This window comes from Denticeps clupeoides, chromosome 14 (assembly GCF_900700375.1).
Source record: "Denticeps clupeoides chromosome 14, fDenClu1.1, whole genome shotgun sequence".
NCBI classification, from domain to species: domain Eukaryota; kingdom Metazoa; phylum Chordata; class Actinopteri; order Clupeiformes; family Denticipitidae; genus Denticeps; species Denticeps clupeoides.
The window spans coordinates 18,061,713-18,171,727 of NC_041720.1; the positions used below are offsets into that span (position 1 = coordinate 18,061,713).

The following is a 110,015-nucleotide window of genomic DNA, read 5'->3' on the forward strand; positions in this document are numbered from 1 at the left end:
CTAATCTAATTGAGAACTTGTGGTCCATCCTCAAGAGGCGGGTGGACAAACAAAACCCACAAATCCTGACAAGCAGTGATTATGAATGAAATGGGTGCGCACTGCTTATTAAGGGGGATGGTTAAATTCAGAGGACACTTTTTATTGTGTGCACAGTGTGAGTTGTTGTAGTGTATCACAATGACAATCACTTCACTTTATGCAGGGAGTGCAGAATTATTAGGCAAGTTGTATTTTTGAGGAATAATTTTATTATTGAACAACAACCATGTTCTCAATGAACCCAAAAAACTCATTAATATCAAAGCTGAATGTTTTTGGAAGTAGTTTTTTTTATTTTTTAGCTATTTTGGGGGGGATATCTGTGTGTGCAGGTGACTATTACTGTGCATAATTATTAGGCAACTTAACAAAAAACAAATATATACCCATTTCAATTATTTATTTTTACCAGTGAAACCAATATAACATCTCCACATTCACAAATATACATTTCTGACATTCAAAAACAAATCAGCGACCAATATAGCAATCACTTCGCTATCACTTTCTTTGCAAGGACACTCAAAAGCCTGCCATCCATGGATTCTGTCAGTGTTTTGATCTGTTCACCATCAACATTGCGTGCAGCAGCAACCACAGCCTCCCAGACACTGTTCAGAGAGGTGTACTGTTTTCCCTCCTTGTAAATCTCACATATGATGATGGACCACAGGTTCTCAATGGGGTTCAGATCAGGTGAACAAGGAGGCCATATCATTAGTTTTTCTTCTTTTATACTCTTTCTTGCCAGCCACGCTGTGGAGTACTTGGACGCGTGTGATGGAGCATTGTCCTGCATGAAAATCATGTTTTTCTTGAAGGATGCAGACTTCTTCCTGTACCACTGCTTGAAGAAGGTGTCTTCCAGAAACTGGCAGTGGACTGGGAGTTGAGCTTGACTCCATCCTCAACCCGAAAAGGCCCCACAAGCTCATCTTGATTATACCCAAACCAGTACTCCACCTCCCCCTTGCTGGCGTCCAAGCCGGACTGGAGCTCTCTGCCCTTTACCAATCCAGCCACGGGCCCATCCATCTGGCCCATCAAGACTCACTCTCATTTCATCAGTCCATAAAACCTTAGAAAAATCAGTCTTGAGATATTTCTTGGCCCAGTCTTGACGTTTCAGCTTGTTTGTCTTGTTCAGTGGTGGTCATCTTTCAGCCTTTCTTACCTTGGCCATGTCTCTGAGAATTGCACACCTTGTGCTTTTGGGCACTCCAGTGGTGTTGTAGCTCTGAAATATGGCCAAACTGGTGGCAAGTGGCATCTTGGCAGATGCACGCTTGACTTTTCTCAGTTCATGGGCAGTTATTTTGCACCTTGGTTTTTCCACACGCTTCTTGCGACCCTGTTGACTATTTTGAATGAAACGCTTGATTGTTCAATGATCACGCTTCAGAAGCTTTGCAATTTTAAGAGTGCTGCACCCCTCTGCAAGATATCTCACTATTTTTGACTTTTCTGAGCCTGTCAAGTCCTTCTTTTGACCCATTTTGCCAAAGGAAAGGAAGTTGCCTAATAATTATGCACACCTGATATAGGGTGTTGATGTCATTAGACCACACCCCTTCTCATTACAGAGATGCACATCACCTAATATGCTTAATTGGTAGTAGGCTTTCGAGCCTATACAGCTTGGAGTAAGACAACATGCATGAAGAGGATGATGTGGACAAAATACTCATTTGCCTAATAATTCTGCACTCCCTGTATTGCATATAAGACAAAAAGTATGGTGACGCAGCCACCACCATTCTTCACAGGTGATGAGCAGAGCTCTGCCGGTTTTCCTCCAGATATGATGTGTGAAGATATGATGTGTTAAATGTCATCAACACTTCTATGCCATTATGGACCATTTTGTGCAGAAAACTACTTTAGAATAAGGGTGTAATGCAACCAAATGTTGAAAAAGTGAAGAGGTGTGAATACGTTCTGGCAGCACTGTTTTTGAAATATTCAAAATATGTATGACACGTGCGGTGATTGGTGTTTTGATGTATTCATACAAACATACTTGAAGTGGAACAAAATGTTGTGGTTAAAACCTACCAACCTAGATGAGCCTTGGCTGGATGTAAAACGGGCACTATGCAATAATATGAACTACGTTCATTAGCTCAATTATAAAACAATATGTATGATTTCATCTATCACAGCATGGTGGGAGTTTCTAAAGATGACGTGCAACCATCTGGAACAACCCGGACATACTACAATAATCAATAATATGATGAACTTCTCAAATTGGAACACTTAAGTTATTCACTTCAATATATTAGTTAAACAATATGGTATTAACAAGAACAGATTCTTATAATATCAAGTTAAATCTATAGTAAAAAGGACATTCAAATCAAGTCAAATTACAAATACCACCAAGTGTGGTAGAATTCCTTAATCTAAAAACTCCCAAATTACTGTCCAGAATATCCAATACATTTTCCAAAATAGATGAGTCTGTTAGGATATTTGTCAGGTGCATGAATCAAAATCACCAGAATAGCCTTATCCATTTTAGCTCAGATAAGGTTATTGACTCTTGCAGCTCCGGGTGTTTTGAATTTTGGTTCGAGTGAAGTGGTGAACTTTTTGAAGGTAATCGAGTCACACAGTCGTGTAGACATTCCAGTCTTAATAAACATATTTACCAATGCTTCTTCTCATTTGTGGTGTTCCTGCGTATTTACTAGCCAGCAGCTACTTGGTCCATTATGGATGCTGTAGTATCACGTTTCTTTCCCATGTTACCTGGCCTGGCTACCGCTTCTCTTTCTGGGGAGGGCGGGCGAGAGGCTAGCTTGTTCAGGTACTCTTGGTTCGCCTTTTTGTGTGAGCTTTTCAAATGGACTTTCAGATTCGTGGGGTTTTTCCCCTTGAGAAGTATTCCACATATTGTATCACCTGCTTCTACAAAAAGGCACTTACTTTTATTTTTGCCGCTGTCATAATCAAAGAAATCCCAAATAGGACTTTCTTCCGACTTTCGCTGCAGCCATCACGCTAACCGGCGGCGTCACGGAGAGAATAAGGACACGTGACGTCACAGACCACGTGTTACCATAATGGTCAAAAACCTGCCTTAAAACTGGCAGCGTGAAGTAAATCGATTTAAATTTAACCCAAAAGGCTTATTACAAAGACGAAAACGAAGGACGTTTTTGCTATAAAATTAGTTCGTTTTGTATACACACAAAACAGTTTCAGTTAGTTTTCGTTTTTTTTAACTCTTTATTTCACTTAACGAAAATGCTTTTTCAATTCTAGTTTTAGTTTTATCGTTTGTTTTCGTTAACTATAATTGTGGCTCAGACCACAATATCTAGTCTCAGATTTGAACTTGAAATACCAATCTACAATCAATACCATATCAATTTCTGCATAGTCCACTTTACAGGCCAAAGGATGTTCAGGATGGGTTTTACGTCTGCTACCAACTGCTCACACTGTCCTGGAGACACACCTGACAGTTACATCTACGCTTTTTGGTTCAGTCCAAATGTTCAGATGTTTTGGTGCAGGATTTATGAGGATTTATTTATTTAGCAGCTTGTTGGGACTCCTAGACGGTGTCACCACCTAAATGAATACACTCTGCATGGCTTTCATTACCTTATGCATTGCTAAAAAAAACTTTCCTCATGAACTGGAAAAATAAAAATAATCTCAATTTCAACCAGTATAGAGATTTGCTGGAGATCATTAGTCTTGATGCATATTCTGCTGCCACATCAGGTCCAATCTCCCTGGGCTCCTTTAATCAACTAGATTACATAGTGGGTGTGGGGGTTGTGGTTTTGCCATGCTTTGGTCATTGTCTTTGACATGGGGGGCGTATGGACTTGGGGCATCTGGGGGTTCCCTGGTGTGGGCTTCCTGGGGGGTTTGCCATTGGGGCTGCGGTCCTGGCCGGGATGGGGCTCTGGTGGCTCTTGGAGGGGGGTTGTACCGGTGGTTGCACGCAGTGCTGCAGGGGGATCCTGTGTTGGTGGCTGGCGGCTATGCAACTCAGGGGTGGATCTGGGGTGGGCTTGGGGGCCTGAGGCTCTGGGGTGCAGGGGAGGTATTCATCTTCTGTCCCCTTGTGGCCACCTGCACTTCATCACAACTTAGACATTCTTATTACTCACCCTGGCATTATACATACATATAGGACCATGGGGGTGGGCACACTGATTGGCAGAGTGCAGTCTGAGCTGGGATTTAAAAGCGTTTTTTGAACAACATGCACCAACACCACATTTGAGCGGAAGGGAGGCATGGGATCTTCTCACACCCTCTGTTCGCTGTCTGTGGCCAGGGTCTGGCCTGTTGCTGCCGGAAACTGGGCGGTAAAGGGAGACATTCTCCTGTGTCTGGGGTAGACTGCCCCTCTGCCCGGCCGTGGTCCCTGGACATGGGAGGGTATGGGGAGTGTGAATGTGTATACAGCGTTTGTTTTTGTCTGTCTCCATGTTGGGTGAATATCTGCATATGAGCCAATTCCCCTCTCAACACACCCTGGCGGTGGATGATGCCCTGGACCGTCGATGGTTCTCAGCATTTGGGACTAGCTGCCCTGTAGTAGACTGGTTAATTCCTGGGAACTGCTTAGCAGGTCCTGGCCATCCTGGCTCTATTGGATCCCTGGCAGGGGTGGGGACCATGGATCTCTGGGCCCCTTACCTGGTCTGCCCGGGTGCGTCTGACAGCCGGTGGCCCCTTGGGGCTGCTATATTGCGGCTGCTGGGCGCCCCCTTCCCCCTTATGAGGTTTTCCTCTGCCCTTTTCTATGTGGCCCTCTTATTGACTTCCGTGCCCTGTGGGGGTCTCTGGCTGTCTATTGCCTGGTCCTCACCTACGTCCTGGGATGGAAATGAACACTATAACCACTTACATGGAGAAACCTTGTGGGCACGGGCGCATACACACAGGACAGGGTGGTAGTAGCCTAGTGGGTAACACACTCGCCTATGAACCAGAAGACCCAGGTTCAAATCCCACTTACTACCATTGTGTCCCTGAGCAAGACACCTAACCCTAAGTTGCTCCAGGGGGGGACTGTTCCTGTTACTAGTGATTGTAAGTCACTTTGGATAAGGGAGTCTGATAAATGCTGTAAATGTAAAATACACACGGGTGCACTCAGGGCTACACATAAAGGCTCACACAGGCGCACAAACACATACTGGAGCAGCTGAACATGTCTTGTATGATTAATACTGTGCGCTGTTAAAGGGGAACAAATGGTTATGGACAAACCATGATTTATTTGAATTATTCGGCAGTAGATTTTGCATGCTCTCCTCATGTTGGCCATGGTTTCCTCCTGCCCAAAAAAAAAAAAAAGTCATGTACACTAGGTGGACTGGCGACTCTGATTTGTCAATAGGTTTAAGTTTTTTTTTTGTTTTTTTTTTTTATGAACAATGTGGAGCAAACAAATAATCAGTTGAGAACAAAGCAGAACAGAAAGTCTTTTTATTGTTTGTTCAATTTATGAGACTAACAATTCAATAATTACAAGAATTTCATTGTGTGAGTTTTTTTTTTTTTACTTAAGTAAAAGCAGTAGTGTACTGTCCCATTTTTTTAAGAAGCAGATTGGTGCAGGACAGTTAAAACAAAGGAAAGATCACAAACACACAAAAAAAAAAAAATAATAATAATCAAGAAAATATTTTTCGACTAATCATGTGCAAGTTTCATACAATGTTTCTGATGGTAGCTTCGGAGGGAAAACATCACCATGAATATTTTAGTTTGTCGAAAAGGTCCTGCTTTTTTTAAACCCAAGATGGTACTGAAGGCAAGCTAGTACAGCGTGGCCCACCCTTCCTCTCTGATGCAGAGGTTGGACAGGTCCATGGGTGGAAATTTGAGTGATGAGCATAAGTAGCACACAGAAGCAGCAGCTTGATAAGACCTACTGAATTCCTGTGGGTAGGCAGGGCCTATTCACTTATAAACACGTAACTATCCAGCTTCTGCAGCAGTGCTTTGCTTCCCATCAACTCTATATATTTTGTGGCGAACATCTAGATTAAAACAATATTTCTTACAAAGGCTGGTTGAAAATGTGTAACTGGAGAAAAAGAAAAAAAAAAAAAAAAGGCGATAAAAGTGCCCAACGGTTTGGGTAAAAACCTCCAGAGTCCAGTGAATGGCTCAGACTCTCAGAGTCTAGTCAGCATTCTTCACTTCATGTTCTGAGGGAAGGTCCACTAGTCCGTTAACAGCTGACCATGGTGCAGTGAGGTTCAGTAGATCATTTCTGTCTTGTCTCATCCAATTATTTTTGTACATATATATTTTATATTTGTAAAGTCTCTCTTGCCCTGGTGATTTGAATAGATCCACTCAAGTCATTTTAAGAACAAAAGGAGTCTCTGTTCCCCCCACTTCCTTGCTCGGCCACTTTTTTGTATTTATTCTTTATTATTTCCAAGCAATAAATTTTGATCCTGCTTCTCATCCTGCCACAGCTTTACTTGACACAAAAATAATCATAAAAGAAAAAAAAGACATGGAATTAAAAAAACAAGTGTCAGATGCATTAACCTTATTAAAATAGTTCCAGCTCTCAAGTACACCTTATTTCTTCCCTCGAATGGCCTTCACGACAGAGTAAGGGGAATGACTAATGCCTTAATCTTAAACCAGGGCTGATCTCTCAGACGGGTGACAGATTCAGATCTTGGCACTTTTTTGATTTCTAATGAGTGTTTTAGTGATTGGTAATTTAGTGTGTGTAAGTGAGAGTGTGTTTGTGTGTGTGTGTAGGCTACAGATTTGTGCACATTTCTTTGCATGGGACAAATCTCCTCAGCCATCCAGGGTGTGGTCCAGTCCGTCCAGGGTCAGCTGACTGCGATGGGGAGAGTTGGGGCTTGGTGGGCTGCTGGGGTTTGAGGAGTTGGAGGGGGTGGAGTGTTTGGTGGAGTCTGAATCCGGCTGAAGGAAGAGGATCAAGAATAAAATAAATAAATAAAACCCACCACACACTCTATGGTGGAAAGCTGGAGCATTTCAAGTCATGTGGTAGTAGATGCTCAACTACCTGCTCACTCACCTCACCCAAGTCCTGGTCTGGATCATAAACGTTACGAGATGCCCCGGCGGCTCCAAAATCTGCATGAATCACACAACAATTTATACTAAGATGCCTGTGTGTATTTATATTTCAGTGGAGAAATTAAGCTGGTCCCGACTGCATCATCAAAGACAAAAAAATGCATCAGCTCAGAGATGCCAGAGATGAGATTGTTTTAGTCCAAAGAATGTGCCAGAAAATACACAAGATGGCTGAGAGTCTTTAACTGCCACGATAATGCACTTTGTCATAATTAAATGAGAAATGGATTCTTCGACACTTATTCTTAACAAGCAAGAAAACAGCAGAGCCTGTTTGTGATAATTCGAATCGTTCATTAAAACATGAAAAGTAAATTATGGGCACAATCAGTGGGATGTTTGCTACTCCCTAGTGTTTATGTGTATCTGAAAGTCCATACCAGAGGCTGTGCGAGAGATGTGGCTCTTGCTCTTCTGTTGCCGGGATATACTGGAGAGGGGGCGCGTCCTCTCCTTTGCCAAATCATCCTGAGAAGACGGCATCACGCTCTGCACCAACATTCAGAGGGGGATGTTAGACCAGCGCCACGAAACGCGTGTGGAGACAGACCCACTAACAGTGAACACGTAAGACACTCCACCCAGATCAGGCAGAGACATGTCTCTCGCCACCAAATAAATCAGTCGCAATGTACTGCTGTTTTCATTTCTGCCATTCTGTACAAACAAAACTGTTGGATTTTGTCTATTTAGAATTTAATGTTTGGTGCCCCATTAATTGTGTTTTTTACTTGAAACCTGCCTAACCTTCCTAACATGTGAAGTGCTAAAAAGTGCAAAAAGTACAACCCCCACCCCCGCACATCCATAACCCCACCCACTATGCCCAACACGAAGAGTTCCATCCAATCAGCTCCTGCTTTTCGCTTTCTGCCCCGTAACTAAACATAAGGAGACCTAGAGGGGTATATATCAGGTACAGTGATGGGTGAAAAAGTCCAGAGAGGAGGGAAAGAATGGAGAAAAACAAGGCTACAGGGATGGCTGAGGGGTGGAGAGGTTCAGGCAGGGGGTGGGGTGGGGTGGATACTAGCCTACCCTTCCCAGGGAGGAGGTAGAAGGAGAGGAGGAGGAGGTGGAGAGCTGAGGCAGACTCTGCTGGGAGGAAGGATCTTTCTGCAGGTAGAGCCCAGCCGAGACCGGGCTCATGTGATAGACGTGCTCAAAGTTGGTCGGAGGGGAGATCAGGGCGTGGTGGCGTGAGGATGAGGGGGAAGGAGCCTCAGTCTGCTGCAGTGCCAGAGAGGAGAGACAAAATAAAGAGAGCAGGAGGAGGAGAAGAGAGCATTCCAGGGAGAAAGGAAAACATGAAGAGAAGAGAGGAGTCAGGGAAGAAAGAAGAGGAGAAGAGAGTGGAGGAGAATGAGGAAAAGAGGGAGGACTGGCGTAAAAGAAAGAGAACAGATGAAGGCATAGTGGACGAGTTCTGTTAAACAAGAGAACAGTGGAACAGTCGCAGAGTTCACATGCACACAAGAAAGTAGTGTTATTTTATCAGGGTTCTTCTTCAAGAATTTTACTCTAATGACCATATTAAAAATTGAATTGCCAAATTGAAAAAAAGTGTTACGGGAACTACGTTCTTAATGTTATACATTCATATGTCAATCAGATTTCAATGACTTTTCCAGAACTTTATATGTTAGTTTGTTATTCAAAAACATTTCAAGACCTGGAAAATTCCCTTTTCAAATTCCAATTTCTTTTCAGGTTTTAAACTGGACCCTGTCCTACTGCCACGCAGAGCATTCAAGAAGCAGGAGGCTCCAAATTCAGAACTGGTTAACTGTGGGACATTTTCAGATTAGACCTGGATTAGGAATGTCTTTATTAGACAAAGAGGAGCTGCTCATGTCATGCCGGGTTTTACTACATTTTTAGGCAACAATTCAAGGTTTATTACAAGATTTTTGTAGTCATAATATTAGTTTACATGAACCCTTACCCCAATGTGGCTAATATTACATTCCAATGTAAACTGGCTTAGAAACAGTTACTAATGTGTAAAAGAACAAATTTAGACTGGTGTGGTGTAGAAAGCAATACATTTTAAGAAGATGAATGAGGATGAAAAAAGGAGAATTTTTATTTGTGGGTTTGAAATGCTTTTGGACAAAAAATGGTTGCAATACAACCCATCACAATATATTTGTACAGCAGTGTTGTGCCAAATAATTCCAGCTACTGCCCTGCCAATGATCAGAATTACATCACTTCAGTTAATGAAGGAACCAAATGATTCTTATCAGATCATGTCCGTCTCCATTACATGATTACTTTCATCTGGTTATTGATCTGACTTGGATTATTGTGTGCATGTAAACAGAGTGAGTGTAAAAGCTGTAGAAACAGGTCCATAACGAGACCAAAGACCAGACCTGGTTCAGATTCCAGTACTGAAGTCTGTACTGAAGTACTGAAGGGTTCTTACCAGAGGTAGGTCCATCAGAACCTGCATGCCATCCCCTGGACCCATATGGGCCACATGGTTAAAGTTGGTGGGGTTGGAGATCATCTTGGACCTCAGTTCTGGGTCCCTCAGCATCTCTCTGTGACACAAATAAAAAGAAATCGTGAGTGCTGCCTATAATAGAGCCAACATCTACTAAATTAGAAACATCTACCAATCACCAGCCATTTGATTGGTTTATATAACTATTGCAAATACAATTGTAATACTTACTTCAGCAGATTTAAATACAGACTTTCAATCTCTGTGTGAGAACGCTACATGAAACCTAACGGTCAGGCAATTCACGTGTACTATATACATAAACGCGTGGTGTAGGATGTGGACAAGGTCAATATTGGTAATGATTCTCCAGACCTCCTCTGCTGAAGCCTTTCTTCCTCAGGCACTTTGAAGAGGAACTTCCTCTTGCTGCGTGTCCGCACCATCAGCTTCTTGCTGTTTTCTGAAGTCTCAGGGATGGCCAGATCACAACCTTCTGCAGAAGCACGGGATTTAGAGTTGGAGAATTAGAGTTGGACGCAAGAAAAAAATATATATATAAATTGTAAATCAGGGGCAGCCCTCTCGGGTGTGTTTCAGAGCAGCAAAGGCAGTATTATGAATGGGATTAATTCAGTTAGTTAAATGTATGGTATACTTCTAATAATGACCATTCCATCATTAAATCTATAAATATAAGCATAGCACAATTAGAGATGACAGGAGGACACACAACCTTTGTCTCTCAAGTAGGAATTATATGTACTTCAAAGAAGTTAAAAGTACAATCACCTACATATACTTAAAGTATAAAAGTATAAAAGAAGCCCAGCAAATAATAAAACCCCAATTTTTCAGCCATTCAATTGGATGGGAAAAATAGATTCATTAATGCAATGCAATGCACTAATGCAATAGTCTTTTAATTTTGTAATTTTTTTTTTTGGGTGTGTCTAAGCCCCGGTCCATTAGGTTTAAACCAATAATGATATCTGGAAGGTGTATATTAAGCAAATAGATAAAAAAAATGCCTAATAATAGAAAGAAACTAGGAGTAGAGCGAGCCTGTAATTGTAAGAAGGTATAGAAAGTACAGAAAGCTGGCAGTAAAAAAAAAGTTATGTAATGACACCTGAAAACTCCAGCAGGAAGTGAACTGACACAGTAATGTGGCTGACACAAGAAAGTGTATACCTGTAGAGTTGCTGCTGAAGTAGATCAGGCGGGGCGGCTCGGAGGCAAGGAGGTTCAGACTGCCCTCTATATTCAGTGGTCTGATCTGGAGAGAGAAGAGATGATTACGCACGCGCACACACACACACACACACACACACACACACACACACACACACATTTGTGTTTGCTTGGTGTTGGTGTTCAGAAATTAGCACATGCTGACCTTCCTTAGAGAAATGGTCTGGACCCACTCCGTTGTGTGGACGTCAAAAACATCCAGCCCGTAGTCACTGTATACGGTCAGGTAGGTGGAATTTGAGCCTGTGAAAAGAACAATGAGTTACGGGGACATACACATCTCAAAACAAGTAGCTCCTTTATGGCATATTAGTGGGATGTCAACAGAAGTGTGGAAAACCGCTGAGTGACGCTGAAATGAATTCCGAAGTGTATTTTAGAGGGGTTGGATTTTTAGGCTTGTGGTTATGTGATGGAATACCTGCAGTTTCGTCATAGCAACAATCTAAATATAATGCTGACTGACCGAACCACCCCCTAAAATTCCAAGTAAAAAATTTGTCTCCCCGGGCGCCTGTCATGGCTGCCCACTGCTCACCAGTCCTCAGGGTGATGGTTAAATGCAGAGGACAAATTTCACTGTGTGCACAGTGAAATTTATCAATTGTTTTTTTTATCAATTGACAGCCCAAATAAGATAAAAAAAAATCTAATTACATTAAACACTAATAATAATTAGATCAGTAATCACTTGCACACACACACACACACAGACAGACAGATGTAGCTTACGTACTGCATGCCAACGGCGTAGCGGGCCACATCAGCTCCTGGGCGCGTGACCGACGTCCCTGGGCGTCCACGTACACCCCCAGCTGACTAAAGCAGAGGAGAAACTCGTTGGCGTCCACCTCCATGGCGTGCAGTGCATCCAAGGGCTCCTGGGCCAGGAACGCCAGTGAGGGGTCGCCTGGGCTGACCAGGCTGACTGGTGACGACTCTCCCTGCAGCGCCAGCAGCGCAAAGCCTGATGGGTATCCCACACAAAGGCGCTCGCGCACCATGCCCAGCCATTGGGCCACGCCGGGAGTTTGCACCTCCCACATTTTGCGGTGGTACGGCTTGGCCTTAGTGATCTCGTAGCACAGGACCTGCCGCTTCACGGCAGCCAGCATGCAGGCCGGCCCCCCGGGCCGCAAGGTGCCTGTGGTCAAGGCCTGGCAGCCTTTGGTTTCTGTCAACTTTATGTCAAAGGCGGCTTCTGCGCCTTCCAGCGCCCCCCAGGGGTGCAGGTGAACATGGCGGTTCCGTCCACAAAGCAGAGCCACGATTTTCTCCTTGGGGATGAGATCGATCTGCTGGACCTTTTTACAGTCAGAGGCCCTGACGATCACTGGGAGGAGATCACACGAAAAACCACAGGGTTCAGTTCAATATTTCCTGGACGTTCAGACGACGAGAGCGGCTTACGGCCTTATACCTACCGTCTCTGGTAACTTCCACAACAAACAACCCTTCCTCCGTGCCCAGAGCAATACGCTCTCGATCTGGAAAGAGACACCAAAAGCAGTGAGCACAGAGCATCAGAAATCCAGCCCTCCTACTGAAATTTCACTACCAGACCACAGCTTCACACTCACATGTTTAAACAGTTACAAGATAAAACACAGCATTTCTTTCATATTTCAAGCAGGAATACATTTTAGTTACAGGCACGAAACACCAAATTTACCAGAACAAAGTCTGCTGAATGTACCTGAAGATATCTTGCAGTAAACATTTGTCGTTATACATTGTTCTATAGCTAGTTGACCAACACTGTTCCTGCTAACTGACATTTATTAATATACTCTGCTAAGGAGTTTGACCTTAAAGTAGCATTCAGAAACTCAAGAAGAACCATTTGTGCTTCTTGGGTATCATTTAGTAGACATGAATCATGGCCACGGTTTGTCTTTATGGAAACTGTATTAAGCCTCTACTGTGTATTGACAGGAAACTGTCAAAACCCCAACGGCTGCCCCACCCCCAGTTTAAGGGAGACCATCATGGTTGGTTATGGGGAAAGGTTCGAGAATTGATACACCTTTGAAATCTGCTTACTTTGCCAACAATGATTGCAAGTAAGCCATGGCAACCTGAGGAATTCTATGTGGCACTGATGCCATGCTTAAATATATATATGCTCCTCTTCTGCTCATTTTCACGTTTATTATTTAGTTACAAAATATGATCAGAATTGTGTAAATAAGCATAACTAAATCAAACCTAAATCTGTTTTCAACATGTTTCACAATCAAAATATTCTATGTCTGTGACTGGGTTCCATGTACCAATGACCGCTGCTGACAGGGTGGTCTTGATAGCAGGCAAGCAGCTGTCGTAGGCCTCATGAAGAACATGGACTACGCGGTTCTTTAGGCGGTTCTTGGCCAGGATGTTCTGCAGACCCTCCAGGATGCCCACCCACTTTCTCTTTTCCGGCTCACTCTCCGCCAACAGCAGCAGTGACACAGTCTTTGCTGGAGAGCTCAGCAGAGATGAAGTCACCTGATAAAGAAAATGACAATTGGTGATTGTGTCTACTGTGGGACACAGGTAAGAGCTGTTCATAGGAAATGTGGAGGACTGTACCCGGAATATGCACGGGATGTCTTTGCGAGTGGCATGAATCACATCAGAAGCCAAGACAGAGCTGACTGAGAACTCTTCGTCTCTGAAACCCAAAAACATTAGAAAGCATCTACGTTAGTGCTCTATGTTCTTCGAGGTAACATCAAGATAGACAACAAACCACGTGGCACCTCAAATCGAGGACTTGACTGGCCACCACTCCAGGCTGGGTGGATTTCCCTTCTGGCACCTCATAGAGGAAAAGCTTACAGTCACACACCACAGCATACGCCCGCTGCCAGCCTTTCTTCACTCCAGTGGGCTTTGGAATCTGAGGGACAGAAATTACACTAGTACACAATGTGCAATATGTTGAGTTTTCAAAAGGACTATAAATATAAGACATACAGAAATTCATTAAAATTGACTTATTTTATAGTATGTAGTAACAAAGACTCAAAATAATATTTGAAGAGCAAGACATAAGAAGCAGGCGTTAAATGCATTCACTTTGCGTGCTTAGCTGGAAAGGATGCAGTGATTTTTTTTCCCATCCCTTACATTATGCAACAACAAACCACTAACAATTGTTTATAAGTTGCTCCTTGTGGTGAAAGTGTATTATTACTTTAAGCGCTTATTAATTTATTTAGTAATTCAAGGGTGGGCCGAAACATTTGGTTTGTAGGTGTATGTTTGTTGCACAGCAACATGCTGCTCCTTTTAACGCAGTCAGGTCCTGCTTGCGTCACACTCTCACCCTAACAAAGCCCTTGTAGGCTGTTCCAATGCCCCTCTGCACATCAATTCCCAACGGCCGCTTGGCCTGATCTGGTGGAATGGGGCACACCAGAGGGGCGTTGTCCTTACACGACACATGGCAGATAAATGAGCACACTGAAAGAGAGTGAGTGAGAGAGAGAGCTCATATGAATGCATCATTATAACAAACAATCTCCACTAAGTTCCAACATTGCAACGATGGTGGCACTGGGTATTGGGTATGCAGAGTGCACTTACCTTCACAGGCGTATCCCTGTCTGATCAGGCCCACCATCAGCGAGGTGCAGTGGGTGCACTGGGTGGGGCTGGAGAAGGTCTTGATACTAAGCTGATGGGCTTTGGGCTGAGGAGGAAGAGAAGATGATAAACTGAATGTAGAACAGGCAGAGTTTAGCAGACTGAGGTACAGCTGGGAACAGATTTTCTGTACCTTTGGTGTGGTCAGCAGTGAGGACTGGTAAACTGGGGGCGGGGCAGAAGGAGCAGCCATTGGGGTTTTGACAGTTTCCTGTAAAAATACATAGCAGACACTTAATACAGTTTCCATTTAGGCAAACGGTGGCCTTCTCCCATGATTCATGTCTACTGTTGTATATCAGAAATCACTAAAACACATATCCCTAAAATGATAGCCAAGAAGCACAAATGGTTCTACTAGAACTTTGTGAGCAAAACAACCAGTGCAGGGAAACTGAGAACTGTGGAAGTATGACGGAATAATGAATATATTAGAATACATTAAAAGATCATGTTAGAAATGCATGTGAAAAACAGCTGTGCGGTTTGTTTTACTTTTGCAATACTTCTGAATTTGTCTGTTACTTTTAGCACATCAGAATCAACACGAATAATATTAATAATATAATAAATAATATTGACATCATCGACATTCACATTTGAACATGGGAAGCAGAAGGGTGTCATTGTAAGCGGTAATATGACCTTCAATTCACACACATGGGTTTTATGACTAATTAAATATTATTCTAGGCTTGAACTAAAACATTTAGTCCAAAAATACAAGATGTTTTTAGTCATTCTGGTCTATTATCATCAATATGATTTTTTTTAATTGATTTGTCCAATTTGAGTGTGAAACAAATTATTCTAAAAGCATTAACTTCTTTAAAAAAAGAATGTAATGTTGCAATATTACATCCAAACCCTGAGTGGAACATAAACACAATATCCAATTTCCACCTTTTACTCAGTTCCCCAGTAATTGACATAATACACATTTTCCTTATTGTTTAAGCTCTAGTACTTTTACAGGAAATTTGACATACATTGTAAGCACACATTTTATTCTGCTGAGCACAGATCCAAAGAATGCCGACTCAAAACAAGGGCACAGGAAGAGTGGAGGACAAATGTGGCAGGAAGGTAACCACAGACTTATACTCACATCCTGCTCAGGGGCCACCAATGGGGAGGAGGGGAGAACATCCGACTTCTGAGGTGTGGCTTCGACCTCACTGACTGAACTGGTCTGTAAGGGAAGGAAGGGGATATGAATAGACACCAAAGAGCGATTCCACAGACCCCATTCACTAACCATCCCTGACAAACGTCTATTTCTTGTAGCTACACTTTAACTACTGAGTGAAGACAGATTTAGGTTGTGGATATCAGCATGTCCTATTAAGGTTGATAGTAGGGTGCGCTTGCAATACCGTAGCATTGAAGAGGAGCCCTACTTTCAGTAACAACTTGCTTCAGCAGGCATCACAAATCAGATGGTACATTTTACAACATGAACTCAGGTGCAAGAACATGACCAAAAGGTAACAAAAGCATGACACTTGACCGTACCAAAATTGACATTTCTGGCACCTCTCAATTGAACTCAAAAACAAGCAGAATTGTGAAATGGCACCAATTACATTGAACAGCACCAACTTTCAATATACTACTATGTCCACTCTGCTACGTCCATTCTTCAAAACAAGCTACAGAAAGTAGAAGCTGGATCTGTTTATCAGGCTCTATTAAAAAGGGATGGGTGCCACATTGTAAGCCTTCAGTGTACTAAGTATACTGGGATTGAACTTTTGTTCAAATCTCTTGGCATATATGTTTTTATGATACGTGACAAAGGCAGTACTAAAGAGAGGTGAAGCCTTTGGAGCAAACCAATCTTCTACTCAGTTCAGACATTTTATTTAAAGCACTGAAAAAACACACAGTTAAAACACCTAAAAACCACAGTATTTTTGCCCTCAAACATTTTAACATTTCAAATTAAGGAGATTTAATTTCTTTCGATTAAGACATCTGTTTGACCACATGCCTCTCCATGAAAAATTCATCCAGGAACTATTTTAATTTGTATAGTTCATACCTGCAAGAAAGGAACTATTGTGTCCAAATAGGAAACACAGAGAGAGAGAGTCAGTAATTTTGGTGTGCTTCAGTGTTTAATTTATTGTTAGATTTATCCTCTTAGACAAAACCATGAGTTATGCAGTGCAGCGATACACAGATTTTAACAGAAAACCTTCCAAACAACTACACCACCTTGACTTATTGTATAAGTGTCGCAAACTGAACTGGAAGTGACAAAACAACAAAAAAAGATAGAATAATCTAGATAGAATAATCGAGCTATCTACCTGAAATTATTCTACCAGACAGCACTTTTCAAACAAATGAATCAAATTTCCAGGTTCTCATAGTCAAAGCATAGTAAGCAGTAAACACCAGAAATTAATTTTACACATGGATTGAGAATCTTTGAGATGTGCTGGAGTAGACATTATGCAGAAAAAGGGCAGTGTATTTAGAGGAATAGATTAGGAAATGAAAGGTCACATAGACCTCATTACTGTTACTTCATATAGAAAGACAAATAATGCTAAGGTCACCTCATTAAAAATAAATTTGGGATGAAATGAGATTAGAATGGATCAAGATCATATTTCTAACCTCAGGGACATATCAAGAATATTTATCTGCTTAAATCAATGCCACAAGATCAGGCCCAGACTGCTTTTAACTCATAATTAACTCAGCACATTCTTACTGCTAATCGTGCTGTTGTTAATGTCAACCTCTCATAGAGCATAGGTGCCTGAGAAGGCATAGGTTATTTTTATGATTATCGTGAAGCAAATGCTAACCACTGATGTGGGAATACTAACGCTTATGGCCGAGATGTAGCTGAGAGAAGGGGTACGCTACAGTAAGAGAGGTGAGCAGACAAAAAGATGCACAGGCCAATGTGCATTTTAATAAACTCTCACATGCTGCCATGAGTACAAATAATCTTAAAATAGAAATGATTAATCCAAAATGTAAATGGTTTTATGATTAAATAGGTCTTGGCTTGGTATTTCTGCTGTCAGAACAGCAAATTAGAAAGGTATGTTGTGGAATGAAAAAGACCTTTTGTCTGCGGACACCAGGGACAAAGTGGGATTGGGGTTCTGAATAACTTACTTCCTCCCAAAATGCTAGCAGGGACGATGCAGATGAGGAGCTCTTTTTTTGAACAACAGTTGTGACAAAAAAAAAAAAAAAAAAAAAAAAAGATTCATCACATGGCCTGGTACAAAAGGTTACAAAGGACCTTGAATAGTGTCTCAACCCACTGTCACATGTATAAAACGAGGGTCACTTGGAGAGAAGGAACTAGCCACCAGCTTATTTTGTTTGGATAGCAAGATGATTATTTAATTATGCTTTTATGAATAAAGTTTAAAACGGGAGAAACCACTGTTGATAAAATATAGCCCTCACACACACTGTGTCTTCATTCCAGATAATTTAGTGTGCCTCATAATGATATGTCACTCATTTTGGACACTAGGTGAAGTGGGAATGCTCACTGTTCCAACACCCAATCAGATTCAGAACCAGTCAATTGACCACATACTGAGAAACAATAGATAGATTACAGTCGCAGTCTGAACTCCTACAAGGATTTGATGAGAAACGTGGTCTTCTTTAATGAACCAGAATTAGAAAGTTATATACGGTAGAGAGAACAGACTCACCCTGAAGGTCAGGTCATGGGGCAGGGGAGATGTGTTGAAGTACTCAAAGATGGAGTCCTGAAAGTCGGGCAGCTTTAGGCCTATCAGATGAGAACAGATGAAGATGTCTTTCATTTCCTTATCACCAGCATTACAGCAGACTGCTGCAATCATGCGTAATCCTGTCTGAGAACCCCCAACGTCACCTTTGTCTGTGCGAGAGCGACTGTCCTCCAGCTCTTTCTTCATGTTCTCCAGCTGTTCTTCTAAGCTCCTGTTTTTGGCGTCTGACTCCTTCAACTTGCTGCGAGTACAATAGAAAGAAAATAGTGAAACTGCGACCCCAATCACATGCGACTTTATAAAAAACAACTGCAATCCCGCACCTCTCGAAGGAAATGTTGGCCGCCTTCACTCTTCGCAGTTCGTCATGCACCAGCTGTTTGGCTCGGATCTCTGCATCCAGCGCCGACTGGAGCTCCAGTCGGGCAGACATGTCCACCTTCTGACTGCGTCGCACCTTCCACAGAGGATCCTGGCCCAACACAGACACGGAGAAGGTCAGAATTGACATATTTGCTCACTTTTGTTTTGGATGTTTGGTTGCGGACACATCTGAACACTCCAATTTGAATAAGCAGTGCAAAGAAATCCTTAAACTCAACAGGCCATGAGCACAAAAATATTAAAGACGCGTACACAATTCATTATTATTATTATTTCTTATCACGGAGATCAAGCACATCCACAGGGGCTGCACTGGACGTGCAGGCAATACTTCCCTGGAGATACAGCATGCCAGTCAGCAACAAGAGCACTAAGATCTCACACACATACACACGTCTAAAATGTAACTATGTTTAAGCAAATGATCAGCTTTGTGTTGCCTGTTTCAGTTATGGTTGCTTGCTATGGGTAGTGGTGGCCGAGCTGGGTGAGGAACTGCCAAGGTGCCACAGAGGCACCGTCCCCACACACTGCTTTCATGGCTGCCCACTCAGGGGATGGGTTACATGCAGAGGACACACTTCACTGTGTCGTGCTTGTCACGTGTGATCACTTTCACTTCACTTGCTGCTGGGGAGAAATTTCAACTCTGATATAATGTTTTATAATGATCACAATCTGCATTATTTCAGGAGACTGCAATTTCTTTTACAAAATACAAGCTTTTGTTCGGTCAGTAATAGATTTAAAGCATAAAGTTTGTAATGACTATGTAGAGGGTATAGATCACAGTTAATGGGAGGGGTTTTAATAACCTGATTTTTTACCAGATTTTAGCCATGGCAGAGGAGCAGCAGCAGATGATCTTTAGCTCTGTACTACTGTAAATGGACTCCTGGTGAAATGATCAAAGCCAAAGCCATGCAGATCAGACACCACAATAACAGCTTAAAATGAGCCAGATGACATGCAGTGGAGGTCTTGCAGTTAGGATGGACTCAACACTTTTGGGCTCAAAATATGAAATAGTGGGAAGTTGGCATGAATTCAATTCATGACAACCAGGCAGGAAGGCGTAAAGGAGTAGTTGTCAAGAAAAAAAAATACTGAAACTTGAATTTGGACGAGCTACTCCTTTAACTGATTGGGAGTGAATTAACCAATAGGGGGAAACAAAGTCCCACCCCACTGAACCGACTCACCCGCTTGGAGCCCCTAAGAGCAACCAAGGGCTTCTGAGACGGGGCACGGTCTTCTGAGCCATGCTGAGACAGTGATGGAGAGAACAGTACTTCAAAAATAGTATTCCAAGCCGCAACGCTTACCAGATGTAATCTTTTTGGCCAAAAACTATAGATCCCAGTGTACAACGCAGTTAATCCAGATCAGTGCATCCCAGACAGAGGACTGAATGTTGTGTAGCAGTGTGTACACAAATGTGAGGATCAGCACATCAAATCCCTAAAATTGTTATAGGTGGGCTGCTGAAACAGGCCTACTTCACCGGTCAACTCGTATAATGCCTAATTTTGAGCATTAACCTAGCTTTGTTGGTCAGTATATTTATTCATGGTTATGATCATATTGATAATGTTTATATGTCTTACACATTTTTAGAAAATAATTTCCATAACTTTTCAATTACTCCAAGGCAAATTTTCATGACCATATTTTCTCTGAAATTTCTGTGCAAAAAACCCGTAATCAGGATGTTGTCGGTTCCAATCCCGAACCGCCAAGGTGCCACTGAGCACCGTCCCCACACACCGCTCCCCGGGCGCCTGTCATGGCTGCCTACTGGTCAATAGGGGTGATTGTTTAAAAGCAAAATGGTTTCTCTTGCAGTCTTATGGGAACTATGTACTTCATGTTATATATCCATGTGTTAATCAGATTTCAATTACTATTAGTATTCCAAATCTTTTCAATGGCTGGAAAATTCTTTTCAAATTCTATGATTTTTCCAGGCTTTTAACAACCGTAGGAAACTTGATATGATTCGAAAAGGAACTAAAACAACGGCAAGTAATGCAGGTATGGCTAAAGAAAGTATTGTTAGTGGGGTGTGTTTATGTGTGACATTTTAAAGTTGATTCTGTGAACAACTAATTGTTCTACTGCTTGTTTTCAAAGGAAAATAAAGAATATTGAACAAAGGCATTCCTCACATTTGTGTACACACTGCTACACAACATTCAGTCCTCTGAAGTCCCAACCTTGTTTTGGAAAGGATGTAGACTCCAACCAACTCTGTCGTCACCTACAGCCAAAGCGTCTCTTTAATCACCTCTATTTTAGGCACCGAGCAACACATACCGAATGTTCACCTAGTTCTAACAGGGCCGTTACTGTACTAAGATTAGGAGAGGGCTGCTCCTATCCTTTTACCCGTGCTTTCCAGACACACAGTGTGTCATGGTGACAACAGGGATTATAATCAAGAGCTGAATGATGTTATTGCAAAAGAAATCTCACCAGGGTTCTGGAACCCAGACTGGTGCTGCGCAAGGACTCCAGCTCTTCAGTCATCTTAGATGCCAGAGCCTGCAGGTATCCACGGGCATCCTTCTCATCGCTCACCCTGCAGGACAACACATACACACAGAGTTAACTGATTCCTCTCTCAAAAACGAGTGTAGGAGCATTAATCATATGATGCATGCAGTCAATGGTATGGCGTATTTCTGTGTTGTCCAAGTGAATTCTTGCTGACAGCATTACAATGTGAGATAATGTTAACATTATTCTGATTGTATCTGCTGATCATCTCTGTTGCACAACAGTTGTTGATTTAAGTCCAGTTATACAGGTTGGTGTTAATATATGAAGGCGCCGTGAGAAGCTCACCACTGGATGATCTCAGCGATTTGGGCTTCCCAGTGTGCAACACTCTCTTTTTTTGAGGCCAGGTCCTGCAGCTCGTCCTCCAGCTGCCGGTTCTGTGCGGTCAGCTTGTCGACAAATGTACACAGCTACAGAGGAACAATTCTAATAGTCAGGAGCACGTTAACTACAGAAGCCCTTCCTACCTAGTCTAAATTACTTACTCTGTCAGTCTCGGCCAACAGCTTGCGGTTCTCCTCAGACATGAGACTGCGCTCACGCTCATACTTCTCTTTTTGAGTTCCCAGAGCATCATCCATCTCAGTTTGCCTGTAGGTACAGTAACAAGACGCTGGTCAGTATGTGTATTTTGGTGGCAAAATAAAAAAAAAAAAAAAAAAGAATGCTCTGATAAAGTATTGAGGATTGGCCATCGGAATCATGGCTACTTATTATGCGTGTACCTATCCCGCTTGGCCTTCTCCAGCTTGTCTTTGAGCATCAGCAGTTCCTTGTGCAGGGACAGTTGCTGACCCTCGGAGTCGTGAAGCTCCTTCTTCAGGTTCTTCAGTTCGGTGCTGTGGGACGCCTCGCGCCGCACCAGCTCCTCCTCATAGAACAGCACCTTCTTCTCCAGTTCAGACTTCACCTTCGACAGCTCTTGCTGCACATCTGTACTTAGGACGGAGCCACGCCCACTGCCCTGCTTCACCTGGGAAGAGGACAAAAGTCCAGTCATTCCTTCCTTAACAAGAAGGCTATTTTTACTAGTTAATAATGATGCCACAGTGTACATTAGAGGAAAGAACCTTTACATACGATTTGATTATTGATGCATCACAATAAATCCCATACATTTTTCTACATTACTTCACATTATGTTTTCAAACACGTTAAGGTCATAACCAGGTGTTTTTTGTTTTGGAGTTTGTGGTGTCAGGTGATCGTAGACTGAACGGCTACAGTTTCTACTCATTGGAGCAAATCAAAGCATTAAGTGGGCATTAAGCCTCAGCGTTAAGTCAACATCAAATAAAGTTACATACAAATTCTGTTGAAATCACAACTAACTTTTTAAAGTTCACTTTTTCAAGCGAACCCCAGTGAACCGGCAAACAATGCATACAGAAGACATACAGTTCATTTCAATCGTCTATGTGGACGAAGATGAACCTCTACCCTAGACCCCCACAGTCACTACTAGAATTTTTTTACCACTGCCAGAAAAACAACCAACCATATACTCCAGAATATTATGAAGAGTAATCAGATGAATTGCAAAGTCCCTCTTTGCCATGAAAATGAACTTAATTTCCCCCTAAAAAACATTTCAACTTCATTTCAGCCCTGCCACAAAAGGACCTGCTGAGATCATTTCAGTGAACCTCTCGTTAAGCCAAGTTAGAGTGTTGAAGAGCACAAGGCTGGAGATCATTCATGTTGACGGAGTTAGAATAGAAGAGGAGTTGAGTAAGCTGTTTGATCGGGGCGCTATCAGTGAAGAGCTTGCTCAGGAATGGCAGCAGGCAGGTGTGAGTGCATCAGCATGAACAGTGACGCAAAGATTTTTGGAATTTGTCAAAATGTTCAGCGACGAAGCCAGGCCACTGTCATGGATGCCCACTGCTCAACCAAGGGGGATGGTTAAAAGCAGAGGACACATTTCTTTGTGTCACCGTGTGCTGTGCTACAGTGTTTCTTCACTTTGAAAAACATCAAGTACAGGGATTGGCAGAAGTGTATTGACAGCATGCCAGGGTGAGTTGCAGAGGTCTTTAAAAAGGGCCAACTAGGCAAATATTGACTCTTTGCATAAACGTGATGTAATTGTCAATAAAAGCCTTTGAAACGTAGAAAATGCTTGGAATTATACTTAAATACAGCAGAGGCACAATTGACAAAAAGATCTAAAAAACACTGATGCAGCAAACTTTGTGAAAACTGGTATTTTTGTCATTCTCAAAACCTTTGGCCACGACTGTACAGTGGAGTACGGTTTGACCTCGCACGCAACATTCAGCAGGCATTCAGCAGGACCGGAGTAGTGAGACACGGTCCTGGAATAGTACGGCTCTGACCTTTAAGCTCTCCAGCTCACACTCCAGCTGCTTGGAGTATCCCTCACTGTGCTCTCTCAACTTCCGCTCCTTAGAGGCGTCCGCCTTGGCACCTTCCAGCTGAGCCTCCAGCTGAGGAGTGCACATCAACAAAAAGATTAATGCACAAAACACCACAGAACATCACAGGTCATAAACAATAATTTTTACCATTTTCTGTGCTACAGAACCCTGCTCAAATGACCTTGTTGACCAGTTAGGGAATCTAGCACACTTATGAACCCACATCCACTGCATCAACTATCTTGCTCAACATAGTGTCTTATTGCACTTGTAAAATACAGGCATCTTGGTTCTCTTGAATCACCTCCTTCCGGGCCTTCTCCATCTTACGGATGTCCTGGCGCATGGCATCGATCTTCTGCATGACCACATCCATCTCCTCCTCCTTGTCCCGGAGCTGGCGGGAAAGGCGCTGCTTTTGGGAGCGCAGCTCGGCCATACGTTCGTTCAGCTCGGAGAACTCCTGCATGGCCAGTTTGCGCTGCTGGTGAGCATCCTTCAGCTCCTTGGTTTGAGACTTCATCCGGTCCAGGGCGTCCGCTAATTGCTGAAAAGAAAGAAGCCGGGGAAAGAGTGTGTGATAGCAAGTCACCTTCACTCTCTACCTAAAAAAAAATTCACCTTTTAACCTCCTCTTCTGAATTTCATACCCAATCATCCTTACAACTAAACTGGTGGATCTCACATGATAGCAAAAAGCATAACAAAGTCACAGTTTCAAACCCCACTTACTACCATTACACACTTAACCCTGAGTGTCCCCAGGGGGGACTGCCCTGTAACAACTGATTGGAAGGCGCTCTGGATAAGGGAAATGCCAGAAATACCTCAAATTACACAACAAGCCATTACTGATTAAGAGTCAGATCTGGATTCCAATGCTGAGACTGAATGAATTAGACTGCAATGTGATCTGGTGGCTACCTAATGGAAAAATTACATCAATCCTAACAAAGCGGACTAGTGTGCATCAGCTCCGGTGCCATGCTGAAGTTCTGGGCCAGGATGTTAAGTTCATTGCAGAGGACTGGATTGATTTTAATCAGCCACATGAGTCATAGGAACCACATTCAACACAAACCTCATAAGAGGAGAAAATTACTCCAGAGATCTTCAAAAAATAATTCATATTTTGCACATGCGTAAGACTGAACAAACTTGCCAACGTCTAGACTGCAGATTTAAACATCTAGACTACTTTATTTTAAAGAACAACTGTAGTTCCCTTTTTAACAACTGTTCAAAAACATTCCTATACTTACCTTGTGGATGTCCTCTTTCTCCTGCTTGAGGGCCTTGACTTGCTTGTCCAGGGCCTTCAGCTTGGTGGACGAGCTCTCATAGTCCTGGCGCAGAGTCACTGCCTCCTCCAGCTGATGCTCGAGTCTATCAGAATCTGGGAAGACAGGCAATCGACAGTTGAACATTGATGCTGTTGGCAGGTTGAGGTGTTCAGTACATTGCAATCCAAGCAATGTTAAGTTCAAATACATGTAGTTCATACAGGTTAAATCACTTTTTTTTTTTCATAAATGTAATAAAAATGACATTCACACATATTTTATTCTGAAGATGAACCGCTCATGCCCTTACCAGCAAGTTTCTTTTTGAGGCGATCAATTTCTTCGTTCAGCTTCTTGATCTCTTTATCTCTGCCCAGGGTACTGCGGCCTACACCTGCCTGGGTGGATTCTGGGGCAGAAGAATGTAATGTAACGTTACAAACTCTCCACACCATAGACACACTATTCCCCCTGAAGACAATGGAGAAATAAATACACGTGAACCAGATTTCTACACAATTTCTTATGACCAGAAGAATCAGATGATTACAGAGGATGATATCATAAAACACATTAAAACCAATTAGTCAGGGGTTTCAAATCAATGGGCTGAAAAATCATATATATATAAGAGGGCTCTCTAGAGTATATAAATAAAGTCTGTTATATTTGTGGATTTTTATGTAATTGGGTTCTCTTTATCAGAGTATGTTGCACAGACATGTGGATTAAGAAATTTGCAAAAAAGGGTAGAAACCTTCAGGCCCCACAGTATTTATTTCAGTATAAACTTTTTGCAGTGGGATTCATTAAACATTAATCTGTAAAATGGGGAGAGTAGAAGCAGACTACTCTTACCCTGCAACTTGCGGCTCAGCTCCTGCTTCTCCTGCTCCAGGCAGCGGATTCTCCTCTCAAAAGCCTCAACCTGCTGAGCACCATCAACCTGGCTCCGCCCTTCACAGTCCAACTCCGAGCCAACAGCACGCCACACGCGCCCGCGATCTGAGAAGCAGCTGTCGGTGGTGTAGGTGAAACCCACGAAAGGAAGGTGCTGACCAGTGAAGCCCGTGTGGGACACTGGAGGAGCAATGTCCTTAAGTGACACATAAAAATAAATAAATAATCTGCAAGTATTTACTTTGCTTCTTAAATGCTATAATACAAAAACTGCTATTTATTTAAGTACTTTGTGAAATCAGATCAAAAGAATAACATTTTTAAAATAAACATCAAAATCTCACAGTGATTACTAGAAATGTGAGTACTCATTCTCAATGAAGATTAGGATTGTTAAGCAATCGTATTTGCAGTTTTATCAGTCAAAGTCCCATTCTTAACCACTCACAGCTGCCAGCTCTGCAACAGTGGCCCGGCTTAAACAATAATCAGTTATTGTTTTATGTAAAATTATTTCAAATGATTACTTTTGTAACATCCAGTCTGTAATTAATATTTTACTTTACTTGAAATGTAACTGAGCCTCATAATGCATGTGAAGGATTTGTGACATGGCAAAATGAGGGCATTGTTGCAAAACAGAATGCATCAAAATAATTTTTATGTAATCACTGGAAGCCAAAACTGTAATTGAATTTGAAATAGTCCAGATGTACGGCGGTCCCTTCTGTGTTGATTCAGGATCACAGCAGCAGCATCATGAACACACACACACACACTCACACCCACACACATATATATATATATATTAGGGCTGCACGATTTGGGGGAAAAAAAAAAAAAAGACATATTGCGATTATTGAGATCAATATTGCGATATGCGATTGCGATATGATAAAGGACACTTGCTTGTATATCAATGAAAAGTCGCATACTAATAGTGAAATGTTTAATTTCAAAGTGAAACATACAAACTACTAATAATCGTGCAGCACTAATATATATATATATATATATATATATATATATATATATATATATATATATATATATATATATATATATATATATATATATATATATATTTTTTTTTTTATACAAAATTTTTGACCTTACCGGGTTTTTCAGCACATCATCATCCACATCAAAGTTGGACGTGTCAGAAGGGGAGCTAACGTCAGGAATATATGGTGCCTCTGTGTTTCGGATGTTGTCCCAGTTGATGCCCGAGAAGAACAGGTGTCTTTTGAAGTCCTCAATGCCATTTTGTCCAAGGCGTCGCTCTCTGCTGCAAATGAGCCGTTGAATCAGGTCCTTGGCGTCTTCAGACACATCAGTAATGTGTGAGGGAAACTGAAAGCGCTCCTGAAACACAAAGCAGAGGCAAAAGTATAAAATGTTAAACTAATTCATACATTTTTTTTATAGATTTGTACTAGCATAACAGTTTTGTAGTGTATTTTGTTGGTTGAGAGTTGGAAACATTAAAAGATTATTGTGTTGAAATGCTTTTAATGTCACAGTGATTAGTTCAACAGTCCATTTTCTTGACTCAATTAACCAATCACAGGCTCTTGCCTCCGTGCTAATGTAAATCCAGGTGGTGACTTTTTCTTAACTCAACACTATTCTTGATACTACAGCACACATGGAGAAAAAACAAAGACAGGAACTTAATAAAAAAAAAAACTGTTTAGAATATATATATATATATATATATATATATATATACACACACACACACACACACACACACACACACACACACACACACACACACACACACACACACACACAAAGAAATTTGATAAATAAATCGAGTGATAAAGAATGAATAAACAAATAAATGAATGTTTTTAACCTAAAAAAAACAGCGTTTCTTGAATCTCATGCCACAGAAGTTAAAATATATGCGCATTGTGAAATTAGATAATTGTAAAAACCAGAGAGTGAAGTGAAGTTGTTGTATCGTTAACATCCACTGTGATAAATTAGAAGACTCGCTAAGAAAAGCATTCCTGTCTATACTAGACTCAGTTTAAACAAAATATAATAGAACCTACTCATGAAGGTGGTCACACACTTGATCTTGTACTGACCTTCGGTTTAAATATAGAAGACAGTCACTCTTCAACAATCTGAAATAATCTCAGATCATTTCCTTATAGTTTTTTAAAATATATCGTGGACACAATAAAATCAACTCCATAGGGATGGTAGTAGCCTAACACACTTGCCTATGAACCAGAAGACTACAGAGGTTCAAACCCCACTTAATACCATTGTGTCCCTGAGCAAGACACTTAACCCTAAATTGCTCCGGGGGGGACTGTCCGTGTAACTACTGAAGTCGCTCTGGATAAGATGTAAATGTAAAAATGTAAACTCCCCTGGTTATAGACAAACGGACAATTACATCAAATACAGCACAGAGGTTTATTAATACCCTACCAGATTAAGTTGATCAGATAATGCTGATCAACTTAAAAATGTAATACCTTGGTATAGTGATCACACGCATTCGCTTAAGAAGACCACCCGGAAATTAGAATGTAAATGGCCTCAAAGTAAATTGAACGTATTCCGAACAGAGAGCCTCCTCAACTATAGGAAAGCTCTTAGAACTGCTCGATCGACGTATCTCTATTTGTTAGACAAGAACAAAAATAATCCAATATTCATGTTTAACACTATAGGCAAACTAACCAGGAATAAGACAGAAACGGATACTACCACTCAATATAATCATAGTAGCGAATATTTTATGAACTTCATTAATACTAAAATTGTTAGGAATAGAGATAAGATTAAAAGCATAACAAAACAGCTCCATTGATATTACTAGGAAAATATTCATCAAATAGCAGACCACCGATTAGAACGCTTAAACCTTCTTAAAGAGCCTGAATTAAACTAATCTCATCGTCAAATCAATGTACTTGCAAGTTTCCTTAAACAAGTAGCACCCGATGTTATAAATCCTATCCTCAAAATTATTAACTCGTTGCTTAGCACCAGCCACGTACCAAGTTCGTTCAAGGTAGCAGTCATCAGACCACTGATTAAAAAACCTGATCGTGATCGCAGTTAGCTTTCGAATTATAGACCCGATATCAAACAGCATCTCGCTGCTTGTCCTGATTTACCTGAGTGCAGCGTTTGACACTATCGATCATGCTATTCTCCATGACAGGTAGAGAATGTTATTGGGATTAAGGGAATAGCCCTTGTATGGTTCAGATTAGGGCTGCACGATTTGGGGAAAAAGACATATTGCAATTATTGAGATCAATATTGCGATATGATAAAGGGCACTTGCTTGTATATCAATGAAAAGTCGCATACACATTACTAATAGTGAAATGTTTAATTTCAAAGTGAAACATACAAACTACTTATAACAACTTGAAATGCCCAGTGCTTTCAAAATACAATATTCTACAAAACTAAATAATCACAAAAAAGTCTTTACTTTAGAAAATATTACTGTCGAACGACAAACCCTGGTAAGGCTAAACAACTGTTTTGATTATATTTGGCCATTATAAAATCCCGTATTGTAGTTCTTACGTTTAACCAAAACGTTGTTTGGAGGCCGACTTGAACACAGGGATGAATAACTTTGCTATCTTAGCCTATCTTAGCTAGTTAAACAGGTGAATTTCTTTAGGAAACCTTCAAAGTTTGAAAAAAGTTAACTAAACAGCTAAGAACAGTCTAAATAGTTAATGCCTACGTTTAGCCAAAACGATTAGATTAATCGTGCAGAAATAGTTCAGATCATATTGGACAGATTGGTATCAGTTTGTGGACATCAATGGTGATTTGTCTTCACATAGTAAAGTACAGTTTGGTGTTCCACAAGGTTCTGTCCTAGGTCCGTTGCTTTATTCCTTATACATGTAGGTGACGTCATTCACAAACACTGTATTAGCTTTAATTGCTATTCTGACGACACACAGTTGTATTTATCAGCAATGCCAGACGAGAGGCAGCACCTTAACAGAATAGATAATTGTCTGAAGGATATTAGACAGGATGCTCACCAACTTTCTTCTGTTATACCCTGATAAGGCAGAAGCTCTTGTACTTGGGCCTCAAGCAGCCAGATGTAAGCTGTCTGACTACATCATAACTCTGGATAGTGCAGAAGTAAAGGCTCTAGGTGTCATCATCGATACAGGTCTCTCATTCGATTTGCATGTACATAATATCACTAGGATAGCATTCTTTCTTGCAAAGATAAGAAACATTATCTCAATGCACAATGCAGAAAAGTTGGTCCGTGCCTTTATTACATCAAGGTTAGATTACTGCATCTGTCCCAGACACAGTTTCAATGACTAAGTCCACTTAATTACACAATCACCTGGTCAAACACAGACAGTGTGACTATAACCACATATCTCAGTATCACTCGTACAATACCACCACCTGCCAATGTTTCTGTTTGTTCTCTCCGAGACACTAAATCAAGTGCACAGAGCACCAGCCATCACCACTATTCACCTTAGTTAGGTTTTCCTAGTTAGAGTACCGGGCCACTGTTGCACAAATATACCACTATAACCACATATCTCAGTATCACTCGTACAATACCACCACCTGCCAATGTTTCTGTTTGTTCTCTCCGAGACACTAAATCAAGTGCACAGAGCACCAGCCATCACCACTATAACAACTAAAGCTTCAGGGGTTTTCAAAGGGACCAGTAGCAGTATAATGTACATGTAATGTACACCATGACACTGGACTAAAACCTACTCTGTTCTGTCCAGTACTTTTCCTCTTCTCGAACAAATCATCACAAACACTGACACCAATTGCAGGCTCACTCTACCATGGAAGGGGGTCCCTCTCTGAATCAACTCAAGATGGCGGTGTACAGCTGGGTTCTTTGAATTACTGCTCGGCATTTCAGGCAGAGAAAAAAACGGAAAATATGACAGACACAGATCACAGCACAGTTTTTACATTTTCAGAGAGCTGTAGAATATCACAATATGTACAGTATATCGTGATATAATTGTATCGTGACCCATGTATCGTGATACATATTGTATTGTGAGATCATTGCCAACACACCTAGTTTGAACTCTGTGTATAATTTGGAGTGATGATGTAGCACCCTCTCAGGTGCACTGATATTATTTGTATTATTTTTGTTATTATCTGTACAGCAAGTGTATTTTTGTTTCATTATATGTTCATATAATATGTTTATATCTTGTTTAAACTGTGTAATGGTACGCAGAGTTTATTTTGTGCTGTCCTATTATAGAGGGGGATGGAGAGCATGTGACAGGAAGAGTTGGGAGAGAAGAGACAGGAGACAACGTGGTGGAAGCGTTTTTTCTTAATTTTAATTTAATTAGTGAAGTTACACGCTTTTGGTTAAAAGAGCAAATGCATGCACATGCATTTATGGTGTACTAGTTTGGGAGTTAAATATTTTTCATGCATGAGGGTGCATAGTGCATGGCGGAGGTTCGCTGACTTCTAAAAAAATAGCCATTGCTATAAAGGGTAGAAGTGCACAGACTTCGGTGGGAACTCTGCACGCGGCGGAGACCGGGAGACCAGCGCGACGCGGGATGGCCCGGTGCTGTGGAGGCGTTGGACCACGCGAGGAGCGTTAATTTTACATTAGGAGCTGCACCGAAGAAAGGTTTGTTTTTGCAGACGGCAGAAGCAGATCGTGGGGACAATACTGGAAGAAGTAGTGAGTAGACTCAACACACCAGTTTGAGCTCCACCAAGCGCGCCAACGATATTAAAAGGTACCTAGATGTGAACATTTAAAACCCGGGTATTTTATTTTATTTGTGTTATTGTTTTAATCTTTATGTGGTGTGGGTTTTCCCCTGTATAATTGTTGGGGATGGAAATAAATGTTCAGTTGTAATATATAGTTCTATTGTACCTGTGTTTTCATGTGTTGTGGTTTTATGGGAATTGAATTATAAATTAGTGCAAGGGAGGTGAATCGCATACAGCTATAGCCATTCCAACAGGCTAGCCTGAGCTCTTCGACACACTGCGAGATCATAACCCTAGACAGAAATTAAATGTACTTGGTAACTTCCACTTAAACTCCTCCCTTGCATCATATATAGGTGAATCTGGTGGTGGGTTCTTTAAAATTTTATCATTGTAAAAACAAGTTTAGTGGGAGTGTTACAATGATGTTACAAATACTTTATTAAATTTGTCCTGCTGCTCGCTTTGATAGAGACAACTTTGAAGCACTTCTTGCAAGTAGGTCCACATTTTTTGGTTTTCCCCATTAATCTGGTTGATTAACATTTTCTAACAAGCTTGATGCTACAGAATTATAATTAATAGTAAACATGTAAACATTGGGTCACCCGGTAGCCTGGGGGAGGGGCTGACCGCTGCAATGCCTGTTGAATATTGCTGTAGTCTGGCAGGAATTCCTGTGAACCATCAAATGCAATTATCGATACCAGTGCGTAATGATATCAAAACTATTACTAACATTTTGTAGCGGTTTTTAAATAAGTATCTGCGAATGTTTTATTTTTTGACAACATTACAGTGTGTTCCTTTTCAGATGGACCCAGGATGTTTAATGTACAGCAAGTACAGCAGCGCTAGGGCTGTGCGATTAATCCAATTTTAATCACAATCACCATTTCGGCTGCCACAATTAAATTAATAGTCAGCAATATTAACATTTGAATAGCAGGCTCTGCTGCATATCAAATCAAGCACTTTCTCAGCCAATAGTAACCAAACCACCAGGGGGTGAACAGAAGCATAGACTGTATGAGCGGCAACCTCATTGTGACAGAGTGAGATATATATACCCTAGTACCACTTTTCCACTGCTCTGGTTCTTGTGCCGGTTCCCAATACTACACAGGATAGACACAGCTAGTGTACAGACAACTGTATATATTGCACTTTATTGTCTGTAGTTCTTAACAAATCTATTAAAAATGGCCTTCCAAATAAACAGGTAAATAGATGTTAACCTTTTATATATAGTGACCTGCCTTCTGAAATCTCATAAGACAGAAAATGTTGACATGCTGGTTTTTATTGTAGACCTGGAGAATACACTGCTCCCCGGGCGCCTGTCATGGCTGCAAACTGCTCACTAAGGATGACTGTTAAAAGCTGTTGTGTTGTGATGGTTAGTGATGGTTAAAAGCAGTTGTGTTAAAAGATCATTGTGTGCACCGTGTGCAGTGCTCTGTATCACAATGACAATCACTTCACTTTCACTTTTGGATTCTGATAATTCTGACAGGCATCTCTTCACATGAGTTGGTTCGCTATCACCTGAAGCCCTGGTATTGCCATCAGCATTAAAAACTGGTGCAACCCTAGTCATTAACAGTTATGCATAACAGTCTGAAGAACACTCATGAAGAACTGAATCAACTTGAACAACTTAATGATTCCTCCATACTTTACTCACCTCGTGGTTCATGATTTTGCCATAGGTCTCCACCAGTGACTCTGCGTAAAAAGGTGTTTCACCATACAGCATCTCGTACATGCAAACCCCCAGAGACCACCAGTCACACTCTGGTCCATACTTCCCCATCCCGTCCTCCATTGCCTGCAGGATCTCTGGGGAGATGTAATCAGGTGTTCCCACAGCAACGGAAGACTGGACCTGAGCAGGGCAAATGGGAAATAAAATTAAAGGAATGTGAAAAAGTTGAAAAATTTAAATAAATGAAAAACACATCCAAATAATGAATATATTGACATTTTATGACATCTATAACATTTTTGAAGACCCAAGGTGTGTATGAAAGTCTTAGCAGTTTATATGCAGTCTAATACAGTAAGTTTACATGAGCAGATGATCATTGGCCTCTATGCTATAGTACAGACAGGAGCTGGTGGCCGCCCTCCCAATCACACTACTGTTGGTCATGTCTTAATGGTGGTTTTGTATCTAAAGAAAGAAAGTGAAGTGATTTGTCACATGTGATACACAGCAGCACAGCACACAGTGCATACAGTGAAATTTGTCCTCTGCATTTAACCCATCACCCTGAGTGAGCTGTGGGCAGCCATGACAGGCGCCCGGGGAGCAGTGTGTGGGGAGGGTGCTTTGCTCAGTGGCACCTCAGTGGCCCCTTGGCGGATCGGGATTCGAACCGGCAACCTTCTGATTACGGGGCCGCTTCCTTTACCGCTAGGCCACCACTGCCCCACCATCTAGGAGTATGTGTGTGTCTTTGTGCAAGAGAGAAAGACTTTTGTTAACCAGTCTCGGCTTTTTGTAATGGCCAGCATGGCTTGAAGACTTGTCACCGCTCCCAAAACGATGTCATAGCCATGCCGCTGACAAACACTCACATATACACATGCATGTGCACACTGGGGTTTCTATTTATAGAACTTATTCTCCTCTCATTCGAATAAAATCGTAGTCAGACTGATATAATCGTCCACTGACAGTATAGCCTCAGAGATGATTTAGTCAGTCAAACTCTGACATGTCAGTCAAAACAGATGAAAATGCACAAACAGTCTTCCCACTGTGGGAAGTAGGGTGAATAATCTACACTTGAGAAACTGTCTTGGCTCCACCAATCAAAATCTAGGACAGCATCTCTTCTTCCGACGCCAAAAGAGGTGCTGGGATGGTCCCCCTGTCTCCATACAGAGTGCTGAAGCAATGTAGATAAAAGAGTAGGCCACACAAAGATGCAATTTATGATTCGGCTTTAACGACCTTTAAAAAACTATTTTGCAAATGTACAACTTTCAAGTACTTGAGTAGAATTAAATTAAGTACACCATTTTTAAAATCTGATTCATCTTCTTTCATAGCTCATGTGGCCATTATTGGAGCTTTTGGTGTTGGGGTCACCCTGACTTTTCTGCAGCAATGCAGTTGCATACATAATGGACATTGCCTGGTTGAAGCCATTGTACCCTGAATTGTCCCATTTGGTCTGTTAAACGCCAAGTGTAAAATGTCCAGTTTTGTGCAGCAGATAACATACATTTAGCCCACATACAGGCTTTGACAGTTGCACTTTCTGCACACAAGGAAAAACTCCTATTTAAAATTGATTTTAAAAAAAGGGAGAAAACCTTGAGAAGGAACGAGTGGAAAAAAGTAATCCTCTTCCAGGGCCGAGTGAGCAAGCAATACGGGTCAGAGCAAGGTTTGTACTAAATAGTCCAAAATGGTAAACTGGAGAAAGGACCTGCTAATGTTTGAAGGCACTGGACAGTGAGGGTCTCTCCAAGGGGACTGTCCCTGTAACTGATTGTAAGTCGCTCTGTACTGCCATGAATTTAAATTTAAAATTGTACTTTAAAGACAACTTCATGATTCCTCAAAAATTGTATATTAAGACACGCACAGAAACAAGACAATGTTTTAATGATGTAAAATTTGTAGATTGAAGGAGAATCTTGCGTTGAGACTGATTGCTCACCGTGCCGTCCTGCATCATTTTTAGACAAGATCCAAAGTCTGCCAGACGGATATGGCCATTCATGTCCAGCAGCACATTGTCAGGCTTTATGTCCCTGCCAAAAAAGAAGTGGGTAGAAAAGGACATTTTCAAACAATAATTTTTAATGATTGAAATTACACACAAGAGCCCAGCAGTAAGCCTTTAAATAAATATTTCTACAAATATTCAATATTTCATCTCAAATACTTAATACAAACTAAAAAACCTATGAACATGATCGCTTCTCCTTGGCTAAAACCAGGGATGAAATATAGAGTGCCAAAGGCTTCAGTGCTTGAACCTTTATTATTCTCTTAGTACTTACTGCCTCTTTATTTGTTGATTAGTAATCATGGAATATTGGCCTGCTTTCGTATTTCTAATAACTTGTTTGCATAAGGACTAATAGTTAGTCATTCTGCAGACTGGATGTTGATGGATGCTCAGCTGTCCCTTGTACATCAGTTATTAATGCCAGTGTGGTTGATGCATAGAAAACAGTGCATGCATTCTGAATTACTAACTCACTGTTTGACCTTGTCCAGCAATCTCTAAAAACAGCTGTCTTTCAGTCACATTGTTATGAGGATGCACAATTTCAGGTTACCTTTCCTCGCAAGGTAATAATCGAAAAACAATTCTATTCTTAAGTATTATTATTGCAGGGCATTTTTGTACAAACCTGGTACACACGTGTCGTCTTATGAAAAACAAATTTCTAATTAACATCCATGTGTTAAAATGTATTAAAAAATGCTTTTATTTTTTATTAGCATTTTCTCAAGCCCAGAATACAACAAACTGATATTTAGCTCAATGAGTTTTATCAATTTTGATAGAAACTATTCAATTTATATATCCACGTAGCGTGAAAAAGGTAGTAAATATGATAATGGTGTGTATATGAGCCAAATGCTCCTGTTTGTTATTCTGTGTCTTTGACCTGGTGGTGTCCCTGCAGGTGACTTTGCATGTTAACTGTTGCGGAAGCTTTCGGTGGGAATTAGTCACACTGCATACAGACCTGCCATTTGTGGAATCAAGAACCAAAAAAATGCAAATGGTTTTATGCATTTTGCACTGATTTCTTGCCGTGACAGAGTCATTTTTACATTGCGAGGTGGAACTGCTTTTCTTGGTTAGAAGGATTAGAGTAGCGTGAACTACATAAAACCTGAGCATCTTTTCAGACGGAAGATCCTCACTACTTCACTTTCTGCCCGCCACCTGAAATTCACACCTTGACCTGACGCCATGTTAAATCAACCTATAAAGCCTCAAAAGGCTGTAAAAGTACATAAGTCAAATTACCTACAATGTGTTCATACAACATTTGGTACTGATTGTGAATTCACCTATAAAATGTTGCATGCCCTTGTTTCAGATTATTTTAAGCACTTTAATTGTTCCCTCATTATGTAAGGTCAGTGCTTGAACATTTGCATACAGTGGCCTTATGCAGAGCCTTAAACAAGGTTTGAGTATGTGTATGTATGTGTGGTTGTGTGTATATAATATACACACAAACACACCTTATCTTTTATAGTTTTCTTGTTTTCTCAGGGTATTGATCAGGGTTGAGCAAAGGATTATGGGTTGCTGTTCCTGGAGGGAAGCATTACTCAGGGAATTTTTCCTTGCCCCTGTCACCATGCTCACCAGAGGCTTTGAGCACTACATCACATTGCAAAGTGCTTTGTGCCAATGTACATTGCAAAAGAAGTGACAAAATATTAATCATCCAAAGAAAAAAGGGAACTGCACTCTTAAGGAAATGCCTGTGCCTCTCAAAGCTTGGCATTGTTCAGTCTCTTCCTTCTCCTCCTGCTGACTCCTGGCCGAGCCAGGAGGGAAGCCTGGAGCAGGGCCACACACAGAGTGCCCTCTGTTTCACAGGCCTGGCACCATACTGCGTACAGCGGGCAGCATGTAAACACAGAGTTCAACGTGCCTTCTCACAAAAACTGGTACTTAGCATTATACTGAAGGGGGAAGGCTTGTTTCCTCATTACCTTGGACTGGCCTTGCAAGGGATCTTTCATTATTGATTACTTCTATACAGAATGAAACAGAAACAGAATGAAATTGGGCTTGATTCCAGCCTTTACACTGGCGCCATGTGAAATTTCAGTATTTCGTATTTCTAGAAGCAGCTGCTATATCCAGACTTCCTGGAGGAGCAGAAGGAAGGAAGACTGTGTCTCATAAGCAAACTAGTCTATGAGAGCCCATGTCCCTGCTGGCCACAGTGGGCAGGAAGCTCACCACTCATCTCTTATCAGGAGCTAGACCTGAAAATACACATTTCTTTTCTGTTGTTACTATTTGTTTTGTTTAAGATGTCATTTAATCACATTAGCTAAAGTTGAAAATAATAAAGCTGTATGAAAGTGAATACATTTTCAGATACATTTAGGTGAAACTGCTTCTATGCTGCTTCAATAACTATGTTTTCATTTCAGAAAAAATCAGAAAATTGAACACTTAAATAACCGAAACAAAAATGACCAAAAGGAAACCGTATATTAATACAAATACTTCTACTTTCTGTTGAGATGAAGATTTCACAGTTTTCAGATATAATTGTTGTGTTTAAGTCCTTCATTTTAGGAAAATGTTATATTATATACATTTATTTTGTATAGATTTTTGTGCAGAGTCAATTCTTCCTTGAAAAGCAGCCCATTACATTAGACATTATGGTCATTTCCAGTTAGTCTGTGTGTCTGTTAGAGTGTGTTACACAGTCTTTTACCTGTGGACATATTGCTGTTGGTGGATTGAGTGAATGGCAAGAACCATTTCTGCCACGTAGAACTTGGCCATGTCCTCTGGAAGACGGTCCTCGAACTTACTGAGAAGAGTGAGCAGGTCGCCTCCCACATAGTAGTCCATCACCAGATACTGTATGTGTGAATTACATTATATTATCATTAAGGATGGGACAGAATTGCTCAAAACAATTACTTCAGTCCCAAAAAAAAATTGTATTCAATATGTCCAGAGTACAAATCTGTAGTTAATTAAAAGTCAGTGTCCCTTCCTTATTTGCGTTGTATCAAAGGGGTTTCATGCAAATTTCAGAAATAACGTTTCAAGCACGTTGAGTGACTTTGTGGCTAAATGGTGTGTTACAACAGACATCCAGTCAATTTGTTCTCCTGAATTTACCTGAAATTAGTACACAATGTACTGTGAACTTGTTTAAAACAGAAAAATTATAAACCAGGGGGCGAGCTTTCTTCTGGCCCGTTCTGTATGTGGTTAATTAATCATCACTGTATGTGTGAAGCAGCTTCTACACACCAAGAAGTTGTCATCTTGAAAGGCGTAGTGTAGGGTGGTGATCCACTGGCAGTCCCCGTGCACCAGAACATTCCGCTCCTCCCGGAAACAGGCTGTCTGTGGTGACCAAAAAATAAATAAATAAAAAAGCAAGATGAGTCCAAGTCCAAGATGAGTAGTGGATCATTTAGCATCCAGAATTCCATTTCCCTACATTTAGATAGTTCAGCCCCTCCCACTTGTGTTCGACAACATTAGTGTGACTGGTTTATGAGTTGCATCTTCGTCTTTACCTCAGCCCTCTTCAGCATCTCCCATTTGTTGAGGATCTTCATGGCGTAAACTCGCTCAGTGTTTTTCATCTTCACCACGGCAACCTGAACGAGTAGTACAGTGTGATTAATTGTCCCTTTCCCGAAAAGGTGGAAACTCATTGTTTCTGATTTTTGTTTTTTGCACCCGTAAATAACACCCAGATGTCTGAACATCTCTGCACTTTGTCCCTGCAACATTGGACCAGTGGTTCACCAGACATATGATGTGTGTGTTACACACACTTCTTACACAGCTTCTTTTCTGCCAGCCTTCAAAACCCACAAGTGAAGTCATTATGAAAACAAACCCTCTACACTCAGAATCTTCCCTCCCCATGAGTCTCTCGTCCTCTTTCTCATTCTCTCCTTATTTAGGCACAGATTTCAACAGAGGCAGTCAGCCTGACCTGATAGCACAAGGGTATGGAGGAGCCTGAGGTCGGATAATGCTGGTAGGCAAATTACTTCAGTTCATACACCAGCGGGACTAGTCAAACACTTTAGCTTGGCTCGGAGTAAGAACTTCTTTTCACAGTCTGCGGAGGTAGTGGATTCCTTCAAAAGATTCAAAACTGAAACGATTACTCCCTCCAAGCCAGTAAATAATAACTATGTTCTTATGTAACACCGGTACAGTGGCTACCATGGACTAATTTCAAGGACAATCACACATAGATTCTCTTTTTAGAATTTAATTCTCCATGGTTTAAGCTTTTAGTACAAACTATTAGAGCATTTTTGTTGGCATAGGTGTGGCAAACATGTTGTACCATAAATAGGCAACTGATTGAGTCTAGTCTGAAAGCTATTCAAAAATGGCACAGACAATCGCCTAAAATGATACATCATCACTCCACTATTACTGATATTTTGACTCTTTGTCTCGACACACAATAATTAGCTTGATATAAAGTGGAGCCAAGTGAGTGGAAAAGCACCAGTTCTTTGCACTCACAAAGTGAGGTGATGCAACTTCTGTGGTCCTACGGACATCATGCCTGTATAGAACTTTTACACCATTTAACAATTTAGAAATTATAATATTTAATTAGAATTGTTCTGTATATTGGAGATTTGAAATGGTAGATGAATGTTTTCAATGAATGTTTAGACTGATGAATGTTTTCAATTATTATTTAGGGTTTTTTTTTTATTAATTTTAATTTAATTGGACAATATTTTGTTTTAGTTTATTTCAGTATAATTATAATAAAACTGGATGCCTTACAGTTGGCACCAATAATACTTCTATTTACTCAGGTGCTGTTTTGTGCTTTATGGGGAGGGAAACATCGGGATTCCTGTGTGTTGTAATGGTCTTCCCTCCCAGTACAGGAACTCAGCATGACCATGGCCAATCAATCATAAACAGGAAATGCATGGGGAACACTTATCTGGAAATGCATCCTGTAACTTTAGAGGCACAGGAAAAGGCCAAAAGAGACGAAACTGCGAAGTCAGACAACAGCACCGTCCAAAACCCCTGACATCAGACTGATGTTTACATAAATATGTTTCAAGTTCACCCTGAAGGAGTCAACATCCTCATGGACAATGGTGCCCATAAAACTAGCAATCCACTTCCTGTGGACAGAAGGAACCAGAATGGTGGAATCTAAGTGTAGGAGCAACACCAGCTTAGTGAGCAACATGGCACTATTTTTATCATAATTACTCCTCAGAGACGTCCTTCACTTCCTGAAAGCTGTGCTGTCCTGCTGCCCAGACAATGAAGTCTGACGACTCCACTGTACAAAGAAAAAAAATCTAAAGACAAAGACACGTCATGAGCAGTTAATGTTTTAGGTCATCATTGATTTTTTTTTAATGTGAATGAAGCAGAGGACAAGATGGACAGTTAGAAAGATTTGAAGCCTGATAATGTTTCCTATCCTGCTTATTTAATCAGGATAATAATGAGACTATGAGAGGTTTTTTTCCAGGAGAGGCACAGAAAGGCCACCAGAGGCTTTCTGCAGGACTAAACAGGACTGGAGCGACACATTCCGCAGTTAAAACTAACCACCCTTCATCAGACAGATGGATCTGCCCCAGACCCAAAACCGCACACAGGCCGGGCTGAGATTCTGGGGGACCAGCAAGAAAAAAAAGGAAGAGGAACAAACAAAAAGGTTGTGCTAAAGATAAGGTCTCCTTGACCTCTCTGCAGCATTTGACACAGTTAACCACAAGACTCTTGACAATCCTGAAGAGGCTTGGAATTCAGGGCTCAGCATGGGGTGGTTTGCTTCCTACCTTGATGAGCGATCTTACCAAGTGACTTGGAAAGGATCATCCTCTGCCTCACGTAGACTCTCCACTGGTGTCCCTCAAGGCTCAGTGCTAGGTCCTCTCCTTTTCTCTACATGTGATCACTTGGTGAGGTCATTTCCTCACATGGATTATCCTACCACTGCTATGCCGACGACACACAACTCATCTTTTCTTTTCCTCCCTCAGATCTACATGCTGCTTCAAAAATCTCTGGATGGCAGCCCATCACCTCAAACTCAATCCCACCAAAACTGAACTAATATTCATTCCAGCAGATTCTTCACCACATCAGGATCTTGTTATTTACATGGACAACAGCACTCTCCTTCTACAACAGGCCGTAACCTGGGAGTAACAATAGACAACAAACTCTCTTTCTCGACTCACATCAGCAATCTTTCGTGCTCATCTAGATTCCTTCTCTACAATATCAGACGAATCCGTCCTTTTTTGTCAACACAGGTCAGCCAGATACTGGTTCAGTCCTTAGTAATCTCAACGCCCCTCTGCTACGTTCCCTCCACTGGCTCCCAGTAGCTGCACGCATCAGATTCAAAATACTGATGCTAAACTACAAAGCCAAACATGGAGTAGCACCATCCTACCTCACAGCCCTTATTACACCTCGCACTGCACCTCGTATACTCCAAGCCTCCAGAACTGCTCGCCTGGATCCCCCATCGCTAAAGGTAAAAGGAAGACATTCATCTAGACTCTTCTCCGTCTTGACCCCCTCAGTGGTGGAATAAACTTCCCGTTGAGGTCAGAACAGCTCACTCACTGAGCACTTTCAAATGGCAGCTCAAGACCTTCCTCTTTAGAGAATATTTAGATTAACCTTCATGTTGTCTGTCTTATGTATAGAAACTACAACAGAGTGAATAAAAAGATAGTATTCATAGTTGGGGGTCCTAATGAACCAGAATTGATCACTTCATCGAAAGCACGTTGTAAGTCGCTCTGGATAAGGGCGTCCGCCAAATGCCTTAAATGTAAACGGGGGTGGCGATGTAAATATCCATTTTATAAAAACACACAAAACAGTGTGACTTGTCGGGTTGACACAGGATTTTATTTTTACAGAAGAGAAGACCAATCAAAATGTAGTTAGCTGCTGTTATCCATGATTCAATAACTGGAAAAACTTATTTTAATGATAATTAAAAGTCCTTAGTGCCTTACCTCTCCAAATGCCCCACGACCAATCACCTTCAGCATCTCAAAGTCGTCCCTGTGCAGACGCATCTGCTTCACAGTGGTGGTGAACGGCTTCACTGCAAGGTGGGAGAGAGCAGTAAAGAGTGAGCTAACTGGTGATGTTTGTTAAGGGAAATCTTCTTCATAAGCAATATTTAAATAATCATGAGTTAAAAAATGAGCGATGACAGGAAGTGGTTATCCAACAATTTTTACAACCCAATGCTTGGTATTTGATGATTCTGCAGCGTAATTTCCGAGAGTCGTTTGGTTTTTACCAGAGCTCTGTTTATTTATTACCGGCTGAAGTGCAACAGAAGAGAGCATCTGCAAAAAAGTAAAAAAACCTGGGACCTGCATCCAATGACTGAAAGGCCACATGTGCTCTGCATCCCATCCCCTTTACCAGGCATCGTGGGGGAGGGGGCTGACACTGAACCAGCCGGGCTGTACTCCTCACCATATGAGGACATGCTGGAGCTTCACAGAAAGCACATTCACAAAGAGCTCATCTAACCAGGAGGACAGAGGGAGAGGTAAGGGAGAAATTTAAGTCCCACTTAAGTGGGAAAAGTTCCACTTTTCTTCATATTCATTCCTCACATTGATCATACATGTATATCAGGCTTATCCAATAAATAAATCAATTAAAACCAATGCCAATGCCCCAAGGATATATTCTCATATATTCTCTCTAACAAGGTTACAAAGTTGAATAGCACAAACTGAAGCATCTTTTTAAAACCAAAATCAAGTAGAAAACAGATATCATGAACTGAAACCTACCCGGCTTTAACGCTACTCATATAACTAGGGATGTTGAAATTAATCTTATAATTGATGCATCGCGATGCAGACATGGATCTCACATATCCACACAACATATCCACATAATGTTCTGCACAAGACAGTGCAGAACATTATATATAATATAATTATATAATAATGCCTTTGTTTGTTGATTTTCTGTTAACAGTTTCCGAGTGTCCAGAGATCTACAACATGACTATCATCTTACCGGGAGCTTAGAAAACCATGCATAATTTGGTCCCGTGGCAAGTGCGACGTGTTAGGCTCAACCAGGCATTTTTTGCCATTTGTGGTGTAAGGTGATTGCAGACTGAATGCAGACGATTTTTTTGGTCATTGTAGCAAATCAAAGTGTCCACAGAGGTGAATGAGACCTTTACGCTTTGATTTAAAAACATCATGTGACGTCATGTAGAAAATTTATGGGATGCACCGTGATGCACTGATAATCGTAAGAAACAGAGACCAGTGAAGGTCCACACCAAGGAAGTGGTCCCGTAATCAGAAGGTTGTCGGTTCGAATTCTGATCAGCAAAGGTGCCACTGAGCAAAGCAGCGTCCCCACACACTGCTCCCCGGGTGACTGTCATGGCTGCCCACTGCTCACCAAGAGTGATGTGTGCACCATGTGCTGTGCTGCAGTCTTTCGCAATGGCAATGACAATCACTTCACTCTTTCACTCTTCACTTTCACTTATTTGCAATTAGCTGACAGCCACATTAGGCTAGCGGCTACAGCTACTAACAAAACATGATTATACCATGAAAGCAAAGAATCAACTATTATCAGTCCTGCTCATAAATGTTAACATTTCACAGGATAAAACTATTTTTGTCTAAAACAATGTCAACTTACCTTATCTAAATGTTTTGTGATCGCACACAACATAATTGACACCAGGTTGTTTTTTAACTTTATTTCTCCGATACATCAGACACCTTAAAACATCGCTGTATTACAAGTTATTGTTCTATTCTACATAAAAATGCTCACGTGACAATGCTAATGTATATTCCACATATCTTGACATTTATAGCTACAGTGGACACTTCACTAAAAGAGTGAAATAAGTGAAAGATCTTCATCCACTGGGTTCCCTTAACAGGGCTATGTGACTTACTGTCCATGCTCAAGAGGGAAGAGTAAAGCGCTCCTTGTTTCCGCAGGCCAGGCACTGATCAGCTCTGTTTAGGTGACTGTGTGAATGAAGTCACATTCGTACAGTACTCAGTTGTAGTGGAGGAGATCAGTTAACACTACTCGCATTGTTCCATAGGGTCAGCGCACCAGGCAAAGTGCATGAATGAAATTTCAATTTTATTATCACATGAAATCAATATAGCCCCAAGCAAAATGACCTAAAAATATAATTTAAGCAATATATCAGTACACAATACATCTCAATATTTCCTCTTAATCACTGTACAAATTTTATATTTGCATAAAACAGCAATATAATGAATTTATGCAAAGTATCACAATCCTTAAAGTTTTGTGTTCTCTGTCTTGATCAACCGATTGTTTGCATCTGTGATTATTAGTTCAAGGTTGTTTTTTTTTCTTCGGAACAAAGTCATCTGCCTCCATCTCCAATTAATATCTCTGAAATTGCAGGTTCTTTCACAAATACGGCAGTGGGGATCAGTGGGGCAGTGAGCGGTCCGCTTTCGAAGTGGCATCAGGAGTTATACATTAGATATATTCCATTTATCACCCACCCTAATTCAACATAACCATATTTACAAAATGATAACAATGGTGTTAATTATTAAGCAAAGCAAAAAAAAAAAAAAAACTATGAATACTTGTCAAAACTGAGCTGGAAATCGAAGTTAACTCAACTGCATATCATTAAAAATGAACTCAACTTAGATGCCTGCAGATGAGACCAAGATTTCTAGAAATGGAAGCTGCACAGTGACATTGTCGTTCAAGTTGTCCCAAACGCAAGGCTGAAACACATTTCTTATTTATGAGTTTGCATGCCAGGTCTCATTATGTTGGTCAGCTCCAGTGTTGACATTTCTACACACTATCATTTCAAATCCTAGGGCATTATGTCAGCCGCAAAAAAAACACGATGGCATTATGTAACACAATGTAATAAAAAAAATAAAATAAAACACTATCACTAAATGCAGAGACTTTACAACTGCAAAAAGCTCATGTATATTGTATATAAATGTTATATGTATGAAATTTATAATAAAGTTATTGAAAGTACATGTGTGATTAATTTGGTTTGCGTAGTTAGCAGAATTAAATGTTGAAAGAGCTTCCGCATGACAACGTATGTTTATCATACATACAGTTTTATGAGGGCTGTTCCAAGAAATGCCCTTTGGCTTCTAGTTGGTGTAAAGTATAAAAAAAAAAATAAAAAAAAAAAGACTCTGACAAAAGACCTTTATGTTACAGAGTAGATAGGACGTGACCTGATGTTCAGGAAAACCTGTACATTGCTATAAACTCTATACGTTCCAGGCAAAAAATGTAATTCATAGTAAGGTTACTTCTGACTTTAATATGATTAAATCCACCCCGCAAACTTACACAACACAAGGAATACAAATGTTTGAAAAACAATCATATCATAGTTTTTTTATTTACAACATGACAATGATATCCTTGCATTTCCTTGCAAAAGCTGTCATTACAAACCCACATTGTTTGTATTTTTTAATTTATTATATTTAGTTCTTTTTACAGATGCTCGTCAAAGCTAAGGTCTCATCTCGCTGTATGCGATTTACAGGTTTGTAATCCAGCTCAGGTCCTCAGGGAGATATTAACAGTAATCTCCTGCTCTGTGTTAGCAAAGCCGTTTGGCCAAGGACAGAGCTGAACTTCAAAAGGTTCTCACTGCCAATGGTGCCCGAGTGTTGCTGGCTGTCCACTGGGCCATTCACCCTGGAAGTGAGTCAAATAACACAGTGGTCAAAGGCAGTTTAACCCATCTCGCTGATCACAGTGTGCTTACGCGACCAAGAAGAAAACGCATGGAATTCGGAAACGCGGGTGAGTTATGGTGACCCTGTGGCGTCTGGGAGAACGCCAGATTCACGGCGAATGGCTTGGCAGGGCAGTGCAGAAGGCCTGGCTGTCCGGCTCAAACCAGGAAAAGACCAGAATAAGAGGATCAAGCAGAATGCTCGCTGCTGCCACAGTCTGAGGGCTTCACTATGCTCTTCACATCCAGTGTAGCTGGGCTTGTGTTTCAGGGTCAAACTCTTGACTGGAGTTTGACTTTAGGCAGTAACTGCAGACGCAGCATGAGTCCACCTCAAAGCGTGCACGCATTCTCTTTGCTTTTTTTTTTTTATTTTATTCTAAATTTCATGGTAGGAAAAATGGTCTCAAAATGTGCATTTCTTTGTAGTAAAGACAATTTAGATCAATGGCAGAAATTGCTTTACAAGAGTACATGAAAAAGCAATTTTAGAAGACCGCAATGAAACTTATGTTTGTTGAGAATGTTTAGACTGACAAAAAACTATGTGAATTATTTTAAAAGCGGCATATTACACACAAAGCATGGGCTTGTTTGCTAGCGTGAGGAGTTTGATCTAAATAAATAAACAAACACAAAAAGAAATAATAATAATAATAATGTGTAAATATTTCGCCCCCAAAACGTAGTCTTTAATGATTTTTGATTCTACGAGACAGATGATTGACAGCTCCCATGTATGCTACTTCCTCATTGTAGATGACATCATTTGTTAAATGCTGAGGACACATCTTACAATGCATAGTCTGCAAGATAGAAAAATAAATCAAATGGAGAGATATGCTAATCTTTGCACATTATTAGTCAAGGCAGATCAGTTTAAAATAGTCAACCTATATTTAAAAGTCACCCGAAAAAACATATTTGTGTTCAATATCACACGCCGCTACTCAGTCTTAATCAATAATAACACTCACCAAATGGAACCTCACAGACCCAAAAATTGCTTATTAAACATTGATGCCGACTGTGATCAGCCCGCAGGAAGCACCAACTGGCGCGCACACCCGGTAACTGGGTGGGGAGGGGCGCCTGTGGTGGCAGGAGGAAAAAGCATCAGGGTTTTAATGCATTATCCTGCACCAGCTGCTGTGCAGCCCCTTCCCCCCACCAAAACGGGCATTTACCAGCAGCGTCCCATGGAGACCGCTTCAAAGATCTCAGGGGCTGTGGCTGGGATGAAACGACTCGAAAGGAAGGGGACACGGATAAGGAAGCATTCTTCTTGTGTACATGAAGACAGGAGTGGGGCATTAAGTTTGTGTGTTTATGACAATGAGGGGGATCGTCTCTCATGGGAAGTAGCAAAATCCCATTCTGACTCAAAACCAAGGCGGCAGCATGTTGTGGACGAAGTTGTGGACTATTCTTTTATACTCATCCATAAGAGGTGACAAAAGAAAGATTTAATGTCATGAGGAAAGGTGCGCATAAGCCAGGAGCGTTTTCAGGAAGGGCGGGGGAGTGGAACTCGAAAGCGAAGTTCATGCTGTCCGCTTAACAATAACGTTAGGATTTATACTCAATATTCACAATATAGTCATGTACTACATTGCATGAGGAACACGCTGTGAAAAATCAAATAAGTATTCCATACATCAGCCATAACTTGGGGTGTTGAATTTAATCTCATAATTGATGCATTGCAATTCACATGTGGATGATTAAGTATCGATTATATCATAATGATTTTCTGGTCGTAGTGAATGTGGCTGCCTGATCGGCCATTTGTAGCAGTGTTTGATTGGCATTTACTTGGTGTTTAATGCCAGCAAGAAATCATTGCATGCAGTGTTCATCTGATACAATCCGAAAAGCAATGAATCCATAATCAAGGTATTGATAATCGTAAGCAAATCATGAAACCAGCCCTACCCCTAAACCAGCTCTACCCCTTTTGACCACTGCAGACCAGGGAGTTCCCAGTTTTGGTGATGCTAGGACTAGCAATTACAATTTGGTCCTCCTCAAAGGAGGGTCACACTACAAAATGATCAATGTCACTCTCTCCACTGTTTCAGCAGACCGGTGAATATCTAACAAACGTATACGGCAGATAGAAACAGAATGGTTCTAACATGGCTGAAAAGGCCTAAAGCCAGGAGTAGCTAATCTGTGTCATGCCTGTGGCGGACTGCCTGGAAGCAGAAGGGGGGGGGGGGGGGGGGGGGGGGGGGGGGGGGGGGGGGTGGGCACACATGCCTGGTGTTGGGGGAGGACATTAGCTGGAATGAACAGAATTCCCTTTGGTCATGCCGTCCCGGCGGAGTCAGGTGACTTATTCCTGAGAAGCGAGGGGTCAGGGGTGGCGTTACGCAGCCACTCTGGGCCCTTGACTCTAAGGCGGAAAGAGTCTTGCCGTGGAGGTCCGTCTGTTTAGAAAGGCATTCCTGCTACAAGCCCGGTCCTGATGTCTGACTCCTCGCCCTCAACACGCCTAATACGCCAGTTAGTCAGGTATGCTACAATCCATTATAGATCCGTCCCGCTTGCGCCACCAAAAGCGGAGCGTTGCACAACCGACGCTGTGGAGCAGACGGGAGTTATCAGGGAGAACGCCACCCCTCCACAGTCAAGGACATACCAGAGATTTTCCAGTGTAATGGGAGTCGCCTTGTGCGCATTTCCTCCTCCTCCGCGAGTATAAGCCGCTACACAGGGAAAACATTAAGGACGGCCCTCACTGCCCGCTCGACAGAAACGAGCAGGGGTAAAACGCGTTTCTGCTTTACTGTAGCGAACTGACCCGGGCATATCCTCATGCGGCAGTCCTCAAGTGCCAGTGTTCATCAGGTCCAGCTAACAAAAGCACAAAAAGGCTTCTTGTGCTACCCGAACCTGCATGTGTAAACACTAATGCACTATTTTTTTTTTACTGATTCAATAAATGGACATAACGTAAAATGGAGTTATGCTAGAGAAAATAAATACATGCTAAAATACAATTAAAAAAATTTGTAGATACAGGTTAGATACAACAGCGCAGTCATCAGCAAGTAGTAGGGCTGTAATGATGTACATAAATTCGCCTGTGGATGACGTGGCCTTTATCCGCAGGTTAAACAACAGGAATAGGACAAACGTGGAGACGCGTTCGTATTGTTTTAATTAAAAAAAAAAAAACAAAAAAAAAAAGAAGAAAGATGCAGTAGTGTAAACACAGTTTTGCTATTAAACAAGCCTATAACTGCTCATTACACAGACGGCCTGCTGACACATCACAGCCTATTACACACCTTATTCACTAGCATTCGAGAAGAAAATGTGATGAGTTTCACATAAACACAGAGGAGCATTGTAGAAAGTCAGCAGTCTGGGGTTAGCCTACCCCGGGACGTCTACATTAACTAGAAGGCTAACAGTACAACTAGTGCAACACGCAACACACACACACACACCATAAACTATAAACCAAAGGCATATAAAAGACTTAGAATTTATGCAGAATATGAGTTAAGATCTACAGTGCAATCTTGAAGCGCTGTAAGTTAGAGGTTAAAACAGCACTTTCAGCAAAAGTGAAGAGGCAAAAAAAAGGACACAGTCGCACAACGCGCTTCAAGAGCACAGGTTCTACAAAACCAGCAAACAAAAGCAAACATTGCCTTGCCGTAGAGACACAAACACTGCTCAGGGTCATCCTTGTTCGGCTCTGCAAATATCCGCCCAACACACATTTGTGGCGTGTTCCTTGTTACACTGGTTTGGAATTGAATGAGATTTTACCTTTGTATGGATAAACTTTACACTTCGAACGTTGTGCCAGAACCTGCGATGTGACAAGTCACATTTACCGTTCAACAAAGTGCTTGGGCACTTTGCATTTCATGCAAAGAACTATTTCACAGTTTGCATCTTTTCTCTGTTTCTGACATGAGTTATAGACTCTGTGGTTGTCACACATGTTCTTACAAGAAGAGTTGTTCTTCCAATTCATAAAAAATATATATAGTTTGGGTATTGTTCCACTCAAAACTTAACACTGACTAGTCGAATTGCGTAATTTTCTGAGGACATCGGTGTTCCAGCAAGCCACACCTAAATGTTGCGTACGATCGGGACCGATCAGGCTAGTGATTCGGCACTGACATCCATCGGCATCGCTGACCGCGCATTTACAATGCACTGGTGTGTGCGAAAGGAAATTTCATTTTATTAGTTGGATTATGTGATTCCGTCTGCGTTTTCCGCATGGCAGAAATCACAGGGCCCTGTGTACTGTGGTAAGGAAGTACCAATCTAATTACTTCATCACATGATGGCTTGATTACATTCAAGTAAACCCAAAAGTCAAGGCTTGGTGCACCAGCAGTAAATGTATCGCATCTCCATCTCACCAGGACCCTCGATCAGCAATGATCAGTCGACACAATAACTATCATGATAATGGTGTTTACTGCAAGCAGCTATTGTGATTGGTTTTAAAATCACAATACTCAATATTCAAGGAACTGTACACATCTGCACATTTCTGCAATCAGAAACGTGGACTCTGCAGCCATCCTTGAATCAGAAGCATCAGATTACAATTCTTCGGTTTAGTAGTCCAGGAAGAAACATGAGACAAACGGAACAAACTGAAGTATAATCAGTACAAAGAATGATTACACCCATTCATCCCATTGTATTAATGGAGTATATATCAAAACAGTTGCTTTCATAACCCTGAGGGCCTTGCTTAGATTTTCTGAGAATTTTCATGCATGTCATATGTTAATAAGCTTCAAGACCAAGCAGACAGTTCCAGAACATGCCCTCTTGACTTTGTGCGAAGTTTCTGCAGTCGTTCTTTAAAAATAGCAAATCTGGCCGTGGAGTGAGGAACAAGTCCGTGGAATTAAAGAGCCCGGCCAGCTCTGCTCTTCCAGCCTTGTTCACAGGTACGTGGTACCAGCAGGCTAGAACGTGTATGTGTGTGGCTGGTGCCGACCTCTCGTGATGAAGGGAGGATGAGATTTAACACATGCCCCGACCTCGTGCCGTGTACTAATCTACTTGCGTCGCTTAAAAACGCGGGAATGCGTAGAGCGGGGCACATATGAAAAGATTAAAACAAATATGCAGACAGGACACCTTTCACGTCACACTGAGGTCACCTGCAGCGTTCCGCCGCTGGCAACAGCTGATTTTGCAGCAGACAGGACATGATGTGCCACATGTCGGTGCTCAGGCTTGCTCTGGAATCTGCGCTCCCAGAAGACGCCGCTCGGCTGCCTCGGGCTATGTTTAATACTTGGCCCAATTCAAATTTCCTCCAGCTCGGGGAGACGGTGGTCCAGAGGCAGCCAGGGTTCATGTCACCTGAGCCACATTCCAAAACAGATGGAAGCCACAGGTCGTGCACAGGTAATGTTGGAAAAGCAAGGGAGCTCTTGGACTTTGGGGACGATGGGGAGGACTGTGTGGAATGTAGCTCCGGTTATAGAGACAGACCTCATACAGAATAGACAACAATAACTGCCATAGAAGATATTAAGGGTTTTGAGAAAAAAATACTAAGATTTACTATTGATTTCAATACCAATTAGCACTGGTATCAATACGTAAATTCCAGTTGGGCAATCTGCCAGTTCAAGGAAATCGTTGGCACACTACAACATTTTTCAACAGGGATTGAAGCTGGCAGCTCCTCCCCCGGCAATCTACCTCAAAAACATACATTTCTTGCATTTATTTTTTTATTTATGGAGTATATGTGTGAGACTTTTTTTTTTTTTTTTTAAATATTCTTTAAATATTCTTAATTTATTATAAAAATTATTGAAAAGTTCCTGTTTTTTTTTTTCTCAGTATAAAGTACCATCACTAGTAAAGAGCAGCACGATATGCCATAAAATTCAATTAGCGATGGTATATTATGTGGTATATAATTTGTAAATTAAATTTAAAGGTAACATGAGTCCATAGCTCTGGCTCTGCAGCAGGAAGTTGTATAAAAAAAACTTTTTACAGATAAATTAACATAGCAAAACCATATACCAGATAAAAGAATATCTGGTCAAATCACTGAAAGTGAACCTTCTGTCACACCCAAAAGGCCGGTGAAATACCAGGTATTTGTATGATGCGAGTCATTATAAACATTTTTTGGATTTTCTGTATTCACACATATCCAAATAACACTAAGCTTGTTCATATTTTGTCATGCAGACCCTCCAGGATTCCAAGATTTTATTTAGTTATTTTAAAGATCAGAATTTTTTTTGCACCAAACTGCCCCTGGTCATTTCCATGTGCGCTGTCAGTACCCAATGGGTACCACTTGCCTGATCGGTTCGGTGCCTGTGGTGGTGCGGATTGGGCACAGACACACGAACTGCTTTTAATAAACCCGGAAGTGCGCAGCAACCGGCGGACAGATTGAAGGCTTGTTTTATTTTATTTATTGGGTCTGCAGTATTTTTAAGACCTTTAAACTCTATATTTAAGGATTACAAGTAATTTTTAATGATATTTAAGGCCTTAGTTTTTTGGAAACTTTGGACTTTTTAAATGTCCGCGGGAACCCTGTCGTGCACTTTGTGCTGCAAGTAGGTGTGGTTTCGTGCAGGTGACGCGACTGTCATTTTCATGTCATTTCGGCTATTTCTGGAATAATCAGAAGCTACTCAGACAGTACTGTATAGCTCGAGAGCGAACTAAGAGCGAACTAAGTAACGATTACGGTTGTTACCAATTACTCAGCCATTTTTTTCCCTCATTAACTTAACTAGCAAAAAAGGCACATTGTAGATGTGTGTATAAAAGCTAACATTTAATGCTTTCATAGATAAAACCAAATCGTTGTAGTGACATTTAGCATTCTTTCACAGGTAAGGTTGATGTAAATAAACTAATCAATTAGTACATTTGTTAGGAAGTATGTTAATAATGAACTGTAACTGATGGCAGTGCCCTATAATAATGTGAAGTCACTCTTTGGTGGGGGTGGTAGTAGCCTGGTGGGTGACACACCTGCCTATGGAGCAGAAGACCACGAAGTCCCAGGTTCAAACCCTCGTGTCCCTGAGCAAGACACTTAACCCTCTGAAGGGACTGTCCCTGTAACTACTGATTGTAGGGCGCTCTGGATAAGGGCACCCGATGAACACTGTAAATATTCAACATAAAATCACATCAAAAACAATTTGCTGTCCTACTACATACATCTAATAGGTGTAAACCATCACCTCGGGCTGCAAACAAACCGGTTTTAAAATGGAGTGCGGCTCCGACGGGGGACATGTCACAGAACAGCATAACCCGCAACTTGTAACCTGCTACATGAGGTGAGATTCCTGTTCTGACAGTGCTGGTGAGCGCAGACACACCCCGGGACTTAATCCCATTACTGACGTCAGCTAAAGCGCCCAGGGAAGAGAATTCTCCGCCTGCTGATGTTGTGCGTGTTCAATTTTAGATCTGGGAGCCGGGTGTGGCAAATCGGACGTTCCGACTCCACTCCCAGTTCCATTTATGAGCGCAGTTCAAACATGCCGTCCGCTAGGGGAAGCATGTTAATTATCCACTACCTGATCAAAGAGGGTTCTATAAATACACACCCAGCTTGGCCTTATTAAAAACGGGACACATCCCAGAACAAGTTCGCTCCCGGACCATCTGGCCATCGGAGAAACACAATGACCGCTGTACAAAAACAACAAGGTGTGTTACGGCGGCAGTGGGGTGGTGCCTGGAGCTTTCCAAATCCGCTCACCTCAGGGTCATCGTCCACAATTAAGAGATCAGAGATGTTTCAGCAACCGCTGTGCCAACCAGTGACAAATACAAAGGGTGGCGACAATGACGACAGCCTACATGACTTTTCAAGCTTTCTCAGACGCAGGGGACAAAAAAACCTGTCTTATGCCATCGCTTTGCATCATCACTCCACACACACGATGTGTAAAAGGAAAAACAGGGTGACGTGACGTGACAGACACCATGGCCACTCGTGTCCTGCAGTAAACGAGGACGGGACGTGTATGTGTGTGTGGGGGGGAGAGAGGACTCACCCCACTCCAGGAAGTCCGTGACATGCTTCTCCCGCTTCAGGGGCGAGTTGGTGCACTCGTTGTACAGACACACCAGGACGTCCAGCAGCGTCTCGACGCTGAGGGCGCAGCCCGCTCCCCTCCACTGCGCCCCGTCCAGCAGCAGCTGCTCCAGCTGCTTCAGCCGCACCTTCGCGGACATTTTCGACGCTCGCAAACGCCCAAAAAGGAGAAGGGGGAAAAAAGAAGCCCCGCGCTGGCCGTGGTTCTAACGCCGCGTCCCGTAAAGTCCCGATTAAAGCGGAGATTTGTGCCGATGGGAACAGCACCAGCGGGGATTAACGTCGGAACTCGGACTCCAACTCGCTAGCTAGCTTGGAGCTAGCTAGCTACATAAGCCCAGCATTAGGCAAAAATGAGCGGTTTACTTCGATTCCGACCCGCCGCTCGCACCGTCGCCACTCCGTCCGCGCCCCTCGAACTCAAGGCCCGGTCGTATCCATCCGTTTTATTCCGGACAAATCTGCTTTCTCTCCACTTCCCCCCAAAAACGGGACGGGAGCGTCGGCTTTCCTCCCCCGCCGAGTCTCAGACTGACCGGCCTTCCATTCCTCATCTGGGAGAGGGGCGATCCCCTCGCCCGCCGGGTAAAAAAGGCCACCGGCGGCTTAAAAACTAAACGGCCGAGCCCATAAAAAGCGGGAGCGGCGGCCCGTTCGCATGGGGATACGTCCGTGAGAGTCGGCGAGATTCGCCGCACAGCCGAATATGGCTGAGCTCGGGTCCTGCCTTGTCTCTCCTCAGCCCGCAAAGAATCCCAGACCTGAGACTGCGGAGCCCCGCCCACCTACCGGAAACGCTCCCGGGCCGTGACGTCATTGGTGATGGACAGAAGCGAGGGCCGCGGCACCGAGAAAAATACCGATATTTCGAGCAAAGAAAGTGTTTAAAATGACGGTTGTCTCTTCCTTCTACAAAGATTACAAACATATTAGAAGGAACAGATTTATTTGCCACTGTAAATCTGTAAAAAAAATCTCAGTGCTTTCGCTTCACTTTGTGGGAGTTTCATGTAGTATGCATTCAGCCAATCAACATTGGCTTATGTACTGCTGGAGAAGTTTCCCCAAAATCATAGTTCCTGTGGTGCTAATATGCCAAAAAAGCAGCAACTCCCACAAATAGTCCTAGGAGAATAGTTCCTCTGATGCAAAAGGGCCTTCTATTTCTAAGTGGATATTTGGTGGAGAGGCCCAGAATATACAGATAAGGAATAGTGTTTTGAAATAGAGCACAAATATCCCTGCTAGATAAAAAAAAGTGAAGTGATTGTCGTGGTGATACACTGCAGCACAACCCACAGTGATACAATGAAATGTGTCCTCTGCTTTTACCCATCACCCTTGGTGAGCAGAGGGCAGCTATGACAGGCACCCAGGGAGCAGTGTGTGGGGATGGTACCTACCTCACAGCAGGTGATTGAACTTCTAAAAGTCAGGATGAATTGCATGAAAGATTGGTTGAATAGGAACACCACACCTCTTTAAATATTCAGAGACTGACATTAATACACTGGTAGAACTGAGGCTCCAAATTACTCTGTTCCACCCATATACCTGATATTAATAAATATTGATTTGCTTTTATATCATACATCTTTGTTTTAAATAGGCTTTAAACCAGTCCAATAGCAGAATAATCAGACTTTAATCTGGATTTCATAGTGATATCAGTTATATTGAGATTACGACTTTGTGTAATTTTAAGGGTAAACAGGCAACTGATCAAAAAGTTCAGAAAAACTGTCTCTGTTACCCATAAGTTCTTCTGTGTACAGCTGCACCCCCTGGTAAGTTCTCGACCCCCAGATGGTCCTCAGACAGCTGCTGTGTTGAGGAAGTGTGTCAGGGGCAATTTAATTCTTTATGAGAGGGGAGTCTCAGGTCTCTGCGGAGGACTGCATATGCTAAAACTCGAAGCCCCGAAAGTAAAGAGTCTTTTTTTTATGCCCTATCTGCCATATTTGTCTCTCACCTAGATTAATGTTGGAGCTGACCTGCTTTCTGCCTGAAAATCAGGAAGAACAGACTGAGGATGACTGACACCCTGAGGACATCTGGTGCTGTGATTTTTGCTTCCTGTTTGTAGGTCTACATGGGGAGGATGAGGAATATGAGGTAAGCATGTAACACTTTCTCTTGATGTCTCTCTCACTTCAATAAATCATGCCTGTTCTCCACATTTCTCCAGAGAATTTCAAGTATCCATCCTCTGTAGCCAAGTTTACATTTAGAGGATTTAGTGTCACTGTATAAATAGATAAGGTGCTGGTAAATTGGTGGAGTATACTGATGAATGAGTTTGTATTGGTGCAGTGCAAGGGTTGTATATAGAGCTAGTAGTATACAGTAATATGCAATATGTACAGAAGATAATTAGCAGGTCAGTTGAATATGTTTTAGATCAGTGCTGTGAGTTCAGAAGTGTGCTGTGGGGTAAAAGTTGTGTCCCCATACGGGGTTCTGTAGCATCTACTGGATGGCAGGGTTGTAAACAGGGTATGTCCAGGGTTGGTTGGGTCTTGTGATAAATATTCCACATTTTTCAAGAAGACTTCCTCTGCCATCATAGTGAGAATTGCTGTACATGGTGGCCATGGCAACAAGTTTCACATCTGGAGTACTGTAGGGATTCAGCAATATGTTTGATAATTAATGGTGTCATTTGCTAGCAGCAAGGCAAGTAATAATCTGATTGTGGCAATACACAAAATTAAATTCATAAAAAGATTTATAAAGTAAATTCCATCAATTAATGAAGCAGTATTCATAACCACAGGATCAGTCATAATCTTCATTTAGGCCTACTATATGTTAATCTTAATGCTGATAATATTATTTACATTTGTAATTATCTTTTACTTTTTTTGATACTGCTGATCATATCAGATTTCTTATCAGCTTTTCTTATCCTCGTTTGATTTGCTGTCAATTTTCATTTGTTTTAGACAGACACATTTAATCAAGTAAATCCCAAACCGCCAAGGTGCCACTAAAGTGCCACTGACAAAGGTCAGCCACAATGCAAATCTCAGTTCTTTTCTTTTTTTAATCTATTTGTTTTAATTTGGTGATGAAGATGTATATGTTCTTCATCCATAGACTTTCATTAATGTGTAATCAATGACATGCATACTCATTCTTCTAATCTTCTGAAATCCTCAACATTCCAAAATAATAGGCCATTAACGGTTTAAAATACCCCATACACCTCCACCCATCCCTTCATCTCTAATGTTTTTTCTCTCATTAATGGCTTGATGAGTCAACACGAAATGACAAAACACTAGATGTATTTATACCACATGCATGTACCTTGCAAACCAACAGGGTGAGCTACAGCACCCTCTACAACCCTGCTTCCCATGGCCTTGATGCTCCGGTGAGCAGGGATGCTGAAAATCACCTTAAAATAAAAACCCTTAAAATGCATTGTCACTCCCTGAATATACTCTGTTACATGAAATAACCTGTTAATATTAGCAGTGCCATCATATGAATTTACATTTTAGAATGGAAATTAAGACTATTGCTCTTAATTACCATTTAGCAAATAGGCACCAGAGTTAACACACAAGTATAATTTAAAACCAAGCATTCTATTTCCCAAGGAGGGATACTATTCAGGGGTAAATAACTTTTTCTCCTTACTTTTGCATGATTTTTTTTGTGCTCTTTCTCAGTAACCCCCTAATCAGTAAAACCACCTGAGTGGAACCTCCACAACTCCACCTGCAGGCCAATAGACGGAAAAGCAGAAGAGAAGGGGCAGAACACAACAGGACAGGGAGGCAGAAACAATAAACCTCAACTATTACTTCTGGTCTGCAACTGAACAAAAACTATTTGGCGAACATGAGCGGGGATGTTCAGATGCTGGGTGAAGTCCTGACGCTCCCTCCATTACAGGAGAAACTCTGGAGGGTGTGGAGGTGTGGAGGGCTAAAGGCTGAAGAGGTATCAAACATAAGCGGGTTGTACCAGGAGAGGGTCATCCGAAGAGAAGGCAGAGGCAATGTCGTCAAGAGCGCAGGGGTTGAAGAACATCGGGGTCAGACGGGGGCATGTAAGGGTCATTCAAGAAACAAGGTCAGAGTCAAAAAAGGGTCGGCAATGAAATAATCTAGGAAAGGAATTGCTTACAGCTACGTGATAAGAATCGACAAAGAGGTTGCAGTGTTATTGGCATGTTAGTGGCCCTTTTATACTGGCTGGTGTGTTGAATCTTCTTCCAGGTAGGCGCTTCCGATTTGTGCGCCCCCTGGGGGTTCAGTGTGGCATAGCGGCTGTGACACAGGGGCATGAGCACCTGCTGTGTGAACCCAGCGCCCCTGGGCATCACATATATAGGGACTTTAATCTGTTCACCATAGCTCCTAGTTATCACGGTTGATGAATAAATTGCTATACCAGCCTCAATCTCATTTGTGAAGTAACAGAAGAAGACAAAACCGTATTTCCCTCACAAACTCATACCATTGCAGGTCCTACAGCACTGATGTATATGTAATTGCAGGTTATTCTAGCAACATGATATAAACTTCACAGGATAAAATTCCAGAAAATGTAAAAACCACAGACCTCTTAAAAAGAAAATAAAACTACTTTACTTTACTGGCAGACGCTTTTATCCAAAGTGACTTACAAGAGGAAGACACCAGCAATTCCCATTCGGTTTCTATAGATTTTGAGTTACAAAACTAAGACCTAACTTGTCAGGAATAGAACATGCTAGGGAATTGTTAAGTGCTAGAATAATTTTTTTTTTTTTATTTTGTGCAGTTTATTTTATTTTGTGCAGTGTGTGTGCATGTGTTAGTGTTTGACTCGTCTGTAATACTTTTTAAACAAGTGGGTTCTCAACTGCTTCTTAAAGGTGGTAGTAGTCTCACCTAGTCTAATGGAGCAGGGCAAGTTGTTCCACCAGCCAGGGACAACCAAGGAGAATAGAGTCGATTTGGATCGGAGATCCTGTGAAGAGGGAATTTTCAGTCTCATTTCGTTTGCAGATGTGAGGGGGCGTGCAGAAATGTAGCTAACTAGTAGTGTGTTGATAAGAGGGTGCACAGCCCTGTAGGCAGCATCAAGGATTTGAACTCAATGCGAGCAGCTACCAGGAGCCAGTGGAGAGAGGTGAGAAGAGACGTAACATGGGTGTATTTTGGCTGGTTGAAGATGAGACGGACTGACACCTTTTTGGCCATCTGGAGTGGTTTTATGATGACTGCAGAGGCTCCAGCCAGGAGAGAGTTACAATAGTCAAATTCAGAGATGACCATTGCCTGGACGAGGAGCTGTTGTGAAAGAAAAGGCCTAATCTTGCGAATGTTGTAGAGAGTGAACCTGCAGGATCTGGAGATCGCAGCAACATGATGGTTCAGACTCAGTTTGTCGTCAATCCAAACTCCAAGGCTTTTTGCAGACGCTGTAGGTGTTAACAGTAGCGAGCCTATTTGAATTGAGAGGAGAAGAGAGTTGTTGCCTGGAAAGATCAGAATCTCAGTTTGGTTCAATTGGAGGAGTCGCTCAGATATTCATGCCGATATGTCCGAGAGACAGGCAAAGGTTTTTGTCACAATAGTGGTATCTTCTGGTGGGAAAGATAAATAGAGCTGGGTGTCATCAGCGTAGGAGTGATAGGAAAAGCCATGTGATTGGATGATGTGACCAAGTGAGCGAGTGTATATTGAGAATAGAAGGACAGGAACTGTACTTGTCTATTAAGTACTAAGCAATTCATTCTAAGTATAAATTATAATTATATTATAATAATTACATACAACAATTCATTCTAACCTTGTAAAGGGGCTGCAGCCTGCCAAGATCCCATTGCACTGAACACCCTCCCCACCAACATCACCATATTATCAGGGGGGTCAAAGGCAGGGTGGTGGTGGGCTTCAGGGGAATGTCACTCTTACCTTTCTTAAAAAACGTGCGGTGTCTCATGAACAATTGTATCATTAGCGTTGTTGTTGAGAGAGTTGTGACTATATTGACACAGAAGATATTGAAACAGCAGATGACTTCCTCTGTGCTTGAAGTGATGCTTAGAGCTCCTATGAATCGGGTCAGGAAAGATTTCATTACAAGTAGCGCTTCCTCCTCACCAGCTATCAGAGATATCCAGCGCTGTCCCTTCCCTGCCCACCCTTCTGTCAGGAGGAGGTGGAGCCAACACCCACCCCCCCAAAAAAAAAAATCTACAGGAGAATGCCTCCCTAGGATGGACACAGAGGCCTATCGAGGTCAGACCACCACCTGGACTGCCGCCAATGAGTCAAGCACCTGGCTGTGGCATTGCCACCTGGTGAGAGAGAAGAGGGGAAGCAGGGGTGACACAGAGACAAGGACAAACCAAAAAAAAGGTCATCCAGCTTGTGGTCTGGGCTATCCGGGGCAGGAGAGTAGGAGTTGGGACCCACAAGAAACCACCCAGCGCTGTTTCCTTCCTCACCAAAGTCACAGGAGGGCAGCCGATGGCTGACTAGCAAACTTGTCTCTGCCTGCAGCGAGTTGGGTGTGGTGTTGGTGTTGGGTGTGGTGGTGGTGTTGGCGGCCACAGTTGGCTCCTTGTGCAAGCCTGCTGATGTCGGAGGGCGTCAGCGTCTGCTGATGTTGGAGTGCAATGTTGAAGGGCCGCACTTCAGTCCCACTGGTGCAATCCCAGCACCGTCCACCAACGCAGCCACACCACCACTGTATTTGTCCTCATCTGCCTCTTCTCCCCAACCACTCATCCACAGACTTGCCCATCTTCTGGGTTTCACAGATCACTGGGGGAGTTGAGCCATCTTCATCATCATGTCCCATCCCCTAATTCAGAAAGGTGGCACAATCCCTGTATTTCTAGTTTGCAGAGGTTGCTCTCCAACCATGACACACCACGGTTCAACCCTCTTCCACAGTTGGCCAGTGATCCTTTCTGGTGCATGCTGCTGTCATGAACCAGAATGCCTGTCTGTCCCCTAGCTCTACTGCGTCTTTGAGATGGTGGGATGGGCTGTTGCATTCTTCTTGGGGTGCTTCTCGTTGAGGCTCACCTTGGTTAGGCTGCTGCATTCTGTCACAACTAAGGGTGCAGGGGTGATGAAGGCACAGAAGCCGGACATTGAGGTGCAAACAAGGATTTATTAAACACAAAGAAAACTGGCTTAAGGGCAAAAAAAGGAAATAAAAGAACTAATAACTAACCGAAGGTTGTGTCAAATGGACAGGAACTGAAAGTACAAACACAGGGTATGTAATGATCAGTCCACATTAATGCAGCAGCCTTGTTCTGCTGCCATCTCTTTCCTTATAACAGGGCCTGTTCTGATTGCTGACTGGTGCGCAGTCATTGTTTGTCAATGTGGCAACGACTCAGCACCCCTCAATTCTCCTAATCTCTCCTCATCTCCAGCAAGCCAGATCCTTTCTCCTGCTTTCCTCAATCCTGCTTCCTTGTTTGTTGTGTTTGTTATGTGAGCAGTATACGCTGAACACAGTCATGGAGTAAACGTGGAGCACACTCAGCACTTTGTGTCCACGTCTCTTCCAACATTTGCTCTTTTATCGCGTCACACCACAGCCCCGTGACAGATTGGTGCTGGCTGGCTAGCCTGGCTGGCTGGCTATTTACGAATAGTGGAATGTTTTTTTCCTTCCTCTGTTTGTGCTGCCCCCCTGAATGGATGGTGTCCTTAGCATTTGCCTATGCTGCCTAATGGCATGTGTCGGCTCTGACCATGAGTGTCAGAGTGAAACCAGGAAGGAAAGTGGCCAGAGAGATCTTTGATAGGGGACATACCTGTGAAGATATGTGGTGAGTTGGTTGTGGGCCAGCTTCATATGGAGAAGGTGATGGGCCCATGAGGACAGTGCAGTGGAGCCGTGATTTACCTGTTCAGCCTGACAATTGGATTGCCTATGATTTTAGGTTTACCCCAATTGCGGCCAAAGCGGTGACAGAAGTGGGCAATGAACTATGAGCCATGGTAGGAGAAAAGATCATTGAGGGGACCATGCTGTTGAGCAACCTCTCCAAAGATTACTTCAGTGCTCTGGGGAGCCATGGGAAGGGATGTGAGAGCAATGAAGCCTAGCCACTAGGACTGAAACATCAGTGTATATATCTGAGTAAGACTCCACATCTACCTGGCCTGCTGTGAGCCCACTGGAGCATACAGGTAGGTGAAGATACTGACAGTCACGTGACCCCTGCAGCCTAGGAGGCGGGGCGGCAGTCGTGACAGAAACCAGTTTTCCTTTAATTTCCCTCCAATATGCACTACATGATGAGTTTCAATCATGGAATGTGGCGCTAACAAGCACTGGCAAGCACTGACTGCAAAGCACAAATTGTGAGTCGACCTGGTTTCAGGACAGGGAGACAAGGGGATTGTGGTGGGAAGCTGGAGTTACTGAGGAAGTCACGCTCAGTAGGATTTTCTTCTGGAGTTCATAGCTTGGATTCTCCAGTGTGCTTTTGTATAGGATGAGGAGACCACTTTAGATGTTTTCATCCAAGTCTCTGGGAGTTATGGGCATACAAATCTTGGTAACCTGCTGGTGATGTCAATTGGAGGAAGGTTGCCCAGTATAGCTTGTGCCAAGTTGACACTGAGGTGCCACTGTCCTCATACACTGCTCCCCAGGCGCCTGCCCTGGCTGCCCACTGCTCACCAAGGGTGAATGGTTAAATGCAGAGGACACATTTTGTTGTGTGCACTGTGTGCTGTGCTTCATGTGTTTCACAATGACAATCACTTCACTTTTACATTTCACTTCACTTTCAAATTCAAGGGGATGCAAATTACATGCAAGAGAAAGGGAAATACATTTCTCCAGTCTCTGTCCCCAGTCATAGTTCACCAGTCATGGTTTTCCTTCAGCACAATTTAGAAGAAGGTGATGAAGTTTAAGGATGGCCATTCACTCTGGGCAGTACTTCATTCAGTCACATAGAAAAACACAAACTTACCACAGTGTCAAGTCTTGTATTATTACAAACAACTACTGACTTGTTGGAGGGACTTGGGGAGTTAGCAAGGCTGGAAAGGCTGAATTGGGCTACTTGGGCTGGCATGAGTGAGGAGGTTGGAGTTGTGGGTTGTGAGGATGTGAGTTGTGAGCAGGATGTCTCAGCGGGGAACCCAGGAATGCTCTTCAGGACCATATCCCAATCGACAAAGTACTCAAATTCCTGTCCCCATCGTTGGACATTCAGGAGGTAGTGAACTCTGTGGGTGGGGGTGCCATCCACCTGTCAAGGAAGAGGGGTTGCCCAAGGGGTCTGGATCAGAGGGGAGGTACGTGTCTTTTGGAGGAGCGATGCTAACCCACATGATTTTGGCAAGGGAGACTTGGTACACCACCGGGTTGATACAACTGGCAACATTGAATAGGCTGATGTAATGAGGCCCAGCTTTTAGGAGTCCAATGGCATGGGCAGGCTCGAAGACAAGGTCTCCCAGATGGTAGAATAGCACTGGCCAGTGTCGATTGTCTGCAAGCTCATGCCTCCTAGAGAAGGGTTCATTGCATGGGAGGAAGGATCATGGGTTTCGAGGAGGATGGGATTGGGGGTTTTGGTCTCTTTGTCAGGAGCTTTGCAGTAGGAGAGTGCATACACAGCCTTTGTGTTTTGGGAAGCGTGATGGTATAATAGGGTGAAGAGAAATCAAGCAAACAGTGAGAATGTGAGAACTAACCGATGATGTGCCCCCTCAAGCCAATGCCTCCATTCCTCTAGGGCCATCTTAACTGCCAGTTTTCTGTTTCCCATGTTGTAATTTTGTTCCGCAGCCAAGAGTCACCAGGAGAAGACAGCGCAGGGGTGCAGGTTCTAGTCTTCCATGGTGAATGGGAGATGAGGAATGGAGTGCACAACTTTGGGGGCAGAGGTAAACTGGTTCTTGAGGTCATTGATCTGGAATGTGGCAGGTATATTGGAGAGGCCAAACAGAATCACTAGGTACTTGTAGAGTCCACCTGAAGTGATAAAGCCAGTCTTCCGATCCCTCCCTTACTCTGACCAGGTGGTAGGCGTTACAGAGGTCCAGCTTGGTGAATAGTTTGAAAGCTGTGTTCATCAGTGGCAGGGAGTAGCTGTTTTACCACATGACTGAATTCAGTTTTTGGTACTCAATGCATGGCCAAAGGCCTCTGTCCTTCTTTCTCACAAAGAAGAACAGGGCTGCTGTGGGGGACAGGGAGGCCTGGTTGATGCTGCTGGCTAGAGATGCCTGTATTTAGTCCTCCATGGCCTGGTGCTTGGGACATGACAAGGAGTAGAGACAACCTCTTGGGGGAAGGGCACTGGGGAGGTGGTCGATGGCCAGGTCATATGGGTGGGTGTCTTGCCAGGTCATACTAACATGGGAGCACTCCTGTCAGTTCATAGGTGCATAGGTCCCTGGGGTGCATAGGTCATAGAGATGGGCGGGACAGTGCTGGGGCTGTGTGACAGAGCAGGGCATGGGTCATGGGCCAGAGTCTAGGCAAAGACTGAAACTGAAAGTGAAGTGATTGTCACATGTGAGACACATCAGCACAGCACATGGTGTACACAGTGAAATTTGTCCTCTGCATTTATCCCATCATCCTGAGTGAGCAGTGGGCAGCCATGACAGGCGCCCGGGGAGCAGTGTGTGGGGACGGGGCTTTGCTCAGTGGCATCTTGGCGGATCAGGATTCGAACTGACAACCTTCTGATTACGGGGCCGCTTCCTTAACCACTAGGCCACCACTGTCCCACTGTGTCTGTGTCAAGCAGTAGCCGTGGCAGCGTTGTCATGCCTAGTTAAGGGGGGCTGCTGCAGCCAACATCTGCCTAGTTTGTTGGGGGTTTCTTAGGATGATGATATTGTGGGGGATGACCTGATCTGTTGTTTTTAAGATGACCCTGTTCTGAGTCAAATGGGTGCACTGCGGAATCGCACCTGTCCCGACCCCTGGGGGGGTGCTTGAGATGAAGGTGGGCGGCGAGGTCCTGAGTCAATGAGTGCAAGCCCTTGGTGTTCTTTGATGGGTTGGTCAGCCCAGATCAGGGTCAGCGTGCAGCAGGAGGTGAAGTTTGAAGGTGGGTTAGGGCTCACCAAGGGGCTCTGGCAAGCACTAGGGCTTTCTGACAGCTGAGGAGCGGGTGGGGTAGATGCGGCTGAAGAGGTTGCCCCTGCCGCAGTAGAAGCAGTGCACCTTGATCTCATGTCTCTGATGAGCTGGAGTTTCTGCAGCTGATTGGCAAGGGTGGTGACCGCAGTTCCAAGCTTCTTCAGCCAGCCCCTGCTATTTCAGATATTGAAATTGTGAAATGCACCAGCTGGCTTTTCTTTGCTGCGCCCACAGTTGGCCTATTCTTATTGGTATGGAAGGGATTGGAGGTTGCACCTGAAGACATGTTGGAGGAACATGAGGAGTTGAAGATAGGGGAGGCATAAGCAGAGAAGAGACCAGCTGGAGCAGGAGGGGAAGTGTGAAGGAGGGTGCAGGGAAAAGCGAAAAAAGTCAATCTTCACCGTGGCCATTGGGTGTTTGTGGGTGGGAGGATGGGGCATCAGGTCTTAGTGTCTTCGTGTCACTTGCCTGCTGCTTGTATCATCGCTGCTCACTGCTTCCAACATTGGCCACACACTCCATGCAAATCTCACTCCAAGGTTTTCAGAATAGTTGGCAGTCCTGAAATTCTTAATCAGCAAGGGAGTAAAATAAGTATGGAGTGTGGGGGTGTGTCACAAACAATATCCAGTGATTATTGATTTGTCCCCACTGGAGCTGGAGTCACAAATGCATGACATAATGAAAATTTAATGAATAAAATGGAATAAGGCACAATGGCCAAAACACAAAGGAAATTACCTCAGGTTAGATCTAGTGAACTAGTCTTGGATGTACATTCAGGAATGTGTACATGTTGTTGTCTTCTTTAAGGGTTAAGAGTTGCCACAGCAAACCAACTTCTCTGGTTAGCCATAACAAGGCTTGACCAAAGTTTTACGGTGGATGCCCTTCCTGATGCAACCCTCCCAATTTACCTGGTCTTGGAACCGGATGTCTCTGTAGAATGTACAGGAACGAACATTCCTTATAATGGAAATAAACTAAGATGATAACGACAAACATGTGAGGATGATTAGGGCAGACAAGACACAACAAAGATATGGCAATACCTGGAAAGCCTGAGGCACCAGAATGTTAGCCCACCAACAATTCTGAGATGACATGAACTTTAGCACAGGTGCAAAGGCAAATCTGTCTCAACTAACGTCAGAATCAAATCTACATGTGGCTAAAAGCTAACATAAAAGTCTTGAATAGTTCTTGAGGAGGTGAAGTGTCTGCAGTAAAACATTCTACATTTCCTGCAGTTCAATGAAAGCCCGCAAGTAGCACTGAGCAGTATAATCAGTGATTACTGACTGCGAGGTTCTTTCCAAAACCACCAATTAGCAGGAGTTACATAAGCAGCAACCATTGTTATCTAAAAGCATTAGAGAACTGGCAGAGAAAAAGTAGACATGAGTGGAAGTAAATGAACACCTTTTAAACTTTGTACTCAATTTATTTTTTCAGAGATATATTATGTTTTGTTAAACTAATGCATAATCACATAAGAATGTACATGTGTGGTTCAACTGGTGTACCTATTTAATGATTTACGCATGGTGCTCTAATGTTAAAATGGGTATCCTTTCCAATAGTGGTACTGACACACTGGAAACATGTACCTGCCAGGAACAAGAAGCTGGACTTTTCATGGAACGTGGAAAGCTGATCGATCACCTGAAACGTCTAAATGCGTAGATACACGCCCACTCTCCGGTTACTCACAGTGACATCACTGGCAGCATTCAGCCAATGGAAGCTGGCGGGAGAGAAGGTCACTGTGATGCGACTGACTTGGCATTTGACCTGCGGAGCTGGGTTCCTTGCTGTGCAATGTGAGCAGCCAGTGTCTGTGCCTGAGTCACCATAAAGCTGCTCTGCAACTACGTCCATTGTCGGTTAAAGTATCCAGAAGAAAGTACTAAAACAACTCAGATGAACACGTGTGTATGTTTGATTTTGTGTGTAAGAGAGTTTGTTCAAATCAGCACAAAATAAAGAATTCAAATGTGGCTGGTTTACAGAAATGAGTATGAGAAAATGATTCTTATTACAAAATTAATCCTAACTTTACTGTGAATGTAATGAAAGCTTGGTGCAGATATTCATTGTTTTTACTTAAGGTCGCCATGAATGCGTCACGGCAGGACCGCATACACTTAAAGGGTGGCGAACTTGAGTTGGTTACAAGAAGACAGTGAATCACCAGTCACCTCCACCACTGTAACCGGATCAGTAAGAGCTTTTTAAAAATTAACGTTTGTGTTAATCAATAATGCATGACCACGAATAAATCACCGACTTTACTTGCCCACCATCCACATGAAACATGCATGTAATACTGTTTTTTTGGCATAAACGTGAGAATGTAATTGTGATTAGTGAGATTTTAGTAATTGGAAAATGCCTTTATGTGTATCACTGAAAAAATATAAAGGCTAACCTGATTACTTATGCCCCTGGGATTGTAGATTCAACACTGCACATGAACACAGATGAAAAAAAATACATTTTATGTTCATAAAACACCTTAACCTGAGTCCAAACAAATAAGGATTTAGATTAAATGAATTACATTAATGTAGAAAAAATCATAGTCATAAAATTAATACATTTGGTCTATATTCATAGATCTTAAATTTTTAAAAATCTTTAGTCTCAATGTCAAATATATGGATTTTTTTTTTCAAATATGAGTTGCTTTTCTCTTTTGCTTATATACAGACTGACATAATTCTGTAGATTATGCAATAAACCTGTATATAGACGTGGGTTAAATGCACTAGAAATAGATCTTCTCCCATCATACTTTGATTTCTCTCTCTGTCTCACTCGCTCTTGCTCTCTTTCCCTTTCTCTCTCTCTCTCTCTCTCTCTCTCTCTCTCTCTCTGACATACACACACACACACACACAAACACACATACATACTCAGACACAGCAGCAGCCATTCTAACAGTCAGTCTGGATCCTGCTGGAGACAAGACGAGAGAACAGTGGAGAGGTCAAAAGAGGAGAGGAGAGGACAGTAGGAGCAACATATGCAGAACCCTTTTCTTCGGTTCTCCAGTCATACAGTAGATCAACTTAACTGGCAGCAGAACACGACTCTCCAAATTCAGGTAAGACAGTAGGCAACATGACTATAAAAAAATACATGTTGATGAAAGTCCATTTGAAAGGCAACAGATTAACAAATGACTTAAACAAATTTACTCCAGGGTATCTAATGCAGTAATCGAAAAGGCTTCATATTGACTGAATCATTGAATCCTACACGAATAAGGATCATTACGGTTTGAAATGCAACTTCATTAGAAGATCAGTTAAGGAGCTGTGTACACTTTAAATAAGGGTTTTATGCAACTCAAGTTGCATAGTTGAATACTTTATCGTTTTTAGTCTGTTTTTGATTTACGGTCAAGTTGAATCTCTTTGAAAAAAAACATAATTGTTCCTGCCGAGATTTATGAAGAACTGTTGGGTATTAACAAAATAACACTGAACAGGTCTCATGTTGAGAATGCTGGTTTACTGATTACTGCTTGCTCACTCACCCCTAATTCTTCGACAATATCACAACAGCGTCTTCGTTCAGTCTATTTCCCTGAATTTGAATATGATTTTTGTTTCATCTGTTTGGACTGACCACTGCCTTTGGCCTTGCCCCAACCTTATTATGCAGAGGTTATTTCAATATTGGAGTCTGTCAAAGAAAAAAAAGATACCTTGAGCAATTGCCATGTTAGTGAGTATCCAATCCGTGTTTTTAACCTGACATAAGTATAGCCCTTTGATCTCTCTCTTGAGTCTCTATTGTCTCAACGGCTCATGCTCACCACTGAAAGAGTTCGCATTCTAACCACAACCTGGATCCCACAATGGCCCACAACATGCTTGAATAATTATTCACATTTCTAATGAACTTTAAGCAAAAGAGCTTGATAAACGGTCATTGGGCCTTTTTATCTTTTTATTCAGATTGAACAGGTTCACTGGGATCCAGTTTGTTTATACATATGAAAGGGAGGATTTGCTCAAATCCAACAATTCATTCCATGCTACCAATGTTGCTGTCACACTACAAAACCAAACCCCCTCATTTCACCCTTAATTTAGTTTTTAGGTAGATAAAGGTACTGTTCTCAGCCAAATAGCATTTTAATTCTATACCATATCATTTATATTGTATCTAGCTTAGTGTGTGTGAAAAAATTATAAAGATGATCTTAATGTTCTTTGTTGATTTCATATCTACTACCAGGTTCTCTTCATTATATGTATCATGAAGAGCAATCAAAAGTATGTGAGAAAAAACGTCACTTGACTAAAAAATTCACTTGAGCGTAGACCTGTTGAAAGAAATCCATTTCTTGTGTAAACGAAAAAAGGAATAATGTATGATATTTTAATAACCATTAATAACCATTACGTGACATAAAATGTTTATTTACCCCCTTTTTATAAAAAAAAAATCAGATTCTTAACAAAGAAAACAAACCATTTCAAATTAATCTTCAATACACTCCCCTGCCAAAAACATTGCATAAATGTTCCCTTCACCATTCTTTCACTATTACAGCATGATGAGTTCTGTCACCCTGTCATCAGGGAAAAAAAATCTCTTGATGGAATAGCCTGATCATTCAGTATATTCAGTCTCTACATAATGTTGCTGAAGTCAGATGTGACCAACTGAAGAAACCCCAGATCATAATGCTACCCCCACAGACTTGTAGGGACAATACATGACTCTAGAACAGGGTCAGTCTGACCAAACTCATCAGACCAGATTGTTCCAGATTCCTCCACTCTGCTATCTGGTTTTAATCGTGTGTTGAAAACCTTCTCTGCTTCAGAATATATGAAATAATATATTAATCTTATCTTGTAATCACAGTAACATATCTTCTTTGCCAAAACAGCATGATACACTGGTGAATTTTTGGGTATGGCCAGTCATATAGCACTATACACAGCCATTTGGGTAGGAAGCAAACCAATCTTCCAAAAATTCACTTTATTGGAAGAAATAAACTTGTAAAGGAGTCATATTAGATATTATTCTTTTAAAACTTGCTGTGTATTGACAGTGGATAAGAGTAAAAAGCAATTAATTTTCATCAGGAATAAGATTTTCTCTAGTCTTACCCCCATAAGACTAGAGTTTGAGAACAACTGACCAAATGCATAAAATATGAAATGCATTTTAAATTTCAGTGCATTGGGAAATGCCATAGTGCAGTGACTACTTCTCCAGATTGCCATTGTGTGGTGCTGCTGAGCTCAGTTTAAAACGATTGGCCACATGACTTGTGAATGTGGCCCAAATGGACGACCCTTTCAGACACACGGCTCCCACAAGATCCCAGCACCCCACTTAGTGACTGCTAGCATGACAAGTCTCTGTAGAAACAGCTGGAAAGAGGGGGCAAGGTTGTGTTCTTGAGTCAGAGGCAGATGAGTCACGCAATGCTCAGGGCACAGTGTCACATATGCAGCAAAGACACCTGTCCAGGACAAACAGTGTCATGTAAGGATGGTGTAGTGGAACCTTGAGGATCTGCTGTGGGTCCAGTTCATCTAGTCAAAAGCTGTAGGTGATATACCATATTTCACAAAAGTGAGTACGCCCCTTACCTTGTTGTAAATATTTTATTTTATCTTTCCCCGGGACAACACTGAAGATATGGTTGAAGTTTGATACAGTGTAAAGTAGTCAGTATACAGCTTTTTAACAGTGTAAATTTACTGTTCTGTCAAAATAACTAAACACACAACCATTAATGTCTAAACCACTGGCAACAAAAGTGAGTACACTCTTTCAGTGAAAATGTCCAAACAGTGCCTAATTAGCCATTTTCCCTTCCTGGTGTCATGTGACTTGTTAGTGTTACAGAGTGTCAGGTGTGAATGGGGAGCAGGTGTGTTAAACTTGGTGTTCATACTGGTCCCTATAGTTCAACATGCCACATCACAGATCTCTCTGAGGATCTGAAAATAAGAATTGTTGTACATAAAGATGGCCAAGACTGTAAGAAGATGACAACATCCTGAAACATCCACGGTGGCCAAGACCATGCTGTGATTTAACAGGACAGGTTCCTCTCCGAACAGGCCTCACCATGGTCCAAAAAGAAGTATGAAGCCTCAGCATCATATCCACAGGTCGTCTTTTGAAAACAGATATATGAGTGCTGCCAGCATTGCTGCGGGGGTTGAAGGAGTCAGCCTTTCAGAGCTCAGACCATACGCTGCATCAAACTGTTCTGCATGGCTGTCTTCTATAGATGATGCACAAGAAAGCCTGCAAACACTCTGCTGAAGACAAGCAGACTAAGGACATGGATATTGGAACCATGGCCTGTGGTCTGATGAGCACAAGATAAACTTTTTTGGTTTGGCATGTGTGGTGGCAGCCAGGCGAGGTGAACAAAGACAAGCTGGTCTCGCCTACAGTCAAGTATGGTGGTGGGAGTGTCATGGTTGAGGCTGCGTGAACTCATGAATTCCAACATGTACTGTGACATACTGAAGCAGAGTACGATCATCTCTCTTTAGAAACTGGGGCTACAGTTTTCATCTTGGAGGTATGTTTATCCAATGTGATAAACATACCTCCAAGATGAAAGAAGGTGGAGGAGTGCAAGGTCTCTAACATCTACCGGCTTGGTGATGTCATCATTGGAGAAGTGGAAGAGGATTCCAGTGGCAACCTGTGAAGCTCTAGTGAAAAATAAGCACTGCTGGAAAATATCAACACTTTGGGCACAATTTGGACATTTTCACTTAGGGGCATACTCACTTATGTGAGATTCTGTACGTCAGTCAAATTCTAAATTCCACCATTTTACCATTTTTGTACCCATAAAGTGGGGGACTGTCTCAGCTTTGGTTGGGTGTGTTAAAGAAAGATCAATCTGCCATCTGACACCACATCTCCTTGTGCACTGCACCATGAGATCCATATACACTCATAGGGTTCAGATTTGTCTAATAAGTATTGCTGGCATGTAATTGACAAGTTCCCACCTTATTTTGCAAAAACTGTTGAAATGTTGAAAATGTCTTTTCGAGGCATTACCTGTGTGTTCATTGTTTGTTCTTGTTACTGCAAGTTTTTTTATTTTTGTAGTTGAACATCCATTATACCATAATTAACACAAAGTGGATCCACATCATACAAAATAACAAAAAGTATCTCATCACAGAGCATAGAGAGTTGCAGGAGTTGTGCTCCACAGCATTTCACAGGAAAATCAGCTCTTACATCCTGGGTCCGTGATGAACCATAAAACCATTGTGGCTGCAATGGGAAGATTTCAGTTCAGTCTCTCTTTGATCAGGTTGCGGGTGTGTGTTATGATGGATGTGATGAACACCTGCGAGTCGGCAGTTGGGGACACGGGAGACCAAAGCATCTCTTTTCAGGTGAGATTATGGACTGTAGGGTCCTGTAATGAGCCTTGCAAATAGATCACAAACACAGGTGCACACCAAAGAGGCTCAGATGGAGGCACACACATATGAAACATAGTGCACACACACATCTCTTCATGATGTCCTCTTTCATGTTGTTAGGTCTCAGGTGACTTCTCTCCCTTGCTGTCGGGTGTAAATGCCCTCCATCACTCTGTGTCAGACCCAGTCTATTTCTGAATGCACTTTTATCACTTTCAGCTTGATTGGTGTTCCATTTTCATCTTCTATCTTCAATCTTCAATAGAAACAGTTGAAGTCTCCTGAGCTTGATGGTCGGTTTCTGTCAAGATGATGTAGAGATGAGATCAGAATCAGAATCGTGTTTATTGGCCAAGTATGCGCAAGCACATACAAGGAATTTGATTCCGGTTGATGGTGTCTCTCAAGTACAGAGTAGAAGAAAACAACAACAACAAAAAAAACAATGTGTAAGGATGTGTGTAAGTGTTATTTGTACAAGTTGTAGAGATTCAGCCAAAACAACCACAATTGCTTAAAGCGCTCATTTAAAAAAAGTCATTGTCAAAGAAATGTGGTGCTATATTTTAATAAAGGACAAATCATGACAAGCTGCATGGATAAAGTCGAAATCATCATCTTCTTCACTGTAAATGTGAGGAAATTACCCCAATCCAGTCAAGCACACTTTCAGATGACTGACTAATGACTGTGTGGTTTATTCATACCAAGTCTGAGGGTCATTCGATGGGTCATTAGATGAGATAGATAGATCTTATCATTTATTGCTACAGTACAGAGCAGCTGGTCCAGAGAAAACACCCAAAATGCCTTTTTTTTTGTCATAGCGTTGAACAGGAACAATGTCACATCACTATGTCTTCTCTTTTCAGTATCAAAAATGTAAAAAATAAATGGTTTAGGAGACAGTATGTGCTTTACACAATGTATAACCAAATCATGGCCCTATTCACCTGTATATAATTGTTTTTCCATTAATACATTTGACAATAATCCAATAATCAGAAAGTCATCTAATATTCCACATTTTACATACCTGAGAGTGAACTGGAGTAAGTAGTTTTCAGGCACAAGCAGTCTTTTATATATTAAGCATTTCCATGACTCAGAAGTGGTGTCCTATGTAAACTAAATTAAAATGCAACGTTTTGTCTACCCAGATCATACCGGAGTCCCATGAGCGCTTCCCCAAACTGTCGAAGCGGCTGCCGTCCATTGTGGTGGAGCCCACGGAGAGTGGGGAGGTGGAGAGCGGCGAGCTCCGCTGGCCCCCAGATGACCTGATCTTGGCTAAGAACCCCCAAGAGCTCGCTGCCCAGACACCAGGTTTGCACCAGGTTCTCTGTCTGTCTGCCCGCGGTAGCCGTAATCACTGGTGTGATTTAGTGTCAGTTAAATTTACCTGGCTAGAAACTGCGGGGTGAAAAGAAGTCTCCTGTGAGTGAGCAAGTCCATTGGAAGCATCCTTACTAAGAGGTTGTGAATTCTTGCAAGATTATTTCCCCATGAAAAAACAATATGACTCTGTTTAGAGCATGAAATTTTACCAAAATTACCAAGATTTCGTCAGATTCACACACACTCACAGACACATAACAGATTTTTTCAATGAATACACCAAAATAACCAAAGACCTGTATAAACAAGAATAATATACACATAGAAAATATTTACAATTGTATTGTATGTAGTGCAAAATAAGTATATCAATATGTTTATTTTAAGTGATGAAATATCTGCATTTCATTTATACATGAACACACACCATTTCATGATGCCATCTCTTCAAGCACAAAAGGAACTGGCTTGTCAGGCTTCCAGTTACAATATGCCAGAATTATACAATATGTAATATAAGTTATAACCCCAATTCTATTCTGTAAAAATTTTCAGAAAAACAGAATACAATGACTTAAACCATGGAACCCACATTTTATTTATTTTAATCTTTTTGGAACTATGTTTGCAAGAACTTATGGAATTTTAGTTGTGTTTATTGAATTTGAGTATTTGACACTGGTGAATATTGGTAACACAAACATGAATGTGTGCATTGTAGATGAACAGCAGCCAGTCGACACAGACAAGGCTGACATTGCTGTGGGCGGAGTTTCTAACTGACTGACAACATGGAGCACCAATCAGCTTCACACTGTGAATGCCTCCTAGACCACAGTGCTGCAGAGGAGGGTCTGAGGGTTAGCCCCACCCACAACAAACCCTTCAACTGCCTACCTGTCGGTGGACATCAACCTTATAAGGGACTGGTTTTCCTGAAATAGCTCAGCTGTGCCAAACTATATCCAGCTACTGTGACTAAGATGTTGGGTTCTGATTTTCCCCTCTATCACAGGTTTTCAGTTCAGCAGAACCAACTCTGCTCTGCTGCTCCTGTTTTCACTTATAGGGACCATGTGAAACCAGGTGCTGTTGAGCAGGCACTTACCGTTGGCCTAAATGGACCACGCACCATAACTCTGTCATCTGTACTAAGAGTGTGTTTCAAAAATCCTTACTCTCCATAGGATTTCACATTTGTCCCTTTGACCAAAGTCGAATATTTCTTATGATAGTAATTATACATAGTGTTTAGTTTTGATCCTCATTAATACGATGTGATCGGCGAAGCTGATATTAATGTTTGTTTTTGCATCAGGTGGTTTTGTATTTGATGCCGTGATGTCTGCATATGTAGATTTATTATTGATAGTGAAATAATAAGATAACTGTTCTTGACATTGAAATGACTAGCTGAACTTTTCATAAATATCGTAACCATGAGCTGAAAAAAAAAAAACAGGAGTCAAGTAGCAACATGGCGCAGGACAAGAAAGCAGGAGATGCTAAGATGAGAAATTTCATGATTATATTGTCTTGTACATTATATGACATCCTCTATCCAATCCGTGAACATAAAGGTACTTAATTGCTGAACCGCCATTCACGTTAATTTTCTTGAAATAAATTATTGTATTTGCCGCAGCATGGTTTACTGGCTAGCCTGCTATGTTATTTCTAGTTTTTCATATTCATTAACCACAAAAAAGGAGGTATTCTTTTTATTTTTAAAGACTACTTCCTAATTTGAGTGATCTTCCCATTACTTGCACATTAATGCGCAATATTTCCGAACTGGGAAGAAAGCACTTGAGGGCATCCTAATGTCACATTCACTAGCGTGATATTAGAACTGTAAAAGTAAAGTGGCTGCATGCTTGTATTGGTAGAAGGTGTGGTCTCACGATTCCCATAGCATAGACTGGGTTTGTTCCTGGACCTGGAGGGACATGAGTTAAAGAGGGTAGGTCTCACGATGCCCATAGCAGAGACTGGGTTTGTTCTCGGACCTGGAGGGCCATGAGTTAAAGAGGGTAGGTCTCACGATGCCCATAGCATAGACTGGGTTTGTTCCTGGACCTGGAGGGCCATGAGTTAAAGAGGGTAGGTCTCACGATGCCCATAGCAGAGACTGGGTTTGTTCTCGGACCTGGAGGGCCATGAGTTAAAGAGGGTAGGTCTCACGATGCCCATAGCAGAGACTGGGTTTGTTCTCGGACCTGGAGGGCCATGAGTTAAAGAGGGTAGGTCTCACGATGCCCATAGCAGAGACTGGGTTTGTTCTCGGACCTGGAGGGCCATGAGTTAAAGAGGGTAGGTCTCACGATGCCCATAGAATAGACTGGGTTTGTTCCTGGACCTGGAGGGCCATGAGTTAAAGAGGGTAGGTCTCACGATGCCCATAGCAGAGACTGGGTTTGTTAAAGAGGTTGGTCAGTTCGTTCTCACTATGATAAATATAACTAGCAAGCAGCCACTGCTTGTTTGAATCTGATTATGTCTGCGAACATGAGGTGATATTAGTGAACCAACCACACACAGACTATTGGAGATTTGTGGTTCTGGACCATGATAAAACATTTTTTTTACACTCGACCATTCTTAATACTTATCTGATTGTTCCATTTAAGCATCTATCTAACAAGAAGTATTTGAGTATTTAGATGAACATGAGTTACAACAGCTATCCCAACGGTATGTTTGTAGCTACATGAAAATACATCAGTATTTTCATGATTTGTCACATTGATGCTACTGTAGCAGTAGATAATGAGTTGTCTGTCAAAAATGCAAAGAACACTGTCGTTTCTTTTGTTGTTCAGTAACACGTTTTAGTCTGGCCATGGGAAACTTGTGTTTTTGTTTTTTTCAACAATGGATTGAATGTAATGTTTGTGCAGTTGTTCAGTTGTTGACTCCACCAAATTTAAGTAAAAACTCAAAAGAAGGCTAGAAATTGAACAAGTAATGTAACTTATTACTCTGGGTAAAACAGTAATGTTTGCCCAAATTACTTTTATTATTATTTACATAATTACAAAATGATAAATATTAATTTGTTGTATTATTTATTTTGTTATTTATTTGTTTGTTACATTTTATTGTTTTCTTTGTTTACTGATATTTTCCTGGATTACTGATACTCTGTATCTTCCACATTCTGAACATGATTATGAATTCTGTAGAATTTGTCATCCTTTTAGGGGAAATAAAATGATAACAGTCAGATTTGACAACTTGCTTTTTTGCGCTAGCAGCATGAGCAGGTAACAGGCTTTGATTAAGTAATGTGTTTCAGAAGGAGCAAATTGAGTTACAAAATGTCTTGCACCTTATTAAAACATTATTGAAACAATGCCATGGTGAATGCATCCATTAATACATATGGTTCTTGCTTATCTGCAACAAAATGCAATCCCAAACCTTACTGATTAGCGTTTTTTCCCGTGAAGACAATGTGGATGTAATCACCAGAAATTGAGGCATTAAAAAGGACTATATGGGGAATTCTTGGGTAAATGTTTAATGTGAGAAGGAGAGGAGGGAAAAGTGGGAAAAGTGGATTTTAATCATTGAAAAGAAAACACGGTACGACAATGGCACATACGCCTACCATTAACAACGCAGGACAAGGGAGTGAAGGAAAAAAACAACATATAAAGGGTTCTAATTAGACACCAGATATTTAAAAAAGGCTGGTAGTAGCCTAGTGGGTAACACACTCAACTATGGACCAGAAGACACAGGTTCATATCCCACTTACTACCATTTTGTCCCTGAGCAAGACACTTGCAAGAGTGTCTCCAGGGGGGGACTGTCTCTCTAACTACTGATTGTAAGTCGCTGATAAATGCTGTAAATGTAAAAATATGAGCAAACTACGCAATGAAAAACAGTCTGTTTTATTTCACATGAATTTCATTTTTACCCCAGAGAGCAATTAACACACAAAAATGCTTTTTACTTTTCAATGTCAACTTCCTCTTGATATTGTCCATGGTCCAAACACAACAGCAACCATCACTGGTAAACTGCATGACGTAACATGATGTAGGTGTACTGATTAAATCCTCCTTGGCTTGAAAAAATCAGAAAAAGCAACTTATAGGATTATGAAGGCGCAAATACTCAAGCCCACATAGTTCTTGAGATCAGGGCTGTTAAATGAAAGCCTTCAGCCCCCATGGGTTCCTAATTTAGCCCAAGAGCTTAGGCTCCTCAGGTTGTTCCTTTCAGCCTAAAACAGCCTTGTTGACTCACTGCCATAAAGAATATTAAAATCCCACGCATGTCAGCAGCACAGCGGTTACTGAGAAAACTGCCATTTCAACCCAGAATATGTATCATGGACACATATCGCCACCCTGGCCCACCACCCATCTCTATGCATGAAGACCACCGTACCAATTCCCCACACCTAAACATTTCTAATGGTCTTTATCGTGAAACATTACCACTGATCTCATTCTGTCTGTCACGCTCTCCATCCCTCTCTTACCATCCCATTTGCGTTCTGCCGAGCCCTGCACAGTCATTTTGTCTAATAGCGTTACCATGGTTACCCCCTGCCAGGCAGGCTTTAGAACCCATGCTTTCTCTGTGCGTGAACCTTTGAATGATTAATACCTGAAATATCGTCAGGTAAGGAAAATAAAATCAGTTATTATTTGTAAATGAGAGTAAAAAATTATTTTTGGTTCAAGCTGCAGTAATGGTTTGCTGCGTGTTTACCTGAAAGTGAAGTGAGCAGTGAATGGTGAGGATGCTTTCACTGTGTAAGTGTGTCTCTTAGCCACGTTGCCATGTGTGTCAGGGGAGTGTTAATCCCACAGCTGCAGATTTGGAGATGCTACGACCCAACAGACCCAACAATGTTCTTGCCCATTTTTACATTTAAATTTACATAATTTGACAAATGCTGTTATCCAGAGTGATTTACATAAGTGCTTTAAAATATGAATGCCTTGTGCTGTGGAAGGAAACTGGAGAACCTGGAAGACACCCAAACTAACATGCAAACTCCACACATGCAAAGCCAGGACACAGATCTAACAGTTTGTTCAATAATACACCAATATGAGTGGGGCAGTGGTGGCCTAGCAGTTAAGGAATCTTAACCCGTAATCTGCAGGTTGCAGAAATCCCAAACCACCAAGGTGACACTGTGGTGTCACTGAGCAAAGCACAATGACAATCACTTCACGTTCACATTTCAATAACAGGTTATCTCCTAAATGCATAAAATATGGCCCCTAGTCTATCACAAACATTTAATGCTAAGACTGATATTAAAATAGAACATTGCAATAAAAGTTTCTGCATTTTATATGTAGTAGCACTGTTTAAAAGGAAAATGCCGTAGCTAAAAAGTGAAATGCTGCGATTGCATTCACAATATCAAGATTAACCAGGGGCCAGATTGAAGCATCATATCAATTGCATATCATGAACAGCAAACGTTTCAGGACCAAATGTGGAAAATGAGCTGTACTAATTTTACTGCTTTATCAGATATCAGTCTGGGAAAAAATGATTTGATCCCCTGCTGGTTTTGTAAGTTTTGCCACTAACAATAATCAGTCTATAATTTCATGACAAAATAATGCATTCAGTAAAAATTACAAATGTTTTTGCATTTTCATGGTATAAAATAGGCATTTGATCTCTTTGCAAAACGTGCTTTGGAATGTTGTCGCACTCCTCTTGCAGATCCTCTCCAAGTCATTAGTGTATTGTGGCTGATGTTTGGCAACTCGCACCTTCAGCTCCCTCCACAGATTTCCTGCTGGATATCAGTCAGGAGACTCCATGACCTAAATTCTTTATTGAGCCAGTCCTTTGTTGCCTTGACTGTGTGTTTTGGGTAATTTTCATGCTGGAATACCCATCCACGACCCATTTTCAAAGCCCTGGATGAAAGATTTTGTAGTGTGTTATCAACTCTTCTTGGTGACTATGGTCCCAGCTGCCTCGAGATCATTGACAAGTTCCTCCCGAGTAGTTCCTCCCGATCTGGGCTGGTCCTACAAATTGAGGTCTTGCATGGAGCTCCAGACGAGCAGTTTTTTTTATGGTTCTTCAGTTTGTGATTAATCGCACCGAACTTATCACCCAGCTGCTTGGCGATGGTCTTGTAGCTCATTCCAGCCTTTTATAGGTCCACAATCTTGTCATCCTTGGAAAGCTCTTTGGTCTTTTCCATGGTGCAGAGTTTGAAATCTGGGTAGATTGATTGCTTGTATGGACCAAGGTAATACAGGTAAAGGTTTTTTTCCTGACTGTGTGATATCTAAACTAAATGTGCATCTGAGAGAATGAGGGATGATATTGTGCTGCTGTGGCCACCCAGCAGCCCACTGGGATCATAGCCCTCACGCTGAGTCAAAGTTCACCTGGCTCCCCCGCCAGCTGCCCAGCTGCTGCACCAAAATAACTGCTGATATTTGCTGCGGAAATGTCAGACCCTGTTGTTCCTTTCAGCCCATGGAGCACCAGCTGAGATGGATGTGTGAACACACACACACACACACACACACACACAAAAACCCACTAAATTTGTTTATTATGTCTGGATCTTTATGTTGGCTCCATGCTACACTTAAATACTGGGGTAGTGTAGTCATATCAATCAGATCAGAAGGCTGCTGGCCCGAGCCGCCAAGGTGCCACTGAGTTGCCACTGAGGTGCCACCATCCCCACACACTGCTCCCCGGGTGCCTGTCATGGCTGCCCACTGCTCACCAAGGGTGATGGTTAAAAGCAGAGGACACATTTTGTTGTGTCATTGTGTGCTGTGCTGCAGTGTTTCACAATGACAATCACTTCACTTTCACTTTTTTTTCCTGATCTTCTTCCCAAAATTTGCAGCATTAATGAAACTTTATATAATCAAACATTCACCAGCACTATTATTAGCTTTTGGTACATTTTGTAATTTTTATGATTGCTTTATATCAACTATAGTAAAAAATGGGTTGGTCAAAAATATTAGCATCATGTGAATGTTTGCTTTCAAAACGCACCTAAGGTAATTAACCAATCATGTCAATTGGCTTCCTGACAACATTCAATCAGCATAAAAAGACTCCAAGAAACAGGGCACTGGAACACATGAGAAGGACAACTGTTTCTCACCATGCCATAGACAAAGGAAATAATTCTGGAGCTTAGAAAGAAGATCGTAGAAGCTCACGCTAAGGGGGAAGGCCAGACTGCCATCTCCAAGCCATTCACAGTGTCTAGAACTGCTGAATGTTGCATAAATGGCAAGTGGAAGGAGACAAATTCTGTAAGTGAAAGATTTTAAGAACTCTGGAGAGGAAAATAGTCAGAGATTTCAGCAAGGAGCCCTGTACATCTGCCAAGATGATAGCTGCTGTCCTGACCAGTCTAGTCAGTGTTTCAAGGAACACAGTTGTGAGAGAGCTTGTCACTGTCCCAGAAGAACCCCTTTACTCAAAGAGCAGCACATCAGAGCCCGACTGAGTTTTGTACACTTAAAAGTTAAAGATGAGTTTTGGAAGCTTGGATGTTTGGTGAAGAATGGGAAAGACCTTCAACTCCAGGAACACAGTTCCCACAGTTACACCTAGTGGTGTTTTGCAGCCTCCTTGTTCACTTTGTTGCACCTTGTTCGGGTGCATTTTTTTTTAGGGAGAATATGCAGAAATCTTCTTGTAGTCCAGGCTTAGGTCATCACAGGGTCTTACAACAAGGCAATGACCCAACTCATACATCGAAAGTGCAACTGTTCCTCAAGGATACCTAAACCAAGATCTTGGAGTGGCCCGCACAGAGCCCAAACCCTGCTAACTTACCCAGATTGTCATACCAGTGAAGGCCCATGACGCTTGGAGAAATTTCTATCATCATATGATAATAGTGTTGATGGTAGTCCACGACCAAGCCTCACCCCACCTCACTACCAAGGACCTTTGAAAATGAGATTCAAGATTCCCCAGGGGGCAAGAAAGAGGATGTGGTAGTATGATGAGAGTTTTTTTTCTTCCATCAGCCACAGCAATATCCCTAGGCCATTTAAGTGAGGCAATAATCCCTCCAGCAGAGGCCTGTACAAAGTGGGGGAATGAAGCTTCCCTGCCACTCACATTTTTATTATCACCCCATGTCTTCATAAAAAATTCCCATTCCTCACGGTGTTTTAAGGAATATATACCATACTGTATACAAATACAAAAAAGGCAAATGCAATGAGCAGGTTGCAGAAGTGTGCATATCCTGAAACGAATTCTTGTTTTGAAACTGTTCTCTATCATTGTCTTGATGTGTAAATAGCTGGATATAAAATCCCCAATCTCTCAACAAATGCTAAAACATTTACTACCATAAATCGTTACAGGAAATTGGCAGTAAGGAAATTTTGTAATTGTTATCAAATGTAAGCAACTGGTATTTGCTGATCCGTGCTTGAAAGAAACATTGCGTTATACTGTGCAATAAAAAATATAAAAAATAATATTTTACATTATAATACATAAATTGTATTTTAAAGTCAGCTTGAAACATTTTCTGATGGTACTGCAGCTTAATTTGCTATAAATTGTAAGTTTTGTGCAGTGTGTCACCACAAGATGGAGTAATCTCCATGTCCTCCTGGTCTGGCCCAGAAAGACCTGCGAAACTACCCACTCAGTTCAGTTGGTAAAATGACTAATTACAAAATGAATATGTGCACTGAATGACAGGCTGATACCATGAGGTATCGCTTTATACTTTCCGCAATTAACAGATGTTTCAGAAAAGACTATCCACATACTAGAAAGAACAGGTTTAATACAGATCTCCTCTTATGGGTACTTTGATTTGACAAGAATGTACATTTGTAGTGTCTTGGTTAAGACTGTTAGGCTGCGAGGCAAGCCAGCATTTCACCTGCTCATATCCAAAATATACTATAAAAAAAGCAACCAAATATGCCTCTATTCAGTTATATTTTCAGGTGTAGTCAGTAGTAACACAGTAGCCAACCCAATTTCTCACTTTAAAGCTCCCCTATTATGAAAATTTTCTTTGCTTTTATATATCGGCCTTAGTCGTCCCCTAATACCGTATCTGAAGTCTCTTTCCGGAATTTAGCCTTGGTGCAGAATTACAGCCACTTTGTTCCAGTCCCACAATGAGATTTCCCCAGGTTGTGCCGTTTCGATGTCTGTAGCTTTAAATGCTAATGAGGAGGAGAGAGGCAGGACGAGGTGGAGAGCGGCCTATAGAAGTTGAGGGGGCATTCAGGGAAATGACGTTATCAACAACATTCAACCATAACAATGTTTGTCACAGACAGGAAATCATGTCAGCATTTTTCCAGAAAAATCAAATTAAGCCACTGGTTCTTTAGAGTCTCGCGTGACGGAACTAAAGACTACAAGCCATGATGGTCAGTGGAGTTACTTTTTTAGGGGAGGGGTGGGAAATGGGCGGACAAAGCATGAGAAAGGAGAAGTAAACCTTCCCCTTACAATGACATAAGGGAATACATTCCATTCCGTCTGAGCTGCTGCTCTGTGAACGACGAAGCAAAATGACCAAAGCACTCTTTACACTTGCAGAACCATAGACAGGCTAGGAGAACTCATATTAATGTTCAATGTTTTCATAAAATGGGACCTTTAAACCAGAACAAGTATGGTATTAACAAATTGTTTTCTTCTTTTCATTTGAGCTTTTTTAAATTAATTTGTCTTTGCTCCACTCTGATGTGTGCATGACTGAACTTCAACCTTCCCAAATTCTCCCACACCGCTCCTCTGCTACATTCCCTCCACTGGCTCCCAGTAGCTGTATTCAAAATACTGATGCTGGCCTACAAAGCCAAACATGGAGTAGCCCCTTCCTATCTCACATCCCTTATTACACCTCGCACTGCACCTCGTATACTCCGAGCCTCCAGTACTGCTCGCCTGGTCCCCCCATCTCTGAAGGTAAAAGGAAGACATTCATCTAGACTCTTCTCCGTCTTGGCCCCTCAGTGGTGGAATGAACTTCCCCTCGAGGTCAGAACAGCTCTTTAAAGAGTATTTAGATTAACTTGAAACTTTCTTATTGTCCAACTTCTGTGCAGAATCTACAACAGAGTGAATAAAAAGATTGTATTCATAGTTGGGGGTCCTAGTGAACCGGAATTGATCTCTTCATCGATGGTAACTTGAAAGCACATCGTAAGTCGCTCTGGATAAGGGCATCTGCCAAATGCCTTAAATATAAATGTAAATGTGTGTTCTAGTGGCATTTGCCACTTTAAAGCCCAAACATTATTAACTCTACCATCTCCAGTATGTCTCCAGTGTGGGTTCCTGTCATCACTAAGGGTGATGGTTAAAAGCAGAGGATGCATTTCATTGTGTGCTGTGCTGCAGTGTTTCACAATGACAATCAATTATTTTATTTTTTCTATCTTCCCTCTTCTCAAGGCAGTGCCCATAATACATTTACATTCACTTTTCCCTTTTTTTAACATATCAATGTATTACTTCTTATTATTAATGTTGATAATATTGACAGGCTTGATGCTTTACAGCATCAACTATGTGTGGCGCAACTACATCATCCATAATCTGTAATTTGTTGCTTTTCCATAAAAAAATTTATAATTTCAGATGTCATGTGACTGGACTGTCATAATTTTTCCGAAAGGGACTGTCTTAAAAACAAATCTCTACTGTTCAGCGTTGACTGATAGTAAGAGTTGATTGTCTGTTTCAGAATATGATCTCACTGACATCGGTAACCTTTCTCATTAGTGAAGTAACCAACGAAAGTTAAGAAGACATCTGAAATCTTAATGCGCACCACCGCCACTTGCAAATGGGAATCTTTTTCAGTGATCTCAACATCAAAAAGAGACCGCTGGGTGAACTCCACCGAACTCCATGCCCCAGCAGGAGCTCTGTTTCTGTGTAATTAAAAATGGATTCATAATCCAAGCCCCCCATGGCTGCCAAATGTTTGAAGTGTTGCAGTACTGATGCGTCATAGACTACTGATATCTGCCAGTGACTGCAGATGTAGACGGAAGTTAGCACCATCATTAACTCTGAACCACACATACACACTGATCAGTTAAAACGTCTCCTTTTTCCACAACAACAGCTTTGGCATCAAGGCATTGACTCCGTAAGACCTCTGAAAGTCTCTAGTAGTACCAGACATTATCCTAAGGGTCAGTTCTGTTTCTCTATCAGACTGAGTTCTGGCAACTCTGGAGGTCTGGAGTCGTTTTGTGTTCCTTAATCTTGTATCTGATCTATAAACAAGGGTTGTTGCTACTGTATGATCCATCACTTGGAAACGAAATACTTCAGACTAGCCCAGGCAGAGAGGGTTGAGTGGAATATTCTTAGATAAGAGCAGACTGCTTGTACAGGCTGGGAAAGTGAAAGTTTGCTAGTATAATAATAAAAAAAGTGAAGTGATTGTCACATGTGATACACAGCAGCACAGCACACAGTGCACACAGTGAAATTTGTCCTCTGCATTTAACCCATCACCCTGAGTGAGCAGTGGGCAGCCATGACCGGCGCCCGGGGAGCAGTGTGTGGGGACGGTGCTTTGCTCAGTGGCACCTCAGTGGCACCTTGGCGGATCGGGATTCGAACCGGCAACCTTCTGATTACGGGGCCGCTTCCTTAACCGCTAGGCCACCACTGCCCCTAAAAATATGGAACGCTTCAAGGATTTGCATGTCACAATTTTGCAGGGGCCATGCTAATCTTCTCTGTATCGATCCAATTTTAGTATATGTGCAGCCGTAGCCGTATTCTGGTGATTTTTATATACAATTTTATACAAGATACACAAATCCCTGCCTATAGTCCAGCAAGCACTGCATCATACTGTCATCATAAGGTCAGAAGGTTGCTGGTTAGAATCCCAAACCACCAAGGTGCCACTGAGCACACACCGTTCCCCGTGCGGCTGTCATGGCTGCCCACTGCTCATCAAGGCTGATGGTTAAAAGCAGAGGACACATTTCAATGTGTATGTCTAATATGCATGGGACCCAAAGTCAAAATTTTGTTTTTGAAAAAAAGTGTTTTTGATCTAAAATCAATTAATTAATCAAATCACAAATACAGCACCCAGACTTGAACTAGGTAGCTCACCAGTCTTAACACGTTTACTTACTGGCACAAGTGCCCAGCATTGTATGAGTTACGTGTGAAAAAACACAAACTGAAACTGAAAACAGACACACTGGCCAAATCAGAACTAAAGTAATGTAGCCACCAGAGATGGAGATAATATGGAGCTTAAGTGGGACCCATATGGTAAATCTTAATTAGGGCTGAGACAGGGAGGCACTTATACCATAGATATATACGCTAGATGTCGTGTTGAACAGGGCCGCTATGGGAGCGAATGCATCAGGTGAGCCATCTTGGAGCTGCTTTTAAATAAACGTCTATCAGGGCTGGCCTGAGGATGCCTCTCTGCAGCTGCAGGACTGCTTTTACCTTACCAACTGGGACATTATTGAACATCCTGACCTGGAACTCTACACTGACAGTGTACTGTGCAATATCAAGGCGTGCATGGACACTGTCACATTGAAGAAACATGTCTGGGTCTACCCTAACCAGAAGCTAGATGATTCAGGTTGCACTGGCATGGCGATAAGGCCATATATAATTTGGCACGTAACAGATAGGTTTGGCAGGGAGTCCAGCACATCACCAACTACAGGACCAATCATGGAGCTGCTGAAGGTGATGCCTCAATGGCAGAGGAGCTGAACCACTTCTTTGCCTCCTTCATGTGCAATAATGTTTCTACCTCACACATTAATTTTAGATTTGTATTATATTTCTATTATATTTAGTATTATATTAGCATATGTCTTCATTTTAAGGTAGCTTTTACACACAGGATAATTTCGTTGTACTTGTTTCAATGGCAATAAAGATATTCTGATTCTGACTCTGATTCAGGCCCCCATACAGGCATACAGGACCAGAAACCAGCAAATTTGAGAAATTATTTTTGTGTATTGGTTTGTTTATAAAAACCACAATGCAGATACAAACACCCCAAAAAAGGCAGCGATGTTAGCTGAAAGACCCTGGCAATCTTCATGATAAGACATGTAACGTTACCACATTTATATTTACACTTTTATCCAAAGCAAAGGCATTTGTATGGATTTATACAGGGAGTGCAGAATTATTAGGCAAGTTGTATTTTTGAGGAATAATTTTATTATTGAACAACAACCATGTTCTCAATGAACCCAAAAAACTCATTAATATCAAAGCTGAATGTTTTTGGAAGTAGTTTTTAGTTTGTTTTTATTTTTAGCTATTTTAGGGGGATATCTGTGTGTGCAGGTGACTATTACTGTGCATAATTATTAGGCAACTTAACAAAAAACAAATATATACCCATTTCAATTATTTATTTTTACCAGTGAAACCAATATAACATCTCCACATTCACAAATATACATTTCTGACATTCAAAAACAAATCAGCGACCAATATAGCCACCTTTCTTTGCAAGGACACTCAAAAGCCTGCCATCCATGGACATGGATTCTATCAGTGTTTTGATCTGTTCACCATCAACATTGTGTGCAGCAGCAACCACAGCCTCCCAGACACTGTTCAGAGAGGTGTACTGTTTTCCCTCCTTGTAAATTTGATGATGGACCACAGGTTCTCAATGGGGTTCAGATCAGGTGAACAAGGAGGCCATATCATTAGTTTTTCTTCTTTTATACCCTTTCTTGCCAGCCACGCTGTGGAGTACTTGGACGTGTGTGATGGAGCATTGTCCTGCATGAAAATCATGTTTTTCTTGAAGGATGCAGACTTCTTCCTGTACCACTGCTTGAAGAAGGTGTCTTCCAGAAACTGGCAGTAGGACTGGGAGTTGAGCTTGACTCCATCCTCAACCCGAAAAGGCCCCACAAGCTCATCTTTGATGATACCAGCCCAAACCAGTACTCCACCTCCACCTTGCTGGCGTCTGAGTCGGACTGGAGCTCTCTGCCCTTTACCAGTCCAGCCACGGGCCCATCCATCTGGCCCATCAAGACTCACTCTCATTTCATCAGTCCATAAAACCTTAGAAAAATCAGTCTTGAGATATTTCTTGGCCCAGTCTTGACGTTTCAGCTTGTGTGTCTTGTTTAGTGGTGGTCGTCTTTCAGCCTTTCTTCCCTTGGCCATGTCTCTGAGTATTGCACACCTTGTGCTTTTGGGCACTCCAGTGATGTTGCAGCTCTGAAATATGGCCAATCTGGTGGCAAATGGCATCTTGGCAGCTGCACGCTTGACTTTTCTCAGTTCATGGGCAGTTATTTTGCGCCTTGTTTTTTCCACACGCTTCTTGCGACCCTGTTGACTATTTTGAATGAAACGCTTGATTGTTCGATGATCACACTTCAGAAGCTTTGCAATTTTAAGAGTGCTGCACCCCACTGCAAGATATCTCACTATTTTTGACTTTTCTGAGCCTGTCAAGTCCTTCTTTTGACCCATTTTGCCAAAGGAAAGGAAGTTGCCTAATAATTATGCACACCTGATATAGGGTGTTGATACATTTACAGCATTTATCAGACGCCCTTATCCAGAGCGACTTACAACCAGAAGTTACAGGGACAGTCTCCCTGGAGCAATTTAGGATTAAGTGTCTTGCTCAGGGACACAATGGTGGTAAGGGGGATTCGAACCCGGGCCTTCTGGTTCATAGGTGAGTGTGTTACCCACTAGGCTACTACCACCCAATGTTGATGTCATTAAACGACACCCCTTCCCATTACAGAGATGCACATCACCTAATAAGCTTAATTGGTAGTAGGCTTTCGAGCCTATACAGCTTGGAGTAAGACAACATGCATGAAGAGGATGATGTGGACAAAATACTCATTTGCCTAATAATTCTGCACTCCCTGCAGAGAGCTATAGACAACAAACTGAACACAATACATTTTTCAGACAAGGAATCTAAATGTGATATTGACGCCTTCTGAGAGGCTGAATGCAACATCCAGTGTATATTTCCATGGACTTATACTATTACACCAGCTACACTAGGCCTCCCTGAAGTATTTATTATACCTGTATTTATCCTCATCTGTCTGAAAATGTTGTTTTTCATGATCATACTGTATGAAAGTGAAGTGATTGTCACACGTGATACACAGCAGCACAGCACACAGTGCACACAGTGAAATTTGTCCTCTGCATTTAACCCATCACCTTGAGTGAGCAGTGGGCAGCCATGACAGGCGCCCGGGGAGCAGTGTGTGGGGACGGTGCTTTGGCACCTCAGTGGTACCTTGGCAGATCGGTATTCGAACCAGCAACCTTCTGATTACGGGGCCGCTTCCTTAACCACTAGGCCACCACTGCCCCACCTTTGTGGGCACCTTTGTGGTACAGGTGGACGACAATGTGTCCCTTACGTGTGACTTAAAGTTTAATGTCTACTTGACTACATTTACATTTACATTTACAGCATTTACCAGACGTCCTTATCCAGAGCGACTTACAATCAGTAGTTATAGGGACAGTCCCCCCGGAGCAATTTAGGGTTAAGTGTCTTGCTCAGGGACACAATGGTAGTAAATGGGATTTGAACCTGGGTCTCCTGGTTCATAGGCGAGGGTGTTAGCCCCTAGGCTACTACCACCTTTGACTACATTAATTTGGAGTGGCACCAAAACATGATCATCATGAATTCACTCTCGGAACCGTCTGTGATTATTACAACTGACAATAATCAGAGGGTTGACTTGCCGCAAATGTCTGATTTCCAGACCTGTCAAGAATTTCCATTATGATGGATTATTTCTATGATTAAACAGATCCAGAAAAATAGTGGACACTGCAAATAAATGTGCCTTTGATTATTGAAATATATACAGAAAACTTTTTTTTAAATGTGAAATGCGTATTTTCAAAGGATTCTATTTTTTTTTAAGAAAACTGGTAATTGATGCTAAAATAACTCATGAATTAGTTATTTTAGGATCAGTTGTTCATTCAGTATATTGTAACGCTACTCCCCGGATTCCAGCATCAGCGATTACCAGCCATACCCCTTCCTTATTCCCCTCATCTTCCATTAAAAGAGTGTCTGCACCAGTGTTCCGAGTTCCGGGTCTTATCGTTCTGTCAATGTTTTCTTGTCATGTCCACAGGGTGTAAGGAAGTGTGAGGGTGTATGTGCGTGTGAGTTTGGTGTCTGATCAATGGGCTGCCCTGTGATTTCCTGCCTGTGTGTCATTTTAAATGGTATTGGTCGAGGTCGGGGCTCTTCAGATTGTGTAATGGTTGTGGTCATGTGAGTGATCCATCTCTTTTCCCGTTTTCCCGTTTTCCCTTAAAGTTTCCTTTATGTTTGTTTTTACCATATTACAATAAAACTTTTTTTTGCGCCTGTCTCCTCCCCTTCCTTGGTGTCGTGACAGATATCTATGTAATTCTTATTAATCACTGTGTCTCTAGACAGGTCTGAGAAATGTAAATAATTCAGTGTAAATCAGAGTGAAGTATGCAGCTCCAGGTCCAGAATGAGCCTCCAAGCAACAGATAACATGAGGGCATTTTCAAATCTGTCTCTTGGATGGCCAAGCTCTCTTTACACCCACACTCTGTTAGGCTGTGAAGACGCTCTGCTTGTCCAGACCACTAACCTACCCAGATTTATGCCCACTACAAATAGATATAGGCATGTTTATTTTGAAACCAGAACACCGATTTCAGGGTTAAGTACCCTTATCAGGCCAACAACATGGTCATATCATAAGTTGCTGTATTTTGATGGTGAATTGTTGCTTCTAGCTATAAACAGACCCTAATAATTGCGAACACTTATCTTCATTCAGTGTTATATAAGGAAGCAATACTAAACGGAGCTGCCAAATTTTGAACATGCAGACTTGACAGGTAGGCAAAACCAGCCTGTAGTTTTTATGTATCGCCCCCTTGTGATCTCCCAAGCTATTCTTCAAAAATATAACAATGAAGTGAAAGTGAAGTGATTGTCATTGTAAACAGCACAGCACCCTTGGTGAGAAGTGGGCAGCCATGAAAGACCCCCGGGGAGCAGTGTGTGGGGACGGCGCTTTGCTCAGTGCTAACTTTGCTCAGTGCTAACTTTGCTCAGTGCTAACTTTGCGGTTTGGAATTCGAACCAGCAACCTTCTGATTATGAGTCCATTTCCTAACCCGCTAGGCCACCACTGCCCCATATTGCACGTCATATTGTAATTTAAATGTTGCCTGTGGATTGATTTATAATCTGTATTATTGTACCATATTCTAAGCTACAAATCTTGGTTAGGAACCCTGAAGGGGTGTGTGTATTGATTGCAGGGATGCCCTGTATCCTGAGAGCCCCCTCCAACCTGCCCACCCCTGCGGAACAACGCCATCTGGCACAGCTGTCATCCAACTCAACCAACTCCAAATGACAATGAACCCAAAGGCGCGGTGATAATTGTGGCTGGCTGCTTGGCAAAAAAAAAAAAAAAAAACCTCCAGCGGGTTTTTCTAGAACTCATCAAACCCCATCTGCTCCTGCATCTGCCCCCTGTGTCCCCCTCCCACTCCTTCTCCTTTTTCCTTCTCCCTCTAGCCAAGCTGAGCCTTTGTGAAAAGAGCTTATTAGAGTGCTGTTCCATCACCCAAGAGCATTAGCCACTCCCCAACACCATTAGACACACCTAGCTGAGGCAGGGGAAGCTTCTTGTCCATTTTGGAGCATACAGGCCAGTAATGATGAAGTATTGTTTTATTTCTTCACTTATGTGTGTTTTTTTCTTACCTCATATTTTCATATGTCTGTTGTTTCCACCAATTTGTTCTTTGTGTTTGGGGGCCTACAAAAGTGTGTATAAAATTATTATTTTACATGGAATTGATTCTGTGAACTGATTGTATATAAAATATGTATTTATTATACATGTCTGACTTTTGGTAATAAATATATTACCATCTCTGGCTGAATTTTTTTTCTCAAATGTACTGTGTTGTGCACCTGACATCTTTGGACCTGTGTAAACCATTACGGCTGCCAGCACCTGCCCAGAAGCAAAGAGTATAGATTCTTGGCAATGGCTAAGTGGTAGTGATCAGAAGGTTGTGAGTTCAGATCCCATGGCAGACCATTGTTGCACCCTACAGCAAGGCCCTTAACACCCTAATGCACCAAGGGTTTCGTGAGACAGCTGACCCTGTCCTCTGACTGTATTATCTAGAGTACACATGCATTTATGAAACTACTAATGAGCAGCTAAACATTTCAGGTATAGGTCCCCATGGTCAACACACAGAGTCATTAGCAGACCTGAGTCAGCAAGCAACACTTCATTTCTAATGTGACCCAGATATCATTATGCAGCTAGTGGTGGGTTTATATAAACCCACAGAACTCGGGTTCACTGCAAAATGCAATTTAATCAGCCAGCTAGTCAGAATACATGCGCATGTCTGTATGAGACCATCTGGTAAGATCCCACTGAAGAACTACTACTTTACAAACTGCTGTGAATCCTTAATACTGGAGATGGTAGAAAGGTGTCAGAACACACAGTGCAGCACAGCTTGCTGTGCATGGGTCTGAGTAGCTGAAGGCCTGTCACAGTCGATCCTCTTGTACACCACCAAAAAAGCTGGTACAAAATACCACAGGACACCATCAAGCCTCATGTGGAGTTCTGCTTTCATGGTACAAGCGGGATCTAGGTGGTCTTAATGTTGAGGCAGATTGGTGTATATAAACAGTGAATTTGCAAATATTGTTACGAATTTTGTGATTTGGAAATGTCGTAAATATTTAGCATCTTACTTGCATCTATTATATAAAAAAAATCTATACATTTAATCTGTAATGTCCTCCTGTGTGTGTTTTCGGTACGGTTGCCCACACTTTTAAATAGCATGTAAACACATACACACACACGCACACACACACACATACACACACAATACTGATTGGCCGAATGTCTGATTTGATTAAGCCCAAGCTCCCATTATTATGTTAGGTAGGTGGTGTAGAATTTCAATGATAATCCATAATGCATGAACTCCTCTGTTGCCTTGGCAACATAAATTCAAGGTTACTGGGTTTGAGCTCCACAAGATCCAAGGCGAAGTCATGTGGGAGGAGCATCAGTCAAATTTGTCACAAATTATACAGGGACAGATAATTAGAAAAAACAGATCATGTGCGTGAAAGCAGAGCTGTCCAGTCAGCAGTTGATTTTTAAAAACACAAGCGCACCAAAAAACACGATTCTGTACGTAATTCTCTCTCTCTCCCCCACATGCTGGTTAATTAAAGGCCGGACCCACGGCTCTGCCGGTTCCGAGTGACTCGGTTTCACTTCATTTGCTGTTATCTTGCTCAGGCAGGCTGGGATGTGACCTGGGCCGGCTGGTAGCAACCCAGCTGGAAATCAATTCTCACCATGGACCTTCTGCAGCCCAGGGCCAGGATCCCTGCAAAATACAGAGGGATGGAGGGAGGGAGGGAGTGATAACGAAGGAATCGAAGGAGAGCAGGAGAGGTGTGGAGAAGGAGGGAGAGATAGGCAGAGAGCAAATTATGCACTGAGAGGGGAAGGGTGAAAAAAAAACAGACATTGATGAAATATGACTGGACTAGGGTCTGTTAAATAGTCCCAATAGAGAAGAATCATGGAATTAGAATCATGTCATCACAGTAAAACGTAAAATACAATATGATATTAACCAGCACAATGTAGCTACAAAATAATCAATTATGATTTATTTACAGATCTATACAATATAGGGATTATAAACAACAATTTTTGTTTCCGTGTAGTTATTTTTGCCTTCTAGAGCGTGATCTTTAATGATGTTTTTACAAGCTTATAAGTTTGAAATGGGAGGAGTCACGAACGCTACTTCCTCATTATGCTGATTTAAAGCCACATAAAGTCAGTATGTCACATGGGCAAACATCAATAAAACACTTTTCTTTCTTGTTTTATCAGCTTATTTATGTAAATCCTGAGGACATCTTTGATCTTACACTAGCGAACAATCCATATGCTTCATGTCTAGCACTGCGGTTTGAGGCACTTTAAATATCGTGCCTTTTGACCGTTTATATGGGTAATGCATGACGTCGTTTCAGTATGAACTTAATTACCTTTCAGAATGAATGCACAATGTAGTCAAACAAATACCAGATGTGAAGCATAATGGAATACCCCTTATTTTTACAGAAAATTGTAAGATAACATTCAATTTCACAGCATATTATTATCCTTAACTGTGATCAAGATGAAATATTTGTAATATCGTTTTATATTGTTGTTTGCCCCTCCGTGTTGCTCAGTATTCTGGTTCTGCCATCCTGTCCAGTGAGTACAAGTCCCATGTCTCCTCTCTCGGGCTCATCCCTCTCCACGTCTGCGGGTGGGAAGCATTGTTCTGGCTCCCCATTGTCCCGTGTGGGTCGGGTTTCTCCCCTGCGTGTTAGGCTCCTGATCGCATATGAATGGGGGTGTGCTGGGCTGGAGAGAAAGGGGGTGTGTGGTCTGGCTGATCCCTCATACACCATCTGTGTGTTTTTAAGATTAGCCTCTAAGACCGGGTGGGCCGGGGCTGACGTTTAGGTCTTCAGACAAGCTGAAGTGAAAGTCTTGTGATTTATTATCATCTAGCGTTTCTACGCATTGATAGGAGAAGAGAGAGTAGGGGACGTATATATTTGTGGAACTCAGCCCTGCATTTGATGATGCCTTCATACTCATACGCCATACGCCGTATTTCTTTCTTTTATACCAGATAATAAAAAACGGTGCCTATAAATAATTAATTAAATCTTCAGTTTACTGCTCAATTCAAATTTTATTTGTCACGTACACAGTCATACACAGTGTGATATGCAGTGAAATGCTTTTGCGACTGCTATAGTCCTCATTATTGCAAATATTGCAAGTATTCAAGTGGAACCAATATGCAAATATTGCAAACATAACCACATATTAAAATGTTATGTTTTTAAACATAACATATGCATAACAGGGAGGGTGAAGGTGTGCAAATGTGTAAAGTGAACATAAACGGAAAATTTGCGCAAAATTCTGGCACGATTGAGTCCAGAAGTGATTGAAAGTGCTGGAGTGTATTAGAGTTCTGTCCTATGTACACGGAGTGCAGAATTATTAGCCAAGTTGTATTTTTGAGGAATAATTTTATTATTGAACAACAACCATGTTCTCAATGAACCCAAAAAACCCATTAATATCAAAGCTGAATGTTTTTGGAAGTAGTTTTTAGTTTGTTTTTATTTTTATGGGGATATCTGTGTGTGCAGGTGACTATTACTGTGCATAATTATTAGGCAACTTAACAAAAAACAAATATATACCCATTTCAATTATTTATTTTTACCAGTGAAACCAATATAACATCTCCACATTCACAAATATACATTTCTGACATTCGAAAACAAAACAAAAACAAATCAGCGACCAATATAGCCACCTTTCTTTGCAAGGACACTCAAAAGCCTGCCATCCATGGATTCTGTCAGTGTTTTGATCTGTTCACCATCAACATTGCGTGCAGCAGCAACCACAGCCTCCCAGACACTGTTCAGAGAGGTGTACTGTTTGATGGACCACAGGTTCTCAATGGGGTTCAGATCAGGTGAACAAGGAGGCCATGTCATTAGTTTTTCTTCTTTTATACTCTTTCTTGCCAGCCACGCTGTGGAGTACTTGGACGCGTGTGATGGAGCATTGTCCTGCATGAAAATCATGTTTTTCTTGAAGGATGCAGACTTCTTCCTGTACCAGAAACTGGCAGTAGGACTGGGAGTTGAGCTTGACTCCATCCTCAACCCGAAAAGGCCCCACAAGCTCATCTTTGATGATACCAGCCCAAACCAGTACTCCACCTCCACCTTGCTGGCGTCTGAGTCGGACTGGAGCTCTCTGCCCTTTACCAATTCAGCCACGGGCCCATCCATCTGGCGCATCAAGACTCACTCTCATTTCATCAGTCCATAAAACCTTAGAAAAATCAGTCTTGAGATATTTCTTGGCCCAGTCTTGACGTTTCAGCTTGTGTGTCATGTTCAGTGGTGGTCGTCTTTCAGCCTTTCTTACCTTGGCCATGTCTCTGAGTATTGCACACCTTGTGCTTTTGGGCACTCCAGTGATGTTGCAGCTCTGAAACATGGCCAAACTGGTGGCAAGTGGCATCTTGGCAGCTGCACGCTTGACTTTTCTCAGTTCATGGGCAGTTATTTTGCGCCTTGGTTTTTCCAAACACTTCTTGCGACCCTGTTGACTATTTTGAATGAAACGCTTGATTGTTCGATGATCACGCTTCAGAAGCTTTGCAATTTTAAGAGTTCTGCATCCCTCTGCAAGACATCTCACTATTTTTGACTTTTCTGAGCCTGTCAAGTCCTTCTTTTGACCCATTTTGCCAAAGGAAAGGAAGTTGCCTAATAATTATGCACACCTGATTTAGGGTGTTGTTGTCATTAGACCACACCCCTTCTCATTACAGAGATGCACATCACCTAATATGCTTAATTGGTAGTAGGCTTTCGAGCCTATACAGCTCGGAGTAAGACAACATGCATGAAGAGGATGATGTGGACAAAATACTCATTTGCCTAATAATTCTGCACTCCCTGTAGTGGTTGAGGGCTTGAGTAGCCTGCAGGAAGAAGCTCCTCCTCATTCTCTCAGGTTGGACTTCCCTGATCGCAGCAGAGAGAACAGTCCATTGTTGGGGTGGCTGAGGTTCTTTAATATCTTCCTGTCCCTGGTCTAGCACTGCTTGCTGTAGATGGAATGAAGGTCAGGGAGCTTGGTACAGATGATGCGTTCATCTGATCGAACCACCCTCTGTTGGGCTCGCCTGTCCTGCATGGTGCTGTTCCAGAACCAGGTTGAGATGTTTCCGGTCAGGATGCTCTCTATGGTGCCGGAGTAGAAGTTCCTGAGCACCTTGGAGGGCAGTCTGAAGTCTCTCAGGTGTCTGAGGTGGTAGAGACACTTCCGGGCCTTTTTCACCATGGTGTTGATGTGACAGGACCATGACAGGTCCTGCGTGATGTAACACCGACGTATCGGAAGCTGTCCACTTTCTCCACTTGGCTCCTGTTGATGACAGGGGTCTGGTAGCTCCTGTCCTGCTTGGTACTTAAGTCCACTATTAACTCCTTTGTCTTGCTGATGTTCAGGTGGAGATTGTTCCTCTGGCACCAGTTCTCCAGATTTCAGGTATAGGTCCCCATGGTCAACACAGAGTCATTAGCAGACCTGAGTCAGCAAGCAACACTTCATTTCTAATGTCCCCCAATATCATTATGCAGCTAGTGGTGGGTTAATATAAACCCAGCTTGGTGGTGAGTGTGGAAGGGATTATCGTGTTAACTGTGGAACTGTAGTCATTGAAAAGCATTTTAACATAATTTCCCTTCCGAGTGTCCAGGTGGGTGAGTGCTGTATAGATGAGTTGGGATTGTGTGATTGTGTGCCCATTTTTCCAACACTAAATTAGACTTAGCATGTAGACAGTGTTCACAAATGTCACACAAAGTATGAATTTAAGGAAATAAACAAGAAAAATAAATCCAATGTGACAAAGTCCAGCAACCGTTTTTTTTTATTAATATTTACATTTCATTGTTAATATTTACATTTAATTTACATTTAAGGCTTTTGGCAAACGCCCTTATCCAGAGTGATTTACAACGTGCTTCCATGTTACAATTAATGAAGTGATCAATTCTGGTTCACTAGGACCCCCAACTATGAATACAATCTTTTTATTCACTCTGTTGTAGTTTCTATACATAAGACCGGCAATATGAAGATTACAAGTTAATCTAAATATTCTCTAAAGAGGAAGGTCTTGAGCTGCCATTTGAAAATACTCTGTTGTTGAGCTGCCGTTTGAAAATACGCAGTTCTGACCTCATGGGGAAGTTCATTCCACCACCGAGGGGCCAAGATGGAGAAGAAGAGTCTAGATGAGCGTCTTCCTTTTACCTTCAGAAATGGAGGGACCAGGCGAGCAGTACTGGAGGCTCGGAGTATAAGAGGTGCAGTGCGAGGTGTAATAAGGGCTGTGAGGTAGGATGGGGCTCCATGTTTGGCTTTGTAGGCCAGCATCAGTACTTTGAATCTGATGCGTGCAGCTACTGGGAGCCAGTGGAGGGAACGGAGAAGATGAGTTGTGTGTCATCGGCATAGCTGTGGTAATATATCACTTTACGTGGTCATAATTAAACTACTAAATGGTCCATTTCATTGACGAATCAGCATAAAAATATCACCATTGGTGTCATTTTAAATATGCACCTACATTAATGCACAAACACAAAGCAAGTGTGACAGTAAAAAGAAAAAATCTATAGGTTGCACGTAGTTATAATTTCTATTATATAGATTCACAATGTGGCCAGGGTGCTGAATTACAAAAGATGCTGCATGGAGCAACAATAAACAAGATATAGTTAACATAGCCGAAGCCGTGCAGAGACATTTTATTTGCAAGTGGTTTTCAGCTGTATCTGGCAACAGCCGACCTGCTATATAATAAAGAACTTCCAGATGTTCTGGCCCTTTTGCTACTTTGCTGCATGTTATAGGGTACTTTTTACATCTCTATTGAGGTTCCAAGCAGGAACTTTCCTTCGGGATTAATATTTTTTTCTTATTTTTTAATTTCTGATTCTGATTCAAGTAGACTGGACTGCTTAAGACTATTAATAGGTTAGAGAAATAATGTGCTGTAATTTTGATCATTATCACACATACTGACGATAGTTGCAAGGTTGGGATACCCTCTTGCACCATTTGGAAAATATATTAAATAGCATGTATTATATCAATTTGACTGAACCTTCATTTATGATGTGATTAAATGGCATATTACAAAAACCACACATCTTCCATGCAATGTGACTTGAGCATAGACATTCTACATACACAGGTCCTTTTGTTTTATCTAAAAATCTGCTTTATCAATGTTAATTCACATCTGACAAACCCATTAAATGTTATGTTCTGTCAGTTATCATCTTCAGTCACTGCCTTCTTGTCTCGGACCTGGAAATAGACTTATAGGACTGGAACCCAACAATACTGTTAATGGCACATTTTCTAAATTTCTGTGAGTAGGAAGGAGATGCAATATGATGCGCAGCGCACAGAGGCTGGAAACCCCATCTGCACCATGGAAAAGCTTTTATTAGATAATCATTGATTTTTTAAAGAGAACCTTTTTCCACCTGCTCAGCCATACAACAGCCTGTCCAACCCACAGTGTGGGACTGAGAGTATTTGAATGTAGTCTGATTTAATAGTTTTCTATTCACTGCCCTGCCAAAAACCCCCTGTTCAGTTGGAATCATTTTAGCTTTAGACTAAAAAACAAGTGGCATTTTTACACAACTGTGTACCAAAGTTCTTGTTGAGTAGTGTGTGTGTGTGTGTGTGTGTGTGGAAATGCTTTTCCTTTCACGAGTAGGTTCAACTGTAGATTTTCTACCATTTGACTTCACCAAACGTTTAAGTGATCACTGATCATGATTGTTTTTATATTTCCCATTTTTTATCATAGGTTGATTATAGACCAACATAACCAAATACTTTTTGCAGTGTGGTACATGTACCTGTGAATGGATGTGCTAGTACCTTTTGGTGTGTATAGTTGTGTCTCGCTGCTGCACAACTCCATTCAGGATCAATTCAGTTTGGTCCTTCAGCACCCATTGGCTCTTTAAAGGAATAATAAATGAGAAATGCAGACAGCTGTGTTTTATCTGGGCTTTCATTCTGTTTCTTTCCATTTCTTATAGAGTCCAGCTTCAGATAAGATCAACCACAAAGCAAAAGATTTTCCCCTGCATATCATTTAAGTTATTCACAGTACTTATCTATGGCATCTTTTCTTCACACACAAACACACACACTCCCAAGGATTTAATTGAACAGCCAACAACTGACTGAAGCCTCTTTTTGTATGCACAGCTATTATGTAGGTGACAAGATAGCATCTCCACGGGGGGTGAAGTTTGGGGAGGGGTGCGATGGATGGGCCATTCTTAGGGTTTTACAAATGAATGCACCCCCCTGTCAGCCCACAGCAGGCCAATGGTCCCCACCCCCCATGCCTGCCCCTTATAACCCTATACTAACGCCTTCTTTTAATTCAAAATGGCTGCCCACTTGTGACCTCTGCACTCTGAGTCTGCAGAGGCTCCAATGGTAACCACCACTGACCCAGATCCAGCCGTCTCCCCTCGTCCCATTGTCCCTTTAGAGCCGCCTTGTTTGAGAAGAAACCCAGAGGCCAAATGGCGGCACACAATGCCCATTGGTATATAGTGGTCTTGGAGAAGGGCTTTCCATTGTTTTCTAATTTATGATCAATCTTTCTCATCACCGAAAGGAAATTATTATAACAATGCAAGCAGAATATTGCCTTGAACTGAAATGACTGGAAATCAGGGTACGGGGTACGGGGTCCTCGTCTGTTTTGGTTGGACAGAGTGTGAGAGAGTGAGAGTTTCAGGTCAGGAAATGGTTTCAAATGGAGTTCTGGGCTCTCCCTCGCCATCCCACTCTCTCTACTTGCAGTTTAATTCGTACCAGATCTCCTGAAAACCCCATAACCTCTAGGCTCCAGGCGCTGAGTGATCAAACGGCATTTTTTAAACACACAAACATCCCAACGTTCTCAGCCTCCCGCTAATTTCTCTGATGAGCAATCGTAGTCGTATTATCGCTAAAATGAGCACTGTGATAAGCCATTCAATTTATGCTAATGTGTCTAAACGTCTGTGCCGCTAATTAACACTGTTTGATGTGTCTTGTGAAAAGCAATCTTCCTCAACCCTGTTAAAAAAATCCCCACATACAACAGCTCCAGACGCCACACTTTTACTCTTTAAAGGAAACCTGCGGAGAAAGACAGAAATGGCGCCTTCGATAATGCTTACCTGCTGAACAGTGTTCCTCAACCGTGGCTTCAAAGGCCTTCAGCCCCACAGGCTTTGATGCATCTGCAGGAACGTCAGGCTCCTCGGCCCTTACTTCCATGCTCTAGTTGGAGTTTTACTTTTTTTGTGCTGCGGTATTCCAATTTGCAGTTGGTTACAGGCAATACCAAGGTTCCTTTCCAGTGTAATTTTCCACCCTGAAACCACAGAAGGAAATTATTATTGCTGAAACAACGTTTAATGCTAATGGTCGTAAACACACAAAGTAACTTTTATATATTCAATGTGATGGTTTATTTCTAAAGTGGAGCAACAGTCAATGCACATGGGGCATAGGAATACTAGCAAATAGTATTACTTTCATATGATTTGTGGGATTGACAGTTACATCACAACTTGTTCCCAAAGTGGAGCTATGGCAGGAAGGCCAATGAAGTAATGAAGGCAGATGCACATGAGGCATATTTTGATTTATTTTAGACAGCACAACACAAGCAACCAATAAAATCTGTCTGTCAAAGAGGTGCCTAGGAAACATTCTAGATTTTTTCCCAAAAGAAAGTAGAGGTTTGAAGTTGCAGCTGTACGTTTACGACCTTTTTTTCTCTCCATTTCGCAGCAGATGTGCTTTAAACACCATGAAGCACTCTTTGCTTTTGCCAGGACACCATAAGCTAATGTTCTACATGAAGAGAGCCATTCCCATTCTAAATGGATCATATACTGTGGAACACCTCGGCTCCTCGGCATTGAAATAATGCATTTTGACATGTTGCTAAATTTGCAGATTCATTTAATTGAATATCATGATAATAAAAAACAGTGAAAGTAATGTCATTGTGAAGCACGGCAAGCACAGCACATGGTGACACAACCAAATACGTCTTCTGCATGAAACCATCACCCTTGGTGAGCAGTGGGCAGCCATGACAGTCGCCCGGGGAGCAGTGTGGTTCCACTGAGCACTTTGCAACCTTCAGATTAAGGGTCCGCTTCCTTACCCGCTAGGCCACCACTGTGAGCACTCACCACTGTGAACGCTCACACTGTTTTACGGCACTGCGCACAAGGCCTCATACCAGTGTCTGAACTTCTGCTCTTGCCCCAATGATTCTGCCCCAGTGCCGATTTGTGGCATGCGGTATGAAACGTACACAATCACCTGGCGGAGCTGAACCCAGTAGAGGCAATAAATAGGAAAGGAAAAATGGGAAGAGTTTTCCCTGCTCTCATACACTCACTTCCAGGTTTATTAAGCAGTTTTTGAGCAGCTACTCCATTGGATCTATGTTGTTTGTAATATAAAATGGAATAGAGTATATGGAAGGTATTATATGATTCTTCAGACTGGAAGATACATCACATCTCCTCCACTGGAAAGAAAAAAAGAGATGTAGTAATATTTTTTCCATTAAATGTTGTATAGCATGTGAATTTACCTTGTACTGCACAGACTCTTAAACAAAAAGATAGAAAAAAGATGATGGGTGATGCTTGGGGGTAGATTTCTGTATTTCCAGGGCAAGGCAGTGGCAGCTGCAATTGTTTCTGAAAGTGGTAGACAATTAATGCAAGTCAAATGATTCAATCAGAAGAAAATAAGGGTCCAACTATACTGACCTTGGGGGTGGGGAAATTGTAATGGCAATTCTGGAAACCCTTTGCCTTGCTTATAAGCCACATGCCTGTTGGGTGTCTCTGTCTGAACATGTCAGAGAAAGAGAGTATTGAGAGTATGTTTGACATGAACTATGTTGTCCAGCTTCAGGAGGTGTATATTATATGTTTGTGTGAAGTTGAGTCTAACACAGACTGCAGAGCGCCAAAGAGAACATTTTCTCCCATTTCATTCCTCTGGGCAAACCAGAGAAGCATAGCTTCCTTCCCACCAGATTTTTATCTCACAAGTAAAAATACTGGAAACTAAGACTGCCGCCTAAATTAAAATACATTGAACTGACAGTCATGCAGTGGTTATATTAAATTCATCCCATGATGAGCATGTAGATACACACAGTTGGCCAAATTTCACTATTTCGACTTCCACTAAGAAAATCTAGAATAATCTGAAACAATTTCTTTCAAAACAAAACAAATCAAGATGCACTGTTCCGTAACAATGTCCCCAAGAACCACCATCAAAAAGTACCAGTTGGGAAGGGTACTTTTCATTTTATTCATTTTGCACTGAATTAATCTATTGCCAAAAGGTGAAATTTTTGTTTCATGAGACCATAAAACACAGTTGCTGTCAATTTTGCAAGGATGTTTTACAAACTCCAGGCGCATACATTTGTAGATAACAGAAAGACATTACCTTTTTTGATGCCATACATTCCAAATAATCTGTTGGCATGGAGGTACCATCTGATGATGGTTCTGGAAACTCACGGATCCTTCGGGAAATTCTTGCTTCTCTTACCATCCATAAACATATCACATTTCCATTTGACAACCACTCATATTGCTCTAACATTAGAAATGTGATTTTCTGTTAAAATACTGATGTATGTATGTTTCAATTAAACATCATTCTCTGTTGAGGTGAAGGTGCTTAAGGAAAAGGGTAATAATAGTGCACTGTAGTAGTGCAACAGATTTACATCACATACAACAACCAGCAATATTTTATTTGAACAGAAATGCACATGCACAACAAAACAATGATATTGTAGTTTTTAATAAAATAAAAAGGCAATAAGTTGCATGGCAACTTCTCTTCTATACACACACACACACATAAACTATGTTTCTGTAAATGCACTGAGTTTGAGTATCTGATGGGACCAGATTCATTCACATATCATCCATCTTTGCCATAGTCTTATCACGTAGTCGTCCACACACATAATTAAATTGTCTCGGCTGTCGACCTGATTTAAAATAGCCTAACAAAGGGCAACCTGTCAAAGGCAAATGTGGGGAAAGGGGAGCTTGAGGTGAGAGTTAGATGGACAGAAATTACTGGCTCACTTCAACTAGGCTCTTTCGCTGCCAAACGCCATTAGAGGTCTCTGATGTGATGGGGAGCACTGGGGTGTAAGTTGGAAAATTATATTATTCTCTGAAATGCAGTGATCCCAGGGTCAGCGTTATCACAAGCAACTCGAATTTCAAGATCTGAAAGAACTGATTTGAAAGGTTGATAAAGGATAATCTGTGCTTTCACCGTGTGTAAACCATTGAAAGTTAGATGGAAGATCCAATTAATCACAAGCTGTGAAGCTCTGATAGGTCAGAAGATTTTCTGAGATCGTCTGGGCCACATCTGGCTAAATTCAAATGTGTACTGGCCATCCTCTACTCAGAATTGAAGTCCTTAATCGCACATTCCCAACCTAACATGGAACCTGAAATTAATGTCATTGTCTTAAAGGCCCCCTATCATGAAAATTTTCCTTTATGATATTATTTAACATTAATTCGATTTCCCCTAGCCTGTATGGTTAAACTAATTAACCTTTCAAGTTACAACCCAAAGATGATCTTGGTTTGAGTTTCATTGCAACAGAATTTTGCTAATTAAATGCATCATGACCTGCCAACCTATCAAACCTACTTCAGTGATTTCAGTTGTTTACGGACACAATAAAGGTACGTGCGCTATGCTCCATTCAGTTTTATACCAAGCTAAAGACCTTTCCCTTGGAGACACAGGCACTGACCTGTGTCACAGAGTTAGCATTAGACACAGTAGAAATCAATAGACCTGTACAACTACAGTCCATTTTCTCTTGGGCTTTCCATTTTTGCACAGGGAGAAATCAAACCGCTACATGGCCACAGTGTTCTCTTTTTTTTAATTTAATGATTCATTTAGTGGCACTAAAAATGTCTTCCAAATTTCAACCCTGCCTTCTGGGAATAAGACGCTGTTGTTCACAATATTGACATCATCAGGCTGGAATAAAGTCCATGTTAATTACATGGGCATGTAGTTTTCTGGCCACAATCATTAAAAATACTTTGGAGGAGGAGAGAGCAATGTAACCAAAATCATTTTGAACTACTTTGACAATCTTTTTCTGACAAACAAAATGCCAAACATGTAATGCCAAACATGTCTTCTGTTTTACTTGGAGTAAAGCATCACTTTTGGTTTTAATTTTTACCATGAAAAAGAGTCAAAGAGTCGACCAGAGTTGTTCCTGAATCCTCCTGATGGCAATAAAAGAGTAATTTTGCCGTTCATATATAATTATGTCTTTTGAATGTGTGTTGATTTCTTAAAGCCACACTAAATGAAAATGTGTTCACTATTTTTTGCCAACATATTCATGTAAGGTTTTGAGCAAACATTTGGATTTGTCTGTTGCACTCTCACGTTTTGTGGATCAGAAAAGCTGAAGGTTTCACCACTTGATAGCAAAAGCTATTGTTGTCCAATTCAACAGCAGGGAAAATCCAGTCAGCATGAAATGTAGCCAATCAGGTCTACAAAGAAAAGTAAATGTTCATTTAGAAGAGTTTGAGCATTGGTGCATCATTTATGGTGTGGAAAAATGGAAAAGACATCAAAGTTTAAGTTTGCATTTGTTGCATTAGATCGTATTTGCGTTGGTAACTTGTCCCACATTTTCCCACAAAGACATACCAGTCGTCTTTTGGATCTAATCACACTAGACCAGGGGTCAGCAACCTTTAACACTCAAAGAGCCATTTGGACTCTGTTTCCTCAAAAAAGAAAGCACTGGGAGCTGCAAATCCTTTTTGACATTTAAAATGAAAAAAAAAAACTGCATAAATTTGAACTTATATAAGATATTATATATTATTAAGATAGTGTGTTGCTTGTGAAATTGTATTCATGCAAAGAAAATTGTTGTGGGGGTGGTCGGGGATTTGCAACGATTCCACGTGTGTGGATGGGGGAGTGGGTGAACGAATATGTGTGTTATGAAGCTGATGATGTGGCGAATGTTTAATCACCCAGACAAGTTTAAAAATCCAGCCAGTCATGTTCAGGAATAAAAGGAAATCTGGTCTTAGTGGCCACAACTTAAAGCTCAACCTATGCACTCATTAAACACTAAATATTACAAACTACTGTTTATTCACCCCAACAGGCATCAGATTTTTAAACACTACTCTGAACGAACTGATTCGCAGCTCTGGTGGGGGTGGCCAGACGCGGTGGCATATATGCATATGCGGCATTTGTGATGCATATTTTAGCGTCAGAAACGCTGTGTCCATGTAACGTCCATGTAACGTGGACACATCAAGGGAATTCAGTATAGACTCAGCATGAATGCGTGAATGAAACCAGCGCATCATGTGCCCAGAGGGTGCCAGACCGCACATGCCTCATTTACATGACTCTCAGTGTCCTCTGTGTCTATTGTCTGCACTGGTGTTAAGCAGTCAGGAGATTGCTGAATGGTCCACACTCCACATTTCTCACTCGTCTGAAGGCTGTGGTGTTGCCCCCCCCTTGGCCAGCTAAAGCTGTCACGGCTGGAGAGCTGTCACTTCGATGGGCCAACTGCAACACCACTCCCCTCCCCCTCTGCCCATCCCACTGAAACCAGACAGGCTCCCGTGGGCTCCTGTGGACACCCAGCTGTGGCTCTAAGCCACTGAGACATGCCTGAACCAACCCAGTTACCAACCAATTTACCAGGAAAATACTTAAACATTTTGAAAATTAATACTTACATACAGACCTTAATACTTACATACATTGACCCTAACAAGTGTCCCTGTACATTGTGATCCTTGCATACTGCTGTCTTCTGCACTCCTGCTATCCTCCTGTGCTTGCTTGCATGGCCAGAACACATACAACAAAGCTCTCGCAGGCTAAACATTTGTGTGGCACCCTGTGACAGTGCCACACAGTTGACACTCATTGTTGTCCCAGTGCCATTATTATTTTTTGTCTATGGAGAGTACATGGCTCTATAATTATTGACTGAAAATCAATATTAAAGTGAAAGTTAAGTGATTGTCATTGTGAAACACAGCATAGGGTCCACACAACAAAATGTGTCCTCTGCTTTTAACCATTAGGCAGCCATGAAAGGGAAGCCACTGCAGGTGTAGTGACACTGCAGGTTATCTACTGTACAGATTTTAGTATTTTTTTTAGTTCCAGAGTGAATTTCTCTTTTCTGTGTATCTGTGTGGACGGCAAAGCAGCTTTTTTGTAAAAATGCTGATGTATTAGCCCAACCTCCAACCTGACCTACAACCCCAAACGCGTCCTATGTGCACATACGGTGCACATTTCTGATGAAAAGAAAATTTCTGATGGAGAACTCACCACAGAGGAGAACAAGAAGAGCAGAGAGATACAGCACCACATACAGGTGTGGAGATGGGGTTAAACCAGTGTTTGGGTCATTGTCTGCTTCTCCGTGTGGATGACAACATTTCAGATAACGCTCCTGTGTGGACTGAAACCATAAACCAGTTGTAGAGAAGAGCAAGTGGACAGGACATTCTTCTCTGTATCTACAGTGTTTAATTCAAACAGTTAGATTTGCCTGTGAACCCTTTCGTTTCGACCATATACTGGTATTGAAACATTTCCCTAAACTTCTTTCCCATGTTTGCAGCATTGATGAAACTTCATATTGTCCAACATTCACCAGCACTATTTAGTGGCTTTCAGTACATTTTGTATATTGCTTTATATCAAATACAGTAAAAAAAAAAAAAGGGGTGGTCAAAAATATTAGCACCATGTGAATGTTTGCTTTCAAAACTACAATCAGCTTTGAAACCACACATTTGCAGTCAATTGGCTTCTTAACAACATTCAATCAGCGTAAAAGACTCCTAGGGACAGGGCGCTGGAACACATGAGAGGGACAACTGTTATTCACCATGCCAAAGACAAAGGAAATCAGTCAGGAGCTCAGAAAGAAGATAGATGAAGCTCATGCCAAGGGAGAAGGCCACATTGCCATCTCCAAGCCATTCACAGTGTCTAGAACTGCTGTTGCATAATTGCCAAGTACAAGGAGACAAATTCTGTAAGAAACCAACCTGGCCATGGCCATAAGTACAAGATTTCGAGAAATCTGTAGAGGAAAATAGTCAGAGATGTCAGCAAGGAGCCCTGGACATCTGCCAAGATTATAGATGCTGACCTGACTTCTTCTGGAGTCAATGATTCAAGGAACACAGTAGTGAGGGCTCGTGGTGGGCTTGTAATGGGCTTCACAGCCATTGTCCCAGAAGAACCCCTTTACTCAAAGGGCAGCACATCAAAGCCCAACTGAGGTTTGTCGATGAACATTTGAAAGGTCTGTGCTTTGGTCTGATGAGACTAAACTGGAACTGTTTGTACACATGAATGTTGCTTCAACTTCAACCCTTGGAACACAGTTCCCACAGTTTAACATGGTGGTTTTGCAGCCTCAGGCACAGGGAGCCTTGTTCAGGTGCATGGCATCATGAAAAAAGAAAATTCTGTTCCAACATTAGTCCAACAGTTCCTCAAGGATGCCGAACCCATGATCCTGGAGACCTCAATCCTATTGAGAATCTGTGGCGGGTGCTCAAAGTGAATGTCTCTGCTCGGAAACCATGCAAGTTGGACCAGCTAGAACAATTTGCAATGGAAGAATGGTCCAAAATCCACCAGGAGACCTTTTCAAACCTAGTAAAGAACTGCAGTAAAAGACTGGTGTTAGTTGTGGATAATAATTTTGAATAATTTTATTTTTATTTTTGTCTTTTCTTGTTTCAACCCAGTGCTTATATATTATGCCTATATATTTATTACTGTTTTTACTATTTTTTTAGACTAGACTAGAATGTAGCCAGACATAGTAGAGGTGTCTGCTGAAAATCAAGGAGAACCCATAGCAGAAATTGCTGGTTTTGCTGCTATCCCTGTATGAGCACTTAATGGTTATATTATGCGTGGATGTCACAGGCCATTCAAAATGACCAGTTTACTGCTTCAAAAACAAAGCAGACACTGGCCAGAGACGTTTCGATCCCATCCTACCCAAGCTGGTACTGGTTAACATATGTAAGAGCTGATGGCGGCTCATTCATGTACTTTAAGGCTCCCGAACCCCTAATGGCCCTAACAAAAAAGAGCAAGGATGTCACAATGTCTGCCTCACTCATTTTTATGAATATGAGGCAAACCCCCTTTTACCCCCTGAACTATTTCTGTTTTGTACAATCCGTGACGTTTGTTATGTACTATTTGCATTTGAAAAAAAAAACTTAACAGAATAAAAGAAGTGAGGTGGGGAATAAACACACTGGCTGTAAAGTGCAAATCTACACTGAGACCAATCAATGCTCAAGCAGGGCCACTCAGGAGGGTCTCAGGATTCAGAGGCTTTCATTAGTCAGCCTCAGTGTGTGTGTGTGTGTGTGTGTGTGTGTGTCTGGCCTTTGTGAAGTCCTGTAAGATTGAAGGCATATCGGATACACCTGTCTAGGGGCTATTCACAGACGACACATTCCTACATCTTCAATATCAGATGACCTGCAGCCAGAGCTCAGTATTGATCCTGTGCAGAGTGTGTATATGTGTGTGTGCATGAATGATAAAGGGGTCTAAACAGGTTCTTTCTCTCTACAACAAATAATACAACAGATAATATATATTCTGTTTTATTTTTACCCTGTCAGTGTAGTGTGGTTATTCATGCGGCAATGTATATTTATAGTCCCTGAGTCTATAACTCACACACACACACACACACACACATGCACAGACAAAATGCCAGAGGTGTTGTGTTTGTCCCAAAATGTGAAATTGCCAATTAGACTGCAGCTAAAGGGGGATAAGGTTAGGAGTGATTATTCTCTTGTACTGTTAGTCTGCCATCCGCCCCCAGACTGTCGGGGAAGGGTGTGATGCAGAGGGGGTGGGGTGGCGGTGTGTCTCATTCACCGGGGTAAATGATTGCCCTCTAGGGGACATGGAAACGAGAGGGAGAAAGAGAAATAAGAGAAGGAGGGAGTGGAGGAGGGGGAAATATCAGTGATATAAGCAGCATCCTGGGAGATGAGGATTTCTGTGGTGGCCGGGTTTGGTTTGGTGACATCCTTTTGGTCATC

The 110,015-nt window shown here is 41.8% G+C and overlaps 2 protein-coding genes and 1 non-coding gene across 7 annotated transcripts; 1 reads left to right on the plus strand and 2 right to left on the minus strand.

Annotated features, from left to right (window-relative positions):
- Positions 1 to 5,487: 5,487 nt before the first annotated feature.
- Positions 5,488 to 54,907, minus strand: cdc42bpb (CDC42 binding protein kinase beta (DMPK-like)). Of its 5 annotated transcripts, XM_029002356.1 has the most exons (39): positions 54,091 to 54,907; positions 42,261 to 42,352; positions 38,784 to 38,867; positions 38,512 to 38,607; positions 37,961 to 38,109; positions 35,185 to 35,278; positions 33,195 to 33,395; positions 26,864 to 27,112; positions 25,706 to 25,943; positions 25,158 to 25,256; positions 24,827 to 24,960; positions 23,869 to 24,111; positions 23,523 to 23,633; positions 21,909 to 22,156; positions 21,669 to 21,774; positions 21,469 to 21,593; positions 21,097 to 21,202; positions 19,824 to 19,886; positions 18,561 to 18,709; positions 18,381 to 18,478; positions 18,196 to 18,275; positions 17,639 to 17,680; positions 15,606 to 15,689; positions 14,631 to 14,708; positions 14,438 to 14,543; positions 14,178 to 14,314; positions 13,609 to 13,748; positions 13,439 to 13,520; positions 13,138 to 13,354; positions 12,289 to 12,351; positions 11,601 to 12,197; positions 11,010 to 11,107; positions 10,805 to 10,889; positions 9,986 to 10,106; positions 9,590 to 9,707; positions 8,197 to 8,388; positions 7,539 to 7,647; positions 7,097 to 7,155; positions 5,488 to 6,978 (listed from the first exon to the last, which is right to left on the minus strand). In XM_029002356.1, exons 1-39 carry the CDS (start codon positions 54,269 to 54,271, stop codon positions 6,850 to 6,852), a joined length of 5,403 nt encoding a protein of 1,800 aa, XP_028858189.1. In that variant the 5' UTR covers positions 54,272 to 54,907; the 3' UTR covers positions 5,488 to 6,849. The 5 variants fall into 5 exon arrangements, with proteins under 5 accessions (XP_028858189.1, XP_028858191.1, XP_028858190.1 ...); XM_029002358.1 differs by lacking the exon at positions 19,824 to 19,886; XM_029002357.1 differs by lacking the exon at positions 17,639 to 17,680.
- A 13,229-nt stretch (positions 54,908 to 68,136) lies between these two features.
- Positions 68,137 to 77,237, plus strand: LOC114803458 (protein LBH). Its single transcript, XM_029003016.1, has 4 exons — positions 68,137 to 68,334; positions 72,559 to 72,643; positions 73,834 to 73,999; positions 74,733 to 77,237. Exons 2-4 carry the CDS (start codon positions 72,575 to 72,577, stop codon positions 74,792 to 74,794), a joined length of 297 nt encoding a protein of 98 aa, XP_028858849.1. The 5' UTR covers positions 68,137 to 68,334; positions 72,559 to 72,574; the 3' UTR covers positions 74,795 to 77,237.
- An 8,443-nt stretch (positions 77,238 to 85,680) lies between these two features.
- LOC114763995 (U6 spliceosomal RNA) lies at positions 85,681 to 85,785 on the minus strand. The gene has a single exon (XR_003742467.1). It is a non-coding gene; the product is annotated as a U6 spliceosomal RNA (small nuclear RNA).
- Between the last annotated feature and the right edge of the window lie 24,230 nt (positions 85,786 to 110,015).

Excerpts from the sequence above, each read along its gene's own strand:
- cdc42bpb (XM_029002356.1), bottom strand. The coding sequence starts at position 54,271 with ATGTCCGCGAAGGTGCGGCTGAAGCAGCTGGAGCAGCTGCTGCTGGAC. Across the intron at positions 24,112-24,826 it reads AGAAAGAGGACATCCACAAG|CAATTAGCGGACGCCCTGGA; the intron begins GTAAGTATAGGA and ends CTTTCTTTTCAG. Across the intron at positions 13,749-14,177 it reads CCTACAAGGGCTTTGTTAGG|ATTCCAAAGCCCACTGGAGT; the intron begins GTGAGAGTGTGA and ends TCTGTCCCTCAG.
- LOC114803458 (XM_029003016.1), top strand. The coding sequence starts at position 72,575 with ATGATGGATGTGATGAACACCTGCGAGTCGGCAGTTGGGGACACGGGA. Across the intron at positions 72,644-73,833 it reads ACCAAAGCATCTCTTTTCAG|ATCATACCGGAGTCCCATGA; the intron begins GTGAGATTATGG and ends TTGTCTACCCAG. Across the intron at positions 74,000-74,732 it reads GCTCGCTGCCCAGACACCAG|ATGAACAGCAGCCAGTCGAC; the intron begins GTTTGCACCAGG and ends TGTGCATTGTAG.